Raw genomic sequence first — 144,179 nt, 5'->3', positions numbered from 1 at the left:
ATATTTTTTAAATATAATGATGAGAGACTAAAAGTATGCTCTTTATACTGTGGACATCAGAAATGGGACAAACACTTGCAAAGAACAGCCCCAGAAAAAGCCTGGATTTTCAGAGCTTAAGGTCAAAGAGCAGTGGACTGAAGACGAGGCTGAAAGGGCTTGAGGATCCTGGGGACTCTGCAATGAAGAGATCTAAGGAGACAGCTGCCCTGAGGCTATCTGCTCACAAGCAGTCCTGGGGTCAGGGGAACCAGCTGCTTTCCTCAGGTCAGTGGTTCTCAGCTGCAGAAGTTTAGTTAGCAATGTCTGCAGTCAGTTATGGCTATCACGGGCCGGGGGCGGGTGTGCTACTAGTATCTGAATATAAGTACAGATGCTCCTAAGACCCCCAACAGTGTTCACTCCCACAGCCGATATCCAGGGCATTATTCAGCACCACATGTGGTAGTGCTGAGCCTGAGAAACCTGGCCTTTGCTGCTCCGTTTCTCAGGTTTGTGTCCACAATTCCTTCCATGGCTTGAGAGCAACATCCTGGAGTAGCTAACATTGCTCTCACAGCACAATAAGATGAGATGTAAAACTCCTGAAAAGGAGGCCAGGCAGCATTATTCACACAAGGTTCAGCTTAGATGTGCTGGTTCCAAGACAGCTGACTAAAATACTGCCCCAAATAATAGGAGACTTGAGTAAAGCGGTGGACTCCAACATGAATTTCATCCCCAACAGTTTTTCTACATGATAAAAATAGCCATTTTCAAAATATGGAAAATATTAAAAAGCTCAACATGCTCGAATATGAATTTAACTCCTGTATGCAGAGTTTTGATGTAACCTTGAATGGCATGTCAGGCCTTGTAATTGGACAGTGATATTCAAAGCCAGAGAACGGCATGGTCTCGAAATTAACTGGTAAAAAAACTAATTAGAAATTCACAGGATTGTTTTTTAGTCTTATGAAATAAAAACACTTATCTATACCAAAACCTACAAAAATAGCTAGAAAATCTGAGGGGGAAAACACTGCAAAAGCAGGGCTAGCCTCAGTAGGTACTAAAATACCTAAAACTCAGCAATTAGAGCAATTTGATACTTGAAAAGAAGGCAGATGGATAGAAACAAAGAAGACAGAATACAGAAATAGACCAAAGTACACAGGAGAAATTCTTTGCTGGTAGAGGTAGAACTTCATGGGACAATTCTCTATTTGGAGAAGAAGAAATTTCTCAGCCCTCTTATTTGTCATTTATATTTCCAGAAAATGATTAATTTTTCAAGATATCAAAATAACATATATATATGTTTATATATATATATATACATATATATGTGTATATATATGTGTATGTATGTATATATATGTGTGTGTGTATATATATATATATATATACATATATATATATATATATACATATATATATATATATATATATATATATATATATACACATACATGAAAAGAGGAAGATCAATGAAAATGTATGCAACACCTAAAAGCCATCTCACAAACGATGATGCTTGAATAAGCATTGGAAATGGAGCTCAATTAAAACCAATGGGATTGCATTCTACCTACATCCAGTCATTGGGTTAAACTTGAGAGACATCGTAGGACAATAAAGAGTTGACCACGAAGTAGAGCAGCTGAAGTGCTTGTGCTTGGTACATCTGTACAGCTACTCTATCTAGAAACCCACTTTCTAAACCTGAGCATGAAATCTAACTATAACATACACACCACTACACAGAAATTCAACCTCGATTGATTGCCAACTCAAGTATCTGTCAACAGTGGGAAAGATTTTTGTCACACTCAGTTGGTGGAATGTCCAGCAACAGAAATCAATGACCTCTAGCTATATGCAGTAAAGGTGTTGAGCAACAGAACACCTCTCAGAATCCTAGGCAGAACTAATGGATAGTGATGGGTAGGTAACAAGTTACCTTTGGGGAACAGAAAGGTGTGGGTGGAAGCCCAAGGTGGGGTGCTGCTGGGTTGCTGGTGATGTGTTGTTACCTAATATGGGAAACATCACCTGAAGTGAGAGTTCACCATGTATTCAGGGGGCTTCTGAACATGTAGCCCTTTCATTAATGAAACAAAGATTGAAAGAAAGCACCGAAACTTGAAGTTTTGTAAGCAAGCTGAAGCAGACTCTGATCCAAGTTGAAGGCTGTTTCAGCAGGGCCTGGGTGATGCCAGTGTTCCCATCTGTATGCAGCGTGAGTAGCACTGCCTCGAATGGGTCTTATGAAAATTATATGAGATAATGAATACAGAAGCACTTTGTAATCCACAAAGGTTGTTGTTATGATTTTCACCATTAGCCCGCTGCCCACCTGCTGAGAAGGGCACATGGAATGATTACAGCTGGCCCTGAGGTATCTGGAGCCCACGTGCCCTCTTGTTCAGTTGTTTCATGGAGAATTCTCTCTTTATCATTTAAATCTGCTCCGGTTTTCCTCCTGTCACTACCACTACCGCCCCACTCCTGAGAGTAATTCTTCACTTAAACAATGGAAGATGGATGGCCTTCCTTCCTTCAGCTGATTAAAATCATTTCCTCTCTGTTGAAAGTCTATTCATGTGGAAAGAGTACTTCTGACTGTCAGCCCAAGCTTCCAGCCTTGTATCCTAGTATTACAATATGGGGCATGTAGGCATGCCTCTCCCTGGTAATAATGCAGAGACTGTGCAGAGGCTTGCCAGGGTCCTGGATGCTCTGCTTGCAGCCACAGGAGGAGAATGGCTGGCTGAGCCCCATGACTCCCTTTGAATGTTGTGGATGTAGCCACATCTTCACACCCCATGATGATGATGGATACTAAGAAACATTTTTTCTAACAGCAGCTGTCAGTTATTCTGTGTACTGTCTCCCTGGTGTGTGTGTGTGGGGGGGGGCGGGTAGATGCCACATTCCCCACTCTAGACATGTGGAACCTGAGCTGAGATTCAGAGGTGTCACAGAGTCACAAATGGGAGTTGAACCTGGTACCATCTAAGGTAGTTGGGTTTATTTTCTTTCCAATTAAAAAATTAAAGGGCAGGAAAGTGTTTAAAAGAATAGAGTTCAGCAGCTGGGTGTGGTAGTACATGCCTTTAATCTCAGCACTCAAAAGGCAGAGGTAGGAGGATCACCGTGAGTTCGAGGCCACCAAGACTACATAGTTAATTCCAGGTCAGCCTGGACCAGAGTGAGATCCTACCTCAAAAAAACCAAAAAAAAAAAGAAAACAAAGAGTTCATTTCAGAGCAAGAGAGAAAGAAAGCAGACTCACGTGGGAGGACAGAATTCCAGAACAGGAAAGTTCGCAATCCCAGTGGGACCTGGACTTTTACTGAATGGTGCAGCCTGCCTGCCCAGAGTCCCTGATCAGTCAGCATAAATGAAGGAGACGGCACTGGTTGGTCCATAATGCACAGGTCCCAAAAAAGCTCACCAAGGCAGCTTTCCAGTGGGAAAATTCACCCAGGCCAGGATGAAGGAGGGAGTGGGGTCAGCCCCCTTCACCATCTTGGGTTGGAATACAGTCACCTACTAAGGGCCCTTTCCCCCACCATCTGTCTGCCTAGACAAGGAAAATGTCTAGCTCCTGTAGTGTCTCAAACCTAGGTCTGGCTCTGTATATATATGCTGGTTCCTTCATTCCATAAATAATAACAGACTATGCCAGTGAGGAGTGAGCAGTTAGGGTGACTGGGCCCCTGAATGTAAAAAAGGCAGGGAAGTCTGCATCTGCTAGAAATCAAAGATGATCTGACTTCTTATCTCTTGCCTAGTTCCCTAGACCTGTTTTTCCACAAACAACCTGGGCCCTCTCCTAGGAGGGAGGTCTTTCATAGGATTTAAACATTGTGGTTGGTCAAGTTCAGCCCCTGGAACTTGCTGTTGGGGCTAGCCTCTTTCTGAGACAACCCCTGACCCTAACCAAGTAGGTCTCCCTGAGGTTCACCTGAGCTGGAAGGCAGGGCCCACAAGTGTAATGTTATAAATACATTTGTGAGGGGAGGGCATGATTTATGAGCTGCCTGATCACTTGGGAACTTCCAGTTGTTGGTGAGTTTTCCCTCAGGTGGGCCTGGGCTGAACTGAGCAGGCACTAAACCCTTGCTCTCCACATGGGCTCGTGATCCCCTCCAGCTCTCCACAGGGCAGGAGCTCTTTAAATTTTCATTTCTCTCTTTCATTCCACAGTTTTTCCAGGCCTTCCATATGGGATCTCTAGCCATGTGCGTGCCTTTTCTTGGCTCTGTACTTCTCTCAATAAATATAATAATTTCATAATTATCCTTCTCAGTCTTTTGCATTCAATTATTTGATTAAAATTAGAAACGAACCTAGGATTGGGGTTCAAGGACTTTCCTGAACCCCAGACACCTCATTACACCAGGTGCTTGGATCCATAATGTAAAAAACAAAAAATCATGATCTCGTGAGTATCCATTCTGAGACAGACAATAACAAATAAACAAATAAGTAATTAACTCATGCTCTGTGCTATATTGTGAAGTGCTTGGAGGAAAAAGGGAGCTCTGACTGTATAAAGGGATGTTAGGAATGCCTGAGGACTGGGGGCTGAGGCCTGGGGTAATTGGGTTTGCAAGTGAAGCAAGGTGGTCAGGGGAGACTTTCTTAAAAGGTAACATCTGAACAAAGTCTTGAGTAAAGTAGGGAGCTAACCAAACTGAAGAGAATCCCATACACCATCCTTCCATGGGAGATGCCTGGCATATTTGTAGTATGCAACACAGGGCAGTGTAGCACAGGAGTCAGTGGTAAAAGTCAGGTCAGAGAGGTACCCAAGGGCCAGGTTCTGTGGAGCCTCCCAGACCATTGTAGAGACCTTGGCCTTCTCTCCAAGTGCAGGTCTTAGGAGAGCCAAGACAAAAGATGTTTTAATGCTCTGCTGAGACTAGTCTGTAGGGCAGCAAAGGTAGAAACAGGGAGAACAGCTGGGAGACAGGAAATGATGTCTCCTGAGACCCTAGTGATTGATGTGTGTAGGGAAGATCTTGATGGATCTTGAAGATAGAACTAATGGGACTTGCTTATGGAACATGGAGTGTAAGAGAAAGAAAAGAAACAAGGGTGACTCCTGGATTTCTGGATGGCACATCTAGAAGGATATAGTTGACATCATTGGCGATTGGGGATCCTGTAAGACGAGCTGTCTGGGGAAAGAGCATGCTGGCTGTGAGATGTTCTTCAGGCCTCTGAGTAAAGGTATTGGATAGGCACTTGGATGTGTGAATCTGGAGTTTTGGAGAAGTGTGGTGTGGTGTCTTATATAAATTCAAGCTTTCCTCATAGACATGAGGAACCCTGAAGCTGTGACCTGGAGAGGGATTGGTGGTCCTGAGAGCTTTGGTCTGTGTCATCACAGAGTCATTACCAAGCCTCGAATTCAAGGGTGCCTGTTATCAATGCAGATGCCAAACCTGCTGTGAAGCTCCTACATTTCTGATAACCCTGTCACCACCAACCAGGTCTCTTCCTGTGCTCAGACTGCTCTCACTCCATCCTATTCCTAGCTGTAAGCCTCGACTAGGGGCTCAGCCTTGATTTCAGCCTTCCATCCTGGAGTTCCCTTGGGTTACAGCCCATTCCTCCAGAAAAGACACTGCAACTTCATTGTCATTTGACCAGCTGAAGCTGCACCAGGGGAAAAGGTACTGCCTCTCAGGCCCTACTTGTGGCCACCAAGCCATTTCAGAGGCAGAGGCTGGGGTTGCAGAGTCTGGTCCACAGAAGCCTAACAGGCCAGCAGTCCTGGGCCTGCTAGGGTACTGAACACAGTCATCAGGCCTTGTGAGAGGCTGGAGAAACATCTGATGAGAGAGTGTTCCTGGCATGGAGTTCACAGTGATGTTCAGAATGGCTTGGGGTCAGAATGAAGATCAAGCTGGAGTGGGAATTAGCAATAGAAAGGAAGTTATGAGGAGAGGCCAGTCCAAAATAGAGAGCCCAACATGGTGGTAGGAAGGTTCCTTAGTGGCCAGGGCAAACACCAGAAGGTGTGTATCTGGAAGGTGATCTGGAATAAGAGTGAATGACAGCACAGGGACTCTGACCACGAGTCACACCCAGCTCTGCTGCACTCTTACATGGGCTAATGTCCATCCTTTATTGATTGGCAGGCATGTTCCGGTTCCAATGTACCATCTGGGAAGAGTGAACAAGGGGGGAGTGTCATCTGGCTGCTCTTTCCCTCCCCAGCATCCAGTGGGGCTGGGAAAGGGGGTTAGTCATGTCATGGGCTGCTTGCCCTGTGGTCCAGGAATGGTATTCAAGGGCAGTTGTACCCTTTATAACACAAATCAGAAGTGCTGGGTCCTGCTGCTCGCAGGGAATTCTCACTGCTGTCTCCTTTCACATGGCCTCCTGTGTCTCCTAGGTTTTCAGGTCCCTCTCTGGTCTGAAACATCTCTTTTTCTTCCCACAAGGTCCCCCACACTTCATCTGCTGATCTCAGCTCCCCATGAGAAGTAGAAGGGAGGGGAGCTGGCCCTTCTGCATGTGCACAGAACAAAGAACCCCATGGTAACTCCCTCTGCCCCTACTAGCAGCTCCTGTCAGGGCCTGACAAATGAATGGGGACCCGCAGTGACAAAGATGGATGGTGATCCCTGTGCATGGTCCCTGCACACACTGCCTGCCTGGGTATTCCTCCCTTTGGGATCAGGCTAATCAGATGGCCATTTATGGAGCCATTACTCAGTCATTTCGTTGTGCTCAGAGAGGGAGTGTGAGGTTGCACCAGGAACTCAATTAGGGCCCTTTCCTGGTGACTGCCTTGATAGGGGTGGCTGAGGACAGATGAGTCCCCACGGGGGCAAAGAGGATGATGACAACAGCCTACTAGCTCCAATCAGATTGGAGACTCACCTGTTCCTTTCCAGGGTGGGGCCTGAGCTGGCACCACCACTGCTGGCCTTGTTCTAATTAGACATGAACCCAGACCTCACATGTGGCCCACATGGGCCATCTGAGCCCCAGTGTCCTGGCCACAGAGAAAGAGAACCCAGGTGCTCTTTTGGTGGCCTGCTGCCTTTGTTTTAGACTAGAAATCTGAGTAAGCCACGCCACTGCACTTGGTATGCAGACAATTCCCTGGGAAGAGATTCTGTTGGGTTTGTGCAGTAATATATTCTGCGTCCTGGGGCCTGTTATTGTACAATAAAACAAGAAGGCTGGAAATCAATACAGAAATGTGAAAAAATGCTCTGAATCATTTTCATAACCAGCAAATATGGTTTTCAGCTGAGAAACATTTTCTTTTCTATTCTGAAATGGTACGAGCAATTTTCAGGCTTGGGCACTGGGACTGGAACTGTTTGTTGCTTAAAGGTAAATGTCACCCAAAGGAGCTGCTGCTCTAGCCGGGGCTGTGATGAGCTATTCTTTGCCATCATCAGTAGAGTCTGCACTTGGCTTCATCTCTGTGCTGGGCACTAGAATATTTCCTAGGTTATTTGTTGGGACAAACCCTGGGGCTCCAGTAGCATCATCATGAAGGAATTCCCTCTACAGCAGCCCAGTGGATGGATGAGAGGCTTTCCTTAAACCCACAGTGAGAGCAACTCACGACCTCTGAAAGCCTACATCGTTGTCTGTGAGGAGCTCTAGGAATTAACAACAGGCTCTGACTTCGGGTCTGATTTGGTACCGAAGGGCTCTCATGAGGAAGCCTCATGCACTTGCAAATCATACAAACCCAGATGCCGTGCAATGCAGAGTGGATTTGGCCTCGGTTTTCTTAGGACTGATCGCACAGAAACGCAAAGCAATAATTTCAGAAGACAAGAAATGAAATACAGACACAAGGTGTGTAGGGGCTGAAGCCATGAGCCCCTCGGTACACTTAGGACCTATAAGATAAGAATTCATTTACAAAGAAACAGGAAAATGTGAAAACAAAGCCTGATATGTCCTTAATCTTAGAAGACAATGCTTTTAAAGAGTTGTCCAAATTTAGAACTCTAGAGGAATGTAGTCTGGATGAACCTACAGGTGGGGGATCTCAGCAGAGAAATGGGGCCCAACGGGAGTGTTAGAATTTAAGTTAGTAATAATTAAAAATGTATGTACTGGAGGGGCTGAATACCAGCTTAAGAGATGACAAGAGAATGAAGAAGCAACTGTGAACACTTTCCACCAGAAATGAGCCAGTCTTTGGAGAGTAGACAAGGAAGTGACTGAAGAAATGAACAGAGCCTCAGAAATTCATGGAACAGTATTGTCAAGTAGTTTAATATGCATGTCATAGAAGTTCCAGGAAGAAAGAAAATATAGGTCAGAAATAATAAATATGATCAGAAATACATACATACAGAATAATGAATGTAAATTAGACAGAGATAATATTTGAAGAAATAATAGTGGGAATTCCCCAAATTGGATAAACTATTTTAGCCTCAAGATTTCAGAAAGTTCAGAGAAGCTCCAGAACATCATAGATGTTCAAACAAGGAGAAAATCTCGACAGGTGACAGAATGAAAGGCACATTATATGAAGTAGCAATGCTAAAAATTATCACTGACTTCTCAGAGACAGAAGTGGCCATAAAACAAAAGACTAACATCTCTAAGTGATTAAACAAAAATAAACAGGAAAAATAACTGTTAACCTGGACAATTTTACTGTCTATATTCAGTAAAAAATTCATCAAAAATGAGTATAAATTGAGACAGGCACATATAGACAAATGCTGTAGGATTCCACCTGTATGCACACTCTAAAGAAGTAGAACTTACAGGAAGGGGGTAAAGTGATGGACTCTAGAGTTGGAGATGTAGGAGTGGGAGAAGGTGATGTCAGTCAAGCCCAAAGTTGCAGTGAGGATTTGGAGAGATGGCTTTGCAGTTAAGGTGCTTGCTTGCAAAGCCCAAGGACCCAAGTTCAATTCCCCAATATCCATGTAAGCCAGATGAACAAGAAAGTGCATGCTTCTGGAGTTTGCTTGCAGTGGCTAGGGGCCTCTCTCTCTCTCTCTCTTGATCTCAAATGAATAAAATAAAATAATAAAAAAACAAAGTTGCAGTGAGATAAATTAGCTATAGTGATCTATTATACAAAATGCCAACTATATTAAATTACAGCGCATTGTATTGTTTAAAATTGCAAAAAGAGTAGATTTTTAAATGTTTTCATCACAAAAATTACAGGAGGAGTTGGATGTGTTAATTAGCACAATACAATCATTCCAGTGTTGCGTGGCTAAGTGGAGATGTCGCACCCATCAAATTGCTCTCAATTATGCTTATGCTCATGGATTACTGGCACTTTCACTTCTGGTCAGACTTTTGGTCACTGATAACAGTGACTTCTGGGGACTCCTAAAAATTGTCAAAGTGCTAAGCAGTGACAGTTGAATCATTCGCTCAGTACTAAATAAGACATTTTTATGGCACCCACTAAGGCTCAGGGACCATTGAAGATAAGTGGTATTAAGAATGTAACAGCCAGGGCTAGAGGGATGGCTTAGCGGTTAAGGCATTTGCCTGCAAGGCCAAAGGACTCAGGTTCGATTCCCTAGGACCCATGTTAGCCAGATGCACAAGGTGGCACATATGTCTGGAGCCTGTTTGCAGTGGCTACATGCCCTTGCTTGCCCATCCTGGCTGTCTGTCTCTCTCTCTCCCTCTTTCTCTCTGTGAAATAAATATATAAAAATTAAGAATGTAAGAGCCAAAGGATGAGGAGGATTGCTTTGGATCAGACACAAGTGTCCATGACATTCATGACCTCACAGCAGCTGTCATTACCTGCATAAGATTGGGTCCATCAACATGTCATCATGGATTATGGGGGGAAACATCAAAATAGAAGGACTGGTTAAAAAGTAGAGTGGGTCCAGTACAAGGGGTGGGGGAGAGAAACAAAAGAAAGTAATGAGAGGAAATCATGACTAAAACACATTATGTACATGTACAAAAATTGTCAAAAAAGTTACTGAAAATAAACATATATTAAAACATCACATTACGTAAGAATTCATGGAGTATCCTACACATATATTATTTGTCCATTAAAATAAAACTTTAAGGACAAAGAGAAAATGAGGGCAAAATGCAGTTATTTTCAGACAAAAGTTGACAGAGGGGATGGAGAAATGGCTTAGGACTCAAGTCACTTGCTTCCATGTCACTCTGGGTTCAGTGTCCCAGTACACATATCAAGTCAGATGCACAAAGTGGATGGAGTGCATGCATCTTGAGTTGTCTGGAGCAGTAAGAGGTCCTGGACTTCCATATTCTCTCTTTCTCTCTGTTGCAGTTACTGGGGGACATACATTTACATTCAAACTGTCTCTCTTTTCTCTCTGCTGGCAAATAAATAAAATCTAAAATAAAATTTAGAAAATTAATTGCATTTCTCTATACTGACACAATTAGAAATTTAAAACTTAAATACACTCGCTGAATAGCATCAACAAAAATAAATATAGATAAAATAATAACATCAATAAAAATAAAGATAAAATATGTAGGAATAAATTTAACAAAGATATATAAGACTATATGCTGAGTTTAAAGTTAGTATAAATGAGTGAAGAGATATACCATCTTTGTAGATAGCTCAATTTAAAAAAATATTATTTATTGTAAGAGAGAGAGAGAGAGAGATCCAGAAAGAGAATGAGCATGTCAGGACCTTCAGCCACTGAAAATGAACTTCAGATGCATGCACCCCCTTGTATGCATGTGCAACACTGCACACTTGCATAAACATGCATCTGACTACATGGGACCTGGAGATTCGAACATTAGCTCTTAGGCTTTGCAGGAAAGTGCCTTAACCACTAAACCATCTCTTCAGCCTTGGATATCCAAATTTTATGAAGGTATTCATTGCCTCCAATTTTATCTATAGATTCAATGTAATTTTAATCATGATTTCAGTAGGGTTTCCTGGTAGAAAAATTGAAAAGCTGACTTTTAAGTTTATGTAGAAATGTAAAGAATGTAGCTAAATATCCTTAAAGAAGAAGGATGAGGCTGAAGGATCTACATTGACTTCTAAATCTATTAGCTAGAATAAAGGGAGTGTCTTACTGGTTTATAGATGGATATATAAAGATCAATGGAGTAGAATAGAGATTCAGTTTACTTGCAAAGCTGGCCAGCCCAGGTTTGATTCCCCAGTACCTATATTAAGCCAGCTATTAAGAAGTGGTGCATGCAGGGCTGGAGAGATGGCTTAGCAGTTAAGTGCTTGCCTGTGAAGGTTAAGGACCCCGGTTTGAGGCTCGGTTCCCCAGGATCCACATTAGCCAGATACACAAGGGGGTGCACGTGTCTGAAGTTCATTTGCAGAGGCTGGAGGCCCTGGCACACCCATTCTCTCTCTCTTTATCTGCCTCTTTCTCTCTCTGTCTGTCTCTCTCAAATAAATAAATAAAAATGAGCAAAAAAAAGTGGTGCATGCAATAATAAACTCCAAAGTGATTAAAGACCTCAATATAAGACCTGAAACTCTAAGTACTGAATGGGAAAATTGGGGGAACTCTACAGTATAGGAATGGGGAAAGACTTCCTGAACAATATACTAAAAGCCCGGGAAATTAAAGACTCAACCAGTGGGATCTCATGAAACTAAAAAGCTTTTGTACAGACAAACCAGAGCCAACAGACTACTCACAGAAAGGCAGTCTTAACCAGCTATACCACTGACAGAGGCCTGATATCTAGAATCTACAAAGAATTCTAAAAACTAAGTAGAAATCAAATAATCCACTCAAAATATGTGGCAGAGTACTGAATAGGGAATTCTCAAAGGAAAAAAATGCAAATGGTGAATATTCACCTAAGAAAATGCTCAACATCTTTAACTATATCAGGAAAATGCAAATTAAAACAATGATGAGGTTCCACCTTACTCCAAAAAGGATGTAAGTCATTAAAAAATCAAGTGACAATAAAGGTTGGCAAGGATGTGGAGATATAGGAACCCTCATTCACTGCTATTGGGGGTGCAAACTTGTATAACCACTATGGAAATCAATATGGGAATGCCTTAAAAAGATGAAAATTGAGCTACCAACTGACTCAGCCACTCCTCTATTGTGCATCTACCCTAAAGCTACACTCTTTACTACAGAGATATTTGCTCAACCATGTTTATGGTTGCTCAACTCACAATAGCTAAAAACTGGAATCAACTCTGGATAATGAAGATGTACATATATACAATGTCAGTCTACACAGCACTAAGACAAAAATGAAATAATGAAATTTGTGATAAAATGGATGGACCCGGAACAGATCATACTAAGTGAACTCATACAAGCACAGAAAGACAAACGCTGCATGTACTCCCTCATCTGCATTCCTAATGTGGAAAAGCTTGAGTTGCAAACATACCTGACAGATAACTTGAGGGACAGATAAGAAGGGTGGAATGGTTTGGGGTAGGAGACAGGATGGAAGAAAGAGATGAATACAAAACCCAAATCCAAAATGAATTAGTACCATAGAAACCTTCATCTTGTATAGCAGACTAAAAAATATCCTCAATAAAATATAATAAAAGATAATCCTCAATAGTAGCATGAAGGGAGCAGCTGGTAAGAAGGGCCCTGGATGGGGTGGAATGAAGGCTAAACCTAAAACATTTGACTCTGGCTTGCAACTCCTAGTGCCAGAAACTGGTTACAATCCACATTGAGCTGTTGATCAGAGAGACCTACGAGGTTCACAAAACAAGACAGGCTTCTGTCAGATCACTTGATTACTCACCTGAGATAAAAGGTAAGACCCTATTGTTGAAGACACCACACACTGACAGTGCAGAACAACAATAGATGAAACTGAATCTCACAGGAAGCTAGTCCCCAGTTGGTTAGCCTGTACAGTGCTGAAAAGCACTACATGAGCTGCTGAGGGAAAATGGCCAACAATGTTGTGAACAAGCAGGCAACATGGCTATAAGAAAACAACCAACCTGACAAAATGTACACATCTGTGCAATAGTGGACACAGCCTAGGTGGATAACCAGTGGCTCTTTGATTGACTATGAGATCCATTTAGTAAAAAGGAACTCATAACTGGAACTAGGAACCAAGTTAGAACCCTATGGAGACAAAGATAATGGACTCCAGAGACAAGCTCCCACTAGCTTTCATCCAAAAGTGTGTCTGCTCTCATCAAAATCTCTCTAAATGAACAATGTTTATCCCCTTTAACCTAGCCTGATCTCATTCTCCATTGAAGAATCTGTTTTTCTTTTCAGAAAGCAGTGAGAACCAAGGACAACCATAATCTACCAACAAGACAAGAATACATAGCTGACTCCCAGGCAGGAGATGAACCACCCCTCACACAGCAGCCAGGGCCCAGGTGAAACTTCAGAGGAACAGGTGAGATGAGCAAGGGTGCTACTTCCATGACGAGCCTGAGGACCTGGGCCAGTGGGTTGCAGACAGACAGTGAGGATACTCAAAATGGACCAAAGACGAAATCCAGAAGCACCTGAGAGCTCAACGCTAAAGTAGAATTAAAGCACACCCGCCAAGGCCAAGGAAGTTTGCAGAAGAGGGGGTGGAAAGACTGTAAGAGCCACAGGGTGGGAAGGAATATCCACAGACATCGCCCCCCCCACAATGACAGACAACTCATAACTTACAACTACATGGTGAATACAAGCAATCCCACTAAGGATGGGCCTCACTAGAGTGGGGTCAGAGAGGAGGGGAATGATGGTACCAACATATGATGTGTCCATACAAAGTTACTACTTAATAAATAACAATAATATTTTTTTTAACTAACAAAAAAGTGGTGCATGCATCTGGAACTTATTTGCCATGCCAAGAGACCTTGATGTGCACCTCCTACATGTGAAAATAAATAAGAATATTTCAAGCCAAAATAGATAAAGTATGTAACACTGAGTACTTGGGTTCAAATCCCCAGAGGCCATATAAAAGCCAGAAGTTGTGGCTGGTGTCTGTAATCCCAGGGCACCTATGGCAAGAAGGAAAGCAGAGACAGGAGAATCTCCCAGAAGCTTAAAGACCAAGGAGTGAACAACACTGAGAGACCCTTGTGTAAACAAGATGGAAGGAGAGGACTGACTTGAAAGTTCTCTGACTTTCACACCCATAAACCTACACCCATACTTAAGTATACTAAATAAATACATAGATAAATGATTTTAAAAGTTTTAAATGGTGTGGTTTCTAGGGGAAATCAAAGGGAAAGAAAATTTTAGGGACTTTTTTCTTTCTTTCTTTTATCAACTGCAGAAACAGAAGCTTTGGTTTCAAGGACTGCTGACTTAGGAAGGCAGCCCTTTCAAAGTTAAGTTTCTCTATCTTTTTGACAGATTGATAGAAAAAAAATAGCATGTCTCTCTCTCTCTCTCATGTTGGTCATGAGTTCATACATATATAGCTACATGTAGATAAGCAATCAATTTTCAATAAGAAAATAGTTGGGACAGGGAAGTCTTTTTCAATAAGTGGTTTATAACAGCTAGATATCTGTGTGAAAGAATCTCAACTCCTTACCTCACACCATAAACAAAATTCAGTTCAAAATGTATTACAACTCTGAATATAAAAACAAAGCTAAGGGCTGGGGAAATTGCTTAGTGGTTAAGGCATTTGCCTGTGAAGCCTAGGGATCCCTGTTTGATTCCCCAGGGCCCATGTAAGCCAGATGCACAAGGGGGCACATGCATCTGGAGTTTGTTTTCAGTGGCTGGAGGCCCTAGTGTGCCCATTCTCTCTATCTGCCTCTTCTTCTCTCTCTTTCTCAAATAAATAAATAAAATATTTTTTAAAATAAAGCTAAAATTCTTTTAATAGAAAATGGGAGAAATTTTTATGGCATTAGATTCTTAGAAAGGCCACAAGGAATTTGACTTACATAAGGAAAAGACTTTATGTAGAGATATCTGTTTTTGTAAATACATCAATAAAAATAAAGAGAGTCTAGCCATAATAAATAATGAACAATAAAAACTTGAAATCAGTAAAATAAGCAATTAAACTTTTTAGCATGCAAATGAGTAGACCCTATATCCTCACTGGCTTTAGCTTCTAATCATACCACAGACAGCATAAAGCGGTGAACTGAACCAGGAGTCAGTCAGGAGCTCAGCTCCCAGCTCATTGGCCAGCTTGCTGTGTGACCCTGGGGAATCCCCTTCCCCCTACTGGACTATGTAGATCCTCTATGAAAACAGGGAACAATGCTGTTGATTTTTTAAGCAGTGTGAGGACCACATTAATTAACTATCTGAAAGAGCTCTGGAACATACCTGAAGTCTTGCAGATGAGAAGCACATTGGTGTCATTTTCAATTCAGAGATTATAAATGGTTGGTATATTAAAGAGACCCCCCCCTTTAGATATAATGATCTGATCACAACTAAGTATGCAACACATAGACATCATTGCCACACATTTGTCTGTGCACAGGCCCAAAAGTATATGCCTACATCTTGCTCATGTGGCTGTATGTATTAAACAGGCGCACGTGGACACATGCTCACATGATTAATAGAACCCCCATCTCACAGATCCCATGTTCAGTGAGCTCATGCTCATGGACACAAAAATACATAGAGGGGCACACTCAGACATGAACATCTTGGGTGCAAAGGTCTAACCAGGGAAGAAGCCATGAGGATAGGTACTGCTTAAAGTGGACAGGAGACAGGTTCCCAAAAGAAATGCTCTAGGAAGGCTGCAGCCACCCAAGGCAGAGGCACCATGAGCTGGTAGAGGTGGGGACTAATAGTAGACAGTGCCTGTGCTTACAAAGTAGGATCTGGGAGGCTCCCAGATTGGTGGGACTTGACTTTGGGTCCGAGGGGCTGGGTGAGACACCCAAGACTTCTGGTAGCTTTGTTTACAGAACACCAGCCAGCACTCTAGAAAGTGAGAATGGGCAGGAAACAGCTGAGCCTGGGGCTGATTGGCCAAGATCTGGGTCTCACAAGCTACCACCAGAATGGAAAACTTACTTCTAGGATCTGTGTGAGAACTTGTCAGTAACTAGGTACAGATGGATGGAGGAAGAGCTTCCTTCATGACTTTACCTTTAAAGTAAAAATGGACCCCAATCAATGCTAATCCAATCACACAGAAAGGAACATCAAGTGCACATGAGAGCCCTGGACTGGGTGGCGGGAGCCACAGTGTGTCAGGTTGAGGATAGCGGCTGGCTGAAGTGAACAGCATCTCAGAGCCAGAAAGTCTAACTCACACCTATGACAGAAGAGGAGACTGATGCCCAGAGCTAGTCACATTGGCTCTATTCTTCTAGAAGAATCTCATGAGTGTCAGGGTATCTCCACATCTCACTGGAAAGCTGGATATGGATAGTGTCCCTGTGGCTTCTGCAGAACCAGCCTCAGATCCACCTGCAAAGGGCCCTCTTGCAGGCTCAGGCCAGCTGAGTCTTGGCTTCTGCCCATTAGCATTCAGCTCAGGGACTGGGCAGCAAAGAGAAAACAGAATCAGGGCAGCAGGAAGCAAACCACATTTCTTAATAGGGCTGGAGAAGAGGGACAAGACTGGAGGCCAGAAGGGATGGGCAGGTGTCTCTCCCAGCTGTTTGCCAGTGGGCAGAGCAGTGCATGCTCTGGCGGTAATAACCCACTCTTACGCACTCCAGGGAGTTGGGCACTGTCATCTCTGAATTCATTTACTCCTTAGAATAACCCACTAGAATGATGACATTTCCCCATTTTGTCAATGAGGGCACTGGGGGCCCTCGAGTTTACCTGCTTGGCAACAGGCGGGGCCAGGGATTGGAATCCACAGGTATGTAAGACTGCACACAGAGCAAAGGCTATTCGGAATGGGAATAGCTGGAAATCTGTCAGGGAGAAGCTTTAAGAAGCTAATTTAAACAGACTCTAGCTACTCAGCACCAGCAATCAGTGTGCCATTGTGGAGCCTCCACTTAGACACTGCCTGAGCTGTGATAGGTGACAAGAAGGGCACTGGCCTTGAGCTAGTCTGACAGATCAGGAGGGGATTAGTCCATTACATGAGTGATGAGAAGCCAAGGAATTGGAGGAATTAGAAGGTCCCAGTGTACAGAGCAGGAAGCATGCTAGCCACAGTGAAACTCCTTCAGTTCCACACTGTCTAGGAAACATTCTTGGGACCCCACCTCTGCTGGCTCCTTTATACCCTGCTCTCTAATCCTGCCTGCCATGTTGCATAGTCTGTAATCTCTATTGTGTGGATGGGAGAACTGCAGCTTAGAGAAGTGAAGGCCTCCAGATTCAGGGATTTATCCTGTGTCTCTCCCTCTGCTGTTCACAGCAGGTCGCCTAGTGCCTCTTGTGGGCTTCCCCAAGTCTGTGACAGTCAGGGCCAGTGACTGAGTGTGTTTTCACGATGCTGACCTCTGGGTTTTGCCTCTCATTCCTGGGTGTCTTTGTTCAGGTTCTGCTCCTATTGCCACATCCAGATGGAGGGTAAATGGCTGTGGAGACTTCACAGCATTTCAGCAGCATTTTCTTGGCTTCGGCGAGGGCCTCATGCCATATCAGAGTAGGACAGAGAGACAGAAGGGAAGGGTTCATGTGTGGAACAGAACATTCATGTGAGAGACCTGCCAAGGAGGCTGACCTGCTTTATAACAACTAGTTCTTTTAGTAACTCATGCAGGCCCAGAGGACTAATTCACTTAAAAGCTGACCCAGTCCTACCCAGAACTTCCTGCCTAAGACAGTGTCTTCATGATCTGGTCACTTCTTAAACACCCAACCACCTGTCAATACCATTATATTCACAACTGAATTTCCATAAGTTTTGGCACAGACATTGCGTCTGAACCATGGCATGGGGTCAATGGGGAGTAGAGTCCTTCTACCACAGGTGGTGCATCTGCAAGAGCATGGCACACCCAGGATCTGTCTCTTCCTCAGCCTCAGCCTCAGCCTCAGTATAGCTGTGAGACTTGGGAAAACCATACATATCTGTGCCAAAGATGATATCTGCCCTCACTTTGCGCAGTGAAGGTTGGCCAAGGAGACCTTGAGAGTATCTCCCACCCTGGATCAGGGCTTGGCAGGCTGAGTCTATAAAGAGCCAGACAGAAAATGCTTCATGCTTTGCAGTCTACATGGTTCTGTGATAGCCCTATAGCTCTGCCTGTGGGCCATGAAAGCAGCTATAGGACAACTGGCAGATAAATGAATGAGGCTGTGTCTCAAGAAAGCTTTATAAAAGCAAGGGCTGGCCATTGTGGATTTTTCCTTAGGCAATCTCAAATTTCATGGTAGGCATCTACATTACATGCTTTCAAGTGAAATGGCTTAGAGGAGTAAACCAGGCACAGAGGCAGTTCAGAAAGGCACCTGGGGTGGGCTCTGGTGGGGAGGCTAAGGGTCAGTGGGTGACACCTGAGCAGTGTTGGGCAGTTAAGGGAATGGACACTCCAGGCAGATCAAACAGCAAAAGCAGACAGCTGGAATCACGAGAGTGTCTCGTCTCTTGGAGAAAGTTGTGGGACTTGATGGCTGGGACATGAGGCGGGAATGAGATCAAGGGGGACTGTAATTGCTATGCTGAGCACCATGGACTTCTAAGCAAATAATTTTCAGTTATTTAACTCCTCTTCAATGACTACCATTTTTCTTGGACAGAGTCCACTCAATAACATTTCAGTAAGGGTATTTGATATATGTCTTCGAATTACACGGCTATACTACTTATTTCTTCTCTGTGGGCACTAGGGCCCTGGGGACAGGGTCAGCTGCCCAGGTGGTAGGCAGTGGGGCCTGAAGCTGAGCATGGCTGATGGGCACCACAGTGCAGCCCTGGGCTGGTTTCACACTCTGCCCCAGGGCAGAGCGAGTCTGCCTGTGTCATCATTAAGCTCATCAAAAGCTTCTTTGTCTTCCCCTGATCGGTCTAATTGCTCTCCTCATTTGGACAGCTACAGAGTCATTTAGTAATGAAGATCACCATGCACTACTGTGGCATCAGGAGCTCACCTGCTTGTTGGCACTTGGTGTGGCATGGAGAGAGGAAGAGACTCTGCTTGCCATTACAGGTGCAGAGTGTCGCCGAGCTGTTCATGCGCAATTACCGTCCAACAGTCTGGAAATTACAGTCCAGTTACAGTGGCTGCTAATGAGAACTAATTGTGCCACCACAGAGCTGCCCTGGACACCAAAAACAAATGGCCACTATGAGAACTTAGAGATGGGTAGCACATGGAGGAAAAAGCAGCTACATTTGGGGCAGGGGCTCAGTTGGGGGTTTCTAAGCATTGAGGCCTGATTTTTTTAAAAAAAATCAAGGTGTAACCAAAAAGAAGTTCATGAAGATGTCCATCCAACCATCCTACTCTACTCATCCATTCACCATCCCTTCATCCACACATCCATTATTATCCATCCACTATCACTTACTCCATCTACCATTTATCCATCTACCCATCAACCCATCCAGCCTGCCCTGCATCTGTCTAGCTGGTGTCAAACCTCTTTCAAGCTTTTGCTTGGTACCAGGTCTATACTTGATGCTGCAAGCCAGGAAGAAGCCAAGAGAAAACTGCACACAAGCAAGTAAAATTCTCATTAAACATTTTTTTTTATTTTGGTTTTTCGAGGTAGGGTCTCACTCTAGCCCAGGCTGACCTGGAATTCACTGTGGAGTCTCAGGGTGGTCTTGAACTCACAGTGATCCTCCTACCTCTGCCTCCTGAGTGATGGGATTAAAGGCGTGCACCACCACGCCTGGCTTCATTAAATATTTTTGAATGGATAAAAAAATAAACAATATTTTATTAGTGGAGAGAGAACTGTAGAGACACAATTAAGTGGGAAGGTGGATAAAAGGGAGTGGGTATAATTGGTGTGAAGATAAAGGATCAGAGTCACCAAGTGAAGGAGACCAGAAAGTAACAAGGATAGAATATATATGTACTCTGTGTTGAATATGGCAAATACTTCATGTCTCTGAATCTCAGTTTCTCTGCCCACAAAATGGGGATAAAACAGCTATTAGGTGGATTATATAAATGATAGTGTGCAAATTCTTAGAGCAAAGCTGGCAGGGAGGAAGCATTTGGTAGGAATTAGGCTTGCTGCTATGCTCCCTGATTTCTGGGGAGCCAGGTCTACCCTCCTGCTATCTGTTCCCTTCAGGCCTTGAAGGTTGAGTGAGAGTCGACCTCACCTGGAAAATGAACATCCTAGGAATTCACAGTTGTACATGTTCGTCACACAGCAGAGGCTTGGGATGGGGGATGTTGTCCTGTCTTCGAGGGAGGAGCCCAGAGGGCGAAGGGCAATGACAGGGAAGGCAAGAGGACCAAAGTCACATCAACCCAGGAGCAGCTAAGGCTTGGGATTTGCTGAGAGGAAGATGGGAACCACTGAAGGGTTTTGAGTAAACAATCTGTATTTTAAAATTCTTACCCTAGGTATAGGCAATTAATGACTGTTAGTTGATAATGTCTTGGTGAGGAATTGAGCTTGGGGAAGACTTGTGAGTCTGTGTGATTGGGGAAGAAGTCTGCATGAGAGCTGGGCCAGTGCTCTTTTCTGGTTCCAGCTGCTGGAACTGGAACTGTAGCTTCTGGGCTCCCCACCCATTGTTCCCTGACCTGTAGCTTTGGAATGAGATAGGAAATTGAGAGCCATGATCATTCTGCCCTGTTAGGTAGCTTCCCAAGAACTCCCCACTCCTGCACCCCAAACACACAAAACTCAGCTGAGCGGTCATTTCATTTCACTCTCATCATATTCTCCTCATGGCAAAGACAGCACCCCTTCCTGAGACAGCCAGACTCCCTTCATCATCTGGAACTTCAGCCCCGTCTCCCCATGCACTCCACCTGCTCCCTGACTTCACCTCCTGACTCGCAGGGTGTGATGGTGCTCATGGACAGCCCAGGAACATACTCATCCTGGGGCCAGCATGCAGGCTCAGTGTGTGGTGCAACCAGGGCGCCTTGAAACTGGCCTCAGGATGGACATTGGTGGTCTCCAGGGCACCCTGCCTTCTGGGATTCATGTCTGGGTGCAGTGCCCTCCCTTCATCATGTGCCTAGCTTTGACCCATAGAGTGTGCTGAAAGGGAGGACACGCTAGTTCAAAAACTTGCCTTTCGGCTGAATGTGGTGGTGCACGCCTTTAATCCCAGCACTCAGGAGGCAGAGGTAGGAGGAACCTTGTGAGTTTGAAGCCACCCTGAGACTGAGACTGCATAGTGAATTCTAGGTCAGCCTGAACTAGAGTGAGACCCTATCTTGAAAAGCCAAAATAATAATAACAATAATGAAAAAAAAAAAAACAAAGAACTTGCCTTTGTGAGAGTTGGCAGCTTCTGCAAACCCTGAAACTGGCCTCCACAGAGAGAAGAGTAAGTCACCCCTCTGACCAAGGGGAAGTCCATGAAGAGAGGCCACACTAAGGGAGGTGGACAGCCATCACAGAAATCTTAGCCCCACTGAACTCCTGCTGAATCCCTGCCAGCCATACGAGTGACCTGCACTGGACCACGTGGAGCAGGCTGGCCCAGCTGAGCCTTTCTGTATGAGAAGGAGAACGAACACATAATTACTGCTCTCTACCACCAAGGGTGGGGACAGATTATCTGTGGCAACAGATGGCCATTGCTAGAGTCCTGAACAAGACATACTGTTGACTTCCAGGACAGGTTACAGCCACAGCCATGGCCAGTGTGTCTGAGTTTTGTTTTTGTTTTTTTAACATGGAAAAAAATGTTTATATGTTAAGTACAAAAGTGACATAAAATTTATATACAGTTGAATAACAACTAAGTAAACACACCAAAATTCTATGCACAGAAATGTCTACAGGAACATTTAACATCAAAAGAGTAACAGTGGTACCATTTGGATGGCAAACTGGTTCTTTGTAAAATTCCCAAATTTTCCTTAACAAGCAATAATTATTGATTATACAACAGGGAATAACTTCTTAAAAATTCTTAAAAATGCTGGCTGGTGGTTGAGCAGTGCAGTCAGGTGTCACACAGGAAAGCAGCGGCTTTGGCCAGTTCTTCAGGTAAGTGGCTCTTCCTGATAAACACACCCCTGCAGTTCCAGCCATCTTCTCCCTCCTTCCTACCTCAGTGGTCGCACAGCACGTCACTTCCAGCTGCATATGTTCCATTTCTTCCCAATTCAGAGTCAGCTCTGCTGCCACAGGGCCCACAGGTAAAGGCTGTGAGGCAGTTTTTAAAGAGCATGGTGCCTCAAGCTTTGGGCACAGATGAACTCAGATTTTCCTGTTGCCAGGCAAGCCGCTCTCTGGTTACAGATTATGCAGGTTTTCTTGTTAATCCACAGAGTCAAGCATTTTTCTGACCAGTTACTCCTAGCATGGAGCTTAGGTGCTGAAAGTGGGCGGTAACCGCTCAGGCCATTGGGCTTGAAAGGGCAGCCACTATGGGAAGACGTAAGGACAAACGGGTGGCGTGGCACCACTTGCAGATTTCAGTCCTTGCCCTTTCAGTTTGAATAACGAAAGTGCTTGTGATTCACAGCCTAAATTTGCAGCTGAACAGAAACAGTAATGGTTTGATTTACCCACTAGCAGCTTTGTACTCTTGGGAGAGCCACAACCTTGATGGGCCTCGATTTCTGGATATGCAGGGAGTGTTGCTTACATAAATGTTTGGGTGAGAACTTGTAAAATAACACACCATTCACTCTGCTCTAAGGTGGCCATGCAGAGGAAGGAAAGTTCAGGGGTCAGCTGCAGCTCTTCCCAACCTGGGCCTAGCAAGAGACCCTTCCTCTCAAGAGAAAGTAAGAAAAACAGCCAGAAAGCAGGTATCACAGGTAAGTGGGCAGTGACATGTAATTGGCAAAGAAGCTTCAGACAAAGGGAAAACACTGGTTCCAGCACCCTGCCCCCAAATGCCACAAGCTAGGCACAGAAGCCATGCAAAAGTGACTGTCACACATACACAGGTGCAGACAGAGCATCATCAGGCAAGAGAGAGACCAATACTGTAGGAAGGGCCCCAAGTGTGCTCGAGGAACACACAGGACTCATCCTAAGACCCTCACATAGCTGGCATGGAAACAGCAAACACTAGAAGCTTTGTTTCATTTAGTCTCCTGAAAGGAAAAGGTTAACAGCGAAGACTTAACACTTGCAGCAAACACTATTAGCAAAGACGGTTTTTCCCTGGGCTGCAGGATTCCCTTCCTTCAGCTGTCCTCCCAAGAAACTACAGATGACAGATATGCATACACAAAGATATGCGTATGCCTGCACAATATATCTAAGTGGACATGCACACTGTGCTAAAGTACAACAGAAATCAAGGGTCATATATAAAAAGGTTAAATATAACATAAACACAGGCCTAATACCAGCTCTTGGGTGAGAGCTGGGAAAGAGGGGTGCCATCTGCTGACTATGTACACAATTTGTTGTGGGCAGGGAAGGAAGGCATTAGTGTAAACTCAAAACTCATTCCACAATACTGGCCCACAGGAAAACTTGATGCGACTAAGGTACAAAAATAGACTCCTACCTTGCTTTTGAATAAACCAAGCTTGGTAGGCACACCCTTCCCCCGCAAACACTGTGGGTTTGTCTTGATGTTGGGGGATTGCACCAGGCTTCTAAGCCTTTCAGCTCTTGGAACTTACCCACTAAAAACCTTACCTCCCTTTTGAGGCTCTTGGGCCTTTTGCTACCCAACATCAGAGCTTAAGATTTGCCCAAATCACACACCCTTACAGGACTAATGGTAAAGCTTCCTCACAAGCAAAGTCCCTGTGTATCTGTCCCTTTCTGACCCCAATGCATATGAAGACTTTTTTTCTGTAAATGTTTAGCACCTAAGAAACATGATGATTGTGGGATAATGCCACAATTACACAGGGAGACTGAGTAACAAGACATGCAGGGTGAGGGCAAGGGGCACTGAGCTGCCCTAGCACCTCAAAACCAGAACTGTGGCTTCCCATGCATTATGTGGGAGGGGGGAGGGGGATGGGAGAAGGATATGCAGAATTGGTGACTTCACTGGCTCTCCAGCAGCAAATACGTTCAAAATTGAAGGAGCCTTGAAAGCCCCACCATAACTTAATCATGAGTCTGGTCACCCCCTTGGAGGAACCTGGTGTAGTGACAGCTGGAAAGGCTGAATCCCAACTGAATCTGCAGCCCCAGGAATACTTCTGAAGAAGCTCAGCAAAGTCATGTTCTTCTGAGCAGATGTGCAGCATGTCCATGGGAAGGCCATGTGAAAGGAAGTTCTCAGCCCAGTCAAGTGATCCAATCCCATCATCATTTCAGTCCCCTCTGAGTTTTTCCTGCTGGCCACCATCACAGTACAGAAATAGCCACGCATTAGGGTCAGTCATTAATGGTGGGCAACCAGAAGGCCATGTTGGAACATGCGCTGGCAAAGGTGCAAACAGGTGATTGGACCTGTGTGTTTACCATCCAGTACAGCTACTTTGATATCACTCTCCCCATTCCAGACATGGATTTTACCATCTTCTGAACCAGTCATAATAAATTGAGAGTCTGGAGTAAATGAGGTCTCCAGGGTGATGGCTTTGCTGATAGCATAACCCCCAAATGTGTGCATGACCACTCCTTTAAATGCATCAATGAGACAGATGAAGCTGCCATTGGTGGAGATGAGTATGAGCTTGCCATCATTGCTGAACTTAAGTCCTGTCCACTCACACGTCAGGTCATACTGCATCTTAAAGATTGCAAATGGTCCCTTATCAAAAGAATGAAAGTCATAAAGTTTGACCATTTCAGAGTTGACACCTGTAGCAAAAATTAACCCTTCTGGATCAAATGAACAAACCGGCTTGCTCTGTAGATGCATGAGACCCTGGCAGTTAGGAGACCGGAGATCCCAGAGTCAAATGGTCTTATCAAGAGACCCAGAAATGAAAGTGTCATCCACAGGTGACATGGACAAGGCCACCACCCTTTTGCTATGTCCAGGAAAGTATCGGGTGTATTTGTTGTCATGCAAGGACAAGTAGCGAATAGTATCACCTGTTTTGTTAGAGCTGTAAGCCACAGTGCTTGCTGCGTGAGTATATCTGGTGAGATCCACGCCATATTTTTTACTGTGCAGGGTCCTCTTTGGTTTGCCCTCCTGGCAGTCGTAGAGCACAATGGAATCGTCGTCGCTGCTCGAGATGACCGTCTCGCCGTTGGGGCTGAAGTCAAAGCAGTTAATCTTGTCCGAGTTCTCGCGGAACATCTTGGCGAGGCGGAAGCTCCGCAACACACTCGCGTCTGAGTTTACAGCAGATTTCCAGCACTGATTCCTGCATGCTGTCTTCCCGGGCCTCAGCTTCTCCCCCTATAAGATGAAGAGATTCTAAACACAATGATTTCATCTCTTCTAGTTTAGGGACAATGCATTCTTATTCTGAGAAGGGACCTTCTCCACCTGGGTGTCAGTTTAGATGGCATTTTCCACTTCCACAGCCTCAACAACAGCAGATGCACCTGGTGCCAGTCTTTCCGGCTCATCCCTAGAGTCATACACTTCCAGACTGCTACAGCAGATCTGCCATCCCACAGCCCCTCAGGACACCTGGGACCAGGCGGCTGCGGGAGTGCTGCTGGCTGACTGGAGGTGTCAAACCATAAACTGCAAAGCTGATTAGCCTGCCAGTGCATCCTTGTTCCTCATTAGGTTCTGGCAATAAATGATTCATTTCGAAGGTGATGGGAATGGGCAGTGATGTCTGAAGCATTTCTTCCTGGATCACTTCACATCTTCTCCCTATTTTATTATGCTATCGGCAAAAATAAAATTATGATGTTTATGCAAATTATGTTTGCATAATCATGTCTGAAAGAGGCTGTCTTTCATGTTTTCTAGTCAATTTCTTTAAATATGAGTTTTTAAACTTTTCCTCCATTGTTGACAGAAGATGCTATTTAGAGCTTTTGTTATGTGGACTTTGGAGGCAGTGGGGGTGAGAAGAAGAATAGAGGCGTCCCTGAGACCTCTGTATTCATCTGTTTTCATTAATACCACAAAATAAACAGAGGTAGGGTCCTTTATAAAGAAAGCAGGTCTACTTTGGCTCAGAGTTTTGATGATGCAAAGTGCAGGTACATCATTTTGGTCTTGGCTTTTGCTAGCTGAGTCCTGAGGCAGCTCAGAGCTTCGCACGATAAGAGACAGGAAGTGGAAGTGTCTGCAGGTCTCTGCTAATAAAGCCACCAGGCCTAATCCTGAAGGCTATATCTTCATGACCATAGCCAATCCTAATCACTTCTCAAAGGCTCTAATTGCCGCAGCTAGAGCACGTTTTTTGCTCTCTTTACACCAATGACAAAACACTTCAGGGATGAAATTCCTGTGAGGGTCCAGGGACCACCCCATACTGATGTCATAGCATGCTCCATCTCTGGAGTTCAGGGCCCTCTCTGAGTCAAGGAAGCAGGGGCCATGAGCCTAGCTCACTGAGACAAAGCACTGGCAAACAAAGGCTAGCACACCCAGACAGAACTTACTAGAAGTCTGTGCTATCCAGCTAGGGAACAGGCTGCTTTAGAAGGGGTGCAAATCAAGAGAGAGCAAGACACCACAATTTGGAGAGGGGAAGCATATTTCTTGGACCCATTCACTGATCTGTTGAGGTGCTGGGAAACAGGTGCCACTCTAGCCACAAATGGCCTGGGTCCCAGAACGGGGACACAGTGTCTCTTTTCCAGTCAGTGTGTCCCATCTGCTTGAAGGCATGTGTTGGGCAGGTTGGAGGTAAAGAACCTCTGTTCCTCAGAAGCCTTCTCCTTCATGGTGAGGGGGCAGGGGTGGGACTGGAGCCTCGCTTGCTACCAAGCCACAAAAGTCCATCTTAATGAGCCTCTGCAATATTTATTTTCCCAATAGACCCGAACAATTCAGAGGAGACACAATATTACATTTCTGAGAAATTTCCCAAAATACATATTTATCAGAGAAGCCTGAATAAGCTAAGAAGGGCTTAGACCTATTTATTTATGTATTCAGTCATCTCTGGGGTGCTGGCTGTGCTGGCATTAACAAGAGGAGACAGTAATTAGATTGCACTTGGACTGATCCCCTGCTCCAGGGATGGGATTAGGGACTGGATGCAGAATTTTGCAATCTCTCACACTCGTGATGTTTGTCTTTCAAGTTTATGCCTCTGGGATCTGCTGGCTCCCAATCTTGGCTTCATATAAGAATCTTCCAGGACATTAAAAAACACTGATGTCTGTATATCACCTGCAGAGCTTCTGAATTAATTTGCCTGGGAGCAACAGAGACATTGGGACTTTTAGCAGGTCCTCTGGTAGTCCTTTGTGCAGTGAAGTTTGAGAAGTGTTTAGACTATGCACCTGGCTGAGGACAGTGACCCTCATCTGTCATCCTTCCTCCTTCCCAGGTTTTTGTCAAAGGTGAGCTATGCAGATGGAGGGACAACGTGTTGGGGCTGAGGTTTTTATCCATGGTCAGCTGCATGGACTAGCCAACTGTGCAGTCATGAGGGGCCGCACACTTAGAGGAGCCCGTGTTTGCTTTCATGCTGAACTGTAGCTGGCTTGAAATTTCAAATCACTTTGAGCAAGGGGCTGGCCTTACATTTGCATTCCCCCTCCACACACCAATTATATACCTGGTTCTGGATAAGGGGGGACCTGGGTTCTAGACTCATCCCTGTGTCCCTTGTGCAACCTTGAGAAAAATCTTCCTTTGTCTTTGGATCTATTTAAGAGTACAAAATCTCTGGGCCCATTAAAATAATGTTTTGAAGGAGGAAGGGAGTCATGAGGCTTCACCTTCCTTGAGGATTTATAGCAAGTTAATGTTTGCTAGCGGGAGGGAGAGAGATTTTCTTCAGTGGTGTAGTCATTGCTAAGGTGTCAGGACTCCAGTAAATGACCCCTCACCAATGCTCATGTAAGCAAGCCTAATTAAACACATTGGGTCACATACACACAGCAAGATATGAAAGTAGAAGGGGGGCCTATTTGGGAAGAAGAAGGGGATAAAGAGAAATGGGAGAGGGAGGGGCTAAGAGAGGTTAGTAGGGGTGAATGTAGTCAGAATACATTATATACATGCATACAGATGACATAATGAAATCTATTATTTCACATAATCAACATATGTGAATAATTTGTTTAAAGAGTAAAATCTCTGTTCAAGGTTACCGTCAATCAATCCCTAGGATTTCCTAGTAGCTTCTACACACACACACACAGCCACACCAGGTCATTTGAGAAATAGCAGGGCTGCCTTCAGACACCTAACAACCCAGTGGACTGGCTGGTTCCAAAAGCTGCTTGATTGAATTTCACCAACTGTTTTTACCTCAGACAGGACTGCATGTTTAGAAGTGGACCTGCTCTGACCTGGAATGCATACTGACAATGGGAAAACATTCCCATTCACCTTACCTTTCTCCCAGAAGCATTTTCCCTGCCTTCTGAGCAGAACCCCACCTTTGCCAGGTCGGTTTCTCAGCTTTTCTGCAGCGCAAGATCAGACACGGTTGGGAAATTGGGGATGCAAGAAAGAAGGGCTACAGCTCTGCATCTAGAATAAAATCACTTTCCCTGGATAAAAGAAGAGAGTGGAAGAGAAAGGATGGAAGGGGAATTTTTTTTTTTTTTTTTTTTTTTTGGTTTGTCAAGGTAGGGTCTCACTCTAGCCCAGGCTGACCTGGAATTCACTTTGGAGTCTCAGGGTGGCCTTGAACTCACAGCAATCCTCCTACCTCTGCCTACCAGTGCTGGGATTAAAGGCGTGAGCCACCACGCCCAGAGGAAGGGGAATTTTGCATGGAGATGGAGAATAGAGGTGTAGCTGCCAGGTTTGTGGGCACGGAGATGGAAAGGAAGGAATTTATAATGTATTTTTAACTTTTTAAAATTTAATTAATTAATTTATTTATCTGAGAACGACAGACAGAAAGAGAAAGAGGAAGAAAGAGAGAGAAAGAATGGGGGCTCCAGGGCCTCCAGCCACTGCAAATAAACTCCAGATGCATGCACCACCTTGGACATCTGGCTAACGTGGGTCCTGGGGAATCGAGACTTGAACCAGAGTCCTTAAGCCTCACAGGCAAGCGCTTAACCGCTAACCCATCTCTCCAGCCATTATAAGGTATTTTGCAAGGCACAGAGACTGTACCCTGCTTTGTCATGCACACATGCGTGAAAATGTCTGTTGCCATACATACATGCATGCATACATACACACACATACATTTCTTTCCCTTTACAGTTTTATCAAGAAAGTGTGCATAAATTGCAATTACTTTCAGTTATATTCTTCTGTCAGGCTGCACTTTTCTTGAATTGATCCTATACAGAGTCTGATCCACTTGGGATCCTGGTTATATTTGGAATGCACTAGTAAGCCAGGGCTGCGTGCAACTGACAGCAGCTAGGAGCAGGGAGATCCTGCACCATCTGGTGCAGGAGTTTAGTAGACTTACGAGTTCTCAGAGTGGAAGGAGATCTGACTATGGGGATTGTGGGCCTGAGGATGTAGCTCAGTGGGTAAAGTGCTTGCCTAGTACATGAGGCCCTTGGTTTAATTCTTGACAACAAGATAAGGGTTTATTTTTTAATGGGAAATTTGACATGGTCTATAGGTCAGTCTCCTCCTCCTTAAACTTGATTCCCTAGAGCACCCCTACCAACTCCATTATCTACTTACATGACAGGGAAAGCTTATTCCAACTGAACAGAGATCCGGTGCTTAGAATTTCCCACACTCCCAAATGCTATTAATGATGTGAATTGTTCCAATCTCAGTGGACAGCATGCTGAAGAGTCCTAACACAATTTAAAATATTCTTCTGCCATCAATCAATCAGCAGTCTCACTACTTAGAAGTCTGTACCCCTCACACTCATATACAAAGACACATGCCCAAGGTTGTTTGAATGAAGCACTGCTTGCTTGCAGTAGTGAAAATATGAAGCAAGTTCAAAGTATGCTTATAGAGGATTGCTAATCAACTGTGGTAGAGCTATATTGTTGAATAATACATATGCCTGTACTAAGGTGGAAAGACTTCTGTTTTAGTCCATTTCATTTCTTTGCTGTAACCAAATACCAGTGGTAGTGTAAGTTATGGAGAAAATAGGTTTGTTTGGTTCATGGTTGTGGAGATGAGAAGTCCTAGAATCCAGTGAGGGCTTCTTGCTGCATCAGAACATGATAAAGGAAGTGACATTGTGGGGAACAAACAGGTTAGCTCCTGTCTCTCTTCCTCTCCTTATAATGCTACTAAGCTATCATGGGGACCACTCTCATGACTTCATGTTGGGCACTGCCAGGCATAGGCTGGAGCCTTCAGGAGATGGGCCTGAGCTTCCAGGCATGGCTAAGGGCCCCTAGGCTATAGGAGGCCACTCCCTCTCCAAGCCCAGCACACCTGAACTTGGGTGCTGCCATAGCCATGTAACTTTTAGCCAGTTGCCTAGGAAACACCCTATCAGCCTTCACACAGCCCATTCCCCAAGACCCTAGATCACCACCCCCTCCCCTGCCATTGCCTAGTGCTGGAATGAATGTTCCCATATGCTAATTAGGCATCAGGAATGAACTTGGTATGTCCAATCCCCTTAGTGTCCTCCCCCCTACCCTCCGATGTTTATAAACCTATTTCTCTGACAATAAACTGAGAGTTGTTCACCAAAAATCCTCCTGAAAGTCTTTTACTTTCATGTGCTCACCCACCCCAGTTGCCTAGGCCCCAGATCAAGAGCCCAAGAGCCAACAGCTGGTGCCAGGACCCTATGAGACAGACAGGGTAGGTGAGTGCATCTGGAGTTTGTTTGCATTGGCTAGAGACCCTGGCATGCCCAATTCTCATTCATTCTCTATCTCTCTCTCTGCCTCTAATAAATAAGTAAATAAAAATAAATCTTAAAACATATATATAAAATAAACTAGACTGCAGTAATGGCTATACAACTTATATACTAAAACACCACCAAATCAAGCACTGTAAATGAGTGTGCTGGCATACTTACATGTTTATAAACTTGCTTTGTAACCCAGGTTGGACTTGAACTTGCTATCTGCCTCAGCCTTCCCAGCTGCTGGATCACAGCTGTGCACCACCACACCCAGCTCCTAAGTGGCCTTTTAAACTATCAGAGCTTATACCGGGGCTGCTGCATTAGGAAGGAGGATGAAGTTCTCGTCTTGTCCTGGTGATTTATTTCAGGTAGAAAGATGTGATGACATGCAGGCATTCCATGGAGGCATTTCAGCAGGTAAGTGATGGGCATCTATCACTTTGTCAAAGCAAATCCATCGTTCTCCACCTCGAGGCCAAGGGTTCTCCTCCACAGGCCCACTGTAGAAGCACTCATGCAGGGGAACTGACTCATGTTCTCCTTCTGTCTCTGGGCTGGGAGTGGCAAGGACAGAGAGAAACCTGTCCTGATTGGTGGTTGCACATATGTGTTCCCAAGCCCTCCAAAGACTCAAAGCCAAGCTCTTTCTGAACAACGCATTTCTGGGGATCCCCTGACCCAAGAAGAACTGCAAGAATGGAGCTCCTACTAGGAGCTCAGATGACAGAGAGGACTGAATGCTCACAGGTGATGCCATTTTGCCTGGATGGCAGAGCTCACCCAAAGGGTCCAAGGCAGCTCCCCCTCTCCTTGCAGACAAAGGCAGAGTCTAGAGCCAAGGCTGCCTGGCATAGGCCCATGGGTCAGAAAGGGTGAGTACAGCAAGGCATTCTGCAGCAGGAGCCCCATGCAGAGAACCAGACCTGTCTGGTCTCGTGTGCAGAGCTGCAGAATCCACAGTATATCGTCCATATAGCCAGCACCAACATGTGCTCAACACAAGTAGAGCACGAAACACCTGATACACATCCAAAGACAGCATGCGCTTTACAGACCTATCCAATGGCCACCGCACCATGCATGCATAAGAGACAGAGGTACAGGTGCACAGGTGCAAGCATAGAATGGCACACACACATGTGCCCAGGACAAGAAGCAGAACAGCAGCATGGCCCCTGGACACTAAGACTGATCCTGAGCAGCAGAGGCTTGTTTCCAGCACCCCAGGCTGGGCCCTTTCCCTAGGAGGCCCCCCTTTATTAAACCCTCCTCTTTCCCATGAGGACTCTGGATCTCTTAATATGCTTCTATTCCACTGTCTTGGGACAGTTAGCTTACCAGTTTGCTGGATCAAGATCCTTGATGGTTGGGACTGGGTTTTGTGCATTTCTGTCTTTGGCACTTTGTAGTGTTTGGCACAGGGTTAATGCACAGTGTTTTAATGAGTGAATAAATGAATGAAGCTATCTGAGTGTATATTTATTAGAGAAAATTTTCAACCCTCATAACTATCAAAGAAACACAAATTAAAACGAGATGCAATTTTACACCTATTAAATTAGCACAAATTAAGAGATATAATTATCACACTCAGGGCAGACACGGTCACAGTCTTACCAAGGCACCATACACGGTTGGTGGCAGTGTGTAAATTGGGTGCAGCCCCTTTGGAGAGCAATTTGATACTACACATCACAAGTCAGGAGAAGGCCTGCAGCCTTGGGTGTGGAGATCCCACTCCTGGGAATTTATCCAAAGGAAATTATAGAGATAGGACACATGCTAATTCTCACTGCATGTTGCCTATGAAACAAGGCCCTAGTTGGTGAGGCCGAAATTTGTGTCACACACACACACACACACACACACACACGCTGACACATTTAACATGGGGTGGCTTGGAAACATAGTTTCAGAGAAGTAGAGACGAGGGCCAAATTTGACTGATTCAAGGACAGCAAATATGGGAGTACCCACTCTGAGGGCAGGGACTAAGTATTTGTCAGTCATGTACTATAGTCACAGTTTCTAACATACTGTGTCATATACATCAAGGGAAATACTACTCAATGAAAATAATAATAGAGAGGCTGGAGAGATATCTCAGTAGTTAAGGCACTTGCCTACAAAGCCTAATGATCTAGGTTCAATTCCCTGGGACCCACGTAAAGCCAGATGCACAAGGGAGCACATGAATCTGGAGTTTATTTGCAGCAGCTAGAAGCCCTGGAGCACCCATTCTGTCTGTCTGCTACTCTTCTCTCTATCTCTTTCTGCTTGGAAATAAATAAAAATATTTAGTAATAATAATAATAATACGTGGAGCTGGAGAGATAGTTTAGTTGATAAAAATTGCAAGCATAAGAACCTGAATTCAATCCCAAGAACCCATGCTAAAACATAAAGCCAAGCATGGTGGCACATATGTGCTTGTAATACTAGCACTAGGAAGGAAACAGGCAGGTCCCTGGAGCTCAGTCTCAAGCCAGAATAGCTTACAGGCTGAATTTCAGGCCATTAGGTGCCTGAGGAATAATAATATCTGAGGTTGTCCTTTACCTTCTACATGCAAGAGTAATACACACACACACACACATGTACCTGTACATACACATACCTGAGCACACACATATGTACCTGCACACATACATGTACCTGCACACACATAAATAATAATTGCAGTTGAGCATTGTTTAATGATAGGGATATATTCTGATAAATCAGTAGTAGATTTCATCATTATGTATATATCAGAGTGGACATACTCAAACAGAGATGTGTAGGTTGACAATTTTATGTGGTCTTGGATGTGATCAAGAGATGTGGCAAGAGGCTGGGAAGATGGCTCAGTGGGTAGAAGTGCTTACTGCTCAAGCATAAGGTCCTAAGTTGGATCCCCAGCACCCATGTGAAAAGCCAGGCACACTGTACATGCATCTAGCTCCATCAAGACAGTGTTGTAGATGGAAGAAGATCTAGGGCTTGCTGGCAAGCCAGGTTAACCGAAAAAATGGAATTTCCAGGTTCAGTGAGAGACTTCACATAGGTACATGGGGTGTAGGCACGCATACACACATATACATAGAACACACACGAGATGAACAAGGTGCCTGTGGGTGGAACACAGAAATTGTTTTGTGGGATATTGCTTTTATTTTATTTAATTAGGAGTATGGTTGTCTCTTAAATTTAGCTCTGGGTGAGAGTGCCTCACTCATTGAACCCTGGGGCCACCCTATCTGCCCCCATCCCCATTCCCACACTTGCTGCACCTCCTCTGTTGGCTGTTCTGTCTTCTTCACTGGTGGATTTCTCCATGGTCAGAGTGAGAAAAGGTTCTTCTGGTAGCTGTGTTCAGGCCTCCCTGCCCCATCCTCAGCTCTACACAGGGCCCTTCCAAGGCTATGTGCAGGCTCTGAGATTCCAGAGTTTCTGAAAGAATAAAAAAATTATGTCTTCCTCCATCACTGGTCACAATTGTCTGGAACCTGTTCATGTGCTCAAAAGAAAATGCCAGGGACTGAGAAAATGACTCAGATGGTAAGGTTCCTGATCCACAAGTTTGAAGACCTGTGTTCAAATCCCCAGCACTCATGTAAAAGCCCAACGCAGTGGTGCATGCCTATAATCTGAACACTGGGAAGACAAAGACAGGAGAATCTCTGTGACTTGCTGGCTAGCTAGTCAAGCTGAATCTGTGAGTTCCAGGTCCAGTGAGAGACCCTATCTCAAAAAATAAGGTGGATGTACTGGAGAGATGGCACAGCAGTTAAGGAACTTGCCTATGAAGTCTAAGGACCTGGGTTCAAACGTCCAGTACATCTGGGGTTCATTTGCAGTGGCTGGAGGCCCTGGTGTGCCTGAGAACTCTGACACCATGGGTGTTCTGAGGACTCTGATGCCCTAAGTGTTTTAAGGTCCAGAGGGCCTTATGCCCTGAAGATTCTGAGCTCCTGCAGGGTCTGACAGTGACTCGGAGCCCTAATAGTACTGATATTCTTAGTTTCTGATGTCCTGAGGGTTCTGAGTGAGGACCCATGATTCTAAGGTCTTGAGGGCACTGAGGCTCTGTAGGTCCTGCTGTTTTAGTCAAATCCAGGAAATACCTTATTAGGATTGTGTTATTTTTAATTGATTAATTTGTGTGTGTGTATGGGTGCACACACATCCCACAGCACACATGTGGAGGTCAGAGGACAACCTCAAGGTATCTGTCCTTTCTTTTACCTTCTTTGAGACAGGGTCTTTTGTTGTCTAGTTGTTTTGCTTCTGGGAATGCCAGACTAAGCCAGCCTGTGAGTTTCTGGGTGCTTCTGATTTCACCTTCCATTGCTGTGGGCACACTGAGATCACAGTCCTGCGGCTACTTTGCTTCTTGCTCTGTGTGGGTAATGGATGGACCAAACTCCAGTCTGCAGGCTTACTAGCAAGCATCTTTAACTGCTGAGCCATCTCCCTAGCCTCCAGTTACGTTACTTTGTCTCCTCAGGGTCAGTCTTCAGTCTGTCTTTCTTGACTTGGGAACTTTTGAAGAACACAGGACAATTGCTTTGCAGACGGCCTCTCCACTGGGGCTTGCCTGGTATGGCCTTCTGGTTACACGGAGGATTGCTTTTTTTGGTGAGACCTGCAAAAGAAATGTCATGTCATCCTCAGTGCACCTTATCAGGAAGAAGTATGTGAAATCAGCACATCTTGTGTGGTGTGTTCCGAGACCCTCCACTCATCTGTCCCTTTACTTGGTGTGCGTCATGCCCCTTCACCTGCTGGCACTGTCATTACAATTGATGAGAACACTTGGAGCAATCCTTGTAGACACATGGAATACTTCCCAGGTAAAAGCCATCAAGACAACTGCTAGCTTATTTGAACCAACATTCTACTAATGGCTCCATCCACACGACTAGCTCACCCACTATGTTCAGTTTACTACTAGAACAGGAAACCTATTTGGGTTTCTTGTGCAGGTCAGCAGTGATCCAGGAGTTTGCCTATGCTATTGTGGCTTATTGAAATCCCTTTAGCCACCACACCTTATTCTTATTTTGTAGGTGACGACACAGAGTCTGAGAAAGATAAGGACATTTCCCATGGCTACACAGCCAGGCCATGGTCTGCTCCAGAGTCCAAGTGTTTACCTTGACCTTTTTATAGGTCTCCAGGTAGAAGAGCTGCTTAGAGTCACACAGTGATTTATTAACACTGCTGACACAACCCCAAATTCCCATACCACCTCCCTTAAGAGACAGGGATTAATGCAAAAATGATAATAAAATGCATATAGCACTTTATAATAAACAGTATATTCCCTTGATCTTTCCAGCATTCTGAGAACCAGATGTCACTGTCTCCCTTTTGCAGATGAAGCTGAAGGTTAGTGAGGTGACTTGTTTTGTTCTAAATCTCAGCCAATTTGGAGCATGGAATGTTAACTCATGATGTTCTACTCCAAGACCCATTGCTCACCATGCAAATACTTCTCTTTTTTTTTTTTTTCATCTGTACGCCAGTGTGCTGGTATGCAGGCAGCATGAAGAGTGGGGCCCATGTGGTAGCAAACGTTCATCTATTTCTGAGTAACCCAGTTCTCCCTGGGGGTTTCTTCCATCCATAGGTGAGGTCTTACAGCTAATTTGCATGCTTCATAAAGACATAATTTATATGATTTATAAAATTTTATGTGATTTGCAAGACCTATTAAATATCCAAGGGAGCTGGCAGGGCTCAGTGCCCCTGTGCTTTCCTGAGTGTGGTTAGTTGGCCTTTATTCAGGCACTTCTCTGGGCTGGGAGTGCAGCTCAGTGGTAGTGCTCATTGTGAGGTCCTGGGTTTGGTCCCCAGTGCTGGTAAAGGGGTTTTAAATCAATACTTCTCTGTGTCCTGCCCTGGGATAGGACTGACTGTATGCCAGCAAGCCAGGCACAGTCCCAGAGCTCTGAAACAAGTACCCTGCAAACCATAAGGCCAAGGTGTGCAAGTGTGGAAGCGCTGAGGAAGGCTGGAGGGGCAGCACTGGAGGAGTCTTCAAGGTGGCCAGGACTTAAACAGATGAGGATTAGGGTGGAGTGGTGGGCATAGCTGCCCTTCTGCCTGCATTGCTTGTCCTCTTCCCCTCCTTTCATGGCTAGGTCTCTCATGCATTCAGTCCTCAGCTCAAAGGCCTCCTCTTCAGACAGAGTCCCCCCTCCACCAGATGATCAGTCACCCTCCATTCCACCCTTAGAGTTGGTCTCAGTGAAACACCCATCTTGTTTTCTCCAGACCACTTCTTCCTCTCTGTGACTGGCCCACTTTATCTGATTGTGAGTTATATTCTGTGTCTCCAAGGAACCATAGACATCATGGAAATGGAAGCCTTGCTTGGCATCTCAGCTCTGTGAATCTGTGAAAACCTGTTCCTAGTGCTAGGCATGATCATGCTGCCTTGGGAATCAACTAGCCAGGCTGGAGAGCAGTGAGCAAGAGAGGCAGGTGAGAAGGAAGACACAAGTCATCCCCAGCCTCCATCTAGCAGGGGCCCGGTGGACAGCTGTCTGACAAAACTAAAGTGAGAGTTCTGGGCTCATTGTCAGCCACGCAGGCTGGCTGTCCACCTCACTGATGGTCTGATCTCTAGCCTTCCAATGGGTCCCTCCTGTGGCTCAAGGATGGCCCTGGAGAAGCTCACTCCCCTCCAAGCATGGCATAGTGTAGAAGTGAATGAGATCATTTCCCTATTCCCACAGCTCCTGCAGTGTGGAATATGGGGTACCTTCATGGCTGAAAGAGATTGGAGGCTGCTCTCAGTATGTCATGCCCTTTTCTCTGTCCTCTCCTCTCGGGGTCCCCTGTAATCAGGTAGTGCTCAAATCATGTGTATTGATTACTCATTTCTGTAACCAAGTATCTGAGAGGAAGAAGCTTACAGAAGGAAAGGTTTTATTCTGGCTTACAGCTTGAGATCTTGACAGAGATGATATACCAACAGGAGTAGGAGGCTGGTGGCTCACACTGCATCCAAAGTCAGTGAGAGAGGGTGAACAGGAAGCATGGCCAGCTATAAAACCTCAAGGCCCATCCCCTGTGACACTTCCCTCAGCAAAGCCCCACCTCCTCAAGATTCCACAACTTTCAAAATGGCTCCACTATCTGGGGACCAAGTGTTCAAGCACATGAGCCTATGGGGGATGTTTTACATTCACAACACCACATCACGGTTTTCTCTGGAGCTCCAGTATTTGTGGAGTGTACCCCTAGTACCATCACCCTTAGTAAGTCACTCACACTCAGTTCAGGGCCTTTCCATTCTCCGGGGACCTCTGCTCTGTAATCAGGTAGAATGCTGACGAAGGCCATTTCCCATCTTGGGGGTCTATGCCCTGGGGCTTCCTCTGCTCCTAAGCTCTCTCCGTGGTTGGTTATGTGCACTGTGCCTGTTTGGCTTTGGCTCAAACATCACCTCCTCAGACCTTTCTGAAGCAACATTTCCAGTGTTCTTCCTCCTCAGCCTCATGCTATTTTCCTCCCTGACTTTCTCATCTGTGAGCATTCACTGTGGGATCTGAGGACAAGGGCTGCCCTCTTCCATGCATGCCCGGAAAGTGCCCAGCACATAGTGATGCTCAGTAAATATTTTCTGAGTGAGCAATAGTGATTTTCTGTCCCTTTTCTTTCGGAGTGATTAATATGCATGGGTTTCCCATCAAAGAGCAGCTTGTGTCAGACTAACTGAGTGCCTGACTCTGGTATAGCTCAGAACTCATTATCTTCCAACAGCAAGTCAGAGATTCTTGGACAGAGATTTAAGCAAACTCTCAAGTTGCTGCTTTGACCCAGCTAACCTTCTGGCGGGTTCAGAGTCACACACCATTATTGTCTCTGCAGGTGGCAAGTACCTGGGGCATCTCTTGGCTCCTGGTGCCTCCACCTGAATTAGGAGCTCATTTTTACTGTCTGATGTTGAGCCAGAAATGGGGAAGTTTGCTCGGTCTGCATGAGACTGCTCTTGGCATCTTTAATGGTATTCTGTGACCACAGACACTCAGAGGCAGAAGCCTGAGGGTTTTGTTTGCTTATGTTTAGAATCTGAACAAACCAGCAAATGAGAAAGACTTGCCCAGGACGTGCAGAGCCTGGCCCACAGCCCAGTATCATGTATCCTGATTCAGTGCTTTTCCACTGTTCCGGACACATTCAGGCTGCTATAGTTTGGGTAAGTGTCCCCAAAGGCTCAGGAATTAGAGACCTGGTCACAAGCCCTTTGGTGCTATTGAGACGTGGTGGAATCTTTAAGGGGTAGGACCTAGTGGGGGGAAGTTAAGTCCATGGGGGTGTGCACTGGAAGGAGATATTAGGATTCCAATTTCTTTCCCATAACTTCATTTTATGTTTCCCATCTGCTTTTAGGTAAACACTTTCTGCCATCACAGATGACCACCATGTCCCCGCAGAAGCTCAAAGTATGGGGGAGATCAGTCATGGACTGAAACCTTCTCAAGTGTAAGGCCTAGTGAGCCCTTCTTGATTATCTCAAGCATTTTGCTACAGCACTCTGTCCACCCTGCCTGGAGACTGTCTCTTACCCTCAGTGCTTTACAGTCCATCCCTGGCACATGGAAGTTGTGGGACTTCATGAAACTTACTCAATATTCTATCCTCCCCTGCCCCCCACTGTGGTAAAATACACAACAGATAAAATTTACCATCGCAGCCATTTTATACGTCAGTTCAGTTCCATTAGGTGCATTTATCTTGCATTATTACTGCCACTACCATCCACCTCAACTCCTGATCTTGCAAAACCCAGACTCTGGAACTTGTGCTCAGGTAGGTTCCTTGGGTGCTAAATGAAAGCAATGTTGATGCCTGCAGTGTGCATTGGTGAGTCCACAATGCATTAAGAGTATAAGCAAAGTTCTGTTAGAGGCTTTCCTGGAAGTTGTTTCCAAGGGAGTTGTCTTAAAGGCTCACCCCTTCCATCTAGCAACAAAACCTAGGACAATGCAGATGTAGTGTTTTCATCATCTTTATCAAAGAGTTGAGTGATGAGACATACTCACTTTGTCATATGGCCATCACCACCAACCATCTCAAGAAGGTTTTTATCTGAACTCTGAACCCTGAACTCTTTCCCATCCTTCATCTTGGCCCTGGGAACTACATTCTCCTTTTGTTTCCATAAGACTTCATTTCTTCTTTTGTTGGAATGATGTCACATCAATAAACTATAAATGTACCACAATTTATATTTCTGTCCATCTATGAATAAAAAACACATGGGTTGTCTCCATTGTTTGACTCCTGTTAATCTTGCCATCATAAACATTGGTATACATACATTGGGTTGATGCTACAGTGGCAATGAGCCTTGAAAGCAATATGCTAGGTGAAAAACACCTGACACAAAGTGTCATGGATCGTGGCCTTTCTATATTCACATATATTCAGGATTTTCAGACGTTAGATAAAAAAACTGGTGATTTTGATGCTGCTGCACTTATTTATTAAAGCTTATTTACTGCATATATGAGTTAAATATTCAGTTTAGGTAAATGCGTAGAGACAGAAAGGAGTCAGTGGTATCAAGGGCTGGGAAGGGGAGAATTAGTAATTCCTTAACGGGTGTAGTGTTTCCTTTGGGAGTGGTAGGAATTAGATGAATGTGGTAGTTGTGAGGTAGGATAGAAAGACAGGGACTGTTAAGAGGCCATGGGACAAGAAGGAAGCCCTTCACCCCAGGATCTTAGCAAGTCACTCACACTCAGCTCAAGGCCTTTCCATTCTCAGGGGACCTCTACTCTGCCATTTCCCATCTTGGGGGCCTGTGCCCTGGGGCTTCCTCTGCTCCTAAGCTCTCTCCGTGGTTGGTTATGTGCACTGTGCCTGTTTGGCTTTGGCTCAAACATCACCTCCTCAGACCTTTCTGAAGCAACATTTCCAGTGTTCTTCCTCCTCAGCCTCATGCTATTTTCCTCCCTGACTTTCTCATCTGTGAGCATTCTTCGTGGGATCTGAGGATGTTTCTCAATGGCGCAGTGTCAAGAACTTCAGCACAACTGATAACATCAGGGCAGATATCATAGAGACATGCAGTGGTTTGAATACAATGTGTCCCCTATAGCTTCATATGTTTGTCATTAAGCCTCATATTTAATCCCCAGCTGGTGGCAGTTTGGGACGCGAAGGCTTGCTGGAGAAGATGTGTCATTGGGGAAAGACCTTGATGTTTAGTAGCCCAGTTTCAAGCCCAGTACTTAGACTATTTCTACCCAAATAATGTGACAGCTTACGCCCTATATCTTGCTTTCCCTGTCACGAAACTTCCCTCTTGAAACTGTAAGGCTGAAATAAACAAACACTTTCTTCCCATAGGCTGCTTCTGATCTGATAATTTGTCCCAGCAATGAGAAGGAAACTGCAAGACAAAATTTTTTTTTTTTTTTTCCTCTGAGAGAGATATCAAACAAGATGCCAAAACATCAAACAGGCCATGCTGGCCTACACTCAATATGTATATAACCTTTGAGTTTAACCATATCAGCATTCTTCTCCCATCCCTGAACCTGCACCTCATGTCACCTTACAGTTTCACTTACAACAGATTGAAATTTTTAAGTAATAAATAATAAGTAAACCAGCTCATATGTTTAAGTTAGTATAAAACTTTCCTTAATTTGTAAACTTTACTTAATCTTTGAACGTTGTTATAAATGGCATCCTTTGAGCCATGTAACCTCAAAAGTCATGAAGTCATATATAGAGTTATTGCTAAGACACTAAGATTCATCTCTTGACACCCACACTTAAAACTAGAGTGTGAGCTATCTCTTTCTGTTATGTTTACTTAATAAGCCTGGCTCTGCTTCATACTGACTCATCCTGAAATTCTTCTCTGTAGCATATGACAAGATCCTGGCTTCCCCCGAGTGAAGGTCCCTCAGGGAGACACTCCTCAGGGTTCTGCCCACAGCATCCCTCACCGTGCGCCCAGCTGCCACTGACTTCTTATAACATTGTCATGTGTTAAATGTCACTGCATTGTACACTTTGAAACTGTTACTTTTAGATTATTTGAACTTAACCAGAAAATAAAGAAACAGGACATGTTGTCCCTCATGAGATGTTTCCACAGTGATGTCAAACATCTAGATTTGCTCCAGTATTGGAGACCTTCCGGGATCAAAGAGTCAGAAACCTCAGACATAAATCTTTTAGCTTCTTCTTTGTGTCCTGGGTCACATTGTCACATTCCCTGCATCTGACACCGGGGCCTGAGGAAATGACACCACTGAGCTTGGTGTCCTGTCTTCAGAGGGGAGTGTGTGAAGACTAGAGGAATGCGGAGGTTAGGACTGGGTACACAGGCAGGGTGGCTGTAGGTGAGAGCTCTGAGCTCTTGGAAGCCCTCCTCCAGCTTCTGAGCCATCTCTTCTGAAACTGAGCAGTAAGTAGATTTTCATTCTTTATTGGGAATTTGCAGCAAGAGGGCCTAGGTAACTACCCCTTCCTCAACCTCTCACCTATGCAAAATGTAACTACTCTATGACAGAAATTTTCCAGGCAAACAAGGGCTTGGGTGCTTATGATTTGCAGACCTGAAAAGCAGTCCATGACCACAGGGTAAGGATTAGATGTTTATTATCTAGACATCATTTGGGAACACCTGCCAGCAGCCTATACAAACCATCTCTAGGTCAGCTTCCTCACAAGATAGCCTTGGTGACAAGAGTCCCCCTATTTTCTTCTTGATGATTTTTTTTTTCAATCATATCACCTTCCTTGCCTCTGCCCATTGTCTCTTGATGTTGTACACAGCTTCACAATGCTGAGATGAATATCCAACCAAATACAGTTTTATGGGAGGAAGGGATTTATTTCAAGCTTATAGATGTAGGTGAAGTTCCAGCAATGGCACAAGATGCTGGCTTTCATTTATAAAATCTGAACAGAGAAAGAAAAAACACCAGCCAGCCAGTAACACCAAAAATAGCAAATAAAAAAATTTGCCAGAACTTGCTCTCTCATACCTTTGGGCTAGACCCCAGTATCCACCCCCAGTGACACTTCCTCCAGCATAGTGGCCAGAGAACCAAGTTACAAGCTTTAATAAAACACCTGAGTCTATGGGGGACATACATTTAAACTACCACACTTGACTTAGTTCACTTATTTTGTGGTGTGGTAGTTTGATTGTAAATGTCCTCCATAGCCTTGGGTAATTTTTGATTAACATCAAGCTTCCTATTTAAGTCTCCAACAAGTAGACCCCTGCTGAAGGAGGTGTATCACTGGGGATGGACCTTGAGTCCAGCCCTCACGTTTGTCCTACATTAGCTCATCCTTGCTGGTGCTGGCTATGTGTAGATAGACAGCCTGAACTCTGGACATTTGTCCTGCTTTGCTGTGGGTGTCTGATGATGTGAGCCAGCTTCTTCTGCCATGATGAGGCAGCTCCTGTAATCTGTAAGCCTGAAATAAGCAATTCTCAGGCTGGAGGCTGGAGAGAAGGCTTATGGTTAAGCGCTTGCCTGTGAAGTCTAAGTACCCCGGTTCTAGGTTCAATTCCCCAGGACCCATGTTAGTCAGATGCACAAGGGGGTGCACACGTCTGGAGTTCATTTTCAGTGGCTGGAGGCCCTGGTGTGCCCATTCTTTCTCTCTCTCTCTATCTCTCTCTACCTCTTCCTCTCTCTGTCCCTCTCAAATAAATAAATAAATAAAAATAACAACAAAAAAATTAAAACAAACAACTCTCCCCCATAAGTTGCTTTTGGTCAGGTGCTCTGTGCCAGCAATGAAAAGGTAAGTGCAACATGGGGTGAACAGCCAGACTGTGTCCTAGTAATGCCTGGTAATACTTTTATCAACCCAAAGATCACACCCTAGAGAGGAGCAGTAAGAATCTTAGGAGTGCCACCTTCTCTATGAGACATACATACATAATGGGAGGAAGCCTTGAGCATCAAGGGGCCAAGGTCATGGCTCAACAAAAAGCTGGGCAAAGTTTACCTGGAAGGAAAAACTGTGGACTTGGCCTTTGACAGTGCAGGACTGCCACAGTCAAAGAAGAAAGCCAGAGGACTTATGGATGTGCATCTTCTGCCTGTTTCATTGGGTAGAAATGGCAAGGTTGTATAGGGTGACCTGCATATGTGCAAGCATGCATGAATGTATGTGCATTTGCATAGGCATGGGTAGGCTAGAGGACAACCTGGGTGTTTTTCCTTAGACATTGTCAACCTTTTTTGAGTCAGGATATCTCACTGATTTAGAACTTTCTAAGTAGGCTACACTGGCTGGCTAATGAGCCTCCCCATATCTGCCTCCTCAAGCTTTGGGATTATAGGAATGTAATACCTTACCAGGTCTTTCTTTCTTCCTTCCCTCTTCCCTTCCTTCCTTCCTTCCTTCCTTCCTTCCTTCCTTCCTTCCTTCCTTCCTTCCTTCCTTCCTTCTTTTGTTTATCTCCCTCTCTCTCTCTTTCTTTCCCTCTTTCTTTCTTCCTTTGCATGCATGTACGTGCACACACATGCACAAGAAAGCAATATTTATAAACTCATTTCACTAACCTGCAGAAATATCTTTCTTGAGTGTAATTTTAATGGTATTTCATCAAGTTTTCAGATAATGAGTACATAAAACTCAATTTTGAACAATATAAATGGGCCACCCCTGCAAAATCTTAATCGAAATAATAATTACCTCATTTTACTTCGTAACCTTATATACAGACATACACAGCAGAGGCCACTTTGAATTTGTGCCATCTAAATTTATCTCTGTGGATAAGCTTGTAAGATTTATATTACTAAAGATTGTAAAGTCAACATGCTCCTCATTTTTCTAGTTCCTAGATAACTCAGAACTGATCAGTATATTAATTCATTTATTTAACATTCTAGGACAAAAAAAAAGTAGCATGGCATTTGCTCCATTGTTGTTTTTGTGGGTTTACATTATGTTTAATTATTTAAATAAATAATATTTCTTAAAATATATTATAATCATATATCCCAGTTCCAAATTATGTAAATAAAAGAGTTGGACTGCAACCCAGCTGCAGGAACAGAGACCAAATAAGGGTATTTTCCAACCTCATCAAACCTGAAGGGGAGACAGCAGAGATCAGCTAAGCAGCTGCTGAAAGGGATACAGGTGGGACCAGCTGAGCAGCTCCAGTACAACTCCAGGCTTGCTGCACTCTCCCATCCCCCAACCATTGGACTACAAACCTCCAGATAATGCATTCAGCCCCCAGTGGCAGGGCATCTAGCACAGCTGATCAGAGCACCAGGTCCACAGAAGGTAATGAGGCCAACTGACAAAAAAGCAGGTATATAGGCTGCACTGGAAGTGCTAATCTTTCTTTCCAAGTCAAGGCAGGTTATGGGTTACATATTCGTGGTTGGCTTTACCATTCTCAATTAAGCTGTATTTGGCAGTTGACTACTGATGCCTTTGGTTCTTTCACATTCATAGGGCCTTTGTCTTTTCCTTCTGTCATTATTGGTGGCTGGGTCTTATTCAGACCCAGGATGAACTGGAACCCATTTCAGGACAGAAATCTCAACCTCCCAGCAGACAGGGTTAAGGGCATAGAGCAACACACACCCTTAGGGATTTTAGCTTTATAAGATTATCTGTTTGTTTCAATCCCCACACTTGCATATTCTGTGCTGTTTTTTTTTTAAATATGTATATTTCTCATTGAATTTTAGAATTTTGCCAATAAATTGGTTTACCCAGCCCACTAGAATACTTGAATAGCAGGCAAACTCAACACCTAGAATTACTTCTGGGATTGGATTAGAGTACAAGAGCTACACTTGGCACCTTAAACTCCTACTCTATAGGTACATAAAGATGGATTTCCAAGTCTAAGAGCACAGCAGATAATTAGAAAACCCAAGCATCAACTCAACTCAGGATTAAAAAAAAATCACTATACTATAATACAAGAAACACAAAGAATCAAGAAATGCAACCCCATCAAAAATTATAATTTCATCAGAAATAACCCCCAATGAGACTGTTTTAGATGAAATGCCTGACAAAGATTTAAAAAAATGATTTTTATCTACACCAAAGAAATCAAAAGAATCAAAGAAGAAAACAAAGGAATTAAAGAAGAAAAGAAACTCTTGAGGAATTCCAAGAGAACACAGGAAACCAGCTTAATGAAGTAAGGAGATCATTATAAGACATGAGTAAGGAAGTAGAAAAAGTGAGGAAAAAAACAGGCAGAAATTCTAGCACTGTAAAACACAGTTAGTCAAATAAAAACTCTGTGGAAAGTCTCACCACTAGAACAGATGGATAGAACAGAGTATCTAAACTAGAATACCAGGTGGCATATCTAATATAGTCCAACAAACAGAAAGATACACTAATAAGAAGGTATGAGTGGGAGCTTTAAGATACGAAAAGATCAAACATAAGAATTCAGAGTGTAGTAGAAGGAGAAGAATTTCAATCCAAAGGCATGGTAGGTGTTTTCAACAAAATCATAGAAGAAATATTTCCCCAAATTGGGAAAGAAATGCCAATGCAGATACAGGAAGTTTTTAGAACATTAAACAGACAAAACCTGGAAAGAACCTCTCCATACCATGTTATAATTAAACTACTAAACACACAAACCAAAGAAAATATATCAAAAGCAGTTACAAAGAAAAAGCAAGTCACCTATAAAGGCAAGCCCATTGGGATCACAATAGATTACTGAACACAAATGTTAAGCCAGAAGGCCTTAGAATGATATGTTCCAAGTTCTGAAAGATAACAACTGTCAATGAAGATTACATTATCCAACAAAGGTATCTACCCAAATTGAAAAATAAAACATATAAAAACATTCCACAACAAAAACAGGCTAAAGTAATTTATGACAACTAAGCCAGCTCTATGGAAAATACTTGAAAGAATCCTTCACACTGAAGAGAAAGCAAAGCACACACATGAGGAAACAGGAAAAAATAACCCATACTGAAATAACAGTTAAAACAAGAGAGTAAAGGGAAATCAGGAAGCACTGCAAAACAAGAAGAATGGTGAGAATAAACACATACCTTTTGATAATAACTTTTGAAATCAAAGGCCGCAGTGCCCCAATCAAGAGACACAGGCTTTCAGACTGAATTGAAAGGCAGGATCCTGCTGTTTATTGCCTCCAGGAAACTCATCTCTCAATAAATGATAGACACTTTCTTAGGGTGAAAAGATGGAAAATAGTATTTCAAGCAAATAGGCCTCAGAAACAAGCAGGGGTTGCTATCCTAATATCTGACAAAATAGACTTCAAAACAACATCAGTGAGGAAAGATAAGAAAGGTCACTTTATACTTATTAAAGGAACATTACAGCAGGAGGACATTACAATCATAAACATATATGCACCTAATATGGGGACTCCCAATTTCATAAAAATAAAAACCACTATTAGATAGAAGGTGACAGGTAACACCAAAAACAGTTGTAATGGATAACTTCAATACCCTACTCTCATCAACTGACAGGTCATCCTGGCAAAAAATAAACAGAGCCACATTGGGACTAAATTATGTCATGGAACAAATGGACCTAACAGATATCAACAGGACATTCCAGCCAAACACTGCAGAATATACATTCTTTTCAGCAGATTATATATTAGATTATAATAGATTATATATTACGACACAAAGCAAATCTTAACAAATATAGGAAAATTGAAATAATCCCTTGTGTTGTATCTGACCACATTGGGATTAAATTGCAAATCAGCAACAAGAAACACTACAGAGCATACAGACATTCATGGAGACTAAACAGTGCACTATTGAATGATGAATAGGTCATTGAAGAAATAAAAAAGGAAATCAATAAATTCGTAGAATCAAATGATGATGAGAATACAATATATCAAAACCTCTGGGACACAATAAAGGCAATCCTATGAGGGAAATTTATAGCTTTAAGTGCCTATAGTAATTAGAGTTCACAAGTAAACAGCTTAATGCTTTACCTTAAGGCCTTGGAGAAAGAAGGACAAGGCAAACAAAAAAAAAATCAGTAGATGCAAAGAAATAATAAAGATTAGGGCAGAAAAATCATAATAATCCAAAAATTGATAATAATCCAAAGAGTCAATGAAACAAAGAGTTAGTTCTTTGAAAGGATAAACAAGATTGATAAATCCTTAGCAAATCTAACCACAAGAAAGAGAGAAGAGACTAAAATTAGAGATGAAAAAGGTACCATTACAACAGATAACAAAGAAATTCAGAAAATCATAAGGACATACTTTAAGGATATATATGCCTCTAAGTTTGAAAATCTGAAAAAATGGATTATTTCCTTGATTCATATGACTTACCAAAAATAAATCAATATGAGGTAAACCATTTATAGAGACCTATGACAAGTATGGAGATGCAAGCAGCTATAAAAAGTCTCCCAACTAAAAAAAGTCCAGGCCCAGATGGATTCAATGGGGAATTTTACCAGACCTTCATGGAAGAACTAACATCAATGCTTCTCAAACTTTTCCATAAAAGAGATAAAGGAAAGAATTCTACTGAACTTCCTCTATGAATTCAGCATCACCCTATTCCCAAAACCAAACAAAGATAGAACAAAAAAAGAAAATTACAGACCAATCTCCTTCATGAATATAGATGCAAAAATTCTGAACAAAATATTGGCAAACAGAATACAAGAGTATATTGGAAAAATTACTATCCCTGACCAAGTTGGCCTTATCCCAGAGATTCAGGGATGGTTCAATATATGAAAATCAATAAATGTAATACATCATATAAAAGGCCTGAAGGACAAAAAACATATATTATCTCAATATATGCAGAAAAGGCATTTGAAAAAATCCAACATCCTTTCATGGTAAAAGTATTACAGACTGGAAATAGAGGGAACATATCTCAACATAATAAAAACTATTTATGACACACCTACATAATACTACATGGGGAAAAACTTGAATCTTTTCCACTAAACTCAGGAATAAGACAAGGGTATATGCTGTCCCCACATTTATTTAATATAGTACTGAAAGTCTTAGCTATAGCAATAAGACAAGAGACACTCATAAAAGCAATACAAATTGGAAAGGAAGAGATCAAATTATTATTTGCAGATATGGTTCTATACATAAAGGACCCTAAATACTCTACCAGCAAAGTATTAGATCTGATAATCTCTTTTATCCATGTAGCAGGATACAAAATAAACACACAGAAATCAATAGATTTCCTATATACTAGCAACAAACATGCAGACGATGAAATCAGGGAATCACTACCATTCACAATTGCCTCAAAAAAACAATAAAGTACCTTGGAATAAACCTAACCAAGGAAGTGAAGATTCTCTACAATGAGAACTTTAAAACACTCAAGCAAGAAAATGCAGAAGACACAAGGAAATGGAAAGACATCCCATGTACTTGGATTGGAAGAATCAATATTGTGAAAATATCAATCTTACCAAAAGCAATCTACACATTTAATGCACTCCCCACTAAAATTCCAATGGCATTCTTTCCAAAAATAGAAGAAAACAATCTTAAATTCTTTTGGAAGCACTAAAAACTTCAAATAGCCAAAACAATTTTGAGCAACAAAAATAAGGCTGATGGTATCACCATGCCCCCATTTTGAGCTACATTACAAAGCCATAGTAACAAAGACAGCATGGCACTGTCACAAAGCCAGACATGTAGATCAATGGAACTGAATAGAGGACCCAGATGTTAATCCAGGCAGCTACAGCCATCTGATTTTTGACAAAAATGCCAAACTGGATTCTTCAACAAGTGGTACTGGGAAAACTGGATATCTATATGCAAAAGGATAAAAAATAGATCCCTGTCTTTCTCCATGCACAAGAATCAAATCCAGGTAGATCAGGGACCTTAATATCAGACCTGAAACTGAAATTTCTAGAGGAAAAAGGAGGGAAAAATCTTCAACATATTGGCATGGGCAATGACTTTCTGAATATAATCCCAATTGCTTAAGAAATAAACCCACTAATCAACCACTGGGATCTCATGAAATTAGAAAGCTTTTGCATAATTAAGGACACTGTGAATAGAGCAAAGAGACAACCTACAGAATGAGAGAAAAATCTTTGCCAGCTAGACATCTGACAGAGGATTAATATCCAGAATATACAAAGAACTCAAAAAAAGAACAGAAAGAAATTAAACAACCCAATTATAAAATGGGTGAATTACAGATGGCATATGAACATCTGTAAAAGTGTTCTACATGCTTAGCCATTAGGGAAATGCAAATTAAATCTACTTTGAGATTCCATCTCACTCCTGTCCAAATGGCTATCATCAAGAAAACAAATGAGGGGGGCTGGAGAGATGGCTTAGCGGTTAAGTGCTTGCCTGTGAAGCCTAAGGACCCCCATTCAAGGCTCAATTCCTCAGGACCCACGTTAGCCAGATGCACAAGGAGCACATGCATCTGGAGTTCGTTTGCAGTGGCTGGAGGACCTGGTGCACCCATTCTCTCTCACCTTCTCTCTCTGTCTGTCACTCTCAAATAAATAAATAAATAAAATAAAATAATTTTTTTAAAAAAGCAAACAAATGAGGGTTGGAGGGATTGCTTAGTGGTTAAGATGATTGCCTGAAAAGCCAAAGGACCCAGATTCAATTCCCCAGGACCCAGGTAAGCCAAATGCACAAGGGAGTGCATGCATCTGGAATTCGTTTGCAGTGGCTGGAGGCCCTGGGGCACCCATTCTCTCTGCCTCTGCCTCTGCCTCTGCCTCTGCCTCTGCCTCTATCTCTGTCTCTGTCTCTCTCTGTCTCTCTCTCTCTCTCTCTCTATCTCTCTCTCCCTCTGACTCTGGAAAATAACTAAAAAAATAAAACTCCAGAAATAAACCTTAAAAAAAGAAAACAAATGACAACCAATGTTGGTGAGTACATGGAAAAAGGAGATCCCTTATACACTGTTGGTGGGAATGTAGTCTGATAAAGCAATTGTAGAAATCAGTGTGGAGGTTCTTTTTTTTTTTTAATTTTTTATTTATTTATTTGAGAGCGACAGACACAGAGAGAAAGACAGATAGAGGGAGAGAGAGAGAGCATGGGCGCGCCAGGGCCTCCAGCCTCTGCAAACGAACTCCAGACACGTGCGCCCCCTTGTGCATCTGGCTAACATGGGATCTGGGGAACCAAGCCTCGAACCGGGGTCCTTAGGCTTCACAGGCAAGCACTTAACCACTAAGCCATCTCTCCAGCCCAAGTGTGGAGGTTCTTGAGATAGCTAAAAATAGATTTACCATATGATCCAGCTATAGCACTCCTAAGCATATATCCTAATGACTCTTCTCACTACCTTAGAGATACTTGCACAACCATGTTTATTGCTGCTCTATTTGAAATAGCTAAGAAATGGAACCAACCTAGATGTCCCTCGACAGATGAATGCATAATAAAGATGTGGTACATCTACACAATGGAATTCTATTCAGGGGTAAAGAAAAATGAAATTTGCAGGAAATGGATGGATCTGGAAAGGATTATACTAAGTGAGGTAACCCAGGCTCAGAAAGCCAAACATCACATGTTCTCTCTCATACGTGGATCCTAGCTACAAATGTGTAGACTTGTGTGTGAGCTGGAACCAAAAACTGGTAACAAAGGCCAATAAGCTAGAAAAAGTCTGTAAGGGAGGGAGGAGAGTGAAGGATTTAAGGGGATGGTATTGTATATATGTAAGTAGAACAGATTACAGAGAATGGAATGGCCTAAGTGAGGCCAGGGAAAGAGACTGAGTAAAAGAAGAGTTGAGGTAAGGCAATCAAAATTCAAGATATTCTGAATAAGACCTTTGAAAACCAACCTTTTTTGAATAATGACACATCCAGAAGTCATAGATTGTTACTAAAAGTTTTCAGTGCCAGGGATGGGATATGTTCCAGTGAGTTTCATTACAGGCTATTGCCAAGGCCCTTTGCTTCCCATGAAAAACAGATGGTAAGACCTTATTGAGAAAGACTTCACATGCTTGAGCAGCAAAGTCACTGAGAAATCAAGCTGGTGCTGAGCAGAAAACCTTATCCCTATAGACCAGTCAACTGAAAGCTCCAAAAAGCTGCACTGCATGCAGCCTTATGGGAAGCAGAAGTCATCACCAGTGAAAATAGTGGACACTGAAAGCTTCAAGTTTGCCCAGCCAGGTCAAATGACCGAATGAGTGCAAGAGTGGCATGTCTGCTTGGGGGGAACCAACTGCTCTCTAAATGGACTGAAGGCCTGCTGTATGGGCCTGAAAAATAAATAAAAAATATATGAGAGGGGAGGTCATGAGCCTTAGGGGTATAAGGCCTGCTCTTTTCTAGCTAAATATTTATATTATTCTCACCAAACTGCCCTGAAAGCACTAGATTAAATGTTCAGATTCATATATTAATGCTATTCTCAGTTCTGGTTACAGAAGCTTCTCGTTTCAGATGGTGATGACCACGGGGGTGACCTAAAAGAAAACATAGTGCTGAGAAGAAGTGACGGAGGAGTGTCCAGCATTGAAACATCTCACACCCTCCAAGGCTTAGGGTCCATTGTGGAAGAGGTGGCAGAAAGAACGTAAAAGCTAAAGGAAGAGTACCACTCCTTGCAATGCAACTGTCAAGACAGAAATTGGCCTCAATATCCACGACCTTGCAGTGCCTAGCAATACCTTCACAAGACTCTCATAAGAGAAGAAAAAGATGATGCCATCAAAATAAAAGTGAAACTAAGGGAGAGAGGGAGGGGATATGATGAAGAGTGGAGTTGTGAAGGGGAAAGAGGTGAGGGAATTATCATGGTTTATTGTCTGTATGTCTAGAGGTTGTCAATTTATACATTAAAAAAAAAGCCAAGTGCTGGGAGTGGTGGCACACCCCTTTAATCCCAGCAATTGGGAGACAGAGGTAGGAGGATCATAGTGAACTCGAGGCCACCCTGAAACTACATAGTGCACTCAGGTCAGCCTGGGCTAGACCCTACCTTGAACAACCATGGGATGTAGCTCTATAACTGAGGAGAAAGGTAAGCATTGCAAGAAGTCATAGGCTGGCTAGTAGCTGCTATGGGAACAATTGCAGAGAAATAGCACCAGGAGCCCTACTACGTGAGGCATTCTACAGGATTTACATCTTAGTGCTCACATCGTCTAGCTATATCATCTTGGGCAAGATACTCTGCCCAAAAGTGGTTTTCACCTGCTATGAGCCTCACATCTCAGAGTTTATAACAGCCTTAAATAAGGTAAGTGTTAGGGCTAGAAATACTCAACAATCAGTTGAGCATGTGTTTAAGGTAGTTGGAATGGAGCAAAGAACTTAATGCTTCTGAGGGTCTGACTGTTCCTGCCTCAGTTTCCACTGGTGATCTCCTTGGGATTTTCCAATGGCTATGCAGGAGGCAAGTCTTTCTGTGGGTGCTTACTCTGTCCTGGTTGGGTATCTTGTTCTCATTAGAGGACTCTGCAGGACTGGGAAATGGGTGGGGAGGATGCAGACAGAAGGAAGGAGCCACCTGAGTCTGGTGGGGTTCTAAGTAAAGATGAGCTCTGAAACTGGGTTCAAATTCCCCAGGTCTGTATACAAAGCTTCCAAGGTCTGCAGGACGGTGGTAGAAGAACAATGGGTATGCAAGGACTCACCACTTCCCTGACACTTTCTTCTCTACTCCAGGCTCTCACCGAGTTCTTAGGTAGCCCTATGAGGTAAGCCAGGCAGAAATTATCAGAAAGGAGCACTGATGTGTTGTGCAAGAGAACAGAAGAAGCTCTGTCCCCAGAGGCTTATGGTTCAACTCTACATTGGTCTGTCTGGCAAAGAGTCCTTTTTTTAGAAAAATATTATTTTGGTTTGTCAAGGTAGGCTCTCACTTTAGCCCAGGCTGACATGGAATTCACTGTATAGTCTCAGGGTGGCCTCAAACTCACTATGATCCTCCTACCTCTGCCAACCCAAGCACTGGGATTAAAGGTATATGCCACCATGCTCAGATTAGAGTCCTTTTTTTTACTTAAGTCAGAAGAGTTAAGTCTAAGGACATAGATGGAAACACACACACACACACCACTCCATGTATTGACTGACAGCCAAGAATGGAAAGTAATATGGCTATACCAAAAGAATGTTTTCCCTTTGCAGCCATTGGGCTGGGATTTCCAAACCAGGTTCACACTTAGAGGTGCCATTGCCATTGCTGAGCTCCTGTATTGCACCAGACCTCACATAAGAGTAAAAACATTGGAGGGTGTGGTGTTTTGATTCAGGTGTACCCCATAAACTTAAGCGTTCTGAATGCTGGGTTCCCAGCTGATGGAGATTTGGGAATTCACACCTCCGAGAGGCTGTGTACTGGTAGGGGTGGGCTTATGGGTTTTATAGCCAGCTCTGCATTGCTAGTATTTGGCACGCTCTCCTGTTGCTATTATTCATCTGATGTTGGCCAGGAGATATGTCCACCCTCTGCTCATGCCATCATTTTCCCCTGCCATCATGGAACTTCTCCTTGAGTCTATAAGCCAAAATAAACTCCTTACTCACAAGCTGCTCTTGGTTTTCTGCCAGCAATGCAAACCTGACTGCAACAGAGAGTACACATTAAGAGGGGCTCTGGGATTATTTTATGTGCATGTGTGTGAATGTATGTGTGTGTGTATATGTATGGGTATGCATATGTATAGGTGTGGGCAGATATTGGTGTATGAATGTGTATAGATATATGGGTGTGTATGTATGGGTGTATATGTAGGGGTATGTGTATGTATGGGTGTGTATGTGCCACAGAGCACATATGGAGGTCAGAGGACAACTTCAAGATGTCTGTTCTGTCCTTCCACTTTCTTTTGAACAGGGTCTCTCTTGTTATTTGGCCACTGTATATACAAGCTACACTAGGTGGCCTATGAGCTGCCAGAGTCCCCTGACTTCTCTTCATTGTGATCACAGATGTGTGTGCCACTCACTTAGTGTCTGGCTTTCTCTGGGTGCTGGAGAGAGTCAGCAGACTTTCAAGCAAGTGCCTTTAACCACTGAGCAATCTCCCCAGCCCTAGCTCTTGGGATTCTGGAGGCAACACATGTGCGTTAACTACTCTGTCTTGACCTATTTATTGGTCCTTACTAGCAGTTTTTCCAGGGCATGATAAACTTCTTGCATTTGTTTCTAAGGGCTGCTGTATCAAACATGATAAGCACAGTGGCTGAAAACAAAAGAGATTATCTTACAGCTCTCTAGGTAAAAGAGACCTGCATATATTAGGCTAAAATCAAGCTGTTGGCAGAGCTGTGTGCCTAAGGAAAGTTGTTTTGTTTGTTTGTTTGTTTGTTTTTGCTTATTTGCTTTTTTCTGTTTTCTAAACACTTCAGCATACCTTGACCTTCTATCTTCAATGTCAACAATGGCCAGGTAAGTATGTCTTAAGTTGCATCACTCTGTCCTCTTCTACATCCAAGGACCCTTGTGATTATAATTGGACAATTTCCTATATTCAGGTCAGCTGATTTGGTACCTTAATTCCATCTGTAACCTTAATTCCCTTTTGCCATGCAGTATGTTCATAGGCTCTGGCTCTGGGGATTAGAATGTAGACATCCTGGAGGTGGAGGCAGGGAGCATTAATCTTCTTGTCACAGTTCTCAGGCTGCTCCAGGCTGTAGTTCAAGTTACTTTGTCGCTTGGCCTTTTGAGAAAATAAAGCCCATGATACTTGAAATGTCATGGCAAATTGGGAAACCTTACTGCATGTAGGATAAACCCTAACTGGAAGAATCACAGCGGAGCCCTTTAACTGCTGGCACATTAGCAAATCGAGTTCCCTTGAGAGACAGAGACTAGCTTGTTTTTGCTTGGGGGACACTGTCTCATCAGGAAACCCAGGTAACCATGCAGCCTGAACTGTCTAGGGGTTGTCGATTCACTTAGCCACCAAGTCAGGTATTCCTCCTTGTGCTCCATCAAGGGCAAATGACGATATGCATGGGAATAGGATTACTCACAGAGCTCTTTGATAAAGTGTCCAGGAAGGCCTGTGCAGAGGCTATGAAGGGGTTTAACAATATGGGTCAAGGTTGTTCTGGAAATCACCACTGCTGAGTCTGATTTTCCAGAAAGTACTCAATGAATGTTGAGCAACTAAAAAGATATCTTTATTGCCTCCTTGCAGGCACAGAGACCATTGTGGAAGACATGACAGGAAGAATGTAAAAGCCAAAGGATGGTGAGGAGTACTTTTGAATGCTATCTTCCAGACAAAAACTGATAGTTGTATTCCCAACATCCCAGCAGTTGTCATCACCTGCACAGTAGCTGAATAATACTGGGCCCATCAACATGTTGTTATGGATGATGGAGGAGAGCAAGAAACAATGACATAAAATAGAAGAGGGTTAGGGTTAGCTGGAAAGAAGAGGAGGTTCAGTGGGGAGGAGATGGGGAGACAAAAGGAGGGTGGTGGGAAGTGACTATGATTAGTGTATATTGTGTATGTGTGAGGAGGCTGTCAATAAATGTTAAAAGAGCAACCAACTTTATATTTCTACTGATTATGAACTCTGAAACCTCTCAGGTTGAATTTTGTTGGTAAATTAACTGTAGTTGGCTACAGAGTCATGAATACTAGCAAAAGACATGTGTTGCAGTCAGGTTCACTTTGCTGGTAGAAATCACCCAACCAAGAGCAGCTTGCAGGAAAAGATAGGTTTATTTTGGCTTACAGGCTCAAGGGGGAAGTTCCACAATGGCAGGGAAAATGATGGCATGAGCAGAGGGTGGACATCACCCCCTGACCAACATAAGATAAACAATAGCAACAGGGGATTGTGGCAAACACTGGCAAGGGGAAACTGCCTATAACACCAATAAGCCCACCCCCAACAATACACTGCCTCCATGAGACATTAATTCCCAAATTTCCATCAGCTGGGAACATATCATTCAGAATACCCAAGATTATGGGGGACACCTGAATCAAACCACCACATTGTGCCCCTGGCCCCCATAAACTGATGAACATCCATGATGTAATATATAATACATTCAGTCCAACATTGAAAGCACCCATAGGTTTTTATCAATCCCAATGATGTTCATATATCCCCATAGTCCAAAGTCTTTAAACTTAGCCATACCAGAACCCCCCCCCCAAACCATAATGGCACAGAAAAAAACATTCACACTGCAAAAGATGGCATTGGGCATAGCAAATAAATACTCAAGCAATACATGATTTAAACAGGGCAAACATCAAACTCTGTAGCTCCAAGTCCAACAACTCTAGCCAATGACAAATCTCCAAGTCCACTAATTCTAATCAGCAACAAGTCTCTGGAATTCCAATTCCACCCCCTCCAGATAGGCTACTCATAGTCCTGGAAAACTTCATTGGGGCCAGCAGCTTTCCTTAGCAGCCAGCTCTTGGTCCCAGCATCTCCACTGGGTCTCCACTGCAATCCAAGGTTCATCCTCATGGCCCCATGGGTTCTACATGCAGGTAACCAGCAAACCTGCTTCACACTGCCCATGGCCATTTCCAAAGTACAAGACCAAGTTGCAAACTCAATGACCCTCTGTTTCCTGCATTTCTTGTACTCCACAATACTAGGTAGGGTGACAATTTATTAATCCAGGGGGAACAAAGCAGACTTTGAAGAACAGGACACTCCTTAAACACTCAGGCCCCTCCAAAGGAGTCTATATTCTTCCTGTTGCCATAGTGCAGGTCAGCTAGCCCAGTCTCAAAAGTTGTAATCTCTCAATTGCAGCTGAAGGGGCAACAGTTCACCCAAAGATTTTTCTTTCTGTGCCATATTTCACTGCTCACTCCATTTCATTTCTATGCAAAACAACCCTGCACGGCTTCTCAGGACATGGGCACACACAAACTGCTAGCCCAGTCCAAGCAAAGCTCTTTCTAATCCTCATAAGCCAAACCTCACAGTCCATAGTTCTTACTGCATTCAGGTCTTTCAATTCTGACCATAATAGTCCATCAAGCTTACTTACAGCACTGAAAGGCATCTCTTAGGCTGAGGTTTCAGATCCTTCCACATTCCCCTTGAAGACCAGCTCCAAAAGTCCAAAGCCACATAGTCAGCTGTGTAGCAGCAACCCCACTCTCAGTACCACTTTACTGTTGCAGTCAGGTTCACATTGCTGGTAGAAATCACACAACCAAGAACAGCTTATGGGAAAAAAGAGGTTTATTTTGGCTTACAGGCTCAAGGGGGAGCTCCATGATGGCAGGGGAAATGAAGGCATGAGCAGAGGGTGGACATCACCCTCTGGCCAACATAAGGTTGACAATAGCAGCAGGAGAGTGTGCCAAACACTGGCAAGGGGAAACTGCCTATAACACCAATATGCCACACCCAACGATACACTGTCTCTATGAGGTGTTAATTCCCAAATCTATACCATCTGGGAATCCAGCATTCAGAACAACTAAGTTTATTGGGGTTGCCTGAATCAAACCACCACAACATGAGACTCCTGTACCAGGGAAAACTGAGAACAATCACATGAGGTGGCATGAGTTTTGTATCTGCATTTGCTGTCTTGACTCAGGTTCCATGGGCCCAGGTGGATGCTGCATTGGAAGTGAACTTGTGTCACAGCTCAAGAGACTCCAATGTCTTATAATGGGCTGGAAGCAAACCTGCTTCAACCTTTGCCCCAGATGAAAAAGTCTCTTTATTATCCTGGCCAGCCATCAAATCTGCTCTTTTCCCTGGAGGAAGGCACTCTGTCTTCCAAGGTTGTTTGCTATACAAACATACTTGAGAAGAGAATCTGATACAAATGCTGTCCATGTTCCTTTTTACAAGATCTGCTGGAATGTGAGAGACTTAAGAAAAACTGCATCCCAGCACTAGATGTGAGTAATAATAGACGTTCAGAATGCCTTCCAAATCCTCTAGTGCCAGGCACTTCATGCTGGACATGCACAGGCTAATTTAATGCTGAGAAGACTCTGTCATTAACCCCACTTAGCAGATGGAATGCACGAACGAACAAAGAAGGGGCCCGTCTACGGCAGCTCTGGGAGCCGTAACGTCGGGCTCTATGCAATGTGCCCACTGGGCTGTGTCCATTGTGGAAGAGGCTACAGTTGTTTCTCCATAACGTGCAAGTCGGGCCTGTTCTCCTCTACTTGTTCTGCACCAACCAACCCCTCCACCCATGGGCTGATATATGGCTCTTATAGCATATGACATTTCTATTTTTTAAAGCAATGAACTGCAAATGAAGAGAAACAGTGGACTGATGCCTACATGTCTAACTGGTTTTACATTACATCCCATTTTCAACAAGTAACTGCCTTTAAAAACATTTAAATGATTGATTGGAAAACCAGTGAAAAGGAGATTCTTAGCTTACAACCTAGGGATGCTGTCCAGCAGAATATAGGAGATAATCTGAAGTAATGCCTTGTAGAGAGTAGAGAAAGGTGCCTCCTCAGTGGAACCTCTTTCAAAGTGTGTCCAAACTTTCCTCATGTATCTGCTTATAGATATTAGTAACTCACAGAAAGGAAGAAATGATTCTATAATCATTATGACAAATACAACCAAGTTGGAGCCCAGGATTGTCCCCCTGTTATTTTTCAGTTCCTGGTGTCAAAGGGGGAAGAGGTGGCCTTCTGATTTGATTGCTCTGGGGAAGCTGGGATTGGGGATTGTGTTTCTCAAAGGGAGAGGAAATGGTAAAGCTACTTCTATGACACTATGACCATGGATAAGAGTTAACAGGGGAGGAAAGAATGTCAATCCTAGGAGAGACCTGAGGATATAATATTTCCACTTAGTTACCAGGGAAAGGATACAAGACAGCCTAGGTGCTACCGAGAGTGTAATCAGAAGGGGAGCAAAGGCTCAAAAGTTGTAAGCATGAACAGTACCACATGATTAAAGACACCAATAAATTCTATAGATTTTACTATTAGTTTTTGTTTCTATTAAAATATTATTTAAACTATCTCACCTCTTCTCATTCATAGCTTAAAGGTAAATGGACGATACTTAAACACACCTTGAGGCCCATAGGTCCTAGTGTATCAAAACAGAAGGATCATGACAGAACCTTAGGAAGAGGGTCATTTTACAAAGATCTAAGACTTGCAAACTGGACATGGCTTTGGTATGCCATGGTTTGACTATCATGAAGTTATTTCATCTAAAACTGTGTGTGTGTGTGTGTGTGTGTGTGTACTCACGCACACGTGCACACATGTGTATGGTGGCACTGGCCTGGAGGATGGGCCATACAGGCTGAAGATACCCACTTCTGACTCATGGAAGCAGCTGGAGCCCAGCATCTGATTCAGAGGGAGTCAGCTTGAACTCCATATGATTGAATTGGATGAAGCATTCCATGTTAATGTTTTATAGAATTTCTGGTCACCTTCCAGAAGTGCAGATAATAAATGCCTTCTGAATCAGAAAGTAGGTGAAGGTCAACTTCATTCAATGATTATTTTAAACAGTACAGCATTCCTCAAGAAATGCTCGGTGAGCCACTATGGTGGCTCCTTATAAAGTTAATGATAGAGAGATGGCTCTGCAACTAAACATGCTTGCTTACATAGCCTAATGGCCTGGGTTCAATTCTCCAGTACCCATGTAAATCCAGATGCATAAAGTGGTACATGCATCTGGGGTTCATTTGCAGTTGCAGGAGGGCCTGGCATGACTATAGTCTCTTCTCTCTATCCCCTCCACCCACTCTCCCTCTTTCTCAAGTAAATAAATAAAAATTTTGAAAAGTTAAATATGTAACTACCATAAAATCTACCAACTCCATTCTCAGATATATACTCAAAAGAACTAATAGCAGAGTCTTAAAGAGATATTTGTTCACCCATATTTGTAGATTTCATCACAGTAGCCAAAGGGCAGAATCAACTCAAGTGTCCACTGTCTTGCCTAAACACAATGTGGTCCTGTGGAATATGATTCACCCAAGAAAGGGAAGGGGACTCTGACACATGCCACATAGGTGAACCATGAAGATATTACATTATGCCTGGGAAGGTGGCTCAGTGGGTAAAAGTACTTGCTGCTCAAGCAAGATAACCAGAGTTCTGATCCCCCGAGCCCACATGAAACTACTAGTAGTGTACGCCTGTAATCCCAGCATGCCTACTGCAAGATGGGAGGCAGAGATAGAAGAAGCCCTGGAATGGCGAGGATCAACACTGGAGATTGTCCTAAGACCTCTACACTTGTGCCATGGCTCATGTGTGCCCACATTCTCACGTGCAAGCATACACACACTGTGTACACACACACAAAGATTTGTTTATTTCCGTGTCAGGGTTTCAATCTAGCCCAGACCTGGAATTCACTATGTAATCTCAGGGTGGCCTCAAACTCATGGTGATCCTCCTACCTCTGCCTCCCGAGTGCTGGGATTAAAGGTGTGTGCCACCACATCTGGCTCACACAAAGATTTTTTAAAAGATAGTATGTTAAATAAAATAAGCTAGATAAAAACACGGTATGGTTCTCCTTATTTGACATTCATAGAGTAGCCAAATTAGAGACAGAAAGAAGAGAGGCAGTGGCCAGGGCTTGAGGAGAAGGAAGAATAGGATGAGAGTTTTAGCTTTGCAAGATGGGCGGAGTTTTGGGATTGATGCTGGTGACAGCTGGCTGAGCAAGAATTGAACATAATTAATGCCACCTAAGAGTGGCAAAGGTGCAAAAAGTCATGTGATGTGCATTTCACCATGTTTTCAAAGCTCTTGCTTGACATTAGAGATAGAAAATGTTTAGAGGCAGAAAGAACTATCCTAAAGAAAAGGTTTTCATTAAGAACATTGTGATTTGTACAGGTTTTAAACGTGATGATGTTTGGTTGGTTTTAAACACCTTATTAAAGGTAGTGTAAAGTCAGCTTGTGTGCTGATCCTGCTTAATGAGGCTGGCGTCTGTTGGCATACAGGGCCATGCTGTGCTCTCTCCCTGCTCCACCGGCACATATACTGAGCCTTCCATCTGCTCAGGACACTGGGATGCTTGGACTTCCAGGGGCCTCTGCTTAAGGATAGGCATTCTGTGGTAGGGGCAGTCAATCCCATAGGAAGCAAGTTCCAGCTCCCCTGCTTGCTGGTGTCCAGTGAGGTTGGGCAGCTGGTTGTGTACTCTTTGGCCTGGTCATGTCTACATGGCAGTGCTAGAAGTTTCTGGGGAGCCATTCTGAACATAAATGGCCTATTCTCTCACTTTTCAGAGTTCCAGGGTCCTTCTCTTGCCCCCAGTGGGCTATTGTGGAATCCAGATTTGTGCTGACTGAGTGACCAGTTCCACCCATCACTGGCCCCTTGCTGAATTTCTGAGAAGGTGATCCCTTTCCCAAGTTGAGTGAAAATAGTGACCCTTGGTGAGGGTCACCTACCACTCACTCAGGTCTGTCTTGATCCCCCAAGGCCACAGTGCAGGCTGTCTGGAGCAGTCATGACTAAAGCAAGGCCTGTTGGGGCAGGATTCCTGGCTTCATTGCAGGGGTCCTTATAGCTGGAACGTTCTCAAAGGTGTGATAAAGTGCCCAAAGCAGTCAACCACCCTGCCAAACTTACCAGAGACAGTGCTCGCTTCACTAACTTCGTGCTCCAGACTGCCAGGCTACCAAGGGAGGGCCTAACCACTGCCATTTAAAAGAGGGAACAGCCTCCTCTTGTTGGTTTCACTCATTTCCAGGATAACAATAGCAATAACAACAATACTGTAGGTGTCTTACATTGGGGACTTAAGGATAATTCAACACAAAACTAACATTGTCAACAGCAATACCATATGGAAAGTTGGGTCCCTCTACCTGTCTCTCAGAGCAGACACACCACAGATAGTGGAGAGAGGATGAGAAGTAGGGCAAGGTGGAAGAAATAAGAAAATTAATCTTATTTTACAAATGCTAGAGCAAAAGAACAATTACACTTCATAGCTTTATTTGAAATCAATTGAAGTCTGACCGGGTACATCTCGCTCCAAGTCAGGGGAGACAGTCAGCTTCATTCATGAATTCACCCATTTCTTCTGCTTTAAAAGATTGTGTGTGCCTTAGAGGTACCTGGAAATAAGGCTAGGTTGGAAAATTGGAGCCTAGTGAAACACAGAGAAGGGATATGTGGCGAGGGGAGCTTTATGGGATTCCACAGAAAGTGGGACACAGCTCCCAGTCCCCAACGTCTTTCTATTTCCAGTATGGTGAATATTAGCCTTTAACCCCGTATCATCCTCCAGCCCAGACTTTCTTCCCCCCTTGAGCATAACATATATCATTTTATCAATTTATCCAGGGCATGACAAAAATCTAGAAAACCCTTTGACTTCATAGAGTTTCTGCATCATTTTCTGAGGATGTAGATAATGATGATGAGGTTCATGTATCAAGAAATCCCAAAATCTTGGATTGTATGATTAAAATGAGAAGACAGGAGAAATACAGAGAGAATAAAACAAATATCTCAAATAAGTTTTTTTTTTTTTTTTTTAGTTTCTGAGTTTCATGAGCTCTTAACAGATCATGGTTGTCAGAAACAAAAGTATTACAGAAAATATTAGTCTCTCTCACATAGCAAAGTTGTCGGTAGTTTAATACGTATATTTAGATGATGCTTTGGGCTATGATATAAAAGGTAAACCAAGACTTGATAAAATTTTAAAGAGTTCAATTGAGTAAGGAACAGTTCGTGAATTGCAAAATGTCAGACCAACAGAAGCTCCGTGTTTCCACTGTAAAGCACCAGAGGCAAGTATTTAAGGGAAAACATTTAAAACAAACATTATTATTTCAGTTAAAACATAAATTTGTGGGATGGGGGTGGGCGTTTACCTGTTTGAAGGTTCCCTAGTCACATTCATATGTAAGTTGGCTGTTTATGGCTGGCCAAAGTCAAGTCTTGATTTTTGTGTAACTTAAGCATGTGCCAAAAGTGAGTTTCATTTGGCTTGTTTGTAAATCAAGGAGAATGGAGGTCACTTATAAGTCCTAAATTGGTTCTGTTTGCATAGAGTATTCTTCAGGTCTAGTCTCCATTTAAATTTATTTTACCTCCATGGGTCACAGTTGAAAAGTTTATTCCATCCTACCAGTGGTAAAGGTTGGCAGGGGTGAGGAGGGGAGGGACAAGCATCATATTAAAAGGCACAATTCCTAGCTGAATTTAAAATGCAGCTCAGGCTGGAAACCTCTGCTTCAGAGACTGAGCAGGTGAAAGAAGAAGCCAGTTTGTACTGGTAGCCTGCCTAAAGCCATTAACCAAAAAATGAGGCCGTATTAGAGGTGGGAGGTAAGAGGAATGTGGTGAGAACTGATAAGTCAAAGAGGGAGTGTGTCTGTGGGTAAGCAAGCAGAGCTCTGGTTCCCTCTGGACCTGTAGATAACAGCTGTGATCAGTACTAAGCAAGAGAGGGTCATCAGGAGTGCTTAGGCCTCCCAGGAGCCTGGCACAGCAGCTGAGTGTGGCCCCTGCACAAGTCTTGTTCATGTTTTAGCTGGAAGTGCAACTGGCAGATTCAAACTTGAATTCCTCAACTTGGCTTAGACAGTCTACATTTTGAACACTGGGAACAGTCATGTCAGCTGTCATTTGTTCATTGCCCTCCTCACCTGGAAGCTTATCTTTGCTCTTAAATTGATTTCCCTTGGCCTCCAAGGAGAATGGCAGCAGCTCATCACGAAGATTGGGTGCTCTGGTGGCATCCACATGTGGGTGTTCTGAGCAGGAGAAAGGCTTTCCAGTGATGCCTTATGAGTCCAGATAAGATAAGATAAGAAACTTCTGACTCAGCCTAAGAGAAGGAAGGAGAGCAACAGTCAGCCTGGGAATGGGGTGAAAGGAAGTTGCTTGGAAAAGAAATGACCATGAAGACTAGTTTGAGCTTGCTAAAGTGTCCAGGAATAGAAGGTTGTTTACTCTCAGTTCCAGGGTGTAGCACAAGCTCACTTTCTGAGAACAGACCAACCGTCCTGCCAAATGATTGCTCTGTCCATCAGGGTTCTCTCCTTGAGGGACAGGAAACACAGACTAAACTCATCAAACAACTTATCAAGCAACTGCTGCATCCAGAGGAAGCATGGGTTGAGATAGATCCTGCAGAGGAGCCCTGACTCTGGAAGCCTCGCTAGACTCACCACCCCACTGAGCTTCATGGAAGACTGCAGTTGGTATAAGCACTAGCTTATGGAGTCAGTTTCAAATCCTGCCTTTAACACTATGAGCTAGATAACATGGGGTAAGTCCTTCATGTTGACTGACTCTCAGTTGGGTCATCTATATGCTAAGATAACTGGGTGATAGAGTGACTGAAATACCATGAAGAAAGCCTTATTTATGCAACGGGAAATCATCATGTGCCAATGATTTTAGAAGACAGTGATTGTTTTGCTCTTTGCCATCCAGACCCCTCTCTGGTCTCCTGGCAGCAGTTCCAGTTCTGTTTCTGGATTGCTTCTCCCTCAGCCCCAGTCATGGGAGGGATGGGGCAGATAGCCAGGCTGAAGCAAGGCAGTGTCTTATGTCTTCTGGACCTCAATGATTGGTTCTTGGCTGGCTCCTGATCCAAGCACATCCAATTAGGAAGAGCATCAGGATTTTGCCCTAAATGTCAGCATAAAGATGCAAAAGTGTCTTCTACCAATGAGAGAGAGAGAGACACACAGAGAGAGAGAGAGATAAGAAGAAGAAGAGGAGGAAGAGGAGGAGAAGGAGAGGAGAGGAGAGGAGGGGAGGGGAGGGGAGGGGAGAGGAGGGGAAGGGGAGGGGGAGGGGAAGGGAGAGGAGAGGACAAGAGAATGAGTGCTGGTGATGATAACATGAATCCTGGATCAATCAGCCCATGCCTGATGCTCAGCTATGTGGAAATAAACTTTGTGAATGAATTTATTCTAGGTTTTCTGCCACTTGCATTGGAAAGCCGTGAAGTTGTTTTGAGATATGTATCATGTAAGCCATGAGAAAGATTCTTCAAAAGCTCAAATCTCTTTCTTTATTCCGGTTTGACTGGCTGCTAAGGAGTGAGATTCCCCAACTGTTTCATTTGAGGAATTCCTTCTGTGCACAAGGCTTCTCATGCCTTGTGCAGGTTTGCTGAAGTAAAAGAAACAGTTCCAACCACATGTCACATCAAGAAGAGATTAATTATTTTTGATTATATGAACTTCTGCTCCACCAGGAAAAATATTGCACTTGTGAGCCACAGGCAGGGGCCCAGCTGCCTGGATGTTACATTGCGCCTCATTAGGAATCACTGTTCACACCTCACCCTTCATGCCAGGGTTTATTTACATCCTCATTTTGAGTTTCCCAAATGCAAAAGTAAAGATCAACACCAAGATGCATGGGACCTAGGTACTGACCTTTTGAACTGTTTCCACACAGAGCTGTTAAGATGGTATGAGCCTGCATCAGTCCCTCTCTCCTTAGCTCAACCAGGTCTCTACAGGTCTGGGAACGTGTTCACCCTAGCTTTCCAGTTAATGATGTCTTCATGAATTTGGTACTAGGGATACATTGTTCACTAGGAATAGTGATTACTAAGGGGGAAGAGTAGTAGTGGATTTTTTTGTCCTCCATAATTCTTGGTCTGAGCTGTCTCAGAGCTGCGTGCTAAGAATGTGAGGCCTAGCAGCTCAGCTTGTTGTGTTTCTGGGGCAGGATGAAGGAGGAACGGCCTTGCAGATAGGCCAAATGCTCCAGGAAGAAATGGATTTGATGAAGAAAAGGTAAAGATGTTAATGCTCATGCTTTCCATGAGGGGCATAAGGGAGGGATGGAGGAAACATTAAAGACTCAAATGCCCCCCAGCCCATGCAGCTCACATGTGAAGGATGAAGCAAGATAAGATGCCTGAGAGCTTGAACAGATGAAGGATGTGGACAACTCTCTTGGTACAGTAGGACTGAGGCCCTTATTCTGAAAGAACAGCCCAACCCAGGATCCCAGGCAGGCCTCTGTGTACTTAGGAGGGAGAGTGATGCTTTGGCTGAATAGGACATCTAGTAGATAAGGCCTCTGGAAGCCTACACATGACAGGACATGGTCAAAACATACCATGGAGATAAAGCCCAGAGTGCCCACGGCTGGAACCCTGAATACCAAGGAGGTAACAGCATGACTTCCTCAAAGAAGAAATAGTATAGATGGCACTCAACACGCAATGATAGAGCCAGGTTCAAATGTTCCCTTCTTTTCTTAGCCACAAGGGTATAAAAGATACATGAACACCATCTCAGAAAGAAGCAGAGGGAGAGGGAGAGGGAAGAAATGCTACAAATGAAGGTTGGGTTGGGTTGGGTTGGGCCAGAAAAGGACCAAGCTGCACAGAAGAGACCATCCCATTGTCAGTGACAGACGTACTATTGACTGGAATCCCAGTCAGTTTTTGCCTGAGCCATTCTTCCTGCCTTTTTGTGGGTGAGCCAGTGGGGATAGGACAGTGAGGAACCTTATTAGGTAAGTTAGAGAAAAAAGAAGACATTGACTGCATTTTATTGCCACAATAAAGCAGAATTGGATAAATCTGATCCTAATATATTCATTCATAGTTAGAGATTTATTTAAATTTACTTTAGTTGCACAAACAATGCATTTGCTGTTTCTAATAATAAAAATTACAGTGGTAAGTGGCCAGGGAGATGGTTCAGCACTTAAGAGTACTTTGTTAAAAGTACTCTGTGTGCAAATATGAGAGAGCCTAAAATCCACCAGGGCTCAACTCCCAAGCACCCAGATAAAGCCTGAACCTGGTCATCCGCCTCTGTAACCCTAGTCCTACAGCAAGTGGAGACCACAACACAGCAGTGGTTGCTGAAGGGTGCAAACCACACGCAGCAGAAAGGAGGCTCTGCGTTGAGTGAGAGATTCTGTCTCAAGGAAATAAATGCACAGGATGCACACATCCACACACACATGTGCATACACAACACACTCATCACATCACACACCACACCACACATACTCTACAAACACACACATCACACACACCAAAACATTCTAAAAGTAAAGCTAAGATTCTTTTGCCACATACATTGCCACTCTCCTCTCTAGCAGTAGCTAGAGTTCATTTGTCATAGATCATTTTCTGAACATTTGCATATATATGTATATATTTATATAATAGATATTCTATAACGTTTGAGCTTTTCATAAACAATATCATACTGTATAATACTGTATAATTGAATAACTTGACTTTTACCATAGGAAAATTTCTCTTTATACACACACACATACATCTCTCATTCAAAAAATGTGGAATAGTACCCTACAGTATCAACAGCTGATGACTTATCTTCTTTTTTAAAAATACTAAATTTATTTATTTAATAGAGAGAGACAGATAGAGAGAGAGAGGGTGGACATGCCAGGGCCTCTAGACATTGCAAATGAAATCTGGATGCATGCAACCCTGTGCATATGACTTTATATGGTTGCTGGGGAAAAGAACCTGGGTCCTTTGGCTTTGTCAGCAAGTGCCTTAACCACTAAGCTTCTTACTTGTGGACATTTAACTGGTTTCCACATTTTTCTTTTACAAATGATAACACACTCCAAAAAAATCTCTTTATGTATGCTTCATTGTGCAGAGATGCAAAACTTTCTCTAACTTTCTATGTCCCAAAAGTTGTTTGTGGAGCTGGAGAGGTGGCTTAGTGGTTAAGCACTTGTCTGTGAAGCATGGTTTGAGGCTCAATTTACCAGGACTCATGTTAGCCAGACGCACAAGGGAGCACACATGTCTGTAGTTCGTTTGCAGCGGCAGAGGCCCTGGTGTGCCCATTCTCTCTCTCTCTCTCTCTCTCTCTCTCTCTCTCTCTCTCTCTCTCTCCCTCTCTCTCTCTCTCTCTCTCTCCCTCAAATAAATAAATAAAAATGAACAATCTTTTTTTTTTAATTTATTTATTTATTTATTTATTTGAGAGTGACAGACACAGAGAGAAAGACAGATAGAGGGAGAGAGAGAGAATGGGCGCACCAGGGCTTCCAGCCTCTGCAAACGAACTCCAGACGCGTGCACCCCCTTGTGCATCTGGCTAACGTGGGACCTGGGGAACCGAGCCTCGAACCGGGGTCCTTAGGCTTCACAGGCAAGCGCTTAACCGCTAAGCCATCTCTCCAGCCCGTGAACAATCTTTTTTTTTTTTAAGAAAAAAGTTGTTTGTGGGCTGGAGAGATGGCTTAGCAGTTAAGGCATCTGCCTGCAAAGCCAAAGGACCCCAGTTAGATTCTTCAGGACCCATGTAAGCCAGATGCACAAGGGGGCACTTGTGTCTGGAGTTCATTGGCAGTGACTGGCAACCTTGGCATTCCTATCTCTCTCCCTCTCTGCTTATTTCTTTCTCTCTCTCTCTCTCAAATAAAAAAAAATTAAAAAACTAAAAGAAAAAATTTAAGTTGTTTGCTTGCTAATTTAATTTTCCATCATTATTATTATTAACAACATATTTTTATGGATAAATCATGTGTTGGTACCCTCTTTTCCCTTGTCCCAGTCCCCATTCTACTGGGGATGGGATTATGGGTATTACCTATGGAGTTGTGGGTTATGTGTTGTGGGAACAGTAGTTATTTTGCTGGGGTGGGGGCGAATGCCTCTGGGAATTATGTCTCAACCTGTGGCTCTTACAATCCTTCACCTCTCTTCCACAAAATTCCCTGAGCTGTGGTGGGTGAGTTTTAAGTCTACTTCAGAGATGAGCCCTTAGGAGCCTCTGGATCTCTTCTTTGGTAGGTGTTGAGTATCCTCAGGGTCTGTCTCCTTCACCCTGGTGCTGATTGTCAGGTTCAGCATGGAATAAGCACTGGTTTGTAATTCTTGCAAAAATAAATAAAATCATAGAAAGGTGGTTTTACTCTGCCCCTATCTTATTCCCAATATGTCCAGGCTGCTACCACCATAATTACTTCATTGTTTATAAGCAAGAAGGAAGGAAGTTACCTTTGCTGTGGCAAGAAGGTGATGACCAGACTCTGCTCCACCATCTTTCCCCCACTTCGTGGAGCTTCCCCTTAAGACTGTAAGCCAAAATAAGCAATATCCTTCCCATAGGCTGCTTTTAGTCAGGGTTTTGGCTTGTTTGTTTGTTTGCCAGAAATACAAATGTAACTACAAAGGGACTATCTAGTATTAGTAGTCTCATTTTAGTGGCAGCAGAAGTCATGCCCCCAGAAACAGGAGCACTTCAGCAGATGGTGCAAGTGGCATGGAGTCAGTAGGTCAAGCCCCTATTCCCCAGCTCCTCCCAGTTTCCTGGCTCCAGTAGGTCATTGACTTGGGGCTGCCTGGACCCTATGAGTTTGCTGCAGAAGACTACCCCTTGCTTCGCTTTTCTGACTGAAGTGCCCCTGGGTCCCCAGCTCCCTGATACTCTGTGCCAGAGGGTACATGCCAGTGGGTCCATGCAGTGCAATGTGGAATGAGTAGGCTAGATCTCTGGCTCCGCCCAGTTTCCTGGTCCCTGTAGATCCTCTGCACCTAGCTTGGGGAGGCCTGGTCCTTGTGTGGGGGATATGGAAGCAGATCTTTTGCTTTGTTAATCTGACTGACCTCTAGGTACTGACATCCCAGTTCCCCAGAGTCAGAGGGTACACAGACCGTTATAGGAGCAGGCCTCTAGCCTCTGGCTTTCCAGAATCCTGGCACCTGGTTCCCCAAACCATGATTCCTGTGTGCTGAAGAGAATGGGAAAGTGGAGTGGATATACCAGAGCTCCCAGTTCCCCTGGTACCTTTGATGTACCTGCAATCCCTACAATTAGAGCATCTGTAGTTATAATCCCATTGTACATCAGTACACCAATGTGGTTCACATTTAAAACAGAACACCCTCTGAAGATCCTCTAAGTACAAAAACTTGCTTCCTCTTCAATAGAATAAAGTGTCTCCCCAAGATGGGTAGACCACAATGCAAAAAATCCAATGAAAGTCAGAAAACTGAGAGATCTCCACCAAGGATGCCTAGTCTCATAATGGAAACTTCCAGTGAAATCAACAGAAATTCACCCCCAAAATGAAAAACACAAAATAATTGCTGAACTAGAACAAACCAACAATTGTCTCAATGAAATTGAACAGAATTGTCTCTTACAGCATCCTGTTTTTTTTTTAAATTTTTTATTTATTTATTTGAGAGCAATAGACACAGAGAGAAAGACAGATAGAGGGAGAGAGAGAGAATGGGCACGCCAGGGCTTCCAGCCTCTGCAAACGAACTCCAGATGCATGCGCCCCCTTGTGCATCCGGCTAACGTGGGACCTGGGGAACCGAGCCTCGAACCGGGGTCCTTAGGCTTCACAGGCAAGCGCTTAACCGCTAAGCCATCTCTCCAGCCCATTACAGCATCCAGTTTTTGAGAGTAGGCTTAAATTGATTGAGGAAAACATTAGAACCCTCAAAATAGATATGAATGAATTGAAGGTGAGTCAAGAAATGGAAGATCTCAATAGCCAATTGATTAAGCTTAACAAAGACTTGATCAAATGCAAGAATGAGTTCCAGGAAGCATCAAGAAAATCAGAACTCAAACTGAAATCATACCTCAAAAAAGAGATGGATATGATGCAAAATAGCACAACATAAAACAAATATAAAATATAGCTTATAAAACCTTTCTAGAACCCCTCACTAATAGCGTTAGTGATGTGTAAGACAGATCCTCTGACCTGGAAGACAAGACAGAAAAAATTGATCATCAGGAAAAAAACAATACATGGGATATTGTTTACAATCATGGAAGTTGTTAATAACAACAAAAAAATTAAATAAAAAATGTTGCTAAGTTCAAAAAATCAAGTAAATAGATTATAAGGGAACTATGGATTACCCTAAAATGAACAAACATCCACATCATGGGTATACCAGAAAGAGAGGAAATCCAGGCCAGAGGCATAAAGACCATATTCAACAAAATTATTGAAGAAAATTTCCCAGTGTCTCAAAAGAGAGGCCCAGCCAGATACAATAAGCCCACAGAACACCAAACAGTCAGGAACAAAGAAGAAACTCTACAAGATGCATCATAGTCAAAACTCTTAATAATGAAAACAAAGATAGAGTACTAAAAGCAGCAAAAGAGGAGCAACTCACTATATACAAAGGCAATCCCATTAGAATTACATCAAATTTTTCAGTGGAAATTCTGAAAGCCAGAAGGGTCTGGAATGGAACACTTGAAAGACTGAAAAACTATGGCTTCCAACCCAAGCTACTCTACCCAGCAGAAGTATCCCTCATAATAGATAATAAAAGTAAACTTTTCCATGAAAAAAAGTCATCTCTACGATTATATGAACACAAAGCCAAACCTTCAGAGAATACTTCAGGGAATATTCAACATAGAAGAAAGAAGAGTCAAACAAATAATCTCAAAAACCAACAAGAAGAAGATCACAATAACCAAAAATAGACCAGGTCCCAAAAAAGTGCAAAGCACATAAAACCATATAAAGCAGCTCATCATGGCAGGGATTATCTCAAACCTTACAGTAATAACCTTAAACATTAATGGTCATAACCTTAAATATTAATGGTCTTAACTCACCAATCAAAAGAAAGAAGTTATCAGGGTGGATCAAGAAAAATAGGACCCTTCTATCTGCTATCTTCAAGAAACCCTCCTCAACACTAAATAAAGACACCTCCTCAGGGTGAAAGGATTGTAAATGATATTCCAAGAAAATGGAAATAAACAGAAAGTAGTTGTTGCTATATTAATATCTGATGAAAATATACTTCAAAACAAAAGTAACCAGAAAGGACAAAGAAGGCCACTTCTTATTCATTAAGTGAATGATCCAACATGAGCACATCACAATCATAAATCTATATCCACCAATCACAGGTGTGCCACAGTTTATAAAACAAAACCAACTAGACAACAAATCATAAATAAACACCAACACCATCAGAGTTGGAGACTTCAGTACTCCATTATCATCAATAGACATTATCCAAGCAGAAAATCAACAGGGAAACAATAAAGCTCAACAGTACCACAGATCAACTTGACTTAACAAACATCAACAGAACTTTCCAACCCAACTCTACAGAATACGTAGTCTTCTTAGCATACCATGGAACCTTCTTCAAAATAGATCATATATTAGGCCCTAAATCATGCCTCCATAAACTCAAGAAATTTTAAGTAACTTCCTGCATGATGTCAGATTACAATGTTTTAAAGCTACAAATCAACAAGAGACACATCAAGAACTCCACCAGCTACTGAAGACGAAGAAACAAACTTAAACAACGAGTGGGTTGTGGAAGAAATTGTATAATTCCTAGATTTGAATGATAATGAAAATACAATCCAAAGAATTAATGAAACAAAGAGTTGGTTCTTTGGAAGGATAAACAACATTGATAAACCCTTAGCAAATCTGACCAAAAGAAAGAGATAGGAGACATTAATAAATTAGTCAAAAAATTAATAAAATTATTAATAAAATTATATTAATAAATTAATAAAATCAGAGATGAACAAGGTAACATCACAAGAGATTCCAGAGAAATTCAAAAAATCATAGGGACATACTATAAAAGCATATACTCCACAAAGTATGAAAATCTGAAAGAAATGGATGATTTCCTTGATCTATATGATCTACCTAAATTAAATCAAAATGAGATTAATCACTTAAATAGACCTATAACAAACATGGAGATCCGAACAGTTATCAATAATCTCCCAACTAAAAAAAGCCCAGGCCTGGATAGATTCACTGCTGAATTTTAACAGACTTTTAAGGAAGAGCTAACACCATTGCTTCTTAAGCTTTTCCAGGAAATAGAAAAAGAAGGAATTCTACCAAACTCCTTCTATGAGGCCAGCATCACCCTGATACCAAAACCAGGCAAAGATAGAACAAAAAAAGAAAATTACAGACCAATCTCCCTCATGAACATAGATGCAAAAATTCTCAACAAAATATTGGCAAACAGAATACAAGAGTATATCAAAAAGATCATTCACCCTGACCAAGTAGGCTTTATCCCAGAGATGCAGGGATGGTTCAACATACGCAAATCTATAAATGTAATACATTACATAAACGGGTTGAAGGACAAAAAATCACATGATCATCTCATTAGATGCAGAGAAAGCATTTGACAAAATCCAACATCCCTTCATGATAAAAGTCCTACAGAGACTGGGAATAGAAGGAACATATCTCAATATAATAAAGGCTATTTATGACAAGCCTACAGCCAACATATTACTAAATGGGGAAAAACTGGAAGCTTTTCCACTAAAATCAGGAACAAGACAAGGGTGTCCACTGTCCCCACTTTTATTTAATATAGTACTAGAAGTCTTAGCTATAGCAATAAGGCAAGAGACACACATTAAAGGGATACAAATTGGAAAGGAAGAGACCAAATTATCATTATTTGCAGATGACAAGATTCTATACATAAGGGACCCTAAAGACACTAGTAGCAAACTGTTAGAGCTGATCAAAACCTACAGCAATGTAGCAGGATACAAAATAAATACACAGAAATCAGTAGCCTTCATATATGCTAACAAAACACACAGAGGATGAAATCAGAGAATCACTCCCATTCACAATTGCATCAAAAAAAAAATAAAGTACCTTGGAATAAACCTAACCAAGGATGTAAAGATTCTTTACAATGAGAACTTTAAAACACTCAAGTGAGAAATTGCAGAAGACACTAGAAAGTGGAGAAACATCCCTTGTTCCTGGATTGGAAGAATCAATATCGTGAAAATGGCAATCTTACCTAAAGCAATCTACACATTTAATGCAATCCCTATCAAAATTCCAAAGGCTTTCTTCATGGAAATAGAAAAAACAATCCAAAAATTCATTTGGAGTCACAAAAAACCTCAAATATCTAAAATAATACTGAGGAACAAAACTGAGGCTGGTGGTATCACCATACCTGATTTTAACCTATACTACAGAGCCATAGTAACAAAAACAGCATGGTACTGGCACAAAAACAGACATGTAGATCAGTGGAACAGAATAGAGGACCCAGATGTAAGCCCAAGTAGCTATAACCACCTGATATTCGATAAAAACGCCAAAAATACTCATTGGAGAAGAGACAGCCTCTTCAGCAAATGGTGTTTTGAAAACTGGATATATATCTGCAGAAGGATGAAAATAGATACTTCTCTCTCGCCATGCACAAGAATTAAGTCCAAATGGATTAAAACCTTAACACCAGACCTGAAACTCTGAAACTGCTAGAGGAAAAAGTAGGGGAAACCCTTCAACATATTGGTCTTGGCAAAGACTTTCTGAATACAAAAATAGGCATCTTGGTTTTGTGTCTCAACACAATAAAGGCTATATATAAGGCACCCAAATCCCAAATAATATTTAATGGGGAAAGACTCAAAGAGTTCTCATTGAAATCAGGAACAAGACAGGGCTGCCCACTCTCACCACTGCTCTTCAATATAGTACTAGAAGTACTAGCCCAAGCAATAAAACAAGAGAAAGAAATAGAAGGGATTTAGATTGAAAAGAAAAACATCAACTTAGCCTTATTTGCAAATGACATGACCCTATATGTTGGACCTTTAGAGGCCCGGACATGAGGCCTAGTGGAACTTCCTGAGCCTAGCTAAAGTTTGGCGACCTGTCTCTGGCCAGCTAGGACTCAACAAGACACCTAATGGCTTCTTGCCTGCTACTTCTGCACAGGAGTTGGAATTATCATTTCAATAGCCACAGTTTACTATTGGCCCTTACCTCTCCCCCCATCCTAGAATCCCTGCCTTCATTTTCAACACTATATAGGCAACCACCTGTAACAATAAAGCAAGTTCCTGCTTTGACAAGATTCCCAACTCAGTGTGGTTTTTCTCTGGTGACAAAGAGATTTTCTGAGTTGTCCAATGTTCACCCTCTTCCTCAACCCCTTGGGAGGAACCAGTGGGCCTGGTCCTTCCTCAGCACTACCCGCAGGGGGAGCCCAGCATCTGGCGCCTAACGTGGGGCTCCAGGAACCGGGCAGACTAGTGACCCATGAGAGGCATTCATTGAGGAGGTCAATCAGTGTGCGGGTGAGCATACCCTCATAAGTTATGAGGCAGTCTTCATATTTAATGCACTGAACTTTGCTTCTATAACCTGCACTTCCTTGTCAACATCTCTTCGTTCTCTTTCTCTTTCCTTTCACTTTTAGTTTGCAGGCAAGCTGTATCTGCGGCTTTTGTACAACATGTTTACCTATCTTTTGGATCCTTGTGGTTGTGTTGTACTCATCTGTCTGTGGGTTGCTATTGCCCTAATTTTATGGACATTTCTCTCTCAACTTTATAATATGGGACAATCTACCTCTAAATCCAATCCTGCCTTAGAATCAATCAGGGTACTCCTAAAGAGTAGAGGGCTTAATTTGACTGATAATCAGGCTTGACAGACCTGGGATTGCCTTCTTAAGCTGGTGCCATGGCTGCTGGAAGGAAATCTCTTTGGGACATGTGGGATAGGGTAGAGGCCCTTGTTTGTCAGGCACATGTGGAGAAGGGTCAAATGCTCCCCTCACAGGTCCTCCCTAAGATCTCAGCCCTCAAGGACTGCTTCCATCCAAGGCCAACCAAACATAAACACAAGACAGAGGAAAAAGATAGTATACAACCTGATCTGGCTACTCCTCTTGGAGATACAGCTTTAAAAAATCCAGAAAAGGGTACATCTTTATACTCCTCAGTTGATCCCTTTGAGAGTGCTCCCTGGCCTTCTGGGGGACCTCCTCCACCTCCTTCATTGACTAACGCTTTCTGGACCCCCTCGGCCCCTACTTCATATTCAGCTGCCAAGCCACCAGAAAATAAAGCTACTTTTTTTAAATTTCTTGTCAATCTAAATCCTGGGGGTAATCTCTCTGTTGCCTGGTATCCATGGGAAGCTCAGGACCTTAAGGAGCTTAAAAAGGTGGTCTCAGAGGATGGACCCAACTCTCCTTGGGCTGAGACCCTATTACAGGGTCTTACCCATCAACCTTGTACAACCCAAGATTGGAAAAATCTAGTCAGGACTGTCTTGTCAGGTCCCCTATACATTAAGTGGTGTGCCTATTTTTAAAGATGAGTGCCATACACAGGCAGAATGAAACCAAAGTCAACAGCCCCCTGTGCCGATAACTTTTGGGATGCTCTCCAATACTTCTGATCAATATGCTACAGGCACTCAACAGGTAGCTATCCCTGACCCATATAGGGACCAGGTCAGGGCACTGGGCTTGGCAGCATGGAAAATGCTTGATGAGAGACCCTCTGAGAACCCCACCCCCTTATGGGTATTACTCAGAAACCATCTGAAGACTTGGCTACATTTATAGATAGGGTGGAAAAAAGCCTCCAAAGAAAATTTTTCCCAAGGACATTACGGGATCAGTTTACTAGAATGTTGGTCTGGGACAGGATGACGGCTGATCACTGCCTCACCTGTGTGGGTCTCAAGGACAACTCCATGAGTAGCTGGATTGTAGCCACCAAGGATGTTGGCACTATCTCCCATCAGGTAGGGCCATGGCGCCACCCTTCAGGAAAATAAACAGAGGTATTTGGCCACTACGATCTTCACATTACAGTTAAATCCTAAAAAATCAACATGTTTCAGGTACTGGGATGAGGGCCACTTTAAAAAGGAGTGGCCCAACAAGACAAAGCCTTCCCCTCCCTCTGGGGGGATGACCAACGCCTCTCGCACCTGCTGCCCTAAATGCAAAAAGGGGTTGCATTGGACTAGGGAGTGTCAATCGAAGTTTGACATACAGAGAAAGCCTTTAAACTCCTCCCAGGGCTCCCTCAGCCTCATTAAATAAGGGGAAAGAGGCCATCAAAGCCCATTGGACTGTCCCTCTGGTTCCCAGCCTTAGACCCAAAATTATTTTAAATATTGCAATAAAAAATTCAAACTTCTCATTGACACTGGAGCGGACCGAACGGTCCTGAAAAAGGAGGAAGTACCCCCCTCCTGGCAGCTTGTGCCCAGCCCTCCCCTACTGGGAGTTGGCAGGCAGTCCACCTCCTGGGAGACTGCCACGTGGCTCCCTTGGACTGACCCAGGTGGGGACAGGGGAAAAGCCCACCCTCTCATGGTGACTGGGCTCACTGCTAACTTACTGGGGCAAGACATTCTAAGAGATGCTGAGGCTTTCATCACTACTGACCATACGGCCTTTTATAATGATTTGTTAGATAAAAAATAATATCAACAGCAGTTTGAGGAAGGGAGGGAATGTCATCCCAATTATAGAGATGACCCTTACTTTGAGCGACTCAGACAAAAGTACTCCAATGAACACCTCCAATTCTAAGGGCCACTGCCCAGCTCCCCCCTTTAAAATCCAGTGGTGACCAGGGAATCCTATATGGGTTGAGCAGTGGCCTCTCCCTTCTAAGTTACACCAACTCCACATACTTATTGATCAATAGTTGGAGGCTGGACATATCCATCCCTCCACTAGTCCCTGGAACTCTCCTGTCTTTGCCATAAAAAAGCCTAATGGGTCCTGGAGATTTTTACATGAAAAAGGAAAATCAATGAATGCATGATCCCCTTCAGAACCCCCCAGAGGGGACTGTCATGGATCTCAGCTATTCCCAATATATACCATATTACTGTCGTTGACATTAAAGTTTGCTTCTTCTCTATCCCTCTCCATCCAGGAGACATGCAAAAATTTGCATTTTCTGTACCTGCTGTTAATTTTTGTGGTGCAGATAGGAGATTTGAGTGGACTGTCTTACCTCAGGGCATGGCTAATAGCCCACCCATTTGTCAATATTACCTGTCACCCATTTTCTCTTCTCTTATCAATCTCCCCAATACCCTGTTTTATATTTCCATGGATGATATTATTCTTGGGTTCCTAGATTCCTCCACACTCCAAGACCTTACCCACCAATGTCTAACTATCATTCATACTCACAGCTTTAATGTAGTTCCTGAGAAAGTTCAAACTGTGCCTCTCTTTAAGATCTTGGGCTCGATCCTTACTCTAGATACAGTTTCACCTGTTAAACCACAACTTTATATTCAGGATTCTTACACCTTGCCTCAACTCCAGAAGCTCTTGTGAGAAATTAATTGGATGAGGCCTTGGATACCCATAACTACTGAAGAGCTGTCCCCTTTGTTTGACCTCCTAAAGGATCTTAACTTCTCCTCTCAGGTAATTTTTGTCCCCTTATCATCAACAAATTTTTTCATAAGGTACAACAGACTATAAATGCTATGACCCTAAAGAGGCTCAATCCTGATTTGCCCATCTCCCTCTACATTTTCTCTGGGGAAACATTATGCACAACACTGTTGGCCCAGGAAGATGAGCTCATCCAATGGGTCCACCTCTCAATCGGTGGGATCCCCAGAGTTTATTCTATAACCAACTAGGATGCTGATTGCATTATCAAGGGCAGAGACACCTCTGTCCGGTTGTTTGGCACAGAACCTCACCTTATTGTCTCTCCCTTTAAGATAACAGATTTCACCTGTCTTCAGAGAAATAATAACAGAGTTACTATGGCTCTTGAGGGGTTTCTAGGTAAAATTGATTGCCATTATGGCCCCCACAAATGGATGAGTTCTTTCTCCAGGTTAGAATGGAAACTCCCTCCTCCCCCGGCTTTTTCTGTCTCAACCTAACCCTGACTTTCTTACCATGTTTACTGATGGAGGGTGCCTGGGGGCTTCCATAGTCGTTTACCCTCCCTTATAACAGGAAAAAGAGCCTATGCCCATAAAGTCAGTCTCCCATGAGGTTGAGGGGTCAGCACAATTCAAAGAACTATTTTCTGTCATGCTTGCATTAGACACTATAAAGAGTCGTTCAACTTATTCTCTGACAGCCTTTATGTTATTAATTTATTACCCAACCTGGTTGAGGCCCATATTAGACTGGACTCCAATCCTATATAGCCTCTGATGATTCAAGCTCATTCCCTACTCAAACAAAGAATTAACCCCATTTTTCTTCAACATCTCAGGGGTCATCAAAACTTACTGGGATTTCTCTCTCAAGGAAACAATTTGGCTGATAAAATGGCTTCTATGCCTCAGTGTAATACTATTACAGAAGCTACATGCTTCCACTTATTGACCCATGTCAACTGGAGAGGTCTCAAGCATAGGTTTCCACAGGTACTAGTCAAGGACCTTAAAAAAATTGTCTGGGCTTATAAGTCCTGTCAGCCTTTCCTCCAAGTACCCCCCCCCTTCAAACTACAGGAAGCAATCCTTGAGGGCTCCACCCTAATCATCTTTGGCAAATTGATGTCACACACTATTCTCCATTTGGAAAGCTTAAATATATTTTTCTTTCAGTCAATACCTATTCCCATGCCTGCTAGGCATTGGCACATGCCAGGGAAAATTCTAAACATGTAATTAGCCATATGCTTCAATGCTTTGCCACCCTTGGACTACCTGACCAAATTAAAATAGATAATGTCCCCTGCTTCATAAGCAAGGCCTTTGTAGATTTTCTCCAGACCTGGAAACTCTCACATTCCACAGGCATCCCCTACAACCCCCTGGGCCAGGCTATTGTTGAAAGATATAATAAGACTCTCAAGTCTCAATTACAAAAACAAAAGGGAGAATCATTACCCCCACACAACCAACTAAAAAAGGCATTATTTACCCTAAATATTTAAATTTTTTCTAAAGAAAATAAACAATTATCCCCTTTCCAAAAACATTGATCCTCATCTGTTACCTACAGTTCTATCTGGGTAAGATGGAAGGACCTATTGACCAGGACCTGGAGAGGACCAGACCTGCTCCTCACAGCAGGGAGAGGGTTTGGATGTGTCTTCCCTCAAGATGAAAAAAGACCCATTTGGGTACCAGTGACAGACCTAAAATATTTGTCCCAACAAGGGAACACTGGCAATCACTTCTCCAGGGAGTGTCCCACCCCTGAGGACTGTTCCTAAAATGGTCTTCACCCTGCTCTGGCTTTGTCTCCAGTCTGGGCCTCCCTGGCTGCTTGCAGTACAGTTGCCCATACAACCTTAAAAAATTGCTCAGCCACCTTCCCTATCCCCATCCAGCTTTTCCCAATGTTTCCTCTGGAATTTGCATTTGGGCCCCACCTTCCCCTAATAATTCCAGTATAGATTTGGGATATATTCATCCTTCCTTCTGTACTTTTAAAACAACTGAGCCCAGGGCTCAACACTGCCTGCCTTCTAGAATGGTTTATGTTTGTGGAGGTGGGATGGCCTATGACTTTCTGCCTACCAATTGGATGGGGCTTTGTGCCCCAGCCACCTTAATCCCAGATGTATATATCATTCCTGGAAATGAGGCCCTCCCTATGCCCTATTTTGATTATATCAGAGGGAGACTTATCTCCAACAACAGCTAGATCCCCTGGCTGAGGTAGTCCTACAAAACAGGAGGGGACTAGACCTACTAACAGCCAAAAAGGGAGGCATATGCTTGTTTTTACAGGAAAAATGCTGCTTTTATGCCAGTAAATCAGGAGTCATCCAGGACAAGATTAAGAGGCTCCAGGAAGACTTGGAGAGGAGGTGGCAGGACCTCCAGGACAACCCACTATGAACAAGCTTACTTCTTACCCTACCTTCTCCTCTACTTGGGCCCCTCCTTCTTCTTCTCCTCACTGTCAGGCCCTGTGTAATTAACAAGATTACACAATTTATTCACCAATGGCTAGAGGCAATAAAACTTCATCAGGTTGAAATACTTTATCATAGACTTGCTACTCAGGAGTCAAGCTCCTCATATGACTGGCTGTCCTCATATGAGCATCCCTCCTCCACCCTCCATCTGACCAATGATGGGTAAGATCTCAGACAGGTTGGGACAACCTAAAACAGGTCATGGAGTGGATTCTCAACAAGCTGGATACATGGTACCCAGTGATGGGTAAGATCCCCAGAGGGGGACAACCTAAGACAGGGGCCATGTTTTCCACCATGCTTACAAAAACAAAAGGGGTATATGTTGGGCCTTGAGAGGCCTGGACACAAGGCCTAGTGGAACTTTCTGAGACTAGCTAAGGTTTGGTGACCTGTCTCTGACCAGCTAGGACTCAGCATGACACCTAATTGCTTCTTGCCTGCTACTTCCATGCAGGAGTTGGAATTATCATTTCAATAGTCACAGTTTACTATTGGCCCTTACCTCTCCCCCCATCCTAGAATCCCTGCCTTCATTCTCAACATTATATAGGCAACTGCCTGTAACAATAAAGCAAGTTCCTGCTTCAACAAGACTCCTGACTCAGTGTGGTTTTTCTCCAGTGACTAGGAGAGGTTCTGAGTCATCTGACATTCACCCTCTTCCTCAACCCCTTGGGAGGAACCAGCAGGCCTGGTCCTTCCTCAGCACTACTCGCTGGGGGAGCCTGGCACCTATACATAAGTGACCCAAAAGTTTCCATCTCAAAACTTCTAAAGGTGATTAATTCCTTCTGTAAAGTGGAAGGATACAAAATCTCTGCACAAAATCAGTAACCTTTCTATATACAAAGGACAAATATATAGAGAAAGAAATCAGTGAGGCTGTCCCATTTTCAATAGCAACAAAAAATTAAATGCTTAGGAATAATAGTAATCAAGAATGTGAAAGACCTATATAATGAAAACATTTAAAAAAAAAAAACTCAATAAATAAATAGAGGAAGATGAGAAGATGGAAAGATCTCCCATGGTCCCAGATAGGTGGAATTAATATTGTGAAAATGGCAATTCTTCCAAAGCACTATACAGATTTAATGCAATTTCAATAAAAATATCAGTATCATTCTTCACATAGACTGAAAAAAAAATGATCTCACAATTCATATGGAATGGCAGCAGACCTCTGATATCTGAACATATCATCAGGAAAAAAAAAAAAACCCACCCTTTGGAGGTATCACCATACCTGATCTAAAACTATATTACAAAGCCATAATGACAAAAATAGCCTGGTTCTGGCATAAGAACAGAAACATAGACTAATGGAACAGAACTGTAGACTCAAACTACAGCTACTTGATCTTTGACAAGGGTGCCAATAATGTAGACTGTAAAAAAAGACAGCATCTTCAACAAATGGTGTTGGACAAGTTGGATGACCATATATAGAAAACTGAAACTAAACCCACTCATTTCTCCATACAAAATCAAATCCAAATGGATTAAAGACCTCAATATAATACCTGAAACTCTTATCCTACTGAAAGAAAAAATAGGAGGCACTCTACATGATTTAGGAGTGGGGAAAGACTTCCGCAGCAAAACCCCAGTAGCCCAGAAAATTAAACAATCACTAAACCAATGGGATCTCATGCATCTAAAAAGCTTTTGCACAGACAAACATACCATAAGCAGAGCCAATAGATTACCCACTGAATGGGAGAAAATCTGTCAGCTATACCACTGGCAGAAGCATAATATCTACAATCTACAAAGAACTCAAAAAACTAAACAATTTTTAAAAAAATCAAACAACCCACTCCAAATGTGGGGCACAGAACTGAATAGAGAGTTCTCAGAGGAAGAATAACAAATGGCTAGCACGCACTTAAGAAAATGTTCAACATCCCTAACCATCAGGAAAATTCAAGTTAAAACAACCATGAGATTCCACCTTACTCTAGTAAGAGTAGCAATCATTAAAAATTCTAACAACAACAAATGTTCTTGAGGATGTGGGGAGAAAGGAACCCTCATCCACTGTTGGTGGAAATGTAAACTTGTACAACCACTATGGAAATCAATTTGGAGATTCCTGAAAAGGATGAACATCGAGCTACCAACAGACCCAGTTATTCCATTACTGGGCATTTATCCTATATTCTCCATGCATCAATACAGAGACATTTGCTCAACCATGCTTATAGCTGTTTAATTTGTTATAGCAAAGAAATGGAATCAACCCAGATGCCCATCATTGGATGAATGGATAACAAAGTTGTGGTACATTTACACAATGGAATTCTACTCAGCAGTAAGAAAAAATGATACAATGATTTTTTTTAGAAAAATGGACAGACTTGGAACAAATCATCCTTAGCAACCTCACAGAATCACAGAAAGACAAACGTTGCATGGTGTTACTTATCTGTGGTTCCCAACCTGGACCTGCTTGAGTTGCTGTCATATCTGATAGGCAACTCAAGGCCCAGACAATAGGGATGGAAGGGTTTGGGGGAGGGGGAGCTGAAATGGGTAATACAAACACAAAATCAAATCCAAAATGAACTGATATAGGAACCTTTACTCTTGGAGTTAGCCTAAAGATATAAACCTCAAAAGTAGTAGGTGAGGGCACTTGAAAAGTGAGGCTCTGGTGAGGGTGGGATGAAGCCTAAGCTTAAAAGAATTTTTTTTTTCTGTCTGTGACCTGTAATTCCCAGTAACAGAGATTGGTTTCTAAACACATTGAGCTGTTGATGAAAGAGACCTACATGGTCCCCAAATCAAGACAACTTTCTGTCAAAGCACTTGATTACCTGCCTGAGGCAAAAGCTAAGACCCTGTTGCTGAAGACACCATATGCTGCTAACATAGAGCATGGACAGACCTGGAATTCAGGCTGGAATTCAGAAGAAAGCCAGTCCCCAGACAGTTAGCCTGTCTAGAGTTGGAAAGTGCTACATGAGCTACTGGGGGAAGATGGCCAACAACAGTCTGAGCAACCAGAGGTCTAAGAGGTCTAAGCTACTCAGAAGCAAACACCCTGACACGATGTACACACCAGTGCAATAGTGGCACACAGCCTCAGTGGGTAACCCAATAACTTTCTGATTGGCTAAGAGATCTGCTCAGTGTAAAGGAAGCCATATCTGGAACTGGAAACCAGATCAGAACTCAATGGAGACTAAGATTATGCTCTCCAGTGTGAAGTCCTCACTAGTCTTTGGCTAAAAGAGGGTTACATACATCAAATTCTCCTTAAGTTAATAATGCTTATCCCATTTAAACTATGCTAACTTTACTCTCCATTGGGAATCTGTTCTTTTTCAGAAGGTAGCAAGACCAGAGGAGATAAACTACCATTCGCACTTCAGCCAAGCCACAGCTGAATCCACAGAGGCCTGAGGAGATGAGCAAGAAGAGTGCTGTTTCCATGCTGTTCCTGATCATCAGCGCCAGGGTGCTGGAGATAGAACCTGATAATACGCAACACCTACCAAAGCAGAGAGCCAGAGGCTCCTAAGAGCTCATCACTGAAGTAGACTTAAAACTCACCCACCACGGCTGAGGGAATTTTGTGGAAGAGGTGGCAGAAAGATTGTAAGAGCCACAGGTTGAGACAACATGCCCAGAACTATTCCTTAACCCCCCAAAATGATGGACAACTGCTTCCACAACACCTAATCCCTATTCCATGGGGAATACCTGCAACCTCACTGAGAGCTTTCCTAACAGAATGAGGTCAGGGACGAGGGAAAAGAGGGTACCAACACATGATTTATCCATACGAAACATCTGATAATAATAATAATAATAATAATAATAATAATAATAAACATTTTAAAAAGTGAAAACCTGAAATAAGTGCCTAGAAGAGTTCCTGAATCCTCCACTCAACCTTCCACCTTTCAGTCACCTGCTGCTCCTTGGAATCACTTGCTAATGCCCAGAACAAATTAAGTCAAAATTTCCCCAAAGATTTTAACAACAACCCCATTTCTGCAAGATGATTTTGACTCTAGCTTTGAGACCCTTTACCTCCAGGCCCCTGCCTCGTCTCTCATCTCCTCTCCAGACAGACTGGACTAGTTGCTATTCTGGGAGAATGATTTGTTCTCGTCAACCACATTATCTCTTTGCATGTGCAGTTCATTCTTCCTGGAAGGAGCTTCTCCCCTTTGAATAGTTGTCAAACTCCTTCAAAAGGCAGTTCAAACACCAGCTTCTCACGCAGTTCTGCATCCCACCCACTTCTTCCTCTGAGAGTCAGCCAATAAAAGCTATTTAGATAAAGATATCTGCTTGAATCCTGGCAACTACTTTCTGACTTAACTGGGTTAACACTAATTAAAATCACAGGACAGTTAAATCTAATTTTTGACACTTGATAAATGCCAGACATCAATGGATTTTTCATTAACACATTGAACAGCAATGTCTTTAAGTCACTGTTATGAAGACACTTTCCTAATTTCTTTTAGGTGGTTAATCTTCTATGCAGACATCAGAAAGGATTGGATTTCCTGGCTCTCTTGGCTCTTGTCATGTTAGCGGTATAAAATGATTTGAAAAGAAGTCATTTCAGGGATGGTGATGTCCGCTTCACGTTTACCAGGAAATACATAAAAGAGATGGAGCAGATGTCATGGCAGCTTGGGTCACTGTCCTTCCCATGCCCCTTTCTCCTAAGTGGATCCAAAGGGAAGGGCTTGGCATTGATGTTGGATTTTATTCCCTGATCAGCTTTAGGTCCCTCCAGAGTTTGCAAAGAGAAGTGAGCAGGATTTGTTGGGTTATATTTTAGTAATGATAAAGGACAGTCTTGTTGAAGTCAAGTCAACCCAAATGGGCCCTTCTTCCCGACATCCCAGACTGACAGTGACATACGCACAGAAACCCACAAAGCAATATGAAACAAAGATCCTAAGTGTGCAATCACCACATGGCCCAGCAGATTCCTGTCATCACCACAGCCTGCACTGGACCTCTACTCAGCTACCAGATGCACTCCACCATGGGCGCTTCCTCTAAGGGGGCGGCAGAAGCAAGTGGGAATGTGGAGTCACACACAGTGACAAAAGCAGCCAAGGCAGCGGCAGCCCTGCTCTGAGCAAGCCGAGTGTGGACAGCACAGACCTGAGACGGCTTGGGGTTATGTTCACAGACAGTGAGGAGCAGACAGAACGCTCACCTCCCATTTGGCTCCTGTCATCTGCCTGAGAAGACAATCTTCCCCTGTGAAAGGCCAGCACAATCACTTTGCTCAGAGGAAATTGCAGGCTGAGATGTGAAGGGATTTTGGACAAAAGCCCAATCTCTGGGTGGTTTGCTGATGGATAGGCAATTTAAACTCTTTCAGGTAGGAATAGGTTAATCCATTGTAGGTTGGAGGGAAATGGGCCGGAGGACACAATTCCTCTGGTTGTTACCACATTCATTCATCTGTTCCACATACCTGAATTCTTTTTCTTTTGTCTATGCGTTCCCAAGATGGTGTAGCATGGAGAGGCAACTGGGATTTCAATCTCTGCTACAATCTGTTACTATCAACAGTCAATCATGAAACTTCTCTGTTATGATCAGAGGCTCAGCCAGAAGAGTGGGACAGCCAGTCAGGAAAACAAAAGCCATAGTAGGTATTTCACACACAAAAGATTTAATGTAGGCATTGGGTTACACGCACATGGGAAAATTGTAAGAACACAAAAAGGAGATACTGAGGTAGCACTGGGACTAACAACTGAAGTAAAACTTCCTGGAGACCCAGAAAAACAAATGGAAGGAGCTAGTCACAAGGAATGAGGATTTGGGGAGGGCCTCTGAGAGGGCAGCTCCATATCTTGTTCCAGATCCCTTGCTTGCCATCACAGGTGTTGGGCCTTTGGTCACAGTTTCTGAGCAGACACACTTTTCAATGGTATGATAAACCATAGAGTCCTGGGGTAGGGCTGAGGTGGGGAGGCTTTTGTGGTGAAGCTTGGAGAGGATTGATGAACTAGAATAATTCCTGACTTAATAATAAACTCAAGGAGGGCAAGAGCAGAGAGGGACAAGACTTAAATGGATATAGCAACTACACACCTGTATTGGTCATGTATCCATATGTACTGACTCAGCATCAGGTTCACAGCATGGAATAGCATGTTTATCATCTCAGTTTCTGTGAGTCAGGAGTCTGGGTATGGCTTAGCTGGGTCTTCACTTGAGGGTTTTTGGTCAAGGAATCAAATGATGTGTAATATGCCTTTGTTGGTCTTAGATGAGGGGCTCATTGCAGACCAAAGTCCTCTCCATGGTCATGTGGTTGTTGGTAGAATCGGTTTCTTCCCATGGGACTCTTGGTAGTTTGGTTCTTCAAGTTCAGCAGGAGAGAGAGCCTCTGACTTTTTTGAGATTTGCTGTTATATTTTGGTACCGAATTGTAGCCCAAAGGCTCATGTAATGAAAGCTTGGTCCTCAGTGTGGCAATGTTCAGAATTAGGGCTTTTGAGAAGTGACGGATGATGAGGTTCCCCAGCCTCATCAATGTGCTAACACATTGATGGGTTCATAATCTGATGGGCTATTGGAAAGTGACATAAATTTAGGATGTGGGCCTCAGTTGATGGGAGTGGATCAATGGGGCCACAAAGTGTCTGTGTTCACCCCCTCAGTCACCATATGCTTCCTGTTATGATGCACTGCCTCACCACAGGCTCCAAGAGAGGCAAACCACCTGTTACCCCCATTTCTGCCCTTGCAGTGTCTCAAACAGCAGCGGAAAGGAGGAGGAGCAGTGCAGAGAGGGCCAGGTCCTGACTCTGTGCATCCTCATAGGCACAAGGCAAGATGTGACAGGAAGGGAGGGAATCTGGAGTGGAGAATGAAGCACTAATTAGTATCAGACAGGGCACATTCATAATTGGTCTGTTTGCACATTTTATCAATGTATTTATGAGAGTGTGTGTGTGGGTGAAACAGGACCTCCTGCCACTGTAAAAGCACCACATTGTTCACCCAGCTTTACGAAGCTACTGGGGAGTCAAACCCAGGCTTTCAGGCTTTGCAAGCAAACACCTTTAATCACTGTGCCATCTGCCCAGCCTTACTCCGTTCTTTAAAAAACTATTTTATTTAGTTATTCATTTGAGAGAATGAGAGAGAGAGAGAAAATAGGCATTGTAGGGTCTCTAGGCAATGTAAACAAACTCCAGATGCATGTGCTACCTTGTGCATCTGGCTTTATGTGGGTAATAGGGAATTGGACCTGGGTCCTTTGGCTTTGCAGGTAAGCACTTTAACTGCTAAACAATCTCTCTATCACTAATCATCTGTTTTTAACTAATGACTAAAAGTGGCTACAGAACTGTCCATTGCCTATGGTTGTGCTGAAAGAATGAAGGATTTTTCTTATCTTCCATCTAGGATCAGGTGAGGATGACCTACTGAAAACATTTTTTTTATTTATTTTTTATTTTTTATTAGCATTTTCCATGATTATAAAAAAATCCCATGTTAATTCCTTCCCTTTCCCCACACTTTCTCCTTTGAAATTCCATTCTCCATCATATTACCTCCCCATAACAATCATTGTACTTACATATATACAATATCAACCTAATATTTTTTCCCTTTTTTTTTAAATTTTTATTAACATTTTCCATGATTATAAAATATATCCCATGGTAATTCCCTCCCTCCCCACCCCCACACTTTCCCATTTGAAATTCCATTCTCCATCATATTACTTCCCCATTACAATCATTGTAATTACATATATACAATATAAACCTATTAAGTATCCTCCTCCCTTCCTTTCTCCACCCTTTATGTCTCCTTTTCAACTTACTGGCCTCTGCTACTAAGTATTTTCATTCTCACACAGAAGCCCAGTCATCTGTAGCTAGGATCCCCATATGAGAGAGAACATGTGGCGCTTGGCTTTCTGGGCCTGGGTTACCTGACTTAGTATAATACTTTCCAGGTCCATCCATTTTTCTGCAAATTTCATAACTTCATTTTTCTTTACCGCTGAGTAGAACTCCATTGTATAAATGTACCACATCTTCATTATCCACTCATCTGTTGAGGGACATCTAGGCTGGTTCCATTTCCCAGCTATTATAAATTGAGCAGCAATAAACATGGTTGAGCATGTACTTCTAAGGAAATGAGATGAGTCCTTTGGATATATGCCTAGGAGTGCTATAGCTGGGTCATATGGTAGATCAATCTCTAGCTGTTTTAGGAACCTCCACACTGTTTTCCACAATGGCTGGACCAGATTGCATTCCCACCAGCAGTGCAGAAGGGTTCCTTTTTTTCCACATCCCCGCCAACATTTATGATCATTTGTTTTCATGATGGTGGCCAATCTGACAGGAGTGAGATGGAATCTCAATGTAGTTTTAATCTGCATTTCCCTGATGACTAGTGACGTAGAACATTTTTTTAGATGCTTATATGCCATTCGTATTTCTTCCTTTGAGAACTCTCTATTTAGCTCCATAGCCCATTTTTTGATTGGCTTGTTTGATTCCTTATTATTTAACTTTTTGAGTTCTTTGTATATCCTAGATATTAATCCTCTATCAGATATATAGCTGGCGAAGATTTTTTCCCATTCTGTAGGTTGCCTCTTTGCTTTTTTCACTGTGTCCTTTGCGGTGCAAAATCTTTGTAATTTCATTAGGTCCCAGTGGTTAATCTGTGGTTTTATTGCCTGAGCAATTGGGGTTGTATTCAGAAAGTCTTTGCCAAGACCAATATGTTGAAGGGTTTCCCCTACTTTTTCCTCTAGCAGTTTCAAAGTTTCCGGTCTGATGTTAAGGTCTTTAATCCATTTGGACTTAATTCTTGTGCATGGCGAGAGAGAAGAATCTATTTTCATCCTTCTGCAGATATTTATCCAGTTTTCAAAACACCATTTGCTGAAGAGGCTGTCTCTTCTCCAATGAGTATTTTTGGCATTTTTATCGAATATCAGGTGGCTATAGCTACTTGGGCTTACATCTGGGTCCTCTATTCTGTTCCACTGATCTACATGTCTGTTTTTGTGCCAGTACCATGCTGTTTTTGGTACTATGGCTCTGTAGTATAGGTTAAAATCAGGTATGGTGATACCACCAGCCTCTTTTTTGTTGCTCAGTATTATTTAAGATATTCGAGGTTTTTTGTGATTCCAAATGAATTTTTGGATTGTTTTTTCTATTTCCATGAAGAAAGCCTTTGGAATTTTGATAGGGATTGCATTAAATGTGTAGATGGCTTTAGGTAAGATTGCCATTTTCACGATATTGATTCTTCCAATCCAGGAACAAGGGATGTTTCTCCACTTTCTAGTGTCTTCTGCAATTTCTCGCTTGAGTGTTTTAAAGTTCTCATTGTATAGATTCTTTACGTCCTTGGTTAGGTTTATTCCAAGGTATTTTATTTTTTTTGATGCAATTGTGAATGGGAGTGATTCTCTGATTTCATCCTCTGTGTGTTTGTTGTTAGCATATGTGAAGGCTACTGATTTCTGTGTATTTATTTTGTATCCTGCTACATTGCTGTAGGTTTTGATCAGCCCTAACAGCTTGCTAGTAGAGTCTTTAGGGTCCTTTATGTATAGAATCATGTCATCTGCAAATAATGATAACTTGATTTCTTCCTTTCCAATTTGTATCCCTTTTATGTGTGTCTCTTGCCTTATTGCTATGGCTAAGACTTCCAAAACTATATTAACTAGAAGTGGGGACAGTGGACACCCTTGTCTTGTTCCTGATTTTAGTGGAAAAGCTTCCAGTTTTTCCCCATTTAGTAATATGTTGGCTGTAGGCTTGTCATAAATAGCCTTTATTATATTGAGATATGTTCCTTCTATTCCCAGTCTCTGTAGGACTTTTATCATGAAGGGATGTTGGATTTTGTCAAATGCTTTCTCTGCATCTAATGAGATGATCATGTGATTTTTGTCCTTCAACCCGTTTATGTAATGTATTACATTTATAGATTTGCGTATGTTGAACCATCCCTGCATCTCTGGGATAAAGCCTACTTGGTCAGGGTGAATGATCTTTTTGATATACTCTTGTATTCTGTTTGCCAATATTTTGTTGAGAATTTTTGCATCTATGTTCATGAGGGAGATTGGTCTGTAATTTTCTTTTTTTGTTCTATCTTTGACTGGTTTTGATATCAGGGTGATGCTGGCCTCATAGAAGGAGTTTGGTAGAATTCCTTCTTTTTCTATTTCCTGGAAAAGCTTAAGAAGCAATGGTGTTAGCTCTTCCTTAAAAGTCTGTTAAAATTCAGCAGTGAATCCATCCGGGCCTGGGCTTTTTTTAGTTGGGAGATTATTGATAACTGTTCGGATCTCCATGTTTGTTATAGGTCTATTTAAGTGATTAATCTCATTTTGATTTAATTTAGGTAGGTCATATAGATCAAGGAAATCATCCATTTCTTTCAGATTTTCATACTTTGTGGAGTATATGCTTTTATAGTATGTCCCTATGATTTTTTGAATTTCTCTGGAATCTCTTGTGATGTTACCTTGTTCATCTCTGATTTTATTAATTTGTGTCTCTTCTCTCTTTCTTTTGGTCAGATTTGCTAAGGGTTTATCAATCTTGTTTATCCTTTCAAAGAACCAACTCTCTGTTTCATTAATTCTTTGGATTGTTCTTTTTGTTTCTATTTCATTAATTTCTGCCCTAATCTTTATTATTTCTTCCTGTCTACTGATTTTTGGTTTGCCTTGTTCTTCTTTTTCTAAGGCTTTAAGGTGAAGCATTAGGTCGTTTACTTGTGACCTTTCTAATTTCTTAATATAGGCACTTAAGGCTATAAATTTACCTCTTAGAACTGCCTTCATTGTGTCCCAGAGATTTTGGTATGTTGTGTTCTCATTATCATTTGACTCTATATATTTTTTGGTTTCCTTTTTGATTTCTTCATTGACCCACTCATCATTTAGTAGTGTATTGTTTAGTTTCCATGATTTTGTGTATGCTCTATAGCCTTTCTTGCTACTGATTTGTAGTTTAATTCCATTGTGGTCAGATAGAATGCAAGGAATTATTTCAATTTTCCTGAATTTGTTAAGATTTGCTTTGTGTCCTAATATATGGTCTATTTTAGAGAATGTTCCATGTGCTGCTGAAAAGAATGTATATTCTGCAGCCTTTGGATGAAATGTCCTGTATATATCTGTTAGGTCCATTCCTTCTATGACCTCATTTAGTCCATATTCCTCTCTGTTTATTCTTTCCCCGTATGACCTGTCAATTGATGAGAGTGGGGTGTTAAAGTCACCCACCACCACTGTGTTTGGTGTTATCTGTGACCTTAGTTCTAATAGTGTTTGTTTGACGAATTTGGGAGCCCCCATGTTAGGTGCATATATGTTTAGGATTGTAATGTCCTCCTGTTGGAGTGTGCCCTTAATCAATATAAAGTGACCTTCCTTATCTTTCTTGACTAACGTCGGACTAAAGTCTACCCTGTCTGATATTAGGATAGCAACCTCTGCTTGTTTTCTAGGCCCATTTGCTTGAAACACCGTCTTCCAACCTTTCACCCTAAGATAATGTCTATCCTTTGTAGAAAGGTGAGTTTCTTGGAGACAACAAATTGTTGGATCCTGCTTTTTAACCCAGTCTGCAAATCTTTGTCTTTTCGTTGGGGCATTGAGACCGTTGATATTAAGAGATATTATTGAAAGGTGTGTATTTATGTTTGCCACTTTTGTGTGTGTGTGTGTTTCTGATTCTACCTGTGCTCTCTTCTGTTAACTGGTATTTGAGTATAGCTTGTTTTTTCTAGGTTCCTTATATGTGTGCTTTTCCTTTTGTTCAGCATGGAGGATTCTATCAAGTATTTTCTGTAGAGCTGGTTTTGTCTTCAAATACTCCTTTAACCTGCTTTTGTCATGGAATGTCTTTATTTCTCCATCTATTTGAATGGATAACTTTGCAGGATAAAGTAACCTTGGTTGACAGTTGTTATCTTTCAGAACTTGGAATATATCACCCCAAACCCTTCTGGCTTTAAAAGTTTGTGGTGCACTCCCAGTTACCTTGGGTGATTTTGGTCTCAGTCAAGTTGCTGCCTGGGTTGTCGGGCTGCTGTTCTCATTTCTGGAGCTGGGCACTTGCTTTTCCTATGGGGCAAACTGAGCCACTGCTGCTGCCTCTGCTGCTGCTGTAGCTGCCACTGCTGGAGCCACCACTGCTGCTGAAGCTGCTGCTGCTGTGTCCACTGCCGCTGCTCGCCCTGAAGCTGCTGCTGCGGGATCTGCCCCTGCTGCTGCTCCTGGGTCTGCTGCTGCTGGGGCCGCTATTACTGGTGCTGGAGCTGCTGATGTTGCTGCCGAACTCTGCTCCTGCTTGGGTCCCATTGTCAGCCCAAGTTGGCGTGGCCGGGTCCCGGGCCGCTGCTCTGTTCGCTGGAGCTGGGCTCAGGCGGTGGGGGAGGGGAGGGAGCCACGGCTGCTCTGATTCTCTCGCTGTTCCACGTGTTCTTCTACCTCGAGGTCTGCTCCTCCGCTGCTTGCTGCCGCTCTCCCCTCACGTTTCCCGAGTTGCGGAGAGCGCGGTGTGAGGGGAAAATCCCGCACCTGGCTTTCCTGCGGCTCGAGCCGAGTCTGGCGGCTTTCTGCTGCGCTGCGGCCGCAGTGGTTGGCCGAGCTGCCGGAGCTGCTTTTCCCGCCTGTGCAGGCTCTGGATGCTCTATAACTCTTCTACTTCTCCGCTGCCACTTTAATTTCCTATACACCTCACTTTTTAGTAAAAGTGTGTATTTTGCTGAGTTTTTTTGGTCTTTTTCCCCCCTAGGCTGCTTTGGCGTGGTACCTACCCTGCCATCTTAACCCCTGAAAACATTTTTAAAGGTCATAGTAATCAAAAAGTTGTATCTATGCTGTGCTCATTCAATGTATTCATCATCAAAAATCTGAGTAAAGGAAAGTCATGGCGAAGGGATCAGAACGTGTGAAGACACCAGGGCGGGAACAGCATCCCAATGTCTGAGGGAAGTAGTGGCGTAAGTGAATGGGAGGGTGAGGACGCTGGGTCTGTAGAAGTGCAGGATCCCTAATGGACTGGGGCCTACACATCATGGTGAAGAGTGTTGGGTTTTTTTTTTCTCCTATGTATACTGAAGATTTTCAACAGGGAAGTGAGACAGTGTAATTCACATACCAGGTATTCTTCTGGAAGCTTTACATCTTCACCAAGGTCTGCCTGCTAGAGTTCTTGCCTTGTGTTGATGGTTGTACCTCAACCTTATTGGGATTGTCCACGAGTCTTGCAGTTGCCCTATAAGGCCCCACATCTCTCTTCACAAGCCTTCTTGCTACCTTACCTCAGGACTATACCAATTCACAAGAGCAAACACAAGCTCCCCCACACACTGCTCCTGCATCCTCACAGATGCATTGGTTATAGCTGGCTGCATCAGAGCAGGGCAGAGAGCTCTAGACCTCTGAGAGGTGATGTGGCATCAGTTTTTCTCCTCACTGAATGGTTGGCTAGATAGAAGATACACCCAAATTCTCTCTTTAGGAAGGTTTAATGTGTATCTTGAGAGCACCTGCCACATAGCTCAGGTTTATGAGCACTGAGACCAGATACCTCATAAGGTGCCTGCTTTTAAAAGCAGTGCTCCTGACTTCACTCCCTGTGATCTGAGTTGGATGGCTTCAATTTCTTTGTTGCTATAAATACATCTGCGTTTGTGTGTGTGTGTGTGTGTGTGTGTGGTGTCTTACTATGTAAAATAGGAACCTATTTCCTGCTCCTACTGGAAGTTTCATCTCCTGTCCTTCTCCCCTTCTATCCACCCTCTTCTTTCTGCTTAATATTATCCAGAAAATTCTCCAGAATTTTCCCTCTCCCTCCACTAGCAGCCATTCACTCAAGGTATGGATGATCGTGGCATGTTATTGAGACAGTGGCCACCTGCCAGGACAGGTGAAGGAGGTCTAAGGCACATCACTGGGCATCATGAATATCCAAAATCCTCTATTTCTCAAGTCTATTTGTGTATGGGCCACCTCTTATCTAAGCCCAATTCATCTTACTCTTTCATGCACTCTGCCTTTTCCCCAGCTTCCTTGTGTGAACGAAGGCTCATGATTGTCTCCACCATCTCAAGGGCCTCAGAAGAGGGAAGGACACAAGGCTTCTCTCTGCACCTCCTGCTAGTAGTTGGATTTTGCTGGACTTAAGCTGGGTTTTAAAATATACTGAAATCTTCATTGCAAAAAAATCAACTTAAAAAATATTTGTGTTTATTTATTTGCAAGCAGAAAGAAGAGAGACAGACAGAGAGAATGGGCATGCCAGGGCCTCTAGCTACTGCAAGTGAACTTCAGAGACGTGTGACACTTTGTGCATCTGGCTTTCTGTGGGCACTGGGGAATTGAACTCAGGTCATTAGGCTTTGAAAGCAAGTGCCTGAATCGTGGAACTATCGCCCCAGCATCCAAAATTCTGTTTCTAAAACTAACTAGTCTCCCAGAGACACACAAGGATTAACATCATGTTTGAGGATATTGAGGGTCAGGTAAGATAGCAGATAGCATTTTCTGAAGATAGCCACAAAATATCTTCCCTTGCACAAGCTTTTTGCTTTTCTTATCACTCCCCCAGCAAGAGATTGAGTTTGTATCTCCTTTCTTTCAAATTGGTGGCCCTGCGTGACTATCTAAACCAACAGATTATGGGCAGTAGTGATGCTATATGATTTTAGGGATTATATCACAAAAAAGTATGCCACATGACATGATTCTGTAGTTTTATTCTGCCAACACCACACCCTCAGTGCCATATGCCACAGTTGTCCATCTTTTGTGTGAATGGGTACTAGTTGATGCATAGGGAAATTCCTAGAAAAACCCTGATTTTGCATTTGGACCAGGGTTGAGTTAAAGTTGCTGTTTGGAAGCTGTCTCCTAAAACATCCTCATAGTGCCACGAGGAAGCTCAGGTAGCTCACACAAAGGCCCACAGGAGGGAAAAGGGGGGCTCTCAGCCAGGCATGGTGGCACACACCTTTAATCCCAGCACTTGGGAGGCAGAGGTAGGAGGATCTCCATGAGTTCGAGGCTACCCTGAGAATACAGAGTGAATTTCAAGTCATCCTGGGCTAGTATGATACCCTAGCTTGAAAAACCACAGAAAGGGGGGGGGGCTTTGCATCCACCTCAACTTACCAGCTGTAGAAGTGTGCCATTTGGAAAGTGCAGTTAGGCTGGTCAGATTGCTCAGTGGATAAAGGACTGTTCAAGTATGGGTACCTGAGTTTGTATCCCTAGAACCCATGTAGGAGATGAACACTCTAGCAGAAGCCTGTGTAATCCTAGTGTGCAATGGTAACATGTGAGGCAGAGATCGAGTCCTGCAGAAGCCCACAGGTCAGCTGTCCTGGTGAACAAAGAGGTGAACAAGTGACTTAGCCCAAAGTATGTAGGAAGGCAAGAATCAACACTGAGGTTGTCCTCTGACCTCCATATGTGTGCCAAGGCACAGACACACATACACACACAGAGAGAGAGAGAGAGAGAGAGAGAGAGAGAGAGAGAGAGAATGTACAGCAGTTCCCAATTCTTACCCACATGGGACAGAGATGAGCCATCTCTGCTGAGCCTTCCCTAATTGCCGATCCATGATGTAAAGATTATTTGTTATTATAGTTTGAATTTGAAATGCCTCAAATGCCCACGTATTAAAGCCATGGTCTCCAAGGTAGTAGTATTAGGAGTTAGTGAATACTGTGTGAAGTGGTGCCTTGTGTGTGGTCTGTTTGTCAATGCAGGCATGTAGCCAAATGGGATTATAGGACCCCAGCCCCTTCTTCCTGGGTCTCTCTTTTGCTTCCTAGATTTGCAGTAGAAGCAACTTTGTCCTACTACTCACTCCCTGCCATGATATGTTGCCTTACCACAGCCCCAAAACCTGGCTGTACCAAATCATGGGTTGGAGCCTCCAAAGCACCTTTTACATTTGTTAAGTTGATTTATCGCAGTAATTTTTCATAGTGACATAAAAGCTACCTAACAACAAACTAATTTAAGTCTTAAATCAGAAATAGGTAACAGATACAAATAGGTTAGAGAACCTACCCAAAGGCTAATTCTCAGAGGTGGGACTCAGAACAGTGTCATTCTATTCCCAATCTCTCCTGTTACCTCTATGTTCCATTATGAAATGCTCCTTCTCCCAATGTTCAGATCACAGTATGTAATCCATGAAGATCTTCCTTCTCTCTCTCTTTTCTCTCTTCAGGCTCATAGTCAACACTCTTCTGTGGCTTGCTCAGCAGTCATGGATGGCCATCTCCTAGCACAGAATCTTCCTCCTGCAAAACCTACCTAATTATAGATGAGGTGACATCTTCTTGTGTGTGGAGAGTAGATAAGCCCAAGTCACACAGGGCTGCTTCTTTATCCTAGCATCAATGGACTGTGAAAGCATCTGCCCTGGGTCTCTGGCAGCCCATGAGGATGAGGCCCAGACATTCATATCAGCAGCCAGGGAAATAAAGGACAGATGGTGCTGGAACCTTTGGCCAGTAGGTTCCCTAAAGGCCTAAGATGGCTCTTCAGCCTATGTAGAAATATCCTGGCCTGGAGAGATGGCTCCATCTTAGTGGTTAAGGCACTTTCCTGCAAAGCCAAAAGATCTTGGTTTGATCCTCAGGGCCAGATGCACAAGGTGGCAATGCACAAGGTGGGGCATACATCTTGAATTCTTTTGCAGAGGCTGGAGGCCCGGGTGTGCCCATTTTCTTTGTTTTTCTCTCTCTGTCTCTCCATGCCCCTTTCTGTAATGAATAAAAATATAAGTCCTACCAAATCAGAGAGCCAGAGCCTCAGAGGCCCCCAACACCTCAGCACTGAAGCAGACCAAAAATGAACCCAACATGGCTCAGGGAAATTTTGTGGAAGAGGGGGCAGAAAGAATGTCAGAGTCACATGTTGGGTCATGATTTGCAGAGACATTTATCATACCAATAACTGGGGGCTAACTCCACAATGCACAACCCATTTTCATTAACAAGGAGGGTCTAATGGGAGGAGGTAGATCACAGATGAGCCTAAATAATGGTACCAAACTGCCTGTATTTACTGAAAAGAAAACTAATAAATTAAATTAAAAAATATATATAAGTAGTCTATAAATTGTTTCCCTACTGTTTTTCCTATTGGGTCCTTCTAGTCAGGAGGACATTAGAGAACTAGCAGAAGTATGAGCTCTGGAGGCTGTTCAGTGTCTGTATCCTGATCTTTCACCCTTCTGACCTTGCTGTGGTCTTGCCTCTTGCTTTCATGGTTTTGCCTAGGGCAATGTGTCAAGTAAATGCATTGGCTGAACATAGGAGACAAGTGTCACCAGCCCCACCTCACCTTGCCTCCCTTCTGTAGTTTACCTACCTAAATATCTACACATTCCTATAGCCTGGGCAGCTTGGATGTAAGGTGTGAATGAATGCATTTGTTCATTTACTTATCCTTCTACACATTGCCCACCATCTATTTATTTACCTGTCTGTTGTTAGGAACACTGTGGCCTAGTGGTTTAGGTTGAGGGCCTTGGCTCCAACCGTTGGACCTTGGACCGAAGTACTGACCACTTTGCCATCACCAATTACAAACAAGTCATCATTTTCATCTATCTGTGCCTCAGATCCCCTGAAAAGTGGGAGAATACATGTTAATGTTTCCATTACAGAGTTGTTATGGACGTTACCTGAATTAATATGCAATGTACTTTCCCTGATACCTGGTTAGTACTGTACACATGTTACAGTTTGGCTTGTTGATGTTGCTAACATGTGCTGAGGTCTGTGATAGTGTTTGGAAAAACATAACAGGTGGCCTTCATGAGTTTTAAGCAATAATGACAGGAACAAATGAAGTTTATTTTTCCATTTTCCAGAATTCTCAAATTCCCAAGAGAGACAAGATGTGTTCTTCACATATTGGTTAAGTAAAAGTGCTCTTCAACTTATCTATGCTGGATCCATGTCCCCATAAACTCATATTAAATAGAAACTATTATCATAAGTTAGAAGGGCCATCACTATCCATAACCTATCACAAAGCCTAATCGAGACACTCAATACAGTACACCGTGTCCGTTGCTTCCCCTGGTGACCATGTGGCTTACTGGGAGCCATGACTTGAAGCTGCTAGGCAGCATCTCTAGAGAGAATCAGACTACATATTGCTCAACTAGGAAAAGATCCAAATTGAAAATTAAAAGTATAGCTGCTACTGGTGCATGCTGCTTTTGGACCACTGCAAGATGAAAAAAAATTATCCTAAGTTGAGCCATCCCAAGCCAGGGACCATTGGACTATGTGCCAGTTCAGTGTGCTTGTAAACATGATGGCGTTGGTCTAGAATAGCACCTCTGCTCTGAGAGGAGAGACAGTTTACCAAGTTTGCACGGCTGAGGGTGGAGAAGCAGCATCTGGCCTGTCGGGCAGGAGGTGCTACGTCCAGGCTCCTCTCAGAAACGGGCCCAGGTCTGCCCAGGAGGCAGCACAATCAGCTATATCTGAAGATACCTCCCAGGGCTCTGGCCAGACGCCACCTGCTTTGAAAACTGCTTCAAAGCTACTGCTGCCTGGCCACCTGCTCTCCAGGATGTCTTTTAAACTAGCGTCTTCTTCCCGTGAGTCCAAACAGCAGGGCCCAGGAAAAAAACGGCAGGGTTGAATAGATTCCAAGAACATACTTTATGCCATTTCTTATTATTTGAACTACAAAAAAGGAGCTTTCTGCCTTATTCTCCAAGAAAGAAAAGCATTCATTCAGAATGGGAATGAGTCATCAGTACTTTTCAATTTCAAATGAGTTTTCCAAAGCTGGTGGCTCCCTTTGATGGTACAGGAGTTCTAAGAGTCAGTCAGGTTGGCTGGCAGGAGTGTTGGGGCACGCTACGTGGCCATTGCCATCTTACTTAGAGTAGTTGTGATTACCCTGGGGAGATCTCCACAAGATGTGTCCTGTTGAGCATCTGGGGAGGGTCATTAGAGCCTGTGGTGGTTTGATTCAGGTGTCCTCCATAAGCTTAGATGTTCTAAATGCTTGGTTCCCAGCTGATGGAGATTTGGGAATTAATGGCTCCTGGAGGCAGTGTTATTGTTGGGGGTAGGCTTATGGGTGTTATAGCCAATGTCCTCTTGCCAGTGTTTGGCACAATCTCCTGTTGCTGTTGTCCACCTGATGTGGGCCAGGGGTGATGTTCACCCTCTGCTCATGTCACTGTTTTCCCTACCATCATAGAGGTTCCTACTTGAGCCTGTAAGCCAAAATAAACCTTTTTTCCCCCACAAGCTTATCTTGGTTGGGTGATATTTATGAGCAATGTGAACCTGACTGCAACAGTAAAGTAGTACACAGGAGGGGGGTTGTTGCTGGACACCTGACTGTGTGGCTTTAGCCTTTTGGAGCTGATTTTCAAGAGGAATGTGGAAGGATTTGAAACCTTGGCCTAAGAGATGCCTTGCAGTGCAGTAAGTACAGTTTGATGGACTATTATTGTCAGAGCTGCAAGACCTGAATACAATAAAAAATATGGACTATGAGGCTTGGCTTATGAGGGTGAGAAAGAGCTTTGCCTGGACTAGACTAGGAACAGTTAGTGTGAGAAGTGTGCTGTTATGCCTGTGTCCTGAGAAGTTGTGCAGGGTTGCTTTGCGTAGAAATTAACTGGTGTGAACAGAGGGACATAGCACAGAAAGGAAAATCTTTGGACAAAGTGCTGCCCATTCAGCTGCAACTGAGAGATTACAACCTTTGAGATTGGGCCAGCTGATCTGCACTGGGGGCAAAAGGAAGAATGCAGACTGTTTTGAAGAGGCGTGAGTGCTCAAGGAGTGTCCTGTTCTTCAAAGTCTGCTTTATTCTCCCCTGGATTAACAAATTGGCACCCTACCTGGTATTGTGGAGTAGAAGAAATGCTGGAAAGAGAGAGTCATTGAATTTGCAACAGGGTCTTGTGTTTTGGAATTGGCCATGAGCAGTGTGAAGCAGGTTTGCTGGATGCCTGCATGGAGACCCCATGGAGCCATGAGGATGAACAGTGGATTGCAGTGGAAACCCAGTGGAGATGCTGGGACCACGAGATGGCTGCTAAGGAAAGCTGCTGGGCCTGGATGACATTTTCCAGGACTGTGAGTAGCCTAGATGGAGGGGTGGAATTGGAACTCCAGAGACTTGTTGCTGGTTAGAATTATTGGGCTTGGAGATTTGTCACTGGCTAGAATTGTTGGACTTGAAGCTACAGAGTTTGATATTTGCACTGGTTGTTTTAAATCTTGTATTGGCTGAATGTTTCTTTGCTATGCCCAATGCCATCTTTTGCAGTGTGAATGTATATTCTACGCCATTAAGGGTTTTGGAGGGATTTTTTGGTATTAGGGCTCAGTCAGAAAATCTTGGACTATGGGGATGTATGAACATCATTGGAATTGATAAAAACTATGGTGACTTTTAAAGTTGGATAAATGCACTGCAATTTACATCATGTATAGTTATCAGTTTATGGGGGCCAGGGGCGTAATGTGGCGGTTTGATTCAGGTGTCCCCCATAAACTTAAGTGTTCTGAATGCTAGGTTCCCAGCTGATAGAGATTTGGGAATTAATGCCTCCTGGAAGCAGTGTTATTGTTGGGGGTGGGCTTATGGGTATTATAGCTAATGTCCCCTTGCCAGTGTTTGGCACACTCTGTTGTTATTGCCCACCTTATGTTGGCCAGCAGGTGATGTCCACCCTCTGCTCATGCCATCATTTTCCCTGCCATCATATGGCTTCATACTTGAGCCTATAAGCCAAAATAAACCTCTTTTCTTCCCACAAGCTGCTTTTGATTGGGTGATTTCTACCAGAAATGTGAACCTGATTACAACAGACCCTCATCTTACATTCCTGCCACTCACCTCCTAAACCTCCCTTCCAACAGTACCAGCTTTCAGTGGTCTCAGAAAATGCTAGAGTAAAAGGAGAAGGGGGTTAATGGAAAGGGGACTCATTTATGCAGCTTTCAAGTTTTCACCCATACTGGGTTGCAACTTTTTGGTGATGCAGTTATTTGGGGCACTCATGAGTAACTCCTTTCCCATTCTCTTGCATGGAGTCATTCCACTGGCCTGTCATTGGTTTTCCATATGGGAAGAGTAGGCGTTTTGTTCATGTTTCCTCAAGAACAGATAATGTGACATGGGACAAGGGTGGGGAGAAGGGCCTCTGAGAACAGTTTTCCAGAGCCTAGTGGAAGCAGGATGAGCAGAATCTCTGGGAATATGTAACAGTTTCAAGCCATCTGCCCTTTGTCATAGTCATGTTGACACAAGCCATTCAAGGTGAGAATCCCAACCGTGTGATACTTGGAAGAAACATTACATCAAAAGTGAGTCTGGGAAACTGAATACCAAAATTAGAAAGTGAGATTTTTTTTTATGTGTGTTCTGCCACACACACACACACACACACAAACACACACACAAGTGGAGTGGTCCCTGGTGAGACCAGCCACAAGAGAAAAAGGGCACTCAGATGGTCAGATGGTCAGCTTTCTTAAATAAAACTGACTTTAAAGATCAGAAGCAGGGGTTCATAAAACCTTTTGCGATGGGTAGGAGCAAATATTTTTGACTTTGTGGGTCAGATCACTGCTATTGTAATGGTCCAGCTCTGCCCTTATAGCACAAAGCAGTTGCAGACTCTATGTAAATAAATGAGCATGGCTGGGATAATAATAATAATAATAATAATAATAAATTTTTATCTAATACTTTATAATTTCATGTAATTTTCACATCTCCAAATATCATTCATTGTTTTATTTTTTTTCCCCAACAATTTACAAATGTAAAGACAATTTTCATGGGTATCCAAAGTAGGTGGTAGGCCTGCATTTGAGCCATGGTGGCAGTTTGCTGTCCCTGGATCTAAATGTCCAAGGAGCTTCTGGAACCCTGGGTTGTTGTGTAGCAAAACAAGGTTACCAGCTCTCAAAGGGCTGATACAGGAGGGAAACTCAGGGTAACTGAGGAGGAAGGCAATTTTTCCCTAGCCTAGGTATGGACAAGAGAGAGGGGAAGGGAGATCCAGGGTAAAATGGTAGACAGAGGAGGGAGTCTGGAAACTTACAAATCTTGAATCAAAATTGTCAGGTGTCTAAATACTTTCCAGTTGTCCATCCCACTTTCCCAACACATGACCCTTTAAGGTGTGAGGGACCAGTAATCCAGGACTCTTGTTGCCAGCACTGAAACCCCAGTGCCATCTCCAAACTTCCAAGGATTATTGAGGAAACTCTTTGTCTCCTGACTGCTTTAGCTCCACTCTCTGCCTTAGCTCTTCTGCTTACCTCCATTCATCCCACATCAATTCCCACATGGAGCACAGCTTCTATTTTTGCAGAATGCTGTTCCCCAGAAACCATTTGATATGGTAGAATTTGCTGAAAATTGAACTTTAAAATCCTTTGGCTATTCCAGGCAGTATTTTTTTCTAATTATCATACTTCCACATTCCCTTCCTTACCCAAATCCCTTTTCCCTGGAATTATAATTGTCTGCAGGATAGCAGGCATGGATGTAGCACCTATAATAAGCTGTCAGAGTGAGCTCTCTGTGAGGGGAAAGAGGAGTCAGCTGAGGTGGGAGCCCATGGGAGAGACCATAGGGTCTGCCAGTGGAGAGTTTGAGAACGCTCCCTGTGAGGGCTGTTAGGATGAGTAGAGATTTATTTTATTTTATTTCATTTTATTTTATTTTATTTACTTAGGAGAAAGAGAGAGAGAGAGGCAGGTGAGGGGGGGATGGGCATGCCAGGGTCTCTAGCCACTGCAGATGAACTCCAGACACATGCACCACCTTGTACATCTGGCTTACATAGGTACTGGGAAATCAAATCTGGGTTCTTGGGCTTCACAGGAAGTGCCTTAACCACCAAACCATCTCTCCAGCCCATGGGTAGGGATTTTTAACAGAGAAGACAGAGGAAGGACATTTCATCAGGGGAAACAGAAAAGACAGATGAGTAGGAGGAATCAATCCTCACAGGTCGATTTTCATTGACCTATTTATTAAATAAAATCTTCTTTTTAAAAAGAAAAACTATAATTAGTTTTCTAATCTTTATTTCCTTGGGCCATTGAAGTATTTTGAATCAATATTCTTTATACATTCATTTCCTTGAAGTGCCAGAAATAATGAAATAAGAATGTTTTTATTAAAATTCTATTACAAATAATAAAATATTTCATTCACTAGATTTGTAAATTAATGCTAATCAAACAAAACAAGACAAAAACAACTCTTTGGGTATACTTTAAAAAGGAATGTCACAGAACAGCAATGCATGATGGACATTTGTCAGAACCTTCCAGGATCCAGTTTCTCCTTTTTGGAGGTGACAATTTCTGTCTGGGATTCGTGTGATTCTGGGACAGCTAACTCCACTGTTAGCTATAATGAGAGCTTTGAGCTGTGTAAACCAGTCAGTGTCCCTGTCCCTCCGGTCACAGTTCAGTGTAAGGGCCGGGACAGAGTTAACTCAATCAGAGCAAGAAATGTTTCTGCTGTGGATGACAGGACAAAGGTGTCCTCTCTCCTCTTGAGTGGGCACAATGAGGATAAAGGGGGCAGCCCATCCAACCTCTGTGGCCCCAAGATAAGCCAGCTTGAGGACAAATGTGAGTCAAGAACATGACAGAGCCAGGGCTCTGAGCCACCAGGAACAACTGGATCACATTGTGTCTGCAGCCTACCTAGCTCTGAAATTTCCCATTGTTGTTGCGACAAAGTTGCATTAGATTTCCAACCTGAGCTGAGGCAGTTCTTCAAACCAACCTGGACTTTTATGACCATCATTGGAAAGAGACTTATGTGGATCTGTGCTCAAAATGTGGGAACTCTGCCAATGGGACCTGGAGTATCCCAGTAACAACCTCGAGCCATTCAACTATATTTAGTGTTTGCATAAAAAGAGAGATCAGCCCGGCGTGGTGGTGCACACCTTTAATCCCAGCACTCTGGAAGCAGAAGTAGGAGGATCACCATGAGTTCAAAGCCACCCTGAGACTACATAGTGAATTCCAGGTCAGCCTGAACTGGAGTGAAACCCTACCTTGAAAAACAGAGAGAGAGAGAAAGAGAGAGAAAGAGATTAGCAATGCAGAGTTGAAGGTGTGGAAACTTGTGCATCTGCTGCACTGAGAACTCAGAAGGAAAGCTCCAAGCAGCAGCAGCTGTCATGTTTTTATTGGAATTTGGAATTTCAGCGAAACAGACAACTTTTCTGCTGGGCTGTGCCAGGCAAGGGCAGAGAGGGAGCATGTGGTACCAGCTTCCTAACCCCAGACTGGCTAGTGAGGGACATGGATTTTAGAAAACCAACTCTCCAAGGCAAGCAGAAGCCAGCAATTCTTTCTCTTCTAATTTTAGAAGTAGTATGTGAAACATGGTGAAAATTTTAAACAGTGCTGAAAAGTATAACAAAACAAGTAGCTGATAACTGAATTCCCCAACTCAGGCATCATTTATTTTTTTAGCTATATATTTTCAATCATTCTGGGTATAATTTTATGTCAAAACAATTTTCCCTCAAAAATATCATTGTAGTCATATGCAGGGCTACATAATTTCATCATAGGGTTTTTCTATACATGACTACTTTTCTTTCATTAAATATGCAGGTAATTTGTCAGTTGCTTTTTCTTTTATTTAAACACTATTTTTAGAGCAGTTTTAGGTCTACAGTAACACTGAGAAAAAGGCACAGAGATTTTTCTCCATGCTCCACACATGCATAGTGTTCCCTCCAGATGGTCACCTTACCTACCAGCATGGCACATTTGATAACATTTAATGAGTCTACATTGGCACATCATTATCTCCCAGGTTCACATTAGAGTTCATTTTGGCATCATACCCACTATGAATTGGGAAAATTTTTGACATGCAACTGTCATTGTAGTACCATATAGTAATTTTATTGTCCTAAACATTCTTTGTGTTTTGTCTCTGTGTCCCCCCATGAACCCTAACTCCTAGGAGCTGCTGATCATTTTACTCTCTCCATAGTTTGGAATCATATAGTATATAGACATTTTCAGACTGGTGTATTCTAGTTAGTAATATACATTTATGTTTATTCTATGTCATTTAATGGCTTTATATCTCATTCATTTTTATTGCTGAACAATAACCCAGTGTCTAGAATACCACCATAGCTTATTTATTTTATACTTACCAACAGAAAAATATCTTGGTTGCCTCCAAGTCTGGGCAATTCAAAAAAGAACATCTGGGGCTGGAGTGATGGCTTTGCAGTTAAGGCATTTGCCTGCAAAGCCTAAGAGCCCCATTTCAATTCTCCAGGTTCCATGTTAGCCGGATGTACAAGGGGGCGCATGCATCTGGAGTTTGTTTGCAGTGGCTAGAGGCCCTGGCGCACCCATTTTCACTCTCTCTCTCTCCCTTCCTCCCTCTCTCTGTCTCAAATAAGTAAATAAAAATATCTTTTTAGTAAAGAACATCTGGACATGCTCACATGAAGTTATTTGTGTGTGTGTGTGTGTGTGTACATAGATTTTTTTAAAAATTAGTTTTCTATTCAGCAAATACAGGCAGTTTGGTACCATTATTAGGATCATCTGTGACCTACCCCCTCCCCATTGGCCCCTCCTTGTTGAGGTAGATGGGTCGTGCATTGTGGAGTTAGCCTACAGTTAGTGGTATGATAAATGTCTCTGCATATCATGACCCAACATGTAGCTCTGACATTCTTGCCACCTACTCTTCCGCAAAATTTCCCTGAGCCACGTTGGGTTCATTTTTGGCCTGCTTCAGTGCTGAGGTGTTGGGGGCCTCTGAGGCTCTGGCTCTCTGATTTGGTAGGAGATGATTTTTCTCTGTGTTGTTCTCCTTCCCCCTTGTGCTGGTATCCGGTTCATCAGGAAAACAGCACCCTTGCTTGTTTCGCCAGTTTTCCTTAGTTTCAGCCGGGGCCCTTTTGAGGTATGATGGGGTGGCTCTCTCCTTAGGATCTGCATCTATCTGAAAAAGAGAAGCAGATTGTCCAATGGAGAGTAAGTTAGCACCAGGACAAATGAGATAACCCTTACTTTTTTTATAGAGAGTTTAATAGGTGTAGGCCCTCTTGTAGCCCATGACTGATGGTAGCTTGATATTGGAGAGTGAGCTTCTGTTTGGATATGGTTCTGACTTGTTTCCCAGCTCCAGCTATGGATCCTGTACCACTGAGGGGACCAGTTAGCTGAATCAAGAGCAGTTGGTTCCCCACCATGGCTGTGTGCCACTATTGCACTTGTGTGGGCATCACGACAGGTTATTTGTTGCTAAGTAGGTTGGACCATGAGTTGTTTGGACAGATCTTCGTCATTTCCCCCAGTCGCCCATGTAGCACCTTCTGGCACTAGATGCACTGACTGTCTGGGGACTGACTCTCTCCTGGCTTCCAGCCATGCTGTTCCATTTTACGTGTCAGCTGCATATTGTGTCTTCAGCAATAGGGTCTTACCACTAACCTTTGGTGGGTCATCAAGTACTCTGACAGAAATCTGTCATTCTTTTAGGAAACCTTGTAGGTTTCTGATCAAAAGCTCATAGTTTTTAATTTCTTTGAGTGAACATTGAGGAGTGATAAACTGCTAGATTCTATGGGAAGGGCATGTTCAGTTTTCTAGATGACTTCCAAAGTAGAATATCAGTTTGTGTTCCTACCAGCAGTGAACCAGTGTTTCTGTTGTCCCATGTTCTTGCCACCTCTTGGGCCAACCAGTGTTGTGAATTTTGGATCACCTTAATAGGTTTTTAGTTCATATTTCCCTGGTGATATATGTTGTCTTCTCATATTCTTATTTTTTTGCATGTGTGTCTTTGGTGAGGTATCTTTTAAAGTCTTTAAGCTATTTTAATTGGATTATTTATGTTCTTATAGTTGAGTTCTAAGAGTCCCTTTGTATTTAGTTTGTATTTTACATTTAGGCCTAGTTTTCCTCAAAACTTTAAAGTGTGTTTCTAGATTCACCCTTCATTTTTGCATGTGGATATCCAGATGTTTCAGCACAATTTGTTGAAGACTATTTCTCTCCCTTCCTAAAAATCCTTTCACTATATTAGTATGAGCTTGTTTCTGATATCTCTATTCTTTCCCACTAATCTATAGGTTTGTTCTTTCATAAACACTACACCTTTGTAGTACATCTTAAAATTAATTAAGTATCTCAATTGTGTTCTATTTTAACATCACCTTAACTATTCTGGATCATTCATCTCCTTATATAAACTTTAGACTGTTTATTGATATCCACAAAATAAATTGCTGTGATATTGAGACTGAGATGAATCTGTAAATCAGATTGGAGACTATCTGACACCTCAGTAATATTGAGTCTCTATATCCATGAACATGGTCTATCTCTCTCTTTATTTAGTTCTTTGATTTCTTTCATTAAAGTTTTATAGTTTTTCTTATGTAGATCCTGTACATATTTGATACATCTAAGCATTTCTAAGTATGTAAATGTGATGTGTTTTTACTTTTAAAGTCCACCTGTTTATTGCTGTTATGTAGGAAATTGGTTGACTTTTGCATCTTAATATTTAATCCTGTAAGACTTTTTGTACATTCTTTTGGATTTTCTAAATAGGTGTTCATAATTATCCCCAAACAATGATGGTTTTACATCTTCATTTTAAAAAGTATTTTATTTATTTTCAAGGGGTAAGAGAGAGAAAGTGAGAAAAATAATGGTCATGCCAAGGCCTCTTGCCACTGAAAACAAACTCCAGATGCATGTACCACTTTGTGCATTTTACTTTACATGAATACTGGGGACTCAAATCCAGGCCAGCAGTCTTTGCAAGCAAATGCTTTTAACCACTGAGTAATCTCTACAGCCTTAGTTTTATGTTTTATTATACTATCTACATAATTCTGTTTCCTTTTCTTGTCTTGTGGCATTAATTATTACTTCCAGTTGAAAAAAATCAGTGAATGCTCCTGGTCTTAGTGGGAAAGTTCTAAATTTCTCAGTATTAAGTATGATGTTGTAGATTTTTGTAGAAAGTTTTATCAAGGTAATGCTATTCCTCTCAATTTCTAGTTTACTAAGGTTTTTTTTTATAAATTCTGAGTTGATATTGAGTTTTGTCAAGTTCATTTATATTCACTTATTAATATAATCATGTGATTCTGATAACCTGTTAATGTGATAGATTACATGAATTTATTTTCTAATGTGGAAACAGTCTTGCATCTCTTGACTCAGTTTCATTTGTCTGTAATTAATAATTATTTTATACATTGTAAAATTTGATTTGCTAGCACTTTATTTATTTTTACAATGCTGGCTACCCATTATTGTTCTAGATTCCATAGATGAAAACTTAAATAATTGATCTTAGAACTATGTTCTTATCTATTATATACCTTTAGCAATTGGGATTATCTCTGAGCACTGTTTTTTTTTTTTTTCTGAATGTGGTTTATAGTCTTGCTAAGTATTTCATGTTGCCAAAATGTACCAAAAATGTGCATTCTGCTTTTATTGGGTGAATGGGTATGTAGCTGTCTCATATCCAGTAAACTGGTGGTGCTGAGGGGTTAATTATGTTCATTCTGAATTTCTATCCTATGGATATACCATATCTTATAGAGGACATTAAAATCTCCAAATATAACAATGGATTTATCTGTTTCTACTTACAATTCTATCAGATATTAACTCCATGTGTCTTGATACCTGTTGTCAGGCATATACTCAATAAGGATGTAACATCATTTGGAGACATGCACTCCATTACTACATAAAGACTTGTTTTTTAATATATGTATGTTTTATTGACAATTTCTATACTTACAGACATAAACCATGATATTTCCTCCCCTCCCCTACTTTCCCCTTCATAACTCTGCTTTCCATCATATCCCCTCCTTCTCTCCATTAGTCTCTCTTTTAATTTGATGTCATTATCTTTTTCTCCTATTATGAGGGTCTTATGTAGGTATTGCTAGGCACTGTGACGTCATGGATATTGTGGCCAATTTATGCCTAGACAGTTGCATTGTAGGGAGTGGTACCCTTCCTCTTTGGCTCTTACATTTGTTTCTGCCACCTATTCCACAATGGGCACTAATCTTTGGAGGGTATGAGATGTTTCAGTGCTGAACACTCCTCTGTCCCTTCTTCTCAGCACTATGTTGCCTTTTGGGTCATTCCAGTGGTCATCACCATCTGAAAAGAGAAGTTTCTCTAACCAGAAGTTAGGGTATCATTAATATATGAATATGAATATTGAGTGCAATTTGGTGAGAATAATATATGCATTTATCCAGACAAGAGCAAGCTTTATACCCTTAAGGCTCATGACCTCCCTGCCATAGGCTTTTGATTAGCTTTTCAGTACCAGGCATGCATTCCCTCCCATAGAGCAGGCCTTCAGTCCAATTAGAGAGAAGCTGGTTTCTGCCCAGAGCAGATATGCACTATTGAACTCATTCGGTCATTTGGCCTGTCTGGCCAAACTTGAGGTTTCCAGTGTCCACTGTTTTCACAGCTGATGACTTCTGTCTCTCATAGGGCTGCATACAGTGCAGCTTTTTCCAGCTTTAAGTTGGCTTGTCTATAGGGAGGAGGATTTCTTCTCACCACCTGCTTGATTTCTCAGTGACTTTGCTGTTCAGGCATGTGAAGTCTTCAGTAAGAGCATCTTGCCATCTGTTTCTAGAAGGAAATCAAGGACCTTGGCAATAGTCTGTAATGTTTGGAGGCAAAAGAGACCTCTCTGGCCAACATCTCACTGGAAGGTATCTCATCCTTGGCACTGAAAATTTTCTGGTAATAATATATGGTTTCTGGATGTGCCATTTTTCACAAAAGTAGATTTTCATATGTCTCATTCAGAATATCTAGAATTTTGATTGACCCTCCTCCCCCTTCTTTTACACAGTATCCTTCCCTGGCCTTGATGAGGCCTTTATCTTCTAAGTAATGTGTTCTTCTACTTACGTATATACAACACCATCCTCTTAAGTCCTTCCCTCCCATATAGCCTTTTTCTAGCTTATGGGCCTCTGCCACCAATTTTTGGTTCTAGCTCACACAAAAGTCTATACATTTGTAGCTAGGATACACATATGAGAGAGAACATGTGATATTTGGCTTTTTGGGCCTCAGTTACCTCACTTGTTATAATCCTTTCCAGATCCATCCATTTCCCTACAAATTTCATAATTTCAATTTTCTTTACCACTGAATAGAACTCCATTGTATAAATGTACCACATGTTTATTATCCATTCATCTGTGGAGGGACATATAGGCTGATTCCATTTACTAGCTATTGTGAATAGAGCAGCAAAAAACATGGTGGTGCAAGTATCTCTAATGTAGTGAGAAGAGTCATTAGGATATATGACTAGGAGTGCTAACGGTGGATCATATAGTCAATCTATTTTTACCTGTCTCAGGAACCTCCACTCTGAATTCCACAGTGGATGTACCAAATTACATCCCACCAACAGAGTAGAAGGCTTCCCCTTTTTCCGCATCCTTGCCAATATGTATTGTCATTTGCTTTCTCGATGGTAGCCATTCTGATAGGAGAGAGATGGAATCTCAAAGTAGTTTTAATTTGCATTTCCCTGATGGTTAAGGATGTAGAACACTTTCTTAGATGTTTATATGCCATCTTTATTTCTTCAGATGAGAACTCTCTATTTAGTTCCATAGCCCATTTTTTAATTGGGTTGTTTGATTTCTTATTGTTTTGTTTTTTGAATTCTTTGTATATTCTGGATATTAATCACCTGTCAGATGTGTAGCTGGCAAAGATTTTCTCCCATTCTGCAGGTTGTCTCTTTGCTCTATTCACAGTGTCCTTTGCTGTACAAAAGCTTTGTAATTTCATGAGATACCAGTGGTTGATTAGTGGTTTTATTTCCTGAGCTACTGGGGTTATATTCGGAGAGTCATTACCTATGCCAATATGTTGAAGAGTTTCCCCTACCTTTTCCTCTAGCAATTTTAGAATTTCAGGTCTGATATTAAGGTCCCTCATCCACTTGGACTTGATTCTTGTGCATGGAGAAAGACAAGGATCTGTTTTTATCCTTCTGCATATAGATATCCAGTTTTCCCAGCACCACTTGTTAAAGATTCCAGTGAATATTTTTGGCATTTTTGTCAAGAATAAGATGGCTGTAGCTACCTGGATTAACATCTGGTCCTCTATTCTGTTCCATTGATCTACATGCCTGCCTTTGTGCTAATACCATTCTGTTTTGGTTACTATCGCTTTGTAATATAGCTTAAAGTTGGGTATGTTGATACCACCAGCCTTATTTTTGTTGCTTAAAATTGCTTTGGCTACTTGAGGTTGTTAGTTCTTCCAAATGAATGTTAAGAATGATTTTAAATATATATTTTTGTGAAGAATGCCACTGGAATTTTAATGGGGATTGCAATTAATTGTGTAGATTGCTTTTGGTAAGATTGACAGTTTCACAATATTGAGTCTTCCAATCCAAGAACATGGGATGTCTTTCCATTTCCTTGTGTCTTGTGTAATTTCTCACTTGAGTGTTTTATAGTTCATATTGTAGAGATCTTTCATTAACTTGGTTAAGTTTATTCCAAGGTTCTTTCTCTCTTTCTTTCTTTCTTTCTTTCTTTCTTTCTTTCTTTCTTTCTTTCTTTCTTTCTTTCTTTCTTTCTTTTGAGGAAACTGTGAATGGGAGAGATTCCCTGATTTCATCCTCTGTACGTTGGTTCTTAGTATATAGGAAAGCTACTGATTTCTGTGTTTTTATTTTGGATCCTTCTATGTTGCTAAAAGTGTTTATCAGCTCTAACAGTTTGGTGGTAGAGTCGTTAGGGTCCATTACATATAGAATCATATCATCTGTAAAAATGATAACTTGATCTCTCCTTTCCAATTTGTATCCTTTTTATGAGTGTCTCTTGTCTTATTTCTATAGCTAAGACTTCCAGTAGTATATTAAATAAATGTGGGAACAGCAGACACCCTTGTCTAGTTCCCCAATTTAGTGGAAAAACTCCAAGTTTTTCCCCATTTAGTATTATGTTGGCTGTAGGTATGTCATAAATAGCTTTTATTATTTTGAGATATGTTCCTTCTATTCCCAGTTTCTGCAATACTTTTACCACAAAGGGATGTTGGATTTTGTCGAATGCCTTTTCTGCATCTATTGAGATGATCATGTGATTTTTGTCATTCAGACCATTTATATGATGTATTACACTTATCGGTTTGCATATTTTGAGCCATCCCTGCTTCCCTGGGATAAAGCCAACATGGTCAGGGTGAATAATTTTTCCAATGTATGCTTGTATTCTGTTTGCCAATAGTTTGTTTAGAATTTTTGCATCTATGTTCATGAAGGAGATTGGTCTTTAATTTTCTTTTTTTGTTCTGTCTTTGTCTGGTTTTAGTATCAGAGTTATGCTGGCTTCACAGAAGGAGTTCAGTAGAATTCTTTCCTTTTCTATTTTATGGAAAAGTGTGAAAAGTAGTACTGTTAGTTCTTCCATGAAGGTCTGGTAAAATTCAGCAGTGAATCCATCTGGGCCTGGACTTTTTTTAGTTGGGAGACTTTTTGTAACTGCTTGGATCTCCATACCGTGATGGGTCTATTTAAATGGTTTATCTCATCTTGATTTAATTTTGGTAGGTCATATGAATCAAGGAAATCATCCATTTTTTTCAGATTTTCAAACTTAAGGGCATATATGTTCTCAAAGTATGTCCTTATGATTTTTCTGAGTTTCTTCGGTATCTGTTTTAATGGTACCTTTTTCATCTCTGATTTTATTAATTTCTGTCTCTGATCAGATTTGCTTAGTGTTTATCAATTTTGTTTAACTTTTCTAAGAACCAACTCTGTGTATCATTGATTCTTTATGTCATTGTTGTTTATTGTCATTGTTGTTGTTATTATTGTTGTTTTGTTTCTATTTCATTAATTTCTGCCCTAATCTTTATTATTTCTTCCTGTCTACTGATTTTTGGTTTGCCTTGCTCTTATTTTTCTAAGGCCTTATGGTGAAGCATCAAATTGTTTACTTGTGAACTCTCTAATTTCTTAATATAGGCACTTAAAGCTATAAACTTCCCTCTTATGGCTGCCTTTATTGTGTCTCAAAGGTTTTGGTATGTAGTAGTCTCATCATCATTTGATTCTATGAATTTATTGATTTCCTATTTGATTTCTTCAATGACCTATTCATCTTTCCATAATGTACTGTTTAGTCTCCATGAATTTCTGTATGCTCTGAAGTTTTTCTTATGATTGATTTGCAGTTTAATCCCATTGTAGTCAGATACAATACAAGGGATTATGTCATTTTTCCTGTATTTGTTGAAATTTGCTTTGTGTCCTAAAATACGGTCTATTTTAGAGATTAGTCCATGTGCTTCTGGGAAAAAAGTATATTCTGCAGAATTTGGATGGAATGTTCTATAGATATCTGTTAGGTCCATTTGTTCCATGACAGCATTGAATGCAGATGTCTCTCTGTTTATTTTTGCTGGATGGCCTGTCAATTGATGGGAGTGGAGTATTGAAGTCACCCACTAAAATTGTGTTTGGTGTTATCTGTGACCTTAAGTCTAATAGTGTTTTTTTGATTATATCGGCAACCCCCATGTTAGGTGCATATATGTTTATGATTGTAATGTCCTCCTGTTGGATATTCCTTTAATCAGTATAAAATGACCTTCCTTATCTTTCCTCACTAATGTTGGTTTGAAGCCTGTCTTGTCAGATATTAGGATAGCAACCCCTGCTTGTTTCCTAGGCCCTTTTGTTTGAAATACCATTTTCCATCCTTTCATCCTAAGACAATGTCTACCTTTTATTGAGAGATGAGTTTGTTGGAGGCAACCAAGGCAGGATCTTGCCTTTTAATCCAGTCTGCAAGCCTATATATTTTGGTTGGAACATTGAGGCCATTGATATTAAGAGTTATTATTGAAAGATATGCATTTATTCTCACCATTCTTCTTATTTTGTAGTGCTTCCTGTTTTTCCTTTTCTTGTTTGTTTTAACTGTTACTTGCGTATGGTTTATCTTTTCCTATTTCCTTCTGTGTGTGTTTTGCTTTCTCTTCAGCATTAAGAATTCCTTCAAGTATTTTCTGTAGAGCTGGTTTAATTGTCATAATTTCCTTTACCCTGTTTTTGTTGTGGAATGTCCTTATTTCTCCATCAATTTGGATAGGTAGCTGCCCCTGACCTGCTGGGCCAATGTTATGCAGGGTGGTCAAGGAGGGCTGCAACCTGAAAGAACGGGTGGGAAAGAAGGAGACCAAGCGGAGGTTTTGTCAAGGTCTTGTTTAATGTTGGATTTTTTAGCTCTTTTATAATCAACCAGAAGGTAGGGCAATAAGGGGGAAAAAAAGGGGAGGGGGTACAAGGAAGGAGGAAGTAGGGCCACCTGGTCATAATCTTCTGGAGCATCTTCTCGGAATCTCTCTTGTGATGTCTCCCAGAGCAGCTGTTTGTTCTCAGGGGAGGGGCTGCATGAGGGCTGCTAGTTCTCTTTTGTCCTCAGGGCAGTGAGGGGCCATATGAAGGCTGTTAGTTCTTCTTTTGTCCTAGGGCGGTCAGGTCATGGTCTTTGACAGGTAGCTTTGAAGAAGAAAGTAATTTTGGTTGACAGTTGGTATTGTTAAGAAATTGGAATACATTCCAAGCTCTTCTTGCTTTTAAAGTTTGTGTTGAGTAATCTGTTATTATCCTGATGGGCTTGCCTTTGTAAGTGACTTGCTTTTTCTCTCTAACTGCTTTGTTTATATTTTTGTTAGTTTGCGTGTTTAGTAGTTTAATTATAACATAGCAAGGAGAGGTTCCTTCCAGGTTTTGGCTGTTTGGTGTTCTAAAAGCTTCTTGTATCTGCACTGGCATTTATTTCCCAATTTGGGTAAATTTTTCTGCTATGGTTTTGTTGAAAATGCCTACCAAGCCTTTGGATTGAAATTTTCTTTCCCTACTATATCGTGAATTCTTATGGTTGAACTTTTCATGGTGTACTGGATATCTTGAAATTCTCTTTCATACCTTCCTTTTAGCTTGTCTTTTTCTTTGTTGGTCTATATTAGGTCTCCCATCTGGTCTTCTAGTTTATATATTCTGTTCTCTCCTTCATCCATTCTACTGGTGAGACTTTCTAGATAGTTTTTTATTTGACTGACTGCATTCTTCAGAGCTAGAATTTCAGGATGGTTTTTCTTCAGTATTTCTATTTCCTTACTCATGTCTTGTAATGACTTCCTTATTTCATTAAGCTGGTTTCCTGTGTCCCCTTTTAGTAGTTTGTTTTCTTCTTTTATTCTCTTCATTTCTTCTCTGATTTCTTAGAGTATAGATACAATCAATTTTTTAAGTCTTTGTCAGGCATTTCATCTAAAACAGTCTCATTATTGATCATTTCTGATGGATTTATAATTTTGGGTGGGATTGTTTTGCTTGATTCTTTGTGTTTCATGTATTATAATATAGCAACTTTTGCATCCTGAATTGATTTGATGCTTGGCTTTTCTGCTTATCTGCAATGTTCTTAGATGACAATCAACCTTCATATACTTTTAGGATATGAGTTTAGGGTGCCAGGTGTAGCTCTCGTACCCAAATCCAGCTACAGAAGTAATCATATGTGTTGAGTTTGCTTGCTAAGCAAGTTTTCTAGTGGAATGGGTGGAAAAATTTACTGGAAAATTCTAAGCTTCAACTGAGCAATATACACATTCAATAAAAACCAGCCCAGCATATGCAATTATGGAGATTAAAACAAACAGATAGTCTTATAAAGTCCAAATCCCTAAGGGTGTGCGTTGTTCTACACCCTTAATCTTGTCAGCTTGGAGGTAGAGATTTTCATTCTAACTGGGTTCCAAGTCAGCCTGGATCTGAATCAGACCCTGCCCCCAGTAATGGAAGAGGCAAAAGACAAAGGCCCTATAAATATGAAAACATTAAAGGCAACAGTAGTCAATCCTCAAGCACAGCTTATTTGAAAATGGTAAAGTCAACCAAGAGCATGTAACCCATAATCTTCCCTGACATGAAAAGAGAAATGAGCTCTTCCAAGGTGGGCCTATGTACCTGTTTGGTTGTTGTTGTTGTTGTTGTTTGGGGCAGTTGGCCTTGTTACCTTTGGGGTGACTTCCTATCTCACCAATGCTGAGTGCCCACCTCAATCCTCCATGTTTTGCTGTGGAGCTGGAGTTCTGATCAACTGTGCTGGTTATGCTGCCACAGGGGCTGAATGCCAGAGGTATGTGGCTCTGATTTTTGGTGGATGGGAGGGTGCAGAAGCTTGGAGTTGCTCATGTAGTCCTGTCTGTATCTCTTTTAGTAGCTCCTTAGTTGATCTCAGCTGTCTATCCTTCATATTTCTTGACTTTGTAAGAAGGCTGATGAGGTTATAAAATCCCCTTGTTTGGTCTCTGCTGCCACAGTTTGGCATGCCTGGCAAGGCACACCAATCAGCAGGCCACAAGTACCCCAGTGGGATTCTGGCCATTTTCCTCCTTTCTGGTGGATCCTGGTCTCTCCAGCTTCTCCCCTGTGTCTAAGAATAACCTATAGTCCTTCACTTTTCAGAATAGAGTATATTTTGCTGCAGTTTTGCTTAAATCCTCCCCTGGGCTTGTTTGACATGGCTCCTATGCTGCCATTTTACCCTCAAGTCAGGCCATAAAGATTTCGTTATCCCTGATAACTCTTTTATGCTAAAATTAGCTCTTACTGAAATTAACACAGCTATTTCTGCTTTCCTTTGAGTAATTTTAGAATGACATATCTTTTTCCATCCATTTATTTTTAATTATAAACCTTTATATTCAAAGTAGACTTCTTTTTTAATTAATTTTTTAGAGAGAGTGAGACAGAGAGAGAGAGAGACTTGGCACTCCACTGCCTCAGCCACTGTAATTGAACTCCAGTCACTTGCACCACCTAGTGGGTGCATGCAACCTTTCACTTGCCTCACCTTTCTACGCCTAGCTTACGTGGGACCTGGAGAGTCAAACATAGGTCCTTAGGCTTTGTAGACAAGCACCTTAACCTCTAAGCCATCTCTCTAGCCCCACCCTTTTATGGTTTTAATTGAGCATTTTATATTATTTCCTTTTTCCTTTTCTCTTACTATATCACTTACACTTGTTTTTCAAAACATTGATGGTTTGCCTAGAGTATACAATATGCATGTGCAACTAACCCAACTCTGTTTTCAAATAAGTGAGTATCACTTCATGGGTAGTACTGGAGCCTTAAAGTAATAAAATAATCCTAATTTATCTGTCTTATCCATTTCTGTTATTACAATCACATGTTTTCTTTATATGTAAACATACATGTTTGTGTATGTTTTACATACATATAGGCACACATTGATCCAATTATTTAAAGCAAACTTTAAACTGTTAAATAAATTATAAACAAAATATAATAATTTTTCTGTTCTCTTTAATTATTCCTTCTCCAATGCTCTTTCTTTATGCAGATTGGAGTTCCTTATATTTATCATTTTCTCTTGTTTTGAAAATATTTTATTTCTCCTTCACCTTGAAGGATAAGTTTTCAAGATAGAATTCTAGATTGCTAGTATTTTTCCTCTCAATTCTTTAAATATTTCTCTCCACTCTTATTCCACATATGGTTTTAAAGGCGAAATCAGGTATGATTGCTTTCTTCAGTAAGATCTTTTTATCTTTTAGCTTCTTTAGGTTTTTTGGGGGTGGGAGGTCTGATACTAATTTGGAGACAATTCTTGGCTATTATTATTTCAAGTATATCTTCTGTTTTTTCTATATCTTCTTGTTTTTTTAATCTTCTTCCTTTGTATTCCCAGCCTACGTGCATCTTTTACAGTTGTATCAGACTTCTGGATAACTTTTTCTACATTTTTTCAGTGTTTCTCTTTGATCTTTCAATTTTGGAAGTTTCTACTGAAATATTTTTACACTCAGTGGTTCTTTCTCAATGATGTCATATCCACTAAGACCATCAGGGTATTCTTCAGGGATGGGGAGATGGCCTAGATGATGAAGTGCTTGCTGGGGAAGCATGAATCCCTGAGTTCAAGTCCCTAGAACCCACATAAAAAAATAACATACTGTAATGTGAATGTCTGTAATTATAGCACACCTACATTTAGAAAGGAAAGGAAGACAGGACAATCCCTTCCAGTTCCAAGATGAGAACTAACACCCAAAGTTTTCCTCTGACTTCCACACCCATGCTGTGGTATGCATGTACCTGCATACACACACACACACACACACACACACACACACACACACACACACTCACAAGATATTTTTAATTTGTGTTACAGTGTGAAGTTCTTTTAGGTTCATTCTTGAAACTCCCCAGTTTTTTTGCTTACACTATCCATCTGTTCTTGCATATTGTCTACTTTTTCATTAAACTTCATACATATTAATTATGGTTATATAAAATTCTTATTTGTTAATTCCAATATTCCTACCATATCTGAGTTTGTTTCTGATGGTTGCTTTATATCTTTAAACTGTTTAGTTATTGTTTTGCGTTTTCATATGCCTCACATTTTCCCCTTGATTGCCAAATATGTTTTCTGTGAAAAGAATTGTTAGCAATAGGCATTTTTAACATGGCAGAAGGTATCAGAGAGAGGCATTTAGTCCTAGAATTGGGTTTTTCTTTCAGTGAGCCCCTGCTTGGCACTGTTGGCTTTCCAGTGTTTCTCCATCTCCCCTCCCAACCTTAGGGGAGTAAAATTTCTAAAGGAGACTGGAGTTGGGTGTCTCTTTTCCCCATGTGGAAGGTTGAATCCAGGTGGAATTGAGCATGTCCTTTCCCATGGTTAAACGCTTACAATACCCAAAAGGTTAGGTTCATGTTAGATTGTTTCTCCTAAGGACAGACCTTGTTAAGAATAATAAAATGCTCTGACTTATTTGGAATTTGGATTTCTGTTGTTTAATCAACCTCTGGTGGCAGAACCCATAAACGTGTGGGGGACTAACCTAAGATAATCTCCCCACTGAAGGTTTATCTTTCTCATGTTCACACTGAGCCTCCAGTAGTTCAATCACAGCTGAAGTCTTTCTACTCCAACAATAAGTCCTGTTTCATCTCTCCTGGGTTTGTGATCTCTGAATTCTGCTGCCAGTCTCTCCCATTTGGAGCAGTGGATTGCCTTGCAATCTGATCTCACACTGTCCCTATGCATCTAAGAATAGTTGCTTATTTATTTTTTTCCAGTTTGTCTACCTTTTCATGTGGCATTAGGATAAGTGGCAGCTTCTGAGCCAACTCACATGCTGGACTGTAAATTGGAGGTCTCAATTATTTGGTTTTCCTATAGAGCTAAACAGTGATGAACAACAGATTTGTGCAAGGTCTTTCTTTGTCTTCATGTTGGACATGTCCTTAGATGATATTTCCAAGACAAATACTGTATTAAAAGATTAGAATGTTTTAAAGTTTGTATTTTTCTAAAATGCTCTTGTTGAGTGCTTACAATGCTGGGAAAAATACAAATGGTTCAGTCTGTGATCAGAGTTGAGCAAACCAGTAAAAATTAATTACAGTCAAAACTAGTCATCGAGTGGACAGATGCATTTGTCAGTTCTGTGCAGATGCTTGGATGTGGCACCAAGCTACCTCACTCACTGGGCAGAGCATCAGGCCAAAGGCAGGGTAGACACAGGGAAGAAGGACATGTTCTCAAAGCAAAGGTCTAATATGGGTCCAGCCTCTTCTAGCTTTTTCAGTTGTCCCCTGGGACTCATATTTCATTCTCCCCTCACATCTTAGTCTTTCTGTAAGTCTCCTGATTCCCCTGAATTTTACAATAGTACTTGATTCCTTGATTTTTGGTCCAGTAATTTCTGGAACATGACTTGTTTCTTTTCTTGCTGTGGCTACCTAAGGTGTCTGTTTAGTCAAACCCAGTTATGGCCCAGAATCCGCCCATCTCAGCTTGCCTTCTTCCAGCTCGCTCTGCCTCCTTAGAATGCACTAGAACAACCTATCCTGAGAATAAGCAACATCTGCACTTTAAGTAATTGCAACAGCCAGCCCAAAGACCTATGTCACCCATGGGCTTCAATGGGAAGAAAATGAGGAGACTGGGGTGGCCTTAGAAGCTAGCCTTACATGCAGACTCTTACCTGGGTCACAGTTTCAGGGAACAATGATGTACTCTCAAAAGTTAGCATACCTAGGGAGTCAATTTCTTCTTGCCAAGGCTGGTCATATCTGAAGCATTGAATATGTGGCTCCTGGATCTACTGTGAAGTTTGGAAAGATGGGTGTAAAATACTGGAGAAGGAAAGGTTTTGGTGAGCACCACTGTTCCCTTTGTGTGCTTGGTGTCACCCATCAACCCATGAGATCTAGAGATCTATATCCCTTACTGCCTTGACTCCTGGTGGTGATGGAATGGGAAAGCCAGCTTGCCTTGGGTATTTGAGGGGGAAAAATTGCAAGTGAAACCCCATAGGCTGAATCATTTAACATGCACAGGTGGATTCTGTAAATGTGCTTCCAGAGAACCCTTGGTTCCTTGGAGGCATGTGTTATAAAGTGTTGGGACCACAGGAGAAGGAAATACCAACCCATGACCTAGGTTCTTTATTATATAAGGAGAAGGGAAATTGGGGACATGCTCTGATATGAACAGAGACAAAAGCAAAAGATCTTTGTGTTGTTAAATTTGACTTAGCAGGAGCCACAGTAGGAAAGATGAATGAGAAGGATAAACTAACTTCCTACTCCTAGTAGGAATTCCTTGGAGTTTCTAGGGGAGAATCTGTTTCCAGGATTTGCTTATTTGTTTAGCGTTGTAGCTTCTTTACTCATCAGCTGGTGGCATCCTCCTCCATCTTCAAAGTCAGACCTGAGGTCGAGCCTTTTATGTTGTGATGGTTCTGCTTCTCTCTTTTGACTCCTTCTTCCACCTGTAAAGACCATCTAGATAGTCCAAGACAGTCTCCTATGTTAAGGTCAGTGAATTCTGATGTCCTTAGTTTCCATGTTACTGAGCATTTTCACAAGGTTTGAAGATCAGGATGATGAGTAGCACCCCATGTTGTTTGTCTCTGCCAATACTATTACTTGTTACAGTGTTGAGAGGTGATGGGACCTTTAAGAAGGTGATGAAATCTTTAAAAGGAAGGAATATCTTTCTGAATCTTTTCTCTCTTGGGACTGGACACACTACAGAATGAGTTATTGAGAACAAGCACAGTGCCTGTGTGCACAGAGCTTCTTTTCCACATTTACTCATGGCCATCCTCCTCTTACTGAGCTTCTGCCATGAATACCTCGCCAGAAGCTGGGTAGATACTGATGTCATGAGCTCCTGAGCCTCCCACTTTTGCTGATCCACCTAGGATTCTAGGGAACTGGGGATTTTCCTCTCCAACCCTTGTCCAGTTCTGTGAGCATTAAACCATGCAGGGACCACTTTGACATTTCTGCAACCAATCTTGACACGGTGTCTTAGAAAGAAATCCCAGGGGTCAGGCACCATATATAGGGGATGAGGAGGGCATAAGAAAAAGGAAATGGACCTGGGTTGGACTTCCAGTTAAGATGGTGGCAGAGGAACCACACCAAAGCAGCCTAGGGGAGAAAAAGCCAAAGAAAACCCAGCAAAATACACACTTTTACTAAAAAGTAAGGTGTATGAGAAATTAAAATGGCAACAGAGAAGTAGAAGAGTCCCAGAGCATCCAGAGCCCACACAGGCAGGCTGAGCAGCTCTGGCAGCAGCGCCCCAGCTCCGGCAGCAGAAGTGGTGGTGGAAGCTGTGGCTCTGGCTCCAGCAGCAACAGCAGCAGCTCCAGCACTGACAACAGTGGCTCTAGCAGCAGCAGCAGCAGCTCCAGCAGTGGTGGCTATAGCAGCAGCGGACTCAGCAGCGGCAGCTTCAGCAGCAGGAGTGGCAAATCCAGCAGCAGCAGCTTCAGCAGCAGCAGTGACAGTTCCAGCAGCAGGGGTGCCCATCTTCAGGGCCACAGTGCCAGGCTCGGTTTGCCCAGCTCCAGAAAACAGAATATTGGTCTAGCGACCCAGCCAGCCTACTCGACTGAGACCAAAATCATCCAAAAAGGTAACTGGGATTGCACCAGGGAAGGGTCTCACTTGGTCACAAGCTGACTTGGAACCCTCAACAGACCAGAAACCTTAACCGCTTTGTTGATAGAGGATATGATTGTTATAAACCTACTCTTACATAAATATTTGGTGCTGTTTTTTATTGAATGTGTATAGTTTTTAGTTAAATTTTAGAATCTACCTGTATTTTGTTCCACTCAGCCTACTTGAATACTCCCATACCAGGCAAACTCAACCCCTAGGAACAATTATCTAGATACTCTGAGAGTGTTAAGAGCCACACCTAACATTGTAATCTCATACACTGAAGATATATAATATCAGATCCATTGACACAGCTAAGAATACCCAGCTAACTAGAAAATACAAGCATTAACTTAATCCAAGATGCAGAAATATATACATTATAACACAAGAAACACCAAAAATCAAGACAATATAAAACCACCAAAAAGTATTAATACATCAGAGATGACCTCCAGTGAGAACAAGTTGGAGGACATGCCTGAGAAAGATTTGAAAAGAATGATTATAAATATGTTCAAAGAAGTCAAAGAACAAATCAAAGGAATCAAAGAGGAAATCAAAGGAATCAAAGAAGACACAGGACACAAATTTAATGAAATAAAGAAGGCAATACAAGACATAAATAAGGAAATAGAAATAATAAAGAAAAACCAGTAAGAATTACTAGCAATGAGGAACACAGTTAAAGAAATAAAAAATTCTGTAGAAAATCTCACCAGTAGAATGGATGAAGGAGAGGACAGAATATCTAAGCTAGAAGACCAGGTGGCAAATCTAATACAGTCCAACAAAGAGCAAAACAAACTAATAGAAAAGTATGGATGGGAATTACAAGATATTCGGGACACTATGAAAAGATCAAACATAAGAGTTCAGGACATAGTAGAAGAAGAAGAATTTCACTCCAAAGGCATAGTAGGCGTCCTCAACAAAATCATAGAATAAAACTTCTACCAAATTAGGAAAGAGGTGTCAAGCATAGTAGGCGTCCTCAACAAAATCATAGAATAAAACTTCTACCAAATTAGGAAAGAGGTGTCAATGCAGATACAGGAAGCCTTTAGAACCCCAGCCAGACAAAACCTGGAAAGAACCTCTCCTCGCCATATTATAATCAAACTACCAAACCCACAATCCAAAGAAAAAATATTGAAAGCAGTTAGAGAGAAAAATCAAGTTATATACAAAGGCAAGCCCATCAGGATTACAGATTACTCAACATAAACTTTAAAAGCCAGAAATGCTTGGAGTGATGTGTTCCAAATTCTGAAAGATAACAACTGTCAACCAAGGTTACTTTATCCTGCAAAGCTATCCAATCAAATAGACAGAGAAATAAGGACATTCCATGACAAAAGCAGGCTAAAGGAATATTTGAAGACAAAACCAGCTCTACAGAAAATACTTGAAAGAATCCTCCATGCTGAAGAGAAGGAAAAGCACACAGATAAGAAACCTGGATAAAACAAGCAATACTCAAATACTAATTAACACAAGACAGCAAAGTTAGAACCGGAACCACAAAAAAATTGGCAAACATAAATACACAACTTTCAATAATATCACTTAATATCAACGGCCTCAATACCCCAACCACAAGACATGGGTTTGAAGACTGGGTTAAAAAGAAGGATCCTAAAATTTGTTGTCTCCAAGAAACTCAACTTTCTACAAAGGATGGACATTATTTTAGGATGAAAGGTTGGAAAACGGTGTTTCAAGCAAATGGGCCTTGAAAACAAGCAGGGGTTGCTATCCTAATATCTGACAAGGTAGACTTCAGTCCAATGTTAGTCAAGAAAGATAAGGAAGGTCACTTTATATTGATTAAGGGCACACTCCAACAGGAGGACATTACAATCCTAAACATATATGCACCTAACATGGGGGCACCCAAATTCAAAACAAACACTATTAGAACTAAGGTCACAGATAAGACCAAACAGTGGTGGTAGGTGACTTTAACAGCCCACTCTCATCAATTGACAGGTCATCCCACTAAAAAATAAACAGAGAGGCATCTGGACTAAGTGAGGTCATAGAAGGAATGGACCTTACAGATACATACAGGACAGTTCATCCAAATGCTACAGAATATATATTCTTTTCAGCAGCACATGGAATATTCTCTAAAATAGACCATATGTTAGGACACAAAGCAAATCTTAACAAATACAGGAAAATTGAAATAATTCCTTGCATTCTATATGACCACAATGGAATCAAACTACAAATCAATAACAAGAAAGGCTATAGTGCATACACAAAATCATGGAAACTAAACAATACATTACTAAATGATGAATGAGTCAATGAAGACATCAAGAAGGAAATCAAAAAAATTATAGAGTCAAACGATTATGAGAACACAACATACCAAAATCTCTGGGACACAATGAAGGCAGTTCTAAAAAGTAAATTTATAGCTTTAAGTGCCTATATTAAGAAATTAGAAAGGTCACAAGTAAACGACCTAATGCTTCACCTTAAAGCCTTGGAAAAAGAAGAACAAGGCAAACCAAAAATCAGTAGACAGGAAGAAATAATAAAGATTAGGGCAGAAATTAATGAAATAGAAACAAAACAAATCCAAAGAATTAATGAAACAAAGAGTTGGTTCTTTGGAAGGATAAACAAGATGATAAACCCTTAGCAAATCTGACCAAAAGAAAGAGAGAAGAGACACAAATTAATAAAATTAGAGATGAACAAGGTAACACCACAACAGATGCCAGGGAAATTCAAAAAATCATAGGGACATACTATAAAAGCATATACTCCACAAAGTATGAAAATCTGAAAGAAATGGATGAGTTCCTTGATTTATATGACCTACCTAAATTAAATCAAGATGAGATTTATCACTTAAATAGACCTATAACTAACAAAAGCACAGGACCAGATGGGTTCACTGCTGAATTTTAACAGACATTCAAGGAAGAGCTAACACCATCGCTTCTTAATCTTTTCCATAACATAGAAAAAGAAGGAATCCTACCAAACTCCTTCTACGAAGCAAGCATCAGCCTGATACCAAAACCAGGCAAAGACAGAACAAAAAAAAGAAAATTACAGACCAATCTCCCTCATGAACATAGATACAAAAATTCGGCACAAAATATTGGCAAACAGAATACAAGAATATATCAGAAAGATCATTCATCCCAACAAAGTAGGCTTTATTCCAGAGATTCAGGGATGGTTCAACATACACAAATGCAATACATTATATAAATAGACTGAAGGACAAAATTCACATGATCATCTCATTACATACAGAAAAGCATTTGACAAAATCCAACATCCCTTCATGATAAAATTCCTACAGCGGCTGGGAATAGAAGGAACATATCTCAACATAATAAAGGCTATTTATGACAAACCTACAGCCAACATATCACTAAATGGGGAAAAACGGGAAACTTTTTTACTAAAATCAGGAACAAGACAAGGGTGTCCACTGTCCCCACTTTTATTTAATATAGTATTGGAAGTCTTAGCCATAGCAATAAGGCAAAAGACACACATAAAAGGGATAAAATTGGAAAGAAAGATATCAAGTTATCATTATTTGCAGATGACATGATTCTATGTATAAAAGTCCCTAAAGACTCTACTAGCAAACTGCTAGAGCTGATAAACACCTACAGCCATGTAGCAGGATACAAAATAAATACACAGAAATCAGTAGCCTTCATATATGCTAACAACAAACACACAGAGAATGAAATCAGAGAATCACACCCATTCACAATTACATAAAAAAAAAAAATAAAGTACCTTGGAATAAACCTAACCAAGGAAAGAATCACTACAATGAGAACTTTAAAACACTCAAGTGAGAAATTGCAGAAGACACTAGGAAGTGGAAAAACATCCCTTGTTCCTGGATTGGAAGAATCAATATTGTGAAAATGGCAATCTTACCAAAAGCAATCTACACATTTAATGCAATCCCAATCAAAATTCCACAGGCATTCTTCATGGAAATATAAAAAAAAATCCAAAAATCATTTGGAATCACAAAATACCTCAAATATCTAAAATAATACTGAGCAACAAAAATAAGGCTGGTGGTATCACCATACCTGATTTTAACCTATACTACAGAGCCATAGTAACAAAAACAGCATGGTACTGGCACAAAAGCAGACATGTAGATCAGTGGAACAGAATAGAGGACCCAGATGTAAGTCCAGGTAGCTATAACCACCTGATATTCGATAAAAATGCCAAAAATACTCATTGGAGAAAAGACAGCCTCTTTAGCAAATGGTGTTGGGAAAACTGGATATGTGTCTGTAGAAGGATGAAAATAGATCCTTCTAACTCTCCATGCAAAGAGTTAAAGCCAAATGGATTAAAGACCTTAGCATCAGTCTGGAAACTCTAAAACTGCTAGAGGAATAATTAGGGGAAACCCTTCAACATATTGGTCTTGGCAAAGACTTTCTGAATACAACCCCAATTGCTCAGGCAATAAAACCACAGATTAATCACTGGGACCACATGAAATTACAAAGATTTTTCACTGCAAAGGACACTGTGAATAAAGCAAAGAGGCAACCTACAGAATGGAAACAAATCTTCACCAGCTATATATCTGATAGAGGATTAATATCTAGGACATACAAAGAACTTAAAAAGTTAACTAATAAGGAATCAAACAAGCTAATCAAAAAATGGGCTATGGAGCTAAAAAGAGCATTCTCAAAGCAAGAAATAGGAAGGGCATATAAGCATCTAAAAATATGTTCTACATCACTAGTCATCAGGGAAATGCAGATTAAAACTACATTGAGATTCCATCTCCTGTCAGATTGACTACCAGCATTAAAACAAATGATCATAAATGTTGGAGGGAATGTGGAAAAAGAGGAACCCTTCTACACTGTTCGTGAGAATGTAATTTGGTCTAGCCATTGTGGAAATCAGTGTGGAGGTTCCTAAAACAGCTAAAGATTCATCTACCATATGACCCAGCTATAGCACTCCTAGGCATATATCCAAAGGACTCATCTCATTTCCTTAGAAGTACGTGCTCAACCATGTTTATTGCTGCTCAATTTATAATAGCTGGGAAATGGAACCAGCCTAGATGTCCCTCAACTGATGAATGGATAATGGAGATATGGCACATTTATACAATGGAGTTCTACTCAGCGGTAAAGAAAAATGAAGTTATGAAATTTGCAGAAAAATGGATGGATCTGGAAAGGATTCTACTAAGTGAGGTAACCCAGGCCCTGAAAGCCAAGCACCACATGTTCTCCCTCATATGTGGATCCTAGCTGCAGATGATTGGGCTTCTGCATGAGAAGAAAAGAACTCAGTAGCAGAGGCCAGTAAGTTAGAAAGGAGATATAAAGGGAAGAGAAAGGAAGGGATGAGGGTACTTAATAGGTTGGTATTGTTTATATGTAAGTAGAATGATTGAGATGGGGAGGGGATATGATGGAGAATGGAATTTCAAAGGGGAAACTAGTTGGGGAGGGAGGGTTTTACTATGGGATATTTTTTTATAATCATGGAAAATGTTAATATAAATTGAGGAAAAAAAAGAAAAAGGAAAAGATTTCTAACAGTACTAATTCTGGGTACTCCTGAAACTTAGCTCTTTCTGTCTCCTCTTCTCCTCCCACACTTCCAGGAGGCTGAGGCAAGAGTAGAAGAGAGGACATTTGAAAATACTTTAGGTCAGAAGAAAGGCTCTGCCTGGCTCTCAATCATGAATAAACATCTCTGTCTTAGCTTCAACCTGTCTCCTAATGAATTGCATAAAACCCCAGATATTAATGTTCCAAATCCTTACGGGGCATCACTTCTGTGCCACAGTGCAGGGAATTATATAGTGAACAAATCCGTGTCCTGACCTGGGATTGGCTGGAGCTGCACAGCCAGGCATGGTGAGAAAGTGAGATGTTTATTTACCTCACAGCCCTGGCTGTATTATTTGGGGCTGAAGAAACAAGACCTTTTTCTATGTCTATGGAATGTACTTCAAGCCCTTAATCAGAACCCAGTGCCTCCAATGATGGCTTTGTTTCTGAAGACGTCTCACTGGAGCTCAAGGACTGAGCAGGCCCACAGGCAGGGTTTGTAAATTAGAGAGAAGGCAGAGCCAGGAACAGGGCAGGGCACTCCTCATCAAAGTGTCTGTTTGCCCAAGGTGCCTGAGTTTCAGGGAGCTAGCTGTCAGAGACCAATGGCAGACAGACACTGGACTTTCCAAGCAGCAGCTGTGGACCCCTGTTGGGATTTGGTTGGAGAGGAGAATAACTTTGCATAGTGACCCTGAGAGCTGTAAAGCATACACTGCACAAACATTAGCTCTAGTTCTCTTCTGGCTCCCACATCACCTTGACCATGAGGCTAGAGATGGCTGACATCTGCTAAGGGACTCTGCGAGCCTCTGAAGGGGAACTCCCTCTGACTTCCCACAGGCTTTCCCCAAATTCTTCACTTAGAGGCAGAGAATTCAGGCAGAATCAGAGGGGCAAGTGTAAGGTACAGAAATTAGTCTGTTTTCATGGTAACCCATTCATATGGGTCATCTTATTCCTGGCAGAACAGCCTTACTTCCCCAACAGCCTTGAGAGGAGCTGAAAGTTGGAGGGAAATTAGGCCTCACCCCACTGTGGGCACAGCCCGCTCACAGCACAACCTCCATATGGTCTGATAACTTGAGATTTCTTACACGTCTCAGGGGAAGGCTGGAGGGGTTTCTCTGTTCTTTCTACAGGTTTCCAGCATGTGTCTCTTCTCATCCATAAAAGATTGGGTTTACTCACTGTGGAAAGCTGAAAGTGAAAAACAGGTGCAGCTATATAATATTTCTCTTTAATTACTGTTTATAGTGGGGGAAAACCAAGTGTGGAAATTAATTATTCCATATTGTTAGAACAGAATGAACTACTTACTAATTTTAACTGTGACTTTTATGCAGAAGCTGTTGCTCAACATCTTATTAATTTGGGTAAATATTAACAAACAGTTCCCATAGTACACCCTGCCCTACCCTCTCCCTGTGCCACCCACCATGGCCTCTACACAGTCTCCTGGGAAGGGGCAAGCTCAGGGCTTCTCCTTGCCTTCTTTCTTGGTTCTGAGCCTAGGTGCTACAAAGTCTCCTTCCAAGAAGAAAGCTTTTTGAGTTCAGAGATGTTTTTCCTCCTCTCTCCATTGCTATCCAGGTTCCCTGAGACCTAAGTAGAAATGTAAGGAAGTACTTTTCTATTATTTATGCCCATTTCCATGTCTGGCACATTTGCCCTCTGAGTTGGAAGCCTCCATCTTTTTCTGACATGTTTCCAATGAAAGGCAAGGAAGCCAGTGACTAGGGCAGATTAGCTTGGATGAGATGGGAATAAGGAAGACTCAAAAGACCTCTCTAAGTGCATTTTCCTATGCATGGAATAGATAGTCAGTGTCTAAACTCATGAAGCCTGCGCCATGGAGTAGGGGAAGGAAGATGGTAGGGACTGGTTAACACATCCTCAGCAGAATGCACATAGTGGGTGCAGTAGCCTGGGTTGTTTTGATTGTCTGTGTCTGTATTTAAGATAGGATTTTGCTATGTTACCAAGGCTGGTCCTGAACTTGTAAGCTCAAGTAATCCTCCTTCCTCAGTATGCCAAGTAGCTTGGACTATAGGTATATGCCACCATGCCTGGATTTTACCAGTTCATTTTGTGTTACTATAACAAAATTCCCACATCTGGGCACTCTTTAAAGAAAAAGGTTATGTTTAGCTCACAGATCTAGATGTTCAAGAGCATGGAAGCAGTATTTTTCTGGCTCTAGTTGGGGTCTTGTGGTGATGCCATCATAGTGGCAGGAGTGTGCACAGAGAGATCATGAGGCAAAGAAGGGAAATGAGAGAGATTCAAGGGCCCAACTTACTTTTTTGTGTCTCTCATGTCAATTGTATCAGGTACATCCTTGTTGCTGGGATAAAATCCATCACCAGAAGCAGCTTATGGAAGAAAAATGCTTTAAGTCAGTTCATAGGGTCAGAGGGCAGTGTTCTCATGGTGGAGACAGCGCAGCAGGAATAGGAAACCTAGGATGACAGTATCACATCATTGCATCAGCAGGAAGAAGAGAGAGCACATATCACACATGAACCCTGCTTTAATACCTCAAGGCCCACCCTCAGTAACCTCCTAAAGGTTCCACAACCTTCTCCAACAGCACCAGCAACAGAAGGTCTCATCTGATGGCCTGGGACTCAGTGTTCATGTTACTTGGAATTTGATTACTACCCAGTCTTAGTCATTGTTTTGTCCTATACACAATAGGGCAGTAGAAGGCTAAGTAGGATCACATGTAAGAGAGCAGATCAGAACCTGGCTTCAGCCCGCTGCACAGAGAGGATAATAATGTGGGAAGAATAAATGAGGTTGTGTATGTTTTCAAACTGTAGGTTCAGTCTCATCTGTGAGCTTTAAAAAACTAGTGACATGAAAATTGGAATGGGAAAGGAAGGAACATAATAATAAAACAACATTAAGGAATATCACATCCAGTAAAAGTGGGTTCAGTTTTATTGAAACATTTTAATTTTATAAGTATGTTTTATACTGCATTAGGATATAAAATATTTTTGTTGGAAAAATGATTTTTAAGAATATTTTATTTACTTATTTGCAAGCAGAGAGATAGAAGAGAGACAAAGAAGGGGGGAACGGGCATGCCAGGGCCTCCTGCCACTGCAAACAAACTTCAGATGCATTCACATCTGTGAATCTGGCTTTATGTGGATTCTGGGGAAATGAACCCAGGTTACTAGGCTTTGCAGACAAGTGCCTTAACACTGAGCCATCCTCCAGCCCAATAAGCACTTTTTAATCATATTAAAAACTTTTATTGACCACTTTCATAAATATAAGCAATATACAGTGATCATAATCTGCTCTCTTTCCCCCTCCCATATCCCCCTTCCATTGAATCCCTTCTTCTCTTCAACTAGTCTGTCTTCTATTATGATGTCATCATTTTTTATTCTCATCTTATTCAGGTCTTTTGTAGGTAGTGTCAGCCACTGTTAGGTCATGAATATTAGGGCCACTTTGTGTCTGGAAGACTGTGTTGTAAGCAGCCCTCCCCTTCCTTTGGCTCTTACATTCTTCCCACCACCTCTTTGGCAATGGTCCCTGAGCCTTGGAGGGTGTGATAGAGATGTTTTGGTGTTGAACACTCCTCTGTCACTTCTCAGAACTTTGGTGAGCTTTGTATCAGACCAGTGATCACTGCCATCTGATAAAAGAAGCTTCTTTAACCAAAAGTAAGAGTAGCATTAATATATGGGCACAAACACAAATATTGAGAGGGCAGTTCAGTGGGCATAAAATAGCCATTTAGCTATATAACAATAGTAGCTTCCCCCCTAGGGCTTTTGTCCTTCCAAACTACAGGGTTTTGATTAGTTTTTCAGTACCAGGAATGCATTAACTCATGGAGTGGGCCTCAAATCCAATCAGAGAGCCACTGTTTTCCTCCATAAAAGACATGCCACCATTGCACCAGTTGGTACACCTGGCTTGGGTGACCAGTCATAAAGCTTTCAAAGTACATTTCTGGTCAACACCTTTGATGACTTTTCTCCCCCAACAGGCTACATCAGTTTTTCCAGAATCCTGGCATCTAACCAGCATTTATGAGACTTCTAATTCAGCTCCAGCTTGATTTCTCAGTGACCTGCAGTTCAAACACGTGAAATCTTTAACAATAGGGTCTTACCCAAATGCATTTTTTAAAAATTTTGTTTGTTTATTTTTATTTATTTGAGAGTTACAGAGAGAGAGAGAAAGAGGCAGAGAGAAAGAGAGAGAATGGGCATGCCAGGGCTTCCAGCCACTGCAAATGAACTCCAGATGTGTGTGCCCCCTTGTGCATCTGGCTAACGTGGGTCCTGGCAAATTGAGCCTCGCACTGGGGTCCTTAGGCTTCACAGGCAAGCGCTCAACCGCTAAGCCATCTCTCCAGCCCTTAAAGACTTTTTTGACCTCAGTTAAAATGCATTTGGGGGGCAGGACCCACATTAGCCAGATGCACAAGGGGGCACACGCATCTGGAGTTCATTTGCAGTGGCTGGAAGCCCTGGTGCGCCCATTCTCTCTCTCTATCTCTCTCTCTGTCACACTCAATAAATAAATAAAAATGAACAACAAAATTTTTTTAAGTCTTTAAGCTAATGAGAGAATGAGTATGAAATGCTTTTGACATCTTTACTGGTATACCATCATTCAAAACAGTACAGGGACCCAATAAGCACTTATCTTAATGTTCATACCTATATATCAGTGCTACTCTCACTTTTGATAGAGAAACTTCTCTTTTCAGATGGCAGTGACCTTGGGATGACTCAGAAGGCATCATGGTGCTGTGAAGAAATGACAGGAGTGCTTTGCATGGCAATATCTCTATCACACCTTCCAAGGCTCAGGGTCCATTGCAGAAGAGGTGGTAGCACTCCTTATGACGTGCTCCTCCCATACAAAAATGTCCTGGATATCCATGACCTCACAGTGCCTGACACTACCTACATAGGACCATCATAATAGGAGGAAAAGATCATGACATCAAAATAAAAGAGAGACTGATTGAGAGGAGGAAGGTATATAATAGAGAATGGAGTTTCAAAGAGGAAAATGGGGGGAGGGAATTACCATGGGATATTGTTTATAACCATGGAAGTTGCTAAGAAAAAATAATTGAATAAAAATATCTTTAAAATAAAAAATGTACAGTGATCTTTATTATTATGTGGGATATAGATGAGAACACAGGGCTGGTAGATAGTAGGAACCACTTATTGAGTATGCAAACTCCATGAGGATCATGGCTACAGTGATATTTCTTTGTCAAAATCCACAAAGTATAAAGCCACCTGACAAGCAAAACATTTGTCACTTGAATTTCACATACAGTGCTAAACATCAGATGAGCACAAAAATGGCATCCTAAAATCCCACCATCCTCTCACCTTCCTCTTATCCTCTGAGTGTCTTCATGGGAATGAGTGGCCTGCTCTTTCAGGGCCTATAGAGAACTTCCTATAGAGAAGGAAGAGATGCTGAACTTGGTATGGATTTGGGGGTGAGGGGAAGTGAGGAAAAAAGAAAGACCCAAAGTGGGCATGTTTTAATCCTGTCTGCCAAGGACTCCCATCTTTTCCCAAAACTGCCAGCCACATGGTCTCTATACCAGCTGCCTTAGATGACCACATCTCATACCATAAATGTCTCTCTAGGCAATTGATCAGAAATAGCAAGACCTCCCCTTCCAGAGATCTCCCTTCCCTTTCCTCCATATAAATCTTTTCTAGCCCTTTCCCAAGGTGGAAATACTGAGAGGGGAAACTTGAGAGCTGTCAGTGTGAAAGTCCCTGCAGATGGAGGAAGCCGGTCTGCAGGGAGAAGTGGGAGACAAGACAGAGGTATCCGTGTCTTGTCCAAGTTCTCAGATGCACTTGATCAGGAGGCCCAGCTGCATCCTTGTTATGCTTGCAGCACAGCTGCTCAGCCTCACAGTCAATGAGTCACTCTGTCTGCCTTTTCCCAAGCTCATTTGAGGTGAGTTTCTGCTCCTTGCATTCAAGAATCTTTCCTGCATGTTCTTCAAAGAAAGCAAGTTGATGGGACTGGAAGGGAGGACTCTGAACAGTCATTTTCTCAACGTGGGCCTGCGTCATGCTGGGACCAGAGGCTGCCACCCCCATCTCTCTCTTCCTGCCCAGGCATCTGCAGGATAACATAGCCCAGAACCAGGTGCAGCATCAGGAAGAGAAACACCAGCCAATGCACACCCTAGATTCGCCAGCTTGCAGGCTCCCTCAGGGCAGGAAAGGCTGAGGGCAGCCAGCTCATCCCACGTGGGTCCTCCAGGCTCTTCCATGTTTAAATGCCATGAGCTCTACTGTGCCAAGGGCGGCCACATCAGGAGCCTTGGATTAAGTGATCTGTCTCCCTCCAACACAGCTGCTCTCTGGTTTCTGTCTGACAAATGTGGTTCATTAGGGCTGACAAAGATGAATGTCCTTGTTTATATGGAAGTCGACTAAGTGCTGTTCTCGGGGAGCCTGTGGACCTGGAGCTGAAGCAAAGTATACATCAGGTTGGCTCCCCAACACTTCCTTTTAGCCACAGGCTGTGATGGGGACACACATCCATGCTACCTGCCAAGAAAAGATCCCACAAGAGTTTCTGGTTGGGGTACAACGAGATCTGGCAGCTGAATGCTGTTTCTGTCCCCACAACCTGAGAGTCAACCTCGCTTATGGAGGGTCCTGCAATGTGAGTAAGGATGCCCACTGTCAACAGGCATACATCTGACAGTCTTCTTTCCATCTAAACACTCCTACAAGCTGAGTGTATAAGAGGTGGGGTGTGTGCTGAGAACCAGGACAGTGTAGCCTCAGACAGAATGTGGGCATAGCCGCATACACTATGGCAACTCCCAAGAGGAGAATGAGAGCAGCTGCCTCCTTCCTGTCCTATCCAGTGACTTAGTCCACAAGTCCATGGCTCTATAATCTGCGAAACAAAAGCAACAATTCTTAGCCTGACTGGGCAGCAGAGACGCTGGCAGCTGTGGCTTTCGATGTTTCGGATCTTTATTCACAGAAAGAAACACATTTTATACCCAACCCAGGGGCATGGGTGTGTGTGGGAATATGCCCATGTGCACTTGTGCACACGCAGGTGCACACACACACACACAATTTCAACAGCTTCACCGAACAATATTTACCTGCATCGAGTGAAACTTATTCTGATATTTTCCATCCTAATTTCCTATTTTAAGAACATACTGATTGCAAAACAGTAAATTCATTCCATGATCACCAATAGGTCAAAGCAACCCATTACAGCAATGCTGACCCATGGTGATTTTTCAAAGTCCACACTGATCTTGTGGGGTCAAGGTCTCCCAGGAAGGAAGCATGTAAGAGATGGGTAATAGTTAGCCTAGTGGGGGGGAACAGAGGAGAAAGCATTTCTGACAAAGAAGACCACATGTGCAAATGTTGGGGGGGGGGGACCAAGAGAGAGCAGCTTCTGGCATGTGCAGAAGCTGGAAGTTAGTTCACCTAAAGCAAGAGTGCTGGGGAGGTATGTAAGGGAAAGCCAGGTAGGATGGCTCTGGAGGCTTTCAGATGCTTGATGAGTTCAGACTGTGCTGAGGATAAACCTACTGGGCTTAGCAACGAGCCAGGGCTGTGTGATTTAGCAGGGAGGGAGAGTGGCTGGAGAATAATACACTTGTCATGTTTATTCTCTACTGAGGTGGAACTGTGAGATGAACCTAGTGGCCCTGCTCTGCCCCCACTCTAGTTAAACCCCACACCCTGTAATCCTAGACTGCCTCTACCCCCATGAGGTGAGCTCCTAGGACAGAACTCTGCACTACCTTAGTCTCTCCACACACCAAACAGGGAGGCCCATCTCTGCCCAGAAACTGCTTAGGCAAGGGGTAGTGGTAGAAAGTTCTCTTTCTGCCTCTGGTCAGAGCCATCCTCCTCCCCTCTAGTCTGTCTCACCACTGAGCCCTGAAGTTGTGTACTTGAAAAGAGACTTTTTAAAAAATCGGGCTGGAGAGATGGCTTAGTGGTTAAGCACTTGCCTGTGAAGCCTAAGGACCCCGGTTCGAGGCTCGGTTCCCCAGGTCCCACGTTAGCCAGATGCACAAGGGGGCGCACGCGTCTGGAGTTCGTTTGCAGAGGCTGGAAGCCCTGGCGCGCCCATTCTCTCTCTCTCCCTCTATCTGTCTTTCTATGTCTATTGCTCTCAAATAAATTTTAAAAAAAAGAAAAAAAATCATACTTATTTAAAAAAATACAATGCTTATTTTATTTTCTCAAACTGGTTAGAATGCATAAAGGGCCTGGGTGTAGGTATAATTTATTAGCTTTTACAAGCCAGTAAACCCTGATTCCCTCCACCCCACTTTTAAAAGAAGGGGTTTGAAGGCTACTCTGAGATTAAGGTATAATGCCTATGAAGCAGAGCACAGTGCCTGGCCCATGCAGAAACTATTTGGTTTCTGATGGGTCCATTGGTCTCCCTGTACCCAGCCTTGCATCCCATGTTTGCAGCACCACAAATCCATCTCTTTCAGACTTCTTGTAGCAGACAGCTTCAGTTTCACTGAGATGAACTTCCAGACCAGGTACAGTTATGGAGGAAGGGATATTTACTGAAGCTTACAGATCCAGGGAAAGTTCCAGAATGGAAGAAGCTGGCCTGCCTTCACAGGACCAGGCAGAGAGAGAAAGAGAGAAGCACAAGACAAAAGCCACATAGCACAGCACACTTCAGAAACTCCAGCTAGCACACTTTGCATATCTTTAGATTGAAATCTTAAACCCACCACCATACCTTAAGATCTGATCCACCCAGTGAAACTGACTCCATCAAGGTGGCTACAGATGCAAACTACAAAATAATAAAACACTGAATATATTGGGGGCCATCTATTCAAACTGCCACATGCTACCCCTGGCCCCTAGTACATTTATAACAAACATACATTTTAAAATGTAGTCAGTTCAATTTCAAAGGTCCCCACAGTCTTGACCGATTTTAAGATACTAAGCCCTGTAAAATCAAACAAGTTAAATACTTCCAACATATAAAGGCACAGAGTAAACATTTTCAACTGGTATAATGCGTAGCAAGAAGAGACTAAAACAATGGAAATTCGACCACCATCAAATTCTGTAGTTCAAGTTCAATATAACCAGAGACTGCCAGTCTCCAGATTTTCCAAGTCTGCCCCTTCAGCTGGGCAAAGTAGCCAGAGAACACTTCCATCCTAGGCCAACAGTGTATTCCATGGTAGCCCTTGCATAGTCCTGGTATATCCAAAATGTCTTCAGGTCTCCATGCAAACCACGGTCCATCTTCCAAAGGCTCTTTCAGCCTATCAGTGCATCAGGCCCTACCACATCTCAGCAGCGGCTCCTGCAACCATGTGCAATTCACAACCATGCTTCTGAAACCAACACCAGGTGTGCCGGACACAGCCATAATGCAGGGATGAAATAAACAATAGCCTTGAAAAGCAGTTTCCTTCTCCAGTCAACTCTTTTTTAAAATGTTTGCATTTTTATGATAGCCCTTCCTTAAGCATATCTCCATTGTTTTAATGTAAAGTAGTTGGACCATCTTCCTTAAGATTGCTAATGTGTTTGACATAGCAGGTTCAGTAACCTAAGACCAGTCTCAGTGTCTGTAATTTTAACTTGTTTGAGGTTTTCCAGATTAAAAATCTTAAATCTCTCAGTCCAGTATCTTTAGCCAAGCACATCAGTCCATAAGAAATTTAACCAACCATGATTAAACTGTCTGGGTCTGGGCAGCAGAACGCAGCCAGCCCTTATGTCAGTAGCCCAGTTCCAACAAAGTCCTCTGTAGTCTTTCCTTCCCCCTTAGAAAGCTCATAAGCCAAGCTTAGAAGTTCAATACTGTCTGCACTTAGCATTCTCAAACTCTCATTAGAATAGCCCATTAAACTTGGCTTACCACTCCAGATGGCATCTTCAGTTGCAAGCACCAAGCCCATGACCATTCCTCCAAAACAAAGGTTCCAAAAGACCAACATCCAATGGTCATGTACAGCTCAGCCCACTCTCAGTACCAGCTTCTGTAGCAGACAGCTTCAGGTTCACTGAGATAAACTTCCAGACCAGGTGCAGTTATAGAGGAAGGGATATTTATTAAAGCTTACAGATCCAGGGGAAGTTCCATAATGGCAGAAGAAGCTGGCCTGCCTTCACAAGACCAGACAGAGAGAGAAAGAGAGAAGCACAAGACAAAAGCCACATAGCACAGCACACTTCAGGAACTCCAGCTAGCACACTTTGCATGTCTTTAAATTGAAATCTCAAATCCACCACCACACCTTAAGATACACCCAATGAAACTGCCACCAGCTAGGTGGCTGCAGATGCGAACTACAAAGTAATAAAACACTGCTCAAGCTGGCCTATGGGTCCAGGTCAAGGTTGGGGACTCAAATGAGTGACCAAAGAGGGGGCTGACATGGGAAGACCCAATGGTGCATCTCAGGTGGAGTCTAAGCAGCCACAGGGTGAGCCCCAGCAAGCCAACACTCAGACCCAAGCCTCGAGACCACGAAGAGGAAGCGCACACCTTCTCCCTGGACCAGGCTAAGTAAGCACTGCACAAACATCTCATCCAGTGAGAATCGTTACCCTCATTAGGACACACATTCAAACAACTGTCAAGCGGAGGAGCAGGATGTAAAGCCAAGTTTGCCTGGCACCTGAGCTCTGGTGACAGGAACTGAAGCCCCTCAGGGTAAGGCAGCACCAGAGCTCAGGGGAGGACAGATGGGGTCTTGGCAGGAAAAGGGTAGAGGAGCCAGGATCTCTTGCAGACTTTCAGTGCTCTACTCCACTGTGCATAAGCCCAGTGAGACCCAGGCTTGGAGACATTGTCTGTGCTCCACCAGGTTTGAGAAGGCCATGATGTGGTTTCAGAAGCCAGCTAAGCCCCATCCACCAGCGGCGCTTCCCTGCTCTGGTTTCCTGTACACGCAGCTCCCTCTCTTTTATTCCACACTGAAGGTTTTCTTCCTTCTCACTCGACTGTTTTTTTTTTTTCCTTTTGGCTTCTGTTTAAAATTAATTCCACAACACTGAATAACCTTCCCCCACAAGGTTGGAGTTAATCAGCCTGAATTTATTAAGATCTTTACAATCAAATGAGCTCATACCAGGAGGAGGAAAGGTACCTTATTATCCCATTTTCAGAGCTTGAATAATTTTAGGCCCTAACTCTACTGTCGACCCCCGAATACTTCGGTCACTATAGCCAATGACTCTAGAGAGCACTGGACCACAGACTTCTTCGTGCCTCCCATTCCTGATGTGGGAAGAACGTGCTCAGACCAGTGAGTCATCCTAGAGAAAAACCAACACCACGGAAGGACATGTCCAGAATGGTGGAACCTGCTCCTGTCTCACAGGCCAAATGGGTGTAGATGCTTTTCCCCTTGGAGAAAGTTTACCACCTTCGGGGTGCTTTCAGCTTTTCTTGGATCTCTGTGCCTTCTCTCCTTTTACTTTCCGACATTCCTCACAGCAAGGACCTCTTGTATGAAGCCTGCAAGATGAGATCCATATTTCAAGTGATCCACTCGGCTCAGAAATGGCCCTGCTGCTGGTCCATCCCTACTAAACCCATGCTTGCAACCTTAACAATTTATCCCATACTCTTGTGTGTTAAGGTCTAAGATTTGGTTGTGTAAGTCTTGCAAAGAAGGGGCCAAGCATACCCATGGGGTAGAAGTCTGTTCCACCACTGTCTGTGGGTAGGGCTGGTTATAAATTAAATGTTCTTTCCCACCCACAAAAGACGTGTTTGAGGCCCTCTGTGAAGATGACCTTATTTTAAAATAGTGTGTTTGCGGATGTAATCAAAGGTTACTACAAAATTTCTCGAATCCAACATGCTTGGTGCCTTTATTTTAGAAGAGGAAACAGAAAGATGCACACAAGAAGCTCACTAGGTTAATGCAGAGTGAGGACTGGAGTGAGGCATCCACCATGCTGAGGACTGCAGGTAACACCCGACACTAAGGAAGGCGTGGACAGACTCTCAGAGTTTTCCAGAACAGACTTTGCTGACATTTTGCTTTTGGACATCGAAACTCCAGAACTGTGCAGGAGAAAATCAGGCCAATATGTCTGCCATTGCTCCTAATGCCCATACCAGGCCAATATATCCACCACTGCACCTAATGAACTTTTGATTTCTATCACCCATGCTCTTAGGTCACCATGTTCTGCCCTGTGTGATTCCTTCCTTTTGCCTTCTATACACTTTTCCTTTTTCCATACCAATGTCCAATTACCTGTTGAGTCTCAGGGATCTTTCTGGTTCTGAGTACTGAGCCCCCAGAACTAACCCCTGTGCTGATCTGACATATTTAGGAGGGAAATCCCAGATGCCTGTTACCATGTGAGGGCTCTCCATTGCCCCTGTGCACAGACGTTCAGTTTTGAAGTGACTGTCTAAAACCTTTCAGTGTGGAGAGATGGCTCAGCAGTTAAAGTGCTTGCCTGCAAAGCCTAAGGACTCTGGTTTGACTCCCCAGTACCTATGTTAAGCCAGATGCACAAGATACCACATGCCCTTTCTCTCTCATTCTCTCTGCCTCTCTCTCATAAAATAAATAATAAAACTTTTCAGCCTCTTTCCAATTATTGGTCCATAACAATACTCTCTTTACCCTCCACCCCCAGGATCATAGGAAGTCCTAAAGACACCATCTGGGCAGCTTGCTCAGCTCATACTTGGATTATGGGCCAGCTTCTGCTGAGCGCTCTGGAGGTAGTTTCTGCCATACCTCCCTTTAAAGTTCATTTGGTAGTGAGATGACAGGCAAAGCATTGCAGCTCTGGGAACATATGCTACCCAACCCACTCTGACTTTAACAAATGTCAGGGGTAGACATGTCTGGTAACACCTAGAAACCCTTAACTACTTAGGTTTGATTAACCTCTATAACTTTACTACTTATTTCCTGTACAGCTCCACTCGCCCCATTGTGGTTTTTTTTTTTTTTCCCTGCATCATCTCCAAGATGGAGTAAACCGGACGTTTACTGAAAGCTTCATATGCAATTGGTTCCACACCCATGGGTTTAAGATATTTGAAAACAATGTGCCTGTACTGAACATGCACTAGCTTTAACTGTCTTTATTCCCTAAACAACATAATTTTAAAACTACTTACCTAGCATGCACATTATATTGGATATTATAAGTAATCCAGAGGTGATTTAAAATAAAAGGGAGGGTGTACACATGCTATATGCAAATGTTGCATCATTGTAAACCAGGGACTTGAGCATCGACAGATTTTCTTATCTGCAGGGAGCCCTGGAACCAATCTCCACAAATGTGGAGGGAGAACTTTACATGTGGTTTTTCCTCCTTATAATGCTACTACCCTGGAGAGGTGCCCCGCTGACATGACAATCAGAAGTACCAGAGACATAGTGCCACCCTCGATAAGCTCTTAGTTGTATTTGGACCAATATAGTTCTCTTGGCTTACCTCATGACTTTTAATCAAAAGAATTCAGGTCTTCTGCGATTTCTACCTCTTTGTTCTATGTTTCACTGTACATTTGTACAGACATGTTCACGTTCTCAAAATTTCACTGATTTCCTATTGTATTTATGATACCTATACCCAATTCCCATCTGGTCAATTAATTCTTCCCACTTAACCCTTGCCATTTTCCCTGACTCTTGGCTCTCTCTCCTGGTTGCAGTTTTGCTCCTACCCATATGAACTTACAGCTTTCTACATCTGTGTTTTCTGCTTTCAGGTTATGGATCCAAAAGCATATACATATGCATATGTCCAAGCGCCTGAGGACTCTGGGCTATCTCCTCTGGTTTCTTGCTGCAGACTGTCCCACTGGACAGCTCCTACAAGTTCTCTCCTGCTTAGATCCAGCACAGAAGCAGTGAACATGGACAATTGGTAGGCATCATTCAAGCAGGGTTTCAAAGGAAGACTGATTTTTCCTAAGTAGAGGAAGATGGCTGGACATATCAGGTAGACAGAGTAGCTCCTTCAAATGGACCAAATTTCAGATTTCAAAATTCAGAACAGCAAATTTCAGATTGCAGTCTGGGGCTTTTGGGCATCTTTGAGACGTTTCAGGGGATCCATAAAGTCAATTCTCATAATAATTATCATATGGTATTTGCCTTTTTACTGCAAGATGTTTACACTGATATTGCTGAAGCAAAAGTGGATAAAAATAAAGGCAATTGCTACAGGCTGGACCAATGGTCATAGTGTTTTGCATAACTAGACATGTGCCAAAAAAGACATTATTCTCACTTACAAAGGTTTTAAATGAAGCAATAAACATTTTAAGTCTCATTAGCACTTGACTCTTAACAATATATACTTATTTTAGTATTCTGTGTAATGAAATACTAGGGACAGTAAAGCTCTTCTGTTGCTTGCTATACTACAATGGTCATCTCAGGAAAAGCCCTTGTATAATTGTTTAGCTTGTAATTTAAATTAACTTGCTTTCTCAAGAACTCCATTTTTGTTTGAAAAAATGACTTATAATCAAGCTATTGATAGTTAAGCTTGGGTATTTTTCAGATACTTGTTAAAATATGTTCAAGAGGGGCTGGGGAAATGGCTTAGCAAATATGGCATTTGCCTGCAAAGCCTAAGGAGCCAGGTTCGATTCCCCAGGGCCCATGTAAGCCAGCTGCACAGAGGGGCACATGTGTCTGGAGTTTGTATGCAGTGCCTGGAGGCCCTGGCATGCCCATTCTCTCTTCCTATCTATCTGTCTTTTTCTCTCTCATAAATAAATAAATAAAATATTTTTTAAATGTGTTCATGAGAAACAAATGATAGCATTGGTTGCCACTGACAAAAATCAAGTATTCAAGTGAAAATGAGAAATTTGGAGATTTTATTGCTGCTATAATGAGTCTAAGAGCTCTCAATATTTAAGGAATTATTTGATGATATTTGTGTAATGTAAA

The 144,179-nt window shown here is 42.4% G+C and overlaps 1 pseudogene; it reads right to left on the bottom strand.

Annotated features, from left to right (window-relative positions):
• Positions 1 to 24,091: 24,091 nt before the first annotated feature.
• LOC101607469 lies at positions 24,092 to 140,719 on the bottom strand (annotated as a pseudogene).
• Positions 140,720 to 144,179: the final 3,460 nt, after the last annotated feature.

Source organism: Jaculus jaculus, chromosome 9 (genome assembly GCF_020740685.1).
Source record: "Jaculus jaculus isolate mJacJac1 chromosome 9, mJacJac1.mat.Y.cur, whole genome shotgun sequence".
In the NCBI taxonomy this organism is placed as follows: domain Eukaryota; kingdom Metazoa; phylum Chordata; class Mammalia; order Rodentia; family Dipodidae; genus Jaculus; species Jaculus jaculus.
The sequence above is the reverse complement of the archived record's forward strand: the minus strand, read 5'-3'. Positions and strand labels throughout refer to the sequence as shown.